Source organism: Erithacus rubecula (assembly GCF_903797595.1).
Source record: "Erithacus rubecula genome assembly, chromosome: 1".
Lineage (NCBI taxonomy): Eukaryota > Metazoa > Chordata > Aves > Passeriformes > Muscicapidae > Erithacus > Erithacus rubecula.
The window spans coordinates 107,529,854-107,634,178 of NC_136658.1; the positions used below are offsets into that span (position 1 = coordinate 107,529,854).

The 104,325-nt window shown below is 46.4% G+C and overlaps 3 protein-coding genes across 16 annotated transcripts; all 3 read left to right on the forward strand.

Moving 5' to 3' along the window:
* Positions 1-10,350: 10,350 nt before the first annotated feature.
* U2AF1 (U2 small nuclear RNA auxiliary factor 1) lies at positions 10,351-27,005 on the forward strand. 11 transcript variants are annotated; one of them, XM_079313580.1, is made up of 10 exons: positions 10,366-10,501; positions 12,893-12,980; positions 13,190-13,246; positions 15,149-15,179; positions 15,768-15,834; positions 19,999-20,048; positions 20,613-20,711; positions 21,850-21,983; positions 22,276-22,368; positions 24,047-27,005. In XM_079313580.1, the coding sequence occupies exons 2-10, from the start codon at positions 12,934-12,936 to the stop codon at positions 24,177-24,179; spliced, it is 711 nt and encodes a 236-aa protein (XP_079169706.1). In that variant the 5' UTR covers positions 10,366-10,501; positions 12,893-12,933; the 3' UTR covers positions 24,180-27,005. The 11 variants fall into 11 exon arrangements, with proteins under 11 accessions (XP_079169711.1, XP_079169710.1, XP_079169706.1 ...); XM_079313587.1 differs by lacking the exon at positions 15,149-15,179 and adding an exon at positions 16,648-16,714 and having other exon boundaries at positions 10,439-10,501; XM_079313583.1 differs by lacking the exon at positions 10,366-10,501 and adding an exon at positions 11,711-11,851.
* A 7,279-nt stretch (positions 27,006-34,284) lies between these two features.
* Positions 34,285-58,784, forward strand: LOC306802184 (cystathionine beta-synthase-like). 3 transcript variants are annotated; one of them, XR_013774300.1, is made up of 18 exons: positions 34,285-34,454; positions 39,761-39,891; positions 40,602-40,813; positions 41,716-41,822; positions 42,526-42,660; positions 45,022-45,101; positions 45,543-45,677; positions 46,180-46,249; positions 47,841-47,932; positions 48,679-48,804; positions 49,522-49,606; positions 49,758-49,863; positions 50,578-50,652; positions 51,316-51,450; positions 52,353-52,461; positions 54,588-54,672; positions 55,909-58,679; positions 58,754-58,784. XR_013774300.1 is itself a non-coding variant. In XM_079306037.1 (17 exons), the coding sequence occupies exons 2-17, from the start codon at positions 39,850-39,852 to the stop codon at positions 56,016-56,018; spliced, it is 1,704 nt and encodes a 567-aa protein (XP_079162163.1). In that variant the 5' UTR covers positions 34,305-34,454; positions 39,761-39,849; the 3' UTR covers positions 56,019-58,749. The 3 variants fall into 3 exon arrangements, 2 of the variants coding, with proteins under 2 accessions (XP_079162163.1, XP_079162164.1); XM_079306037.1 differs by lacking the exon at positions 58,754-58,784 and having other exon boundaries at positions 34,305-34,454; positions 55,909-58,749; XM_079306038.1 differs by lacking the exon at positions 58,754-58,784 and having other exon boundaries at positions 34,377-34,454; positions 40,629-40,813; positions 55,909-58,749.
* Positions 58,785-64,459: 5,675 nt separating this feature from the next.
* LOC306802297 (cystathionine beta-synthase-like) lies at positions 64,460-87,701 on the forward strand. 2 transcript variants are annotated; one of them, XM_079306298.1, is made up of 17 exons: positions 64,460-64,541; positions 67,081-67,218; positions 69,116-69,258; positions 71,459-71,565; positions 73,600-73,734; positions 75,225-75,304; positions 76,377-76,508; positions 77,415-77,484; positions 78,944-79,035; positions 80,072-80,197; positions 81,114-81,198; positions 82,664-82,769; positions 83,294-83,365; positions 84,496-84,630; positions 85,167-85,275; positions 85,595-85,679; positions 87,419-87,701. In XM_079306298.1, exons 2-17 carry the CDS (start codon positions 67,207-67,209, stop codon positions 87,613-87,615), a joined length of 1,686 nt encoding a protein of 561 aa, XP_079162424.1. In that variant the 5' UTR covers positions 64,460-64,541; positions 67,081-67,206; the 3' UTR covers positions 87,616-87,701. The 2 variants fall into 2 exon arrangements, with proteins under 2 accessions (XP_079162424.1, XP_079162423.1); XM_079306297.1 differs by lacking the exon at positions 64,460-64,541 and having other exon boundaries at positions 67,076-67,218.
* Positions 87,702-104,325: the final 16,624 nt, after the last annotated feature.

Below are 104,325 nucleotides of genomic sequence, written 5' to 3' on the forward strand. Positions count from 1 at the left end.
TTGATGAATGGAAAAAGATATTTACCTTTACAAACAAACTGTAGGTTCGCTGATAAATGAAATTGGATATTGGAAGATGAAAGAAGCAACGGGGGGAAACTATGAATTCTATAAGAATTAAAAATTAAAAGGGAGGGTTATACATTAAAGGGGAATCTCAGGTATCAGGTGTTCTGGGAAGTCTGTGCCTCTCAAGTACCTCAGCCAGTGGGGAAAGAGAGAGGGAATGAGGCCGGGAAATTAGGATAAAAGGAGGCTGTATCCTCCAAATATTCAAGAGATCCCAGGGGAATGTCCCATGGCATCTCCCTTTATTCCAATAAAGCAAAAAGGACTCCTCTGTCTCTTTTTTGGACATAAACCTGTGGTGTTTGTGGCTTAATTTTCCTGACAAGAGCAAAGCTTTGTTTTGTGACCCTCATTCTAAACACCCAGCATTGTACAAAATCCAGAGCTGAAAGTCTGCTGCATCCTCAGCCAGGGAGCCTCCTGTCCTCACATGTGGCACGTTCTGAGCTCTGCACCAAGTGCTCCACTAGCCCAAAAGTGGCACACACACCCCCCAGCTGGGTGTGTGCTGCAGATGGCACTCTGTGCTCCACTGGCCACAGAGATACACCAGAGATGGGGAATCACCAGAAAAAATGAGCACTGCAGCAGATTTTTTTCTTTCCCGACCTTTAGCTGGAGGTAGGACTGCTCAGGACCAGAGACACACTATCTACCACATCAAACAGAGTGAGGAATGACAGATTTGAGGATTATGACAGCCTGTAGGATTTGACCTTGTTAATCCAGCTGTTTAGTAGAATATATAATTAGACAGCAGCTGTAGGTGAGCCTGCATTGATTTGCCTGCTCAATACCCAAGCACTGCTAACAGGACATTTTTTGCAGCCCTGATTTCAGGAGCACTTCTGGTCTAGAAGTACAGCAAAATTCCCATGGCATTCCAGTGAAGACAACTGCTTAGGAAAGCAGTTTTTATAGGGGCAAAAAAACAAGCAGGCTCTTTTGTAGGCATTGGCATACTGATTAAATTGCCATGGATCTTGCCTTAGGGTGCTCACTGCTGCTGCCCATTTGTTGAGAGACAAAGGGCACAGAGAGCCTGTGTGGAAAAGGGTTGGGAAGGGCATGTGCTGCTGCTCTGCCACTGCAGAGATGGAAGAGGTTGGGTTTAATGTGTGCCACAGAGGTAGAACAGCAATTTCTCCTTTCCTGGTGGAGGTGATTCCTCATTCACAGAATCACAGAATGGTTTGGGCTGGAAGGGACCTTAAAGATCACCTTGCTCTGACTCCTTGCCATGGGCAGGGACAGCTTCCACTAAATCAGCTTGCTCAAAGCCCCATCCAGACTGAGCTCTTAGCTTTCAAGCATGGGGACTCACCACCCTCACATAAAGAATTTCTTCCCAATATCTAATCTAATCCCTCATCTTCTAGTTTAAAACAAATCCTCCTTGTCCTATCACTGTCTGCTCATATACAAAATCAGACTCCCTCCTTTTTATGAACTCACTTTAAATACTGAAAGGCCACAATAAGCTTTCCTCAGATCCTTCCCTAGGTTGAATAACCCCAGCTCCCAGCTCTACAGCAAAGGTGCTCCTGTCCCTGCAGCATCTTTGTGGCCTCCTCTGGACCTGCTCCAACAGGTCCCTGACTTTGTTTTGCCAAGGACCCCAAATCTGGATCCAGCAGTGCAGGGGGTCTCATGAGGGCAGAGTAGAGTGGGAGAATCTCCTTCTTTGGCCTGCTGGACACCCCCTTTTATTGCAGCCCAGGACATGGGGGTTTCTGGGGTACCAGTGAACATGGCCAGCTCATGTCCAGCAGCATCCCCCAGACTTTCTCCACAGGGCTGCTCTCAGTTAATTCTACTTCCAGTCTGTTCTCATGTCTGGAATTGCCCTGACCCAGGTGCAGCACCTTCCACGTGGCCCTGTAGAACCTCATGAGGTTCTTGTGGTTTCACTTCCCACACTTGCTCAGGTCCTTCTGCATGGCCCCATCCTTCCATAGTGTCACTTGCCCTGCTCATGACATCCCCTATAAATGTGCTGAGGGTGAGCTGGATCCAGTGTCTGTGTCACTGGGGAAGCCGTGGAAGAGCCCTGGGGCCAAGGCAGAGCCCGAGGGACACCCTCATCCCCCACTGCAGCTGGACATGGAAACAGGGCACAAAACTCCTGTGTCCAGTCAAGATCCACTTCAAGGTGGTGAACTGTAACAAAAGTGGGAATTTTGCACCACTTAATTAGTGGTTTGTCTCAATCCCTTCTGCCTTCACTCAGAGCCAGGATTAACAAATACACAAAGGAAACCAATTTTCTTGTGTTTGGACTTGGTTGTTTATTAAATCTTATCAAAAAGTACAGAGCATTGAACAGCACTTCCAGCCACCTGCTAGAAGTGAGGAAAATGGAGGAAGATCCAGCTGCTACAAGGTCTCTTAAAGCTGAACAGTACAATAGAGAATTAACACCTACATTATTTAATTCCTGTGACCCTCAGTGTGACACTGACTGACCAACCAGAAACTACCTGAAATCCATGATGAAGGAAGAAGGAATACAAGCACTGAAGGAGACACCACCCAAAATCCTCCATCTTGTCCCATACCTATTACTATACTATAAAAACCTCAGATTTAAAACCCTTCACTATGTGAAAGCATGGTGCTTATATTTAACTACACACCCGTGATTTTAGCTCCATCACCCAAATTTGGAAGCTTCTCCAAGGCCTCAGGACCAAAGCAGTGTTCTCCTGGGGATCAGTGCCATAAAGCACAGAAAGCTCAAAATCCCAGGTTTTTGGGATCCAGCAGTGAACAACCTGGTTACAGATCACAGATACCACTTCCTTCAAAAGAACTTACTTTACACTGGGTTTTAAAAAACCATAGTTAATGCATGCACTTCCTGGACCAACAACTGAACAATTTTTAAAATAATGTCAAATGTTCTGTGTCAGGGGACGGTACAGGCAGCCAGTTTCAGCCTCTGGTTACCAACACCCTAGAGGTGTGTGAGGCTTGTGGAGAGATCCCAAGCAGAGGCAAGGAGTCAGGAGGGTCTGGGAGCCCCCCTTGCTGCAGGCTCCTCCAGTCTAACTGCATCTCTTTCACCTCTTGTTTTGTTAAGGACAGCGAAGAAATAAAATCCAGACCCTTTTTGGGGTAGATGAGACCTGTAAAAATCACTGTGACCTGTGAGACTAGCTTACTGAGATTGCAGCACCACGGTTCTGAAGTGTCTTGACCTGTGCTGGAATCTCTGGAATCTCCCTGGGGTCAGGCTGGAGGGGGTATGCTGGGGGGGAGAGAGGTGTGGGCAGCTGAGGGAGGGACCCCCAGCTCCCCTGGCAGCTGCCAGCTCAGAACCAGCAGCTCCAGGCTCCTCAGGGAGGATTTTGGCCATTCAGCACAAGGAGAGGCAAAAGAGGGCAGAGAACTGAAATCAGCAGTGCACACCTGAGCCCAGCGAGTGCCAGGGGCTGTTCCAGGTGCAGTGGTAAAAAACCTTTCAGCGGCATCAATGAGTGCTCAGGGAGAGTGTTTAATTTGTAGCTTAATGCCAGCTCTGCCTCGTCCTAGCACAGTTCAGGTTCCTTTTTTGTCACCTTCCAGCTCTCTCATACCAACAGTTAACAGGAACTGCTCTTGCTTGTGGTTGTTTCAAACAGATTTTGATCATGTGGTAAAACTGCTGTCTAGTATTACTCCAGCATTCAGCATTGCTCTGCTCTGAAACCTAACCCCTGGGAAACTCCCTTTGTCTTTTGCTAATCCAGAGTACAGCAGATCCTTCCCAGGGCTCAGGTTGTGCCACACCCCAAGGACATTTCAACAGCCATCCAGTGTTGTGTGGGTTTGCTGTAACAGATTTACACCCCAAGCATTACTTCCTGAGCTGGTGTAACTTCAGCTAGAGCTGTAAATACTATTGATCTTAACCCTGCTCTGCAAAAACACAGTTCTGCTGCATGTTGTGAACATTTACTTCTTGCTAAGCTCCAGGGAGATGCTTTAAGAGCATATAGCTTAGCAACAACACTGACCTTTTTTTTTTTTCTTTTTCCCCCTAAGCCTCATTGCATCCTTAGTCAGGTGGCAGCAAAAGTCTGTTGTTGCAGTGACTGCCCTGAAATTAAGAGCTAAAACAACAATGGGAAGAATTCACAGGAGGCAGGGCAGCTCAGGAGCTGCCTCAGAGCCAGCAGCTTTGATGCCTGTGCTTTCACAGGGCTGACTAAACAGATCGATTAGATCTGCATCAGCCATCCTGAAAGCCATAATTGGAAAATAATATTTTCACAGGGTTAGAGCTCCCTGCTTTGAAAATAAGCAGCTTGACTTTGGGTAAAATTTTCCGAGGCACCTCTGAGGTGCAGAGAGCAGAGCCTGGCTTCAGCTCAGGTCAGCAGCAGATACCTGGCCAGGTGAGCTTACACTGCCAGCCCAGGGTGATGCTGCAAGGGAGAAATGGGAGCCTGGGCTCAGGCTTCACCTCAGGCTGCTCTTCTGAGCCAGTTTGGTGGCAGGTTTCCACTGCCATTGCTCTTGCAGGTGTCACTCCTCCTCTGCCTCTCCCCCTGTGGAAACCAGGGCCACAAACACAGGTTTGCCTGTTATCCATCCCTGTGTTCACATCAGTCTGAGCAGGACAGACACAGTGTACTCTGGATTTAATTAGCACAAGGAGTTTGATAACCAAGATGCCTTGGTAAGAATAAACAGAGCAAGAAGACTGGATCAAGGCTGGCCACAGGGAAGAAGACTGAATCATGTAGAAATGTTGCAAAATGTTTGTTTGTGTGATGTTTAACCCAATCAATGCTGTAAAAAAAAAAAAATACTAGCCTTCCTAGAGTTGTATATAAGCATATGCAGCTCACAGTAAATTTGCATTCTGATCACCAGTCAACAGTTCCCATGTGAGAGGAATGTTGGATTTGTCTTTACAAATGAGCTGTGGGTCTGCTGGTAGATAAAACTAGAAGTGAGAGATAAGAGAAACAATGGGAAGGATTCCACTGATTGATGAATGAAAAAAAGATATATTTGCCTTTACAGAGAAACTGTAGGTTTGTTGATAAATTAAATTGGGTATTGGAAGATGAAAGAAACAATGTGGAAAAAACATGAGTTCCATAAGAATTAAAAATTAAAAGGGAGGGTTATACATTGGAGGGGAATCTCAGGTATCAGGTGTTCCAAGGAGTATGTCTCAAGTATGTCAGCTAATGGAGAAAGAGAGAGGGAAATGCAGCCAGGAAATTGGGATAAAAAGGGAGGCTGCATCCTCCAAAAATTTGAGAGACCCCAGGGGAATGCCCCATGGCCTCTCCCTTTATTCAAATAAAGCAAAAAGGACTCCTCTGTCTCCTTTTTGGACATAAACCTCTGGTGTTTGTGGCTTAATTTTCCTGACACAAGCATCTTCTGTTCCCCCAGATGCCCACAGCTCCAAGAGGACACAGCAGGCATCACCCAGCATCCCTGCACTGAGGTGAATGCAGGCAGCACAACCCTTGGCACCTCGTTGCACATGCCAGCATCAGACATGGAGACACAAAATTCCTTGTGGGATGTACATTCCCTGCTGCTCAGAGGGCTCCTGGTGGGGACAGGGCAGCACAGCTGCACTGGGGAGAGTCCACACTGCAGGAACCATCCCAAACCTGCTGCTTCTGGAGAGCCCTGAGCCCTCCTGCCACCAGCAGGGTCCTGGTGGGAAAAGCTGCCCTGGATGATGTTCCAGCTCAGTTCTGCTGAGATGCTGCAGCTCTGAGCCCTTCCAGCTGAATGCCACGGGAGGGAGCCCCAGCAAAGCCAATGGAAAGCTGAACCTTCCCATCCCCCTGAAACTGGCTGCCACCCGAGCAGCCCCAGCACCTCTGCAGGGATTATTTCCTGGGGGGGTCAGGGAAAGCAGCACCCCTCTGCCAGGAGGGGACCATCATTCACACACCCCAGGCTGCTTCTTCACTAAAGCACAGGGCAGGAAAGCTTCAGAGCCCCCATGGAGTAGCTGGGTAGCTGAGCCACATCCTCCTCACCTGCAATCCCAACCTCACCTGGCCCAGGACACCTCCCAGTGGATTTGGGGAGGTTTGTCTGACCCCAGCAAGCAGCAAGGAGACTGCTGTGGGTGTGCTGTGCCTTGCCTTTCTGCAGGCTGAAACGACTGAGCTCTTCCTCTAAACAAAGAATTTTCTGTAAATATTCTTTTCTGTAAATATATCTTTTCAGGATAAGTCTGGCACGATCCCTTCTTTTGTGAATGTGGAGCTGTGAGCAGAGTTTAACTGCAGACAGCAAAGGGAATGTGCATGATGTCTCCCCCCGTCCTGCAATAACTTTCTCTGATACCCCTGCTCTGGTTCTCTGCTATTTTTAGATGTAATATTTGCTGATAAGAAAGCTCCACTGTGAGGGTACAGTCCCATGACAGGCTTGAACTGAACAATTTGGCTGCCACAGAAAGGGAGAAGCTTTCTGTCTTTCTCCTTCTGCCCAGTCCTTCCTGATTCCCCTCCCTCCTCCTGCTGTGTGCTCCCATCTGTGCAGTGCAGCTTCATTTCCCCATCCTGATTGCAAGATAAAATGATTCAGCTTATTAACTTGGCCATTTGAGCCAGCTCAAGGCACTCACCATGCAAGTGTGGGAGATGGAACAAAATAAGGTCTGGGAGGGGAGGAGGCAAACCTGCCCCTTGCACCTGGGCTGAGCTCATCTGAGCCAAGGTCCTGCTGCACCAGGAAACCACAACCAAATGAAGACAGGCTGAAAACAAACAAAATTATGGGATGGGCACAGGAGATCTGCAAGCTGCTTTCCTATGCAAAGAGCTTGCATGGGCTCAGGGGCACAAGTTACTGGAGAAGAGATGCAATAAGAGATTTCCACCAAAATATCTCCTTTCACTGCCTTAGTGTCCTCTTGGTCCTCAAAGTACCTGAGGGCAGCAAGCAAGCAGAACCTGGGGAGTTTTTCAAAGAGTACTCAGGAAGGTTAAAAGACATCAGCTGCTCCCACAAAATGCTTCATCCAAACTGCCCAGGACAGCTCAGAGAGAAATTTCCCTCCAAAGAGCAGCTGGGTTTGCTTATGAGATGGACTTTGATTATTTTCCAGTGGATCCTTTTGGCCCTTGGAAAGTGGATCAGGGACAGCCCTGGGGCAGCACTTCAGGAGGCTGGGAGAGGAGAGCCAGGATCACACTCACAGGGGGCAGACAATGAAAGAAAAAAAGAGATTTTTTTTATTTTGTAGTGAATAGGGATGCCATCTCCCCATGGCCACAGCACAGTGACACTGCCCAACTGCTCACATTTGGGGAAAGCACAGAGATCAGCACAGAGAGAGGCCAAGAGATGTGGCTCACCTTTAAAAAACACCTACATTATTTTAGAGCTCCCTTGCCAGACTGGTATCACTACAGTCTCTACTGTCATCTTCTCTTTTGGGCCAGGCTAGCATACATCCTGAACAAAACTTGGAATTACTGCCTAGCAAGGGGGGCTGGAGGGCTATGGGGAGGTAGAATAGGGAGAAAATGAGTGATTTGCATCCAAATAAGGAGAGTGTTAACAGTGGGGTTTAAATAAATAAATAAATAAATAAATACATACATACATACATACATACATACATAAATAAAGTGGTTCTGGAGGAGCCAGAAGTGAAGCTGCACCTGTGGACACCAAATGTTACTTGTGCACTGAAGCATGAAGGACAGGAGGCCACAAACACACCAGTGCTCACCCCTGAGTGCAGAATATTCCTCTTTCTGTCCCCTGCCAGCTAAGGGATCCTGCTGCCTCGTGTGTGAGTGAGGAGATGGAGCAAGTGCAGCCTGGTGACCCCTCCATCTGAACCAACCAGGCTGTCCCTAAATTCTCACCCTGATTCTGCTCATCTCCTGTCCACCTTGATGGAAAATCACCTGCTCTCTATGTCTCCTCTGTAAAGGGGGGAGGATGGCATTTTTGTCTGGCTTGTAAGCTCCTCTGGGCATGGGGAGAGGGCTTTTAACAAACAGCAAATGCCATAATGATGGCCTTGACCCTAGATTGCACAGCAGCTTGTCCAGCAAAGCTCTAATCACATCAAATATTGTGTTGAACTTCGAAGCTCTGCATCTTTATTAATTTTCCTGGTTTACAGTTGTAAAGCTCTCCAACAGCAACAGCTAATAAATAAATCAGCAGTGCTTCTAATCAGGGGTTGGATCTCAAAGCCTCTCCAAGGAAAAGCTTCCCTGAGACACAAATCCCTCAGCCAGGCTCTGCAGTGTCTGCACTGCTGCCTCTCCAAGGCTCTGACTCAGCATCTCCTCTCCACCCTGCCTCTCCTCCAACCCCAGGGACTGTCCCTGGTGCCAGAGCAGTGCCCCACAGCCCTGGCAGGGTCAGGGCTCAGCTGAGGGGGACCTGGGGGTCTCTGAGGCTCTGTCCTCATGTGCTTGGTGGCAGAATCCTTCACACCAAGTGAAGGACCACACCAGTGAAGGATCACACCAAGCTGCCCCAAGAGATGAAACAAAACCACAGCCAGTCCTCTCCCAGACCCACAAAACACAGCTCCAAAGATCTCCCTGCTGTGCTGTGCAGCCTTCCCTGGGGTTGCTATAATTAAGGATCTTATCAAAGATCTGCTTATATAACCATGGTGATTACTGAAGTATAGGCATGCAAGTAGATTAGATGAGGTTACCAGCCACAGTTCTGTTCTAATGTACACAGGCTGCCTTCTCAGATCAATTTTTTTGACATTACATCTTAAATTGCTTCCCTTTTCTCACAGTTGTGCCTTGTTCCAAGAAGTGTCAAGCAGAGAGCTGGCAAAATCGTTCAAAGGGCTTGCTGGCTGTGGGTCAGTAATTATCCCTGCATATGCACTGTTAGCAAAATCCTTTTAACCTGAGAAACCCAGTCCTGTGCACTGGCCTGGAACTCCAGGTACCTCTTTAGCACATAGTTCTGGGCACTGGCAACAACAAAGTGCTATTAAAGTGAATGCTGAAAGTACTTCATGTACCAACCCCCGGGATGTGTTTCTGTGTTTGCTTTAATTTTATTTTTTTTTTTTTCTGTATCCAAGCACTGCTTTCTTTTGCTTCACCATTATTTCTTTTCTGCCTTTCCTCCTAGCTCTGCCTCTTAAATTTTCCCTCCTCATTTTTCTTCTCAGCCCTTTTATCTCCAAAGCAGATCTGGGTGTCACCATTTTGTCCTGGGTTGATACCCAGTGATGACAGTGGGTGTTTAGAAGCAGAGCAAAACAGAGGAGGGAGCATTTAACTCAATAGATCTGAGCAATTTGGGGCAGGGAGTAACCTACAGTAAATCCCTAACCTGAGATTTATAGATAGATATAAAAAAATCCAAAAATCATGGATAAAGACTGGCTGCTGTTACCATGCCAGGCAGAGATTCCTCCCCCTGACTCAGAGCACCACGCAACCCAGCGTGTTTCAAATATTGAAAACGTGTTTTGATTCCCCAGGAAAAAAAAAAAAAATTAAAAGGATTTTGACATATTTCAGCTGAAGGCTTTAACAAAAACGTTGAAGCAAAAATAGTGCAAGTCTGTTGTAAGGAGCAAGTGAGCTTTACATCCCTAAAGAGCACAGGTTAAATCAAATCAGGAATTGCAGGTATCAGGTTGGATGGAGCTTGGACCAGAACCTGCTCTAGTGGAAAGTGTCCTTGCCCATGGCAGGGGCTTGGAACAAAATGATCCTTAAGGTCCCTTCCATCCCAAACCATCCCATGATTCTGTGAACAATTCAACTGGAGCTATCAGCTCTATCGAGTGTATTTGCTACAGCTTCAGGGAATTGCAAAATATCTGAGATTAATTCTACTTGTCTCACGCTGAGTGCTCATTTCCTGAATCAGCACAACGAGTAAGTTTATTTCCTGATGTGGTTTCCAGTGATGTAAAATTTTGGAATCTTCTATGTGCATTGCTACTCCACTGCAAAAATTTCAGATCACTGGGCTCAGACTTGCAGCTTTTGGCCCAAACTCCCTGAAACCTCCCAAAACAACGACCAGAAAGAATTTGGTTTTGCTCTTCACTGTGCTTTTAACTCAAAAGCACGGTTCGCTTTTTTAATTTTTGTTTTTTTAACCCCTTCAGAACGTGCACACTCCCCCACACAAATCCCCCCACCTTTGAGCAAATCCCTTTTATTCCAGCACTTGGAAACCACCATCCCCCGAACAGCCCCTGCCAGGGGCGGGACTCGAACCCGCGACCTTCATGTTGCGGCCCCGGCCCCGCCCCGCCGCCCCTGCGCGCACGCCGTGGCGACCCCGCGCGGGGCGCAGGCCCCGCCTCCTCTCCCCCTTCTTCCCTCAGCGCGGCGTTTCCGGCGCGGTCGCTGTGACGCGGCGGCGGCGCCGGGGCGGTCCGGCGGGCGGGCGGGCGGTGGGAGATGGCGGAGTACCTGGCCTCCATCTTCGGCACCGAGAAGGACAAGTGAGTGGCCCCATTCCCCCCTTCCCGCGCCGCTCCCGCGGCTCCGCTACCCCCGGGAGGGAGGGGGGAAGCTCGAGGGGAGGCCGGAGGCCCGTTGCGCGGGGACGCGGCCTGTTCCGATCGCGGCGGTCAGCCCTGCTTCCCTTCTCCCTGCCCTCCTTCCCTGCGGGGGGATCCCCGGCCCGTTTCGCCCATTTCTTCCACTCCCGTCTCGGGGGCGCCGCCCGGGACCACGCTCCCCGCCTTTCCCATCCCGCTGGAACGCGGCGGGAAGAGGGAAGCGAGAGGCGGCCGCGCTCCCCGTTCCCCCCCCCCCCCGCCCCCCCCCACCGCCATCGCCTCCCTCAGGCCCTTCCCCTCCCCCCCCTTCCCAGGAGCGCGCGCGCCCGGCGGCGCGTGGGTCCCGCGCGTTCCCGCGCGCGCGCCCGCCTGCCCCGCCCACGCGCTTCCCCTGCCCCCCCTCTCCCCTCCCGGGCCGGGGCCGTTCTGTTCTCGGGCACTCCCTCCCCCCCTTCTTCCTCCTCCTTCTCTTCCTCCTCTCCCACCCCTTCCCTCCCCTCCCCCGGCCGCCATGAGGGTGTGCCCGCGCCTCGTGGCGCGCTGCCGCCCTCCCCCGTCCTCCCTCCGCCCTCCCCCCTTCCCCCCGCGGCTGCGCCTTCCTGTCGGGGCCGCTGGGTGCCGGAGCTTCCCGCCGCCTCCTGCCAGAAAGCGCCTCCTCCTCCTCCTGTTCCCCTTTTGTTCGTGTCCCTGAGCCCTCGCAGCAGCCTGAGAGCTCACCGCTCTGCTGCAAGGACAGCGACTGGTTATTTCTCCCCCCTCCCCAGGGTGCGGAGGATTTCCCCGACTGCTGCATCCTGATCCTACAGGCTTCTGCCTGCAGCCTTCCCGCGTCCGGGAAACGCCTCTAGTTTCTCTGGTTGTTGGAAGCACACACACAAAACCCTCCTAACGAAAATTTGGTCACCCTCGGCCGACCCAAACCGGCGTGTTTTTCCACTCGTAAAAATGAAAAGGGGGCATCGATGTGCTGCTGGACTAAATTACTCTTGTCAGCCCCTGGCCGTGGGGCTTCTGCTCTGCTCTGTAGCGCTGCCATTCCAGGAAAGCAGTGTCGGCAGCCTCTCTTTTGAGCTCTGTTACTGTAGCATCCTCTCACACAAAGGAGATACATAGGAATTTAATGCATTACAGTTTCAGAGTTTAAATCAGGCATGAAATTCCTGTGCAGCTCTTGTTTTCTGTTAAAAAAAGCAAACGGAACCTTCCAGAAGGTGCTGAAGTTGAAGGCACTATTGGAAATTCTGTAGTTAGGTATTTCTTTTTGTTTCAGGTTAGAGTTCAGAAAAGACAGTAAGTATTTTATAATGCTAAGTGTTTGTTTTCAAAAACATAATGAAGAGTGAGCATGTTGCAATTTTACAGTAGAATGCTTTGCTAGAGATCAGATGTGCTTTAGTACATTAATAATTCTCCCCTCCATGAGTTGATGTTGATTACACAGGATTGTGGAAAAGAATTGGTGTGAATTATGGGAATAATAATTTTTCTTCCAGGAGAATTCTAATATTTCACTTACCCATATATAGCCCATAATAGTTTTTTTGCCCTTCAGAATTTTGCATTTCCCAGTCAAGGTAACTAAACTCCTTGTGGTTTTCTTTCATCATTCTATGTGAATTACACCTTTTTGTGGGAGTTTTAGTAGCATTTCTAAACTCGGATCATTATCAAGGTGTCATGAGATGGATCATTCAAGAAAAGCTTGTGGTTTAAAACAAAAAGCACCTTACTCTTAAAACCATTAATTATATTCATGGAAATGGCTTAAATAAATGAATTAATTTTGCTTATGTGTATTCTTTCTGTGACATGATTTCCTTTTCCCTGAATTATTTTGGATACTGTGTTGGTATCAGCCTGAGTTACCCTTAGAGTATATTTTAAACAGGTGGTATATAAAACATGAGAGAGGTGCAACTGTGTCAGTTTTAAAGCAGATTTTATTGCCTGGACCCAGGGCTGCATCAACTCGGCCACAGAGCTCCCAGTGTAAATTTTCAGACGTTTTTCTTGTTACTTTCCATCCCATCACCCACTGAAACTGATGTAAAGACAAGAATGGAGAAGCGGAGGAGTAAAACAGAGATCCCTTCTGTGTGGTGCATCATGAAACCACTTTGGGGGAAATTGGTCAGACACTGGCTGTAAATTAGGGCTAAAAGGAATGAATATGGACAGGTTTGTTGGAATGCTTTCCTGTACAGTTTTGATGTGGGCTCTTTTGTGTGTTACTTCTCCACATCAAGATAAAGACATTTAGGGCATATGCTTTTTTGCAAATTAATGTTTTCTGTGCCAGTGTGTAACTACCTTATTCATTTTTTCTTGCAGAGTCAACTGCTCATTTTATTTCAAAATTGGAGCTTGTCGCCATGGAGACAGATGTTCTCGGTTGCACAACAAACCAACATTTAGCCAGGTTTGTTTCCCCTGTTTTCTCTTTCTTGTGGAAGTAGATTCTTGCTTCTTTAAAACATAGATTCTCAGATACAAGTGAATAATTACCAAGCTCCAGATTAATTAGTTCAGTTTTAGCCCCAGTTTATCTGGGTCTTTGCTTTTTTTGGGGATTTCCATTTACTTCTCCCAGCATTTCTAATTATCTCCTGTCACCCTTAATGGCTGCAGGAAGCGATGCTGTTGTAAGCTTGCCTGTAGTAGAGACCAACCAGTGCTAACTTTCAGGTGAGTGTGCCTTCTCAGTGGTGTTCAGGCACTTAAACCATCCCAGAGTTTTTAAATCACAGACAATGGCAGCGCTTTCCACCTGTCCCAAGGTGGGAACTTCAATCTTTTATGCATATAATAGATGAAAACTAATGAATTAATGAAAGTGGCTCATCTGTCATTACATTTGCTCTCTGACCCAGGCTCTTAAGTTTCAAGAGTGACTTGCATACTTCCTTTGAATTTGAGTGTGGAAGAAATGGTTCATTGAAAACCACTAGCCTGGTTGCTGAGGGTGAATTATCAGTTGGCATGACAGATACTTAATCTTTGGCTTAATGAATATTGTTGAGAGACATGATGTGTGACTGCGTGTCTGCCAGAAATAAAAATAGATTTGAAAAGGTGCAGGGAGTGGCAGGGTTGTCATTACTGTTATGAGCTGTACAGTATTCACATTCCTGGAGAAATGTGTGTTTTCCCTCTTTCTATCAATGCTGATTGTCAAGGTACACAGATTAATTTCTTTGGGAATTTTGTACATGTGGGATAGTGCTTTTGAAAGTTAGTGCACTTCTAACTACAGCAGTTTCAACTGCAGTGGTTTTAACTACAGAGATAAAGTTCACATGACAGCAGAATCTTGTGCAAGTTCATCTAATCTGCTTAGGAGCAGAGTTGATGAGAAATGTGGGCTGATGTTGGTTTGGGGAGAAATTAGAGAGGGAAGTACAATCCATGTGACAGATTTAGAGCTATGGTCATAAAGTTAAACTGAGTGGGCAGGGGTATTCCTAGGGGAGAATGTCAAGGTTACTGGTGTAGAGAGACTTCTGGTACTTAAGCAATAAAAACTCCTCTTTGCTTCTGGGGTTTTAAATTATTTTAATGCAGATATTATATTTCAAAAGAGTATTGTCCATTTTCAAAACTATCCCGAGTTGCTGACCTACATGGAGCACAAGTTGAAGTGCAGTTGGTTATTTAGAGACCCAAATTTAGGTCATTAGCTACAAAAAAGTATTTCAAAAGCAGGCAGCTTCCACAGTAGTCTTTTAAGTTAAAAAAACCTCAAAAACCCCTCGACCTTTACTTTTTTTTTTTTTTTTTTTTTTTTACCAATAAAAGTTTCTGTGCAGCTGCAGCTTTTTGTCAGAGCTTTGCTTTAGACTCTGGTTAGCAGTTCCAGCTGAAGTGGGTCAGCAGGGCACGTCCCATTCATCCAGGGATGTCTGGGACTGCACAGCCTCATACCTGTCAGCTGTACTGTGACATCTCCCAGGTCCCTGGCAGTGTGTGGGGTCTGCAGAAATCTTTATTTGTGTGCAGGTTGACAATCAGCTGTGATAGAAAACAACAGAGATCTTGCTAACTGGTAGGTTACCAGTACAATGTATTAACCTTGTGCAGCTCTTGCTGGTGCAGCTACTTTACAGAAGAGCTGTGTTTGGAAAGGTCACACAATCCAGGCTGATCAAATTACCCCCAATCAGCAGAAACACCCTAATGAGATGCCTGCTTCTGGCACTCTCCAGTTGAAGGCTAAAGCATAGGTAGTTTAAACCTGGGCTATGGAAGCACAAAGCTTTGGTTGGTATGGCTGGACCAATCATTAAACAAGTTTGTGATTTTTAAATGTGATGTTACAGTTGTATTTTCCTTACATGTTAAATGGGTAGCATCTGTAGGTGTGACATTGCTGGTCCTGTGACTTCTTTAAGCTCAGAATTCTTACTGTGACTAATAATAATAATAATGTCTAAACTAAAGTTACTTGGGGATTACCATTCATACTGACTAACATTGAGCTTGTATTTTAAGTAATCAAATCTCAAATTTTGAGCTACTTACAGTGATATGGACATTTGGAATTTTTTTGCAATATTAGTTTACTAACTTAAACATGGTTTGTTTTTTCAGACAACTTGATTTTAAGAAGAACGGTACAAATGTAAGGTTTCAAGTCTGCCTGGGCTAATTCTTCAAGTAAAAAGCAGAAGGGCTAAAAGGATATTGTCCTTATTTGAAGGATCGGAAACATGTGAACCTATGATGCTATTATATTATTTAAACAGAAATTCCACCAAGAAAATCCTGATGCACAAAACGAGATGTAGCAGTTGCCTAAAGGCCTTGTGGTCTGGTGTAGCATTTTGGACACTGTGGCATTATATATTACCTGCTGTGCACGTAACACTTATTTTTTTTCCCCCCCTTGACTTGCAGTAGTGAATCTGGTCTCGAAAGTTTAGGCATCTCCAGAATACCTCATGTGACATTTTAGGTTACTGGGCCTCACACCTCCCATTTTGAGGATAGCTGTTGAGACAAACGCAGCTCTTTCTTGGTGGTTAATTAAAACTGTTTTCATAATATGATGGTCTGGATACAATTTTGGAAGATACTCTGCAAATACAAAAGGAAGTCTTAAGGATAAAATATGACTTTTAGCTGTTTGCAAACAAGTTGTCTCTTTGCAATTGTCTATTATATGCACAGCAGCCAGTAGAATTCCCCTTTTTATTTTTTTTCCCCGCAGACCATCTTGATTCAAAACATCTATCGTAACCCCCAAAACAGTGCACAGACGGCTGACGGCTCACACTGTAAGTCCCACAGTTGGAGAAATTTTTTTAAAGAATGGTGTTAAAGAGCCCACTCCTAATTATGAGAAAATAATGTTGGCTTCTGAGCTGCTGACATAAAGCTGTTGCAAACAGGACAAGTGACGGAACTCTTCTTGCGCACAGATCAAGAATTTGTGGAATGTGTGCAATTCTGAGTGCAGAAAGGACTGCACAAATTGGACTTGATGCAGATTCCCTTTTGTGTTGCAAAGTGAAACTTGGTTACTTAGTAACACTGGATTCTTTTGAAAGGGTTAAACTGCAGACATTTCTCAAATTCTTGATTTAATAACACACTCCCCCCCAAAAAAATAAATAGGTATAATGTGACGTACGGTAAGTCCAAAAACTGGGTTTTCTTTCATCTTAACTTTTTTAGGAAAACGGAGATTTCATGTTATGCTCTAATTATTGTATTACTTCCTTTCCTGGGATTTTGCTGCTTAGAAGTCATTCAGTAGTACCAAATTCAAATTATTATGCTTGTAATGTGACTGCTGTGTTCAGATGCTCCTTATTTTCAGAGCCGTCTGAAATCATGCAAAACCCCTCTACAGTAATATTGGTGAATGGAGTGAAATTAAGAATACAATAATGGAGTATCATGAGATCTCTATTACTTTACAGTGTTAGGTTGATAGAAAGGTCACCAGCTAAGTGCAAGTTCTCCTGCTTGGGAGAGAATAACCACCTCTCTTTCAGCACAGACTCGGCTAAAGCGACCCTAAAGGAAACCAGTTTCTTGTTAAAATTATTTTCCATAATATAAAGTTGTTGCGTTTTGTATTTCAGACCATTGCCCTCTTGAACATTTACCGTAACCCTCAAAACTCTTCCCAGTCTGCTGACGGTTTGCGCTGTAAGTTCATACAAGTTCCTTCACTGGTTCCCTGGGCTTGATTGTCAGAGCTCAGTGTCGACTTAAGCTGGTCTGCCATTTTAGTTTAACAGATCAAACTGACCACGTTTCGTTACATGTGTTCAAAACAAACACAAAAAAAAAAAAAAAAAACCACAAAATTTTTTTTGTCCCACTACCTTCCTCCCTACTCCCAAAATTATGAGGGGAATTTGAATAACAAATTCAAAAAAGGTTGAAATTGTATTTCCCCTGTGAAGCAGTGTTGGTTGCACTGCTTTCTTCATGTCACCTCTCTCCCTGCCAGTTGCCTGCATCCTAGCAATGGTTTTCTGTATGTTTTGTGCTATCCATTAGGTTCCACTGTTGAAAACAGCAGGACAGTGACACATTGACTTCATCCAGAACAAATGTCCTGCTCTGTAAATGTTAAGAGAACTTGAACTGAAACTTCTCAGACTGCATGCATAAATTTGTCGTAGGTTAATGCATCTTCCATTTAGGGAGTGCACTTTGGAAGAACACACCATGACTGACTAGCCCCTTCTAGCAGCTGTCCTTTTTGGATGGGTGCATGCTTAAAATTGTTTCCATGCTTTGAAAATTCAAATTCCAATGCCATTTGGCATATTTACCCAAGACAAGTATTTTTCTTAAAGTACTTTTGAGGAGGGGGAGGCACTTGGGTATGGTCATGAAGTAATTTATTGTCTCCTCCTGAGATACAAATGGGCATAAGCAAACACACTTCCTGTGAGACTGGCAGCAGTTAATGCCTAGGATTGTTGATCAGCGATTAACTGACTTGTCATTGTAATTGCATCTTCAATATTAGAATAAGATTAAAAAAAAAAAGTTTTAGAACCAAAAAAAGGGTCGGTGTTCTTTTCTAACTAATACTTCTCGTTGAAGTGAATATTGACTGTGTGGTAATAAAGCTTTGTTTGGCTATCCTTTTTTTTTATTTTTTTTTTTTTAACTGTTGGTTTATAGACTAGTTCAGATTAGTTACCAGCATTTGATTAGAAGGGCTTTGTGAATCAGCCGCTGACTTAAAAGTCAACACTGTCTCTTGCATCTAAAAGGAATAATGGCTCAATTCTGTAATTTGTGTTTTTGTCAAGCAATCAAACAGGACATGTAAATAAGCTGTGTTATTTTGTCTAGATGCTTGACCAGCTCTATTGGTTTGTAGGCTCTCTCCTTGCAGAATCTTAGTAGTTAACACTGTTTCAGTAAAGTAAAACATTTCCAGTTGAGTGTTTCCACTCTCCCTGAACTCTCAACGTGCTGGTAACTAATTTGCACAGAGTTACAGCAGTTTGGTCTGTGGAGCTGTTTAGATTTACAGCTGCAAGAGTCCTGCACAGATCCTCCAGTGTTGTAAATGCTGGTATCCAGCTCTAGTTTGTTGTGACAAGCAAATAGCTTTGTGCCAGAGCCTGACTGTACCTCCTGGGGTAGAGCTGGAGCTCTGCAAGCAGTAGGTTTGCTGAAACTCCTGGCTCCTTGGTTTTTGATATTTGTCCCTACTTGAGTATTGCATGTATTTTAAATGGATAACTTGGATAGCTGTTTAATGCCTTGTCGTTGTTGCTTAACTGTCTTCCTTTCTATTGCCGTCGTAGAGGATTAACCTTAGTTTGGAACAGCAGTAGTTTTCCTGAGTATTTTATTTAGTAATTGGGCTTCTCATGGTTCAGATACCAGTAGCCCTGGAATATGGATGTTTGTAAAGCCTGTGCACATGTATGCTTCCCACTTTAGAGGATTATTGAAGTAGTCATTAACTAACTGTTGCCTGTGATCTCCTAATTTGACAAACAAAAAAAAAAAAAAAGGTTTTAGTGCTTGTCTATCTGGTAAAAAGTAGTTAATCTTACTGAGGCTCACAGAGTCCCTGTCTGATACCTTTAAAAACAAAATAAAAAATCCTTAGGTGTTAGTAAGCTCTTATCAGTGGTGTTAGCAGAACCTTGGGAATATAGTTAAGTATTAAACTGCCTAGAATTACTGGTTTAATGTTTGATATTCCTTAATTTGCTATGACTATGGCAGAGAAGAAATTTCTTAAAAGCAAACATGTCTCAAATGCAGAAACATTATTAGCCCACACTATAAATCAAATGCCTCCTAGCCTCTTGTGGAGGTGAGCTGGGTGGAAGAACAGGAACTGCAGTTCCAGAAAGTGTGGCTGGTTAATATTAGAGCCTTTGAAAAAAACATAAAGTTTGTCCACATGGTAATACTAGCCAAAAATTTTTTCATAGCAGCCTGAAAATGAATAAACTCAGCTTTATTGGCTCAGTTTCTTCTCTTTCACATTCTGTGAACTAAACCAGTCTGGTTTGTAATTTTAAACACTAGCATATTTTTCTAGTATAAAATGAAGGGTTTGTTGTAAAACTGCTCTGCTTGGTCCTAATAAACCATTTAACTGCTGAAGAGCTAATCTAATGGCTTTAATGTATATAGCTTGTTTAAAGTGCTGTAGACTGGAAGAAATAAGTGAAACTCATTTTTATACTTTTAATGCATTGAAAAATAAGCCACACTTACATTGGGTTTTGTAGCAGCAGGCAAGCAGCACTCATTTTTGAAGTCCAGCTTGTAGCATGAAAATAATCTTAACTTGAATATAAGGCTGGCTTGTCTTGCACTGAAAGGTGTTCTGCAGGACTACAGAAAAATTAAGTGACACACAAACTAAAAAATGGCTCTCTGTTGTAAAGCATTGAGGGCACTGAGAAAAGTATGTCATTTCAATGATTATTTTCAGAAAATTGAAAAAAAATCTGGGCTGTTATACATTGTGAGCTCTCAAATTCTAGTGGACATGTTGGAGAAGTGGGCATAAATTTCTGCCTTTAGGAAGAGGAATACTAAATTGTAATAATATTTTAAGGTTTGGAATTGTAACAAAGCACTTGCCTTCTGTTTAGGTAAAATTGTTCTTAGTTAGAGAGTGGGACTAAACATTAAATTTTAAGTGATACTTCAAAATAATTATTTTCCCCTTCAAATTTGTGGCATACAAGTTTGGCTCTGATTAAAACTTTTGATTAAAACTTTGATTTGATCATATCAATGTAATGTTTTGACAGATACTTTGGGGACTCAAAGCTCTTCACACATCCTTACTTTGCAATATTCCTGGTAGTTAGCTCCATGCTATATGGTGTCTCTCATGCTCCAGATGGCCTCTAGATTGTTTTGTAGTTTGATCAAAATCTCCTCTTCCTCATTGACAGGCTCTAATCAATCTGACTCTTTGACTTTTGCAGGTGCTGTGAGCGATGTTGAGATGCAGGAACATTATGATGAGTTCTTTGAGGTATGTAAAGGTGCCTTGCAGTGTCACTGCATTTGTCACTACAGATAAGCTAAATGGATGTAGTGCATAGCACAATTAGATGGATTAAAAAAAACAACATTTATTTCCTCAGGTGTTCATATAAGGCATACAACTTTGTATTAAATATTTCCTGGCGTAACCACTGGTTTGTTTGGCCTTAGACTGCTTGAAATAGACTTTGTTTAACAGCAGCAGCTTAAGTGATGTAGCATTCCTTTTTTATAAATTTAAAGTATTCTTAATTATTTGTATAGAAACAAAGTACCTGAAGCTAGCATCAGAGTTTCTATGTTGTGTTTTCAGTGCATCTTTTGTATTCTGTGAATGCCGTGTGTGTTTTCCATAGGTTTTTATTGTATCTTGGTAGTGCCATGCTTACAGAGGGCCAAGCAAGTCCTAATTTTCAACCCAAACATCTAAAAAGATATCAAGTGTTCTTACTTTTTTGCAAGGAAGGTCTTTTTTATACTTAAAGCTAGATGCAATATTTCTGTACTTACAAGTAACGTGCTGCAAACTTCTGCTGGGTTGCTTTGTGCTTAGGAGGTGTTCACAGAAATGGAGGAGAAATACGGCGAAGTTGAGGAGATGAACGTCTGTGATAACCTTGGAGATCACCTAGTTGGAAATGTATACGTAAAGGTAGGATGAAGAGGTGCTCATGTAATCAGGAGGGGTGCTATTTATTGATTTAGAATTTTAAAAAGCTACTGCATAATGGTAATTTTAGTTTGCTAGGAGAGCTCTTCAGTGTATAAGCTCCTCTCCAACTTCACAATTTAGAGTAAAAATGTGCAAGGAATCTAAAAGAAATTTTAATGGATTTTGAGAAGCTTTCTTGATAGTTGAAATCTATGTAATTTTCAGAAAGATTAACCCTTTTTTTTCCCTTTTATATAAACAGTCACCACTGTTGGACTTTTCAGTTTGGCAGGATTGATTTGGGATCTGTCAGGATTGTGCTGCCCTTTAGGCACATAAGTATCAGGGGTTTAAATGCCACAGGTGCATTAATTTTCTAACTTGCCAGTTAAATACAAAATCTGTGACCAAGTTAGATTTGGCAATAGCTAGGTGGTTCAAGGTGCAAACTGGAGCACAGAAGTTTAACTTTTTTAAAAGTCATTGGTATCTCTTGAATAACGAGTACAAAGTTGTCACCAGGGGAAATTTTACTCTGTGTTCACAGTGTGGGGGAGGTGTGAGAGAATTTCTTTGAATATTCTGTCTGTGCATTCCCTCGCCTGAAAAGTATTTTCATACCTGAAATTCTCAACTGCATAGGTCATAATCAGCAAAAAGAGTTGTTTTAAAAAAAATGAGCTGTGAAAATGCATTTCAGATTTAAGTTTTACATTAATCATAAAACAGGATCTGACTTTTGTAAATTCTCATTTAAATGAATACAAGCTCCAGTTTTTATATAAATCTCTTAAATGTTAGAAAAAATGCATTTTATCAGGAGTGTTGGTGTTCCAGAAAGTATTTATAAGCATTCTCTTCGTTTAAAGCTGTACTAAAAAAACACAGTATCTTCTATTGACTAGCTTTCCCACTTGAGAGACCAAACAGAGCATAATGAAGAGGAAAATCAATGTTTTGATTAGCCCTTGAGTCCCAGCTAATGAAAAGCTGGCATTGATTTGACAGACCCTGTCCAAGAAATCTGAAGCAGCTCCTGGTTTCATTAGTAGCCCTGAGCCTCAGATATCACACAACTAATTTGACAGGAATCTTTTATCTTCTTTTGCTTCTCTGAAAACGTTGATTTTGCTTTCAGTTCCGCCGTGAAGAAGATGCAGAGAAGGCTGTGATTGACCTGAACAATCGCTGGTTTAACGGGCAGCCCATCCATGCTGAGCTCTCCCCTGTGACTGACTTCAGAGAGGCCTGCTGCCGTCAATATGAGATGGGGTAAAGCAGGGCCTTCCTCTCGCCTTGACAGCCTGGGAGGGGCTTGCACAGCAGGGAGGCTGCTGGGGTGTGGGGTTTGTGTAGCTGAGTGCAGGAAGAAAAGCACTTCAGGTACCTCTGGTGTGGAGGACCTGCAGTGAACCTCTTGACTTCTGCCATTTCTTGGGGATTTTTTGAGTGAGGCAGTAAATGATGCTTGTAATTTACTGCACTTAATATTAGAGGTGTTAGAGGTCTTAGCAGGTAGTATAGAGCTGAAAATTCTAACTGTGCCTCTTGAATTCTGTTTCAGAGAGTGTACACGAGGAGGTTTCTGCAACTTTATGCATTTGAAGCCCATTTCTCGGGAGTTAAGGCGTGAGTTGTATGGGCGGCGTCGTAAAAAGTAAGTTTGTTTTTAAACACTACTAAACCAAGTGATTTAAGGATCAGTTGCTGAAAAATCTGAAGGCAAATCTTGAAACGTGTGCCAAATCCTCTTGTTTTTTCTGACGCACTTCTGGCACATGCCAAAGGGCATCAAGTCAAGCTGGCAAGTGGCCAGTTCAGAACAAAGGAGTAGGGCTCTAAAAGTACAATGCTTGCTCTGCAGCACTGTGGATTCTGAAGGCTGGTGTGGAAGGCAGGGTTCAGTGAGAAGACTCACTGAGTTATTAAGTGAGCCTTGCATGGGCCCTACCTGCTCAGATCTCCAAACTGTAAAGTGTACAGATGGACATTATATGGGAGAAGTTGCTTTATGCTGCTTCTGTTTTATTCTCTTCTAAATGTGCTTGCTCATGGCCTTTGTTAGATGCAGGCTACTTGGACAGTGGGCTTTTTGGCAGCATCAGTTTGGCAGCCTTCAGCGTTATGTGCAGTCAAGCATGTCTATAAGTTATACAAAGGACCCAACCTTATTTGCTTGTAGCTGTTAATGGTGGAATGTTGTAGCCTGTATTCATTTCTTACTGTTAATACCAGCCAGTCACTGTATGGAACTCACTTTTAACTTCACAGTGTGTCCCTTTTTGATAGGAATTCCCAGTAGGAGAAAGGAGAAGTAATTTTGCTTAATGGTCAAAAAAAAAAAAAAAAGAAACACAGTTTATTATAGATTAATTTATTCATTTAGTGAGGTACCTTGCAGAAAGGCTTTTACCACTGCTGTTACTACGATGGCTCACTTGGAACTGGATTCAATCTGCTTGCATTTAAGACCTTGCTGTTTGGGATGGGCATATAAAATTTTTGATCTTGCTTTTATATAGAGTGTGATTTTTGTCAATCACAAAAGGAGCCTGGGATTGTGAATGTTTTTTTTACTGTAAACATCTCTAATTGGCAGTGTTTCAGGATCTGCAAGGATGAATTTTAACTTTGAAAAACATAGATTGTGTTGCTTAGCCACATGTATTTGTGGCTAAGTAAATTTTTCAGATATTTGAATGATTTCTGGAAAAGACCAGGTGTGGCTTTTATATTAACCTTTTGGTGACTGTTGTTTGGTGATCTGAAACTCTGAGATTCAGTAATGCTGATTTAGTAGTAGCTGTGATAGAGTATGTTCTGGCTGCTTTTAGCTCCCTTCCTGATAAGCCTAAGAGGCAGGGAAGATGATTTGCCAGTGCTGATATCCTGTCATGTAGAGACAACAGAGAACTAGGTTGTAATTTCTAATTAATGCAATTGATTTAATATGAGTGGACTTGGAAGCAGCTGTAGGTTTCTGGTGTGTGTTGCTAAGAGCTATTCCTGTCTGCCAAAGCAGGTGTCCCCTTCTCCTGCTTTAAATACCAGCAGTGTAACTGTGCCTTTCCTTAGGGCTTGCACATCCATTGTAAGAGGTGACTGCAGGGAACAGCCAGTTCTTGTTCCCATTTGTGCTGACTCCCCAGTATGAAATTTGGGCAGTTTGTAAATAAACTGTGTTTTGCAGCCCAAGTGCCAATTAACCAATCCTTCTAATGACCTTTTTTTCTCCCTCATCACTCCTGTTATTAATCACATGCTCTGCTGTTTGATACTGCAAATAAATTGCTGCCAGGGATGAAACAATAAAAAGTGCCACCTTTATTTTGAAGGCATAGATCCAGGTCGAGGTCCCGCGAGCGCCGGTCGAGATCCAGAGATCGCGGTCGCGGCGGTGGAGGCGGCGGCGGCCGCGAGCGCGACAGGAGGCGGTCAAGAGATCGCGAACGATCCGGTCGATTCTGAGCCATGCCATTTTTACTGTATGTCTGCTAGAAAGTGTTGTAGTTTGACCAAACAAGTTCATAATGACATTTTTTTTAAAGATGGGCTTCTGAATAAAAAAATTTGTAGTGATACAGTATTCTTTGTGTAACTTGTTTCTTGTGGGGGGAGTCTTTTTAACTGTCATTCCTCTATCTTGACAAATACCTGGATTAAGTCTGCCTGAGGGAAAGGTGGTAAATGTATTGGAGGAGCGCCAGTTTTGGTTTGGGTTTTTTTTTATTTTATTCGGGTATGATTTGAACTGTTGATGAAAATGTGTGTGTATATAATATAAAATATTATATACATAGTAAAAATAATATACTGCTTAAGAAACAGTTACTCACATAAGTTTCCCTTTTCTGCTATGCTGTCTGCTTATTTAGGTTAGTTTAGGCACATTTAAGAGGAAGGCTGTGCGAAATGCATTTATTTACTGAGTAGAAACGCTTAGTTACAAAAATGTATGTTTGTTTGTTACCAGAAGTCTGTGCTCTGTCTATCAATGTGACTGTGGCATTTACAATAAATCCAATTTCTTGGTGTAAAATCTAAAGCCTATTTTCTAAGCACTCTGGAGTAGTTGAGTTGCTACTCCTGGCTGCCTATTTTCTAAGCACTCTGGCGTAGTTGAGTGGCTCCTCCTGGCTGTGCCAGAGTTCATAGTTCAGGTTTTTATAATTCTTGACTAAATTCCTTTCTTTAGCTGGAAAGAAAAGTGCATTGTGGAAAAAAAATTTTTTATTGCAATGATTCATAATAGGCAGGTGAGGGTTTTGTGAAAAAAACCCACCAAAATTATGCTCCATGCAATGTGATAGAGAAGTGCTATTGAAAGACATGCAAGGATCAAATTTCTTAGGATTTTTTTTTTCTAATCTATGCTCTCTCTCACCTGTCATTTAATGAAAAGCATTTTGTTAATGTTCAAAATCATAAATAATTAATTGGATGCTACTGGAAAAATTTTTCCCACCTTTCTGATGGTCTGGAGTGTGATGAAAGCTGTTGGACAGATGGCAGTTCCTTCACAAATACTTTTTTTCTTTTTCTTTTTGAGCTTGAATTGCACAATCACTGAACATCGTTGGTTGTGTCCCAAAGTGTAAAAGCTTCAGTGGAGATACTCAGTTGGAATATCCTGAGAGACAGTTTGTACAATGGTTGACTTGCAGTTTCACCTCATTCATGTCTGCTTTTCTTCAGAGTGTAACATAGCAAAACATTTGGTCATTGATCATATTTCTGCAAAATAGAGCTTTATGTACATAAAGCTGCACAATAAAACACAGCTCTCCAGTGAGGGAGAGAATTTGCTAGAGCTTCCTTAGTTCTGAGCCAGAACTTGCTAAATGATAAATCTGCTCCTTGGTGATTCTTTTAAAAAAAATTGGAAACAGGATATGGATGCATCACATAGTCAGATGATTAACAAACCAGCTTCTTTTTGCTTCTTAAGTATAAAACCATTTTTCTCACTAGAACTTGGAAAAAAAATACTGAAAAATGAGCTTTTTTAAAATAATGTGCTTTGCTTTTTAAACTAAATTCTTACACCAGTTCAGTTTGAACTTTTGTTGTTCCCACTGGATGGTTTGGCCAACCAGACTTTGGAACTTGGTGTGCCAGGACCCTTTTTGAGGAAATATCACTCAAGCAGTGAAGCCCATCTCCTCATGATGTTTTGTTGTAAGTACATAAATCAAATGATGCTTTATTGGAAGAAATTAGGAAGTGCCTGGCATTAAATGACTGAGCTGAAATGTATTTCTGCTGGGCATTATGAATTTCACATTGGTAATTTAGTTCTTAGAGTTCACAGGATAATAATTCAGTTCCATATTTCTCTTAAGTGAGATTCAGGATTATTGGTGAGCTAATTTAAATATCAAGCTATAAAAGGTGAGGATAATTTTTGTTTTTTAAACAGTATCTAATGCAACGTGGATGCTATTTAAAAGGTTTAGGATTTGCTCTATAAAGCTAGTTTAAGAGTTAGTTGTTCTATAAAGCTAGTTTAAAACAAGTACAAATGTGTCCCTGTAATGGCTTTAATCTGTTTATCTAAACCCTGTTTCACTGCAGGTATATTTTTTGCATGAAGAGATAGTGGAAGTTTGATTTCTCTCTCTCCCCCAGTACAATTTTACTTAAGAAAGCATTCTAGAATTCTACCAAATGTATAATTCTATGATCTGACTGCACAGCTGCCCAAAAATTCCCCGTGTAACTGGAATATTTGGAATGGGCACTGAAAGCAGCAGATTTTGCTGGATAGTCTAATGGGTGCCTAGTGACAGCATTCAGCACATAAACTAAGCTCATGACATATCTTGTTAGGTTCACCTTTTGGGAATGTGCTACCAGTAAAATTCATCAAATTTGAAATTTAAACTGCACCAATTTGGTTAACATTGACCCCTGATAGACCCAAGTGTTGGTTCACCAATACAAACCAAGTGGAAATCCTACCTCCCCCTTCTCTTGTTACTCATAATGTCTTTAAGATTTGATTTTTAACCCCTCCTCTCCAGGGTTCCTCCTTCTCAAATATTTCATTGATGACTCTTCTGCTGAACAGTGGATCTTAATTTCTGGAATTCCTTTACCTCAAATAAGTGACAGCATACAGGATTTTCTGAAGTCTGAGTCAATTAGGTTGAAACTGTTAATCCCAAGTGGCTTTCTCTTTGTATTTGGCTCTTACTCTGTGAAAATGCTGCTTGTCCATGAATATGATGTATGTTGAGACTGTAAAACCAAATGGAGAAAACTTGTTCAAAAATAAAGCCTTTTTTATAAGAATCTGACAAAAATTATCCCTTTCCTTTAGATTGGATGCTGCTCTCTAAATATGAGGACATAGACTGATGTTTCAAATTCTTAGATCTTAAGCTATTTTTTAAGCAATTCTTTGCCTTCTGTTTTTCAGAGCTGGTGAGGCATGTCTTCAATTAAAAATAACCCCAGCCTCTCCATATTTACATGATCCAGTTGAATTTCAAGAATGGAACTTGGGGTTAGGAGTTGGGGGAGTTTGGTTTGGGTTCTTCTAATTGCTAAGGCTTTTGGTTAGGTTGTTAAGGTTAGGAAGAACCTGCCAATTTCTGTTGTGGTGGTCTGCAGAGGACAAGAAAGCTCATTTTTACAGAAGGAATGTGTTTAATTGAAAAAATAGGTAATCAAAGGGGGTCATGACTTTATAGAGATCATTTCTCCTGGTGTTGCACCATCCATGCTGCAAAATTTTGGGTGTTAATGGTTGTACATCATCATCTTAAACTCTACATCTGTTGTCTTTAATGCATCACAAGTGAAGCTGCTTTCATGGCAGCTGGGGAGGGTGTGGGTAAATAATTTCATTCTCCAGACACTGAAGATTCCCTGAAAACAGTCCAGGTCAGGAAAAGTTCCAGCTGAAAAGCAGAACTGGGTTGATGTTTCTTTTGAGCTGGTAAGGAAGTAATGGCTGAGTGGCACGGCTGTCACAGTGGAGAATATTTGTAGCTGCATTTACCACTTTCTGCAGGGTTGAAGCTGAGTTGTGTTACTGTACAGTCTTACCCTGGAGCAAATGGATTTCAATTTTTAAAAAAATAGTAAAATTACATCCAGGTATCTGTAGAATAAATTAATGTATCTTCATGTTGAATTGATACAAGGTGCTTTCTAAAGCCATCCACAAGTATTTCTAAATTCATCCAATTAGCTATTTTTTAATGAATCACAGAATAATTTGAGTTGGAAAGGACCTTAATGCCCATCATGTTCCAGCCCCCCTGCCATGGGCAGAGACCCCTTCCACTAGCCCAGGTTGTTCAGAGAGCCCCTTCCAGCCTGGTCTGAACACCTCCAGGGGCGGGGAGTGAACAACTTTTCTGAGCTGCACTGTCAGTGCTGAGAGTTCTCCAAATATGTTTTATTTTTTTGTGATTTTCATTGTGTTAAATGCACTTGTATGAAAAATCCAGCGTATCTCCTCGGCTATGTAAACAGCAATGTGCTCATCAGTCAAAAACCCCTAGTCCCCTGTTAACCTTTTATGTTTGGTTTTTTTGGTTTTTTTTTACAAAATTACAACCTTAGCACGAGGAGCCGTGAGCCAGAGGACAGCGCAGTCCCACTGTGCAGTCCCGTGTTTCTTCAGCAGCAGAAGTGCTTTAGAAGGTCCCCGTTTCCCTGCCGGTGGTTTCTGCCAGGAGTGGCGTTAATTCAGCTGCTCTCGTGTTCCAGCTGTGAATGGGATGCGGATCGGGTGGAGCGGTGGCAGCCGAGCCCGGGACAGCTGCCAGCAGCCTGGCTCCGGGAGCCAGCGGCTCCTCTGAGCCATCAGAGGCGGGAGGGGGCAGGGTGTGCTTATCTCTGGCTGTTCAGATGCAAATGCCGACTTCTCGGTGCTCTGATAAGCATCAGGGTCCGGTACTTCTGCATCATTTGTGTTGCTTGGTGTTGGCTTTCCAACAGGATTGTTTGTAAGGGACAACTGATGAAGCGGTGGGATGTGAGTGAGGGGTGGCAGCAGCTTGTGTGTGTGCCTGCCCCTTTGATCCAAGTGCCTTGACAGCATTCTTGGAGCTGTTCCCACCAGGAGGAGACAATTGCAGTGATCCGGGCGTTCCTTTGGGACAAACCCGTGTGTTTATGACAAAGGTCTGCAGCACACTTTCCCCAAGCACTGCCTGTTCCAGCTCTGCACTCCCATGACTGCACGTGTAGTTAAGTCTGGAGAAAAAAAAAATAGTTTCTGCTCTGGTTGAGCAGCGAGACAAAGTGGGAGAAAGACAGCAGGGAGCAATGGAGTCTCCCTGCCTCCTAGTTTTTCAGGGAAAAGCCTTTAGTCTGCCAGGCTGGGGCCTGCTGTGCTTTTGCCAGCACCTGGCTTCATTTCAAGTCTCACTACCTATTCAGCTGAACACTGTTTCAGATCCTTCTCACTGTCTTCCTGGAGCTGTCTGGGATTCTGGCCAGGCAGAGGGAGGGAAGGAGGGAGCTGCTCCCACTGCAGGCTCTGCACCAGCCTGCTCCTGGGCCTGGGAGCTGTAGAAGAGCCCAAGGGGGGTGACTGCTCCTCCCTTCTCCACCACCTATTTTCCTTGAGAGCTGATACTACTCCTGTCCCAGAGAGAAATGAGAGAGAACCTCACAGATCAAAACAGTCCTGCATCTTCCATCATCCTTTTTTCCTTCCTCTTCAGTGAACATGCAAAATGTTTGCTCTTATGTTGTAGGATAAAAGGAGAGAGGAGTTGATAAAGGCATTCTAGGCAGGACATGAAGAACTGATTTCTGGACAAAGCACCTGTGGAGAGTGAGCAGCCAGCCCTTACTGCCTTGGGGATTGCATGCACCATTAATTACTGCAGTGCTGGACAGGAGATGGCCGAGGGAAATTCCAAAGTCTGAAAGACAAAATCTGACCAAGTAACAGTCTCGTTAATGTCTGGGCCACTTTTCATTCTGCAAGTGTTTGACATTATAATTTACCTTTTCATGTGGCCACAACAAAGAGACATTTAATTGCCCTCCTTGCTCAGTTTCCAAGCAAAAAAACTCACTGCGAAAACATCTTCAGCAAAGGGAACAGACCTGCAGTGCAGAGCAAGCAGCAAATTCTATTCTTTCTCCTTGTAGTACTTGTCTCTGATTTTTCTCTTTTCTCTGACAACTTCATTCTTTCAGTCTTTACTCCTGGTTCACATTTCTCTCGACACCTTGTGTTCCCCAGGCCACGTCGCAGATGGGCCACGTCATTCCAGGTGGGACAGGGCACCTCCCCAGGGCCCAGGGGTGCTGGGAGTGCCATGTGTCCTGCAGGCTGCATCCCTGTTTGCTTAACCCTGTATGGTGTTTGCTTTTTACACAACAGCAGGGCCTTGTTGACTCACACTGAGCCTGCCTGGCACTGTAGTCAGCCCTTCCACTCCACACAACTACTGTCCAGCTAATGGCCACTCAAGCAGGTTATTCCTCCTGCCTGGCTGCAAAACTTAGTACTTGCCCTTTTCAACCACCTTCCTATTTTACCTTCTCTTCTGATTTCTCCAGTCTGCCAAAGATCGCTTTGGAATATGATTCTGTCCCAGTTTGTGGCTTATCCTATGCAGTTAAAATAAGGAGTGATTCTTTTTGGGCTGCATTTTTCTCCCTTTGCATAAAAACATTTCTTTGAACTTGTGTAATAGGCTTATGCTCTCCCTTCCCAAAAGGACTCTGGGTACCACCAAAGCTCCATTGGTTCTTTTGGTGACTTCAGCTGCTGCTCACAAAAAGCCTCCTCCACTTGATCTCCTCCTTCAGTGATCTTACCACAACAGCATTTACCTTCTTCTCTCTCTCTGATCACTGGCTGTGGTTTTCCAAGGGGTTCCTCTTCTTTCAGTCTTCAACATATCTTCCCATCAGTGATACAAGAAACATCATTCTCTGCTTGCCCTTCCTAAACAAGCTGTTTATTTCCATGTTAATATTCCAGCTGGTGTCACTTCACTGCTAGGCTGGTCAGATTATAATTTTGTTTTTATAATAACCCTCACTGCAACTCCTCTTGTCCCTTGTGAGAGAAAGAAAACTAATTATTGCCAGATCTCAGGAAATTGATTAAGTGCCTCCCCTTATAAAATTGGTGCTGATTTATGAGAATTATTCTCAAGGCTGGGATGAGGAGTAATGTGTGTCCCACTGATTGGGCTGAGCCTTAATGGAGCTAATTAGTTGTGTCTATTCATTCCCAGCCACCATGATTGATTTTAATAGCTTTAATGCCAATGGCATAACATGTATGGTGTTGCTGTGGAGATCTTTAAAATCAGTTTGTTATGTACACCAGAACTCTCTTGTAGTGGTGAGGCACTTTCCAGAAGAGCATGTAGTGACAGGACAATGGGGAATGGCCTTAAACTGGAAGAGGGCAGGGTTAGTTTGGATATTGGGAAGAAATTCTCCCTTGTGAGGATGGTGAGGCTCTGGCACAGGCTGCCCAGAGAAGCTGTGAATGCCCCATCCCTGGAAGTGTCCAAGGCCAGGCTGTTTGGGACTTGCAGGAGCCTGTGACAGTGGAAGGTGTCCTTGCATATGGAAGGGAGGAACTAACACATTCTTTAAGGTCCCTTCCAGCCCAAACCATTCTTCACCTGGCTGCTGCCTTGGTGAAGGAAATTGAATCCTGAGTGCAGAGTTGTGCTGCAATTACAAACCCCTCTAATTTGCCTCACACATTATGCTCAGATAGTTTCCAATACACTTGGAGCTGTCACTTGGTCTTACAAGTTTCCTCTGAGGTGTCTGCCTTGCATCTCTCAGGATCTGGCACATCCATCTGTGCTGACTATTCCACACCTCAACACCCATCTGCCTGAAGCTGCAGTGGCTGCTGCAAGGCTGGCACTTCTTCAGGCAGAGCAGCTGACTCAGGGCCTCTTCCCCAGCCCCTCCTGAAAGGCATGAAAGGTATGGATATCCCTCCTTGGCTGTGACTGCAGTGTGCAGTGCTTGCACTGTTCCAGAGTATTCATGGATTCCTGCATAGCTTCACCTCGTGTGTGCCCTGGCACCTCATGATTCTCTGAGACCCAAACCAAGGGCCAGGCCTTCTTCACATCACCATTTTCACACTCTGCATCGTGCTTGTGCCATCCCATAATTTAGATGCACCAGATGCAAGCCACAATCTTATTCCACGTGTTTTTCCAACTGATGTTTTACCAGTGGGGCTAATGGTTACTTGTGCAAATGTCACTTTATAGCATATTTTAGATGTAATTAACTAAGCAAACTGTGATTTAGAGTAAATAATTGTTCTGTTTAAGAACACTACTTTCTAATGAACTCTTCTGTTCATTCTGTAATGAACTCTTCTGTTCTGAACTCTTCTAGTAAAACTAGAATATGGAGGGTAGGGAAAGAAGTGTCATTTCAATCAGAAATTGTATTTTGATGATCCATGTGAGTCCCTTCCAACTCACAATTTTGTGACTCTGTGATTCTGTAATTTGTCATTGATGTAGATGTTTCTCTGCAAGTTGTGAGTTTTTAACAATGTAATGAGACAGCTGTTTTAGTCTCTCTATTTATGGCAAATATAAAATATCTGACTCTTCTCTTGATTTGTTTTTAGTTGCTCAGTGATTTTCCTTCATTTTTTCCCATAGATCCATTTTCTTATCAGAGAGACAGACCCTTGACTTTTTAATGCTGAAACTCGTCCCTCAGCTTTAGACCAGTCATATCCAGTTCAAAAGTCTTTTCTTCCACTTTTATCACTTGATTAAAGCATCCTACTTCTTATTTTTTCCTATTTCTACAGCATGCAGTGCTCTCCAAGTCACTCTATATACCACATAGTATATGTGTAGATGAAGACATACAGCTGTCTCAACTCCTTCAAGGGCCTGAAACACATGGAACACTCCAGAGTGAATCTCATGTCCTAAAATAAACTACCTTGAACTCCTTTTCTCTGTATTGTTACTTTTTATAGATACAGAAGAAATTGCTGCTTGGACTTTCCAGAGCCACAGGCTATGCTCTTGAGGAACTTCTCTCTGTAAGGCCTTTCAGTATTTTCTGCTTTCATGCAAGGATTTCTGTGGGGTTTTTGTTTGTTTGTGTTTTTTTAACTTTCTGCATAATCTAGAGCAACTTTTTAAGAATCACTGTGAGATCATTTGCATGGAGTGTATTAAATTCGCCTGCACCCTGTGTTCTACATCATCAAACCATGTTCACAGCAGTGAGGATGCAGCTGTTGTGACACTGAGCTGTTACCCAGGTGAATAATTTATTGTCACATTCTCAGACACCATCAGAATGGCCTCAGAATAGATATTAGGAAGAAATTCTTTACTGTGAGCATGGTGAGGATCTGACACAGGTTTCCTGTGTGGCTGCCCCATCCCTGGAAGTGCCTAAGACCAGGCTGGATGTGGCTCTGATGAACCTGGTCTAGTGGAAGGTGCCCATGACAGGGGGCTGGAACACGATGGTCATTAGGGTCCCTTCCCACTCAAACCATTCCATGGTTGCCAGGCTCCCTGCTCTGAGATGGGCATTTTAGGGCTACCTGCACCTCTCCCCTGTTGCTGGCCTGGGCATGCTGAGATGCCTGGGCACTCCCTGCACAACACCAAGGCCTTTTTAGGGGCAGCACCTGTCTGCTGCCCCAGCATGAAGCCCCTCACAGACCTCTCAGAGGCAGTGGGTGCTTTCTCCCAAACCAGAGAAGCAGCCACTACCACAGGCTGTGCTCAGGAGCTACTGGTAGCCACAGGTGTGTCCCCACTATGGCCACTGCCCTTGGGGACATGAGTAAAACACCTTCAAAGATGCCCCAGCAGAGCCCTTTCTACAGGGTCACAGGATCAATTAGGTTAGAAAACACCTCTGAGATCATCAAGTCCAACCTTTGACTGATCACCACATCAACTAGACCATGGCACTGAGTGCCACATCCAGTCTCTTCAGGGATTCCACCACGCCCCTTGGCAGCCCATCCCAATGTCTAATCACCTGTTCTGTGAAAAACCTCTTCCTAATCTCCAGCCTAAACCTCCACTGAGGCTGTTCTCTCTTGTCCTGTTGCTATTAGCCTGGGAGAAGAGGCTGACTCCCACCTGGCTACATATGAGGGAGCTGTAGAGAGTGACAGTGTCTCTCCTTTTCTCCAGGACACGCACTCCCGTCTCCCTCAGCCACCACTGACGGGCGTCGTGTTCCAGACTGTTCACCAGCTCCGTTGCCCTTCTCTGGACACACTCCATCACCTGAATGTCCTTCCTGAACTGAGGCGACCAGAACTGGACACAGCCTCTGGAGGCCCTGTGGGTAAAAGCTGCGGGTTTCCCCCCGGGTTTCCCTCAGCGATCCGGCCGGACATCGCTAGGCATCCCCAGACATCTCCGGACATCCCCGGACATCGCCGGACATCCCTGGACATCGCCGGACATCCCTGGACATTGCTGGACATCCCCGGACATCGCCGAGCGCTCCGGCCCCGCGCACCGCGCTCCCATTGGCTGGGACGGAGTTGCCGACGCCCCCGCACTGACCAATCAGCGCTGGCCGCGCCGCTCCCTCCCTTCGGGGGGCGGGGCCGGGGCGGGGCGCGAACGGGCTCCTCTTAAACCCCGCGCATCCTCCGCGCCTTCATCATCATCCTCCTCCTCATCATCATCCTCATATCATCATCCTCCTCATCATCATCCTCCTCACGGTCTCCATCCCCACGGCCGTGTCCTGGGCAGCGGCCGGGCCGCGCAGGTGAGGTGGCGGCCGTAGCGCGGGGTTGGGCGGGCATCCCGCCGGGCGCAGGTTGCATCATCCCTGGGAGCGGGATGTGCGGGGCAGGGAGCTGCGGGCAGCCGAGCCCCGCACCCCGCGGGCATGGAGGATGGAGGGTGGAGGGGTGCGGGATGCCCAAAGGCGCTGCGGAGTCTCCCTGGGTGAAGATATTCCAGAACCGTCTGGATGCGATCCCGTGCCATGTGCTCCGCTCGCGCAGGGACTTTGGACCAGGTGCCGCACGGTGGTCCCTCCCAGCCTGACCCGTTCTGTGGTTCTGTGGCGCACAGCTGGGATTCCGCTCGGTTCGGTGGTGCCGGGCAGAGCCCCCGCGGGTCGGGGGAGCCCCGGGCGGTGCGTGTCCCATGCTGGGAGCGGCTCCTCTGAGCTCAGAGCACAGATGGGCGCTCTGCTTTTCCTACGGGTTCGCAAGATGATGTTTGTGCCTTTTGGGTTTTGCTCGGGATTTGGCACTGCCTCTCCAGCTGGTCTTGGCTCGTTGCCCATTGTTCTCCTGGGCGCCATGAGGTTCTCCTGCAAGGTTTTTTTGGCAAGTCTGGCTGATGCACTGGACCGCGAAACTTCTTTTTTACATTTGCTTTCGTATATTACCCCTTCCCAACTGGGATCTGAACTTGACTAGGACTTGAGGGAGCTGTTCAGTAACAGTGTTAATAATGCACTCAGTGTCTTGAGCCGGCCACAAGACGAGTGGTTCTTCTGCTCCTTGTTGAGCATCTAGTCTGCTGTGTATCTCTGTAATCCTAAATCCTTTGACCACGGAGGTTTTGGAGTGCTGGGACCCGTTCCAGCAGAGTTGCTGACTCTGTTTACCCTTGCCAGGAGTCTGTTTGCTGATTTGAGGCGTGAGAGCTCCGTGTTCTGCAACGCTTGCGCTGTGGAAATGTGGAAAAACACGGGGTATGGAGGCAGGTGAAACGTGGGGATCTTATGTGAGAGAGAAAAGGCATTTCCTGGGAAACTGGGACCTGCCCAGAGCCCACTGATTCTCTCCTGTAGTTAGATCTCCACTGGTGAAGTGTGGTTTGGGTGTCAGTGCAGGCTCAGTACTGGGGCATTTGCACTCTGCATCCTTTCCCATGCTGGCTGGTGGCTCTTGGTACCCTGCCACCCCCTCTGGGTGTGAGTTACCCAGCTTTCCTGGAGCCAGGGTGTGCTTCTAACCAGCAGGGCCATAAGTGACCCGTGTCCTGTGCAGGCTCAGGGACATCACTGAGCTGGTGCTGGCAGCCTGCCAGGGTGGCTGGCATGGGCTGGCCTCTGGCTACTGATCCATGGCCTGCATGTGCACAAGGAACCAGGCACACAGCAGTGCCCTGCTCGTGGCTGCTCTGGGGATCCTGCTGAAAGCTCCACAGGGGCAGCCAAAGTGGTGGCAGCTGGTCTTTCCCACAAAACACACGTCAGCCAAAAGCTGCCTTCCTGCCCAGCTCTCTGCCAGCCTTTATCAGAGGTCCCTGGGCTAGCAAAAGTTCTGAAGTCTTGCAGGGATAATGCTGGAAAAGGGGTACTGTGCCTCTGCCTGTCTTACAGACCTGGTCAAAAAATGAGAGCAGCTCCCTTGTTTTGTCATGCTGGGCAATTTGTTTAATCTGTGAGCCTCTGTCACCCTACCTGGACTCCTCTCCCTGGGAAAATCTGCTGCAGTGTTGGTTCATCTCTGTGTGCTAAGGAAGGGGAGCTAGAACAGGGAAAGAGAAACTGAAAGCTTCTGACTGCAAGAGGTAAAAATGCAGATAGAGCATTCTCCACTCTACTCACTGCTGTGCTCCTGAAGACACCAATCTTCACTCAGAAGGTTTATCACATGATTGTGATGGGCAGGCTTGCAGTGAGCTCAGGAAATGGAGCTGACAGACACCTGTGTGAGGCTGCAGGCACAGCAAACTGAGCACTCCCCTGTTCTCCCTGGCTGGTTTCTAGAATAACAATTGCCACAGCAGTGGAAGTTGCTTTGCTGCCAGAGTTTAATCATTGCAGTGTTACAGAGGTGAGGGCATTAAAGAGCTGCCCTTTTCCTTTCAGAAAGTTGTGTTTGGGCCAGTCTGGGTTTTAATCGACAGGACATGCATGTGCTCACCTGCTCTGTAGGAGAAAATAGAAATAAGACTTTGGATTCTTTTAGGATCTCTTCCTGGAGCCAGATGTTAATTCATTCCCCTCTTACTTCAGGTCACTTGATATCTCCTGACACAAGAGGGGTGACTGCTCCTGAGGAAGTAGCAATGACACACCCACACACTCACAGAAAAACCACAGCAGCAAACCAACCCAGATGTTTGACTTTCTCCTTGATCTGCTACAGCTGTGGTGTTTCCAAAGGCTGGATGGGTACTGCTGCATCTGGTGATCTCCAAAGCTCCTACAGCTCTGTAAGACCCTGTGGTGCTCAGGCTGAGCAGAGCAACTGCTCTGCAGTGGTTTTTCTGTACCTGCTTAACATCAAGTTTCCCTTTCTCAGGCTGCAGCAGGATGGAATTCTGTATCTCATCCCTGAGCAGTCACCCTCTGATTCAGCTCTCACACCTGCCTTTTAGACAGCTTCATCTCTGCCCCAGGCCTGACTCCAGTTAATTTGGCAGTTGCACATGGATGTTTGAATAGTGCAGTACAATAGTGCTGATATCACACCCTGTACATGAGGACTGCAGCTCCTGACTCATCTGAGCACTGGGTTCAGCTCAGGCTGCTCAGGGATTAATTTCACTCACTGGCCTGTTCTCTAGGAGCTGAGGAATAGTTTAGGTCTTGGGTTCCCTGTGGGGATGGATCCAGAGCCTTGCCCATGAGACTTTTTGGGTCTCATACCTCTGAGTCCCACTCCCCTTCATCACTTAGGTATAAGTGGCTTTGTAAATTATCTTTCTGATTAATTTTTATTTTTGCTGTGTGTAATCTGCAGATATAATAGCAGGAGGTAGTCAGGCTTTTCTAGTTAGACCCTACCCACAACCCCAACTAGTTTTTTGAGTGTTCCTCTTTACAGGAAAATTAAATTCAGGCTGGCAGAATTTTTTTCCCTAAAGATGGGCAGCTCTTCCTGCAGCTTATCTCCCTTGGCCTCTGCTGATCAGTGTTCAGCTGCAGAGTTGCCATCCTCCTGTCCTTCCCAGACAAAAAGTTTATTTTGGGTCTGTAGGGAGGATCAGGGTGAGGATTTGGATATCCTAGACCACCTCTGTCCATTCTTGCTGAGGTTGTGACACCTAGGGCTGTAAGCAATGAAATATGTTGCTTAAGGTTAGTATTTGGTGGCAGGATTTTTGTTTAGCTTTTTGTCTCTCTCCTTGTTTTTGTTCAGAGTTGAAGCCCCATTATTGAAGCTTTGATCAAACATCAAATATTGCCATTATAAAAACATGAGAGAATCTCACAGCTCATTTGAGGGCAATAATACAGCTTTTTCTCAGTTTCTGCTGTTCAAGAAGTAATGGCAGTTGTTGTTAGTAAATTATTAATTTTTTTGCCTTACAATAGAGGAAGTGAGATGCTATTGCCTTGCCCAGTCCAGAAGGGATCCTCCAAAAAGCAGCTTTTTGAGAGTCACATTAATTTCTTTCCTGCCATCAGTACAAAGAACAAATGCTGTAAACATCTTAATTTTTTTTTTTTTTAATACTGCAATTAATTTCACCCTCTTTCATCTCAGTTTTTGGATGCTCTTGAAAGACACTGAGAGCTGGTGTTTTAAAGCTTTTAAAGGTTTTGTGCTCCTGTGATAACTTGGAAGTGGAGCTGTAAAATTTGCAGTTTCCTGCCTCTAACTCCTTTCTGCTTTTCTCCTGCATTTTGAAATTATTTGATCCTTTGGCAGCAAGACCCCCTTTTTAGCTGGACTTTGTCAATATTGTCAGCCACTGTCTGTGTCCAGTGTTTCATGCCAGCTGAGGGAGCATGTGCCTCATAGGAAACCTTGAAACTCCTCCAGTACTTTTCCTTTACCAAAAAAACTCCACTGATTCTCTGGACTGTGAACCAGAGTATCCTAAAAAGAAAAGTGAGGGCTGGGGTTTGTTCTGGAGCTGGAAGTGAGCTGATTTCTGGTAGCAAAGAGAAGCTAGTGTTAGAATTTTTTTTTTTCAGACTGGTGTCTCTCATTCTAACCCTGGTCAGTAGCCTGTGACAGGTTATATCCATCTTGGCTCTTGTATTAACCTGATTAAATAGAATTGTGTCATTTTGGTGGCATGGAAATCTTTTTATCTTGAAGGAAAATTATTTCAGAATTAGTCTGGAAAGTTGATCTTTTCAGAGGGGTGTTTTTTTGGTTTTTTTTCCCCAGAGGAGAGCAGTTGAGGTGCTTTAGGCATTTTTTTCCAGCCAGCATGCAGGAAGGGCATTGGTGTGCCTGAGGCAGCAGTGCTCAGTGGCCCATGGCAACTTGCAGGATCAAATACTAAAGGTCAATGATGCTGTAATCCAGATTTTTTTTTCCTGTTTTCATCAACTCTGTGAGATCTTAAATATGTGTTTTTGTGCATTTGTCAGCAGGAGGATGAGGCCAGGGACCCTTTCCAGCACAATTCAGTAATGGAAAGAGCTGAACCTTGCTGCAAAACAATGATGAAGAAAAATATTAGGGGGAAAAAAAAGCCCTCATGGTTTCCAAGATTTCAGCCAGGTTTTGTCTTTAATTGATAAGAAGCAATCAGGCTCTGTGAACTACTGTTGGAGAAATGAACTTTAGACTATTTTGTATTTCCTAATTTCTGGAGCAGCAAGCTGCCAGAAGCATGGACTGTTTGCTGTGTGTGTTATATGCAGCAGCACTAATGAATTTTGGGTAGGAACTTGTGAGATTTTGTTCTCCTTGAGGCTGGAGAGGCCTCTGTTTCTGGATAAAGCTTTTCCCAAAGTTGTGTTCAGGGTCTTTTGGGGACAGCACCATGAAGCCCTTTCACCCTTTGTGTCTCTAGAGCTGTGTTTGCTGTGAATTGAAGTATTTCCTATTGCTTTTTGTGGCTTTCAGGCTCCTGGAGTTGCAGAAGGGTTTGTGGTTCCTTTCTGGCTCTGGGCTGTGGAGGATGGGGCAGAGGGAAGATTGGGTAATGCAGGAGGAACAGGGTCAGGGGTCCCTCCATCAATCTTGCACAATACCTCTGCTGCATGATTTCTTTTTAATCCTGTTTATAGAAGTCATCTTCATTTCATTTTACAGCTTTTTTTTTTTTCCCTATGAAAAAGATGTGTGTTTTGCCCCTATGAGAGAGTTTCCTGATTGATTTTTTTTTTTTTTTTTTTCTTCTAACTTGTGTGATCTGCAGCTTTGAAGAGGATTCCAATCTTGTGACCCACAGCAGTCATTCTCCTGGAGAAAATCCAGTTTCCTGTGCCAGCAGCTCCACCAGGAACCATGGAGAAGTTTGTGTCAGAAAGGCCTGTTCCTGTGTCTAAGGTACTCACAGGTCCTTGGGGAGCTCAGTTTGCCCATCTTTCCATCACCAGGATTTGGGAGAGCCCTGCCTGTTTCCAGGGAGATTCCTGGCTTGTTTTGCTGAAATTCTGTGGAGGCAATAAAAATAAATAAAATAAACCAAAGGGATTAATGCTGGGAGTGCTGGAAAGAAAGTGCAGGCTGGACAAGGGGGGAAACTTCCAGTTTTATCAGAACTCTTTGGCTGGAGAAGAAGGGCCAAGACCAAGAGGTTTCAAGGTCAGGTTGGATGGGGCTCTGAGCTGCTGTGGAGGAAGGTGCTGATAAAACATTTCTGGAAGAGTTCCTTATGGCCACCAGCAGCAGTGCAGAGTCTTCTGGCACTGTTTCCTAATTAGTCACCAAGCAGCCTTACTGTATTCCAGCCTGCTTGGAGTGGGAAGATTTTATTTCAGAGAGCTTTTGGTGTGGGAGGGGTGTCTCCCATGAGATTAGTCCTGTGTTTTTTTTGTATCTGTGGAGGCTTGTTACAGTGAGCACTGTGTGTTTAAATTATCTTTGTGTAGGGCACTGTGGTGAGCTTTTGCTCCTGAACTTGCAGTGCAAGATTCTTGTAGTTGTGATAAGGATTTTGGCAAATCAAGATGATGCTGAAGCACTTCCCCATCCTCACAGTACTATGGAAACATCAGCTCTTTTCTTTCTTTTCTCTTCCTTCCCCCTCCCCTAAGAATGAAATCCCTACTCTTCCTTCCCAGAAGAAGCCAGATACAAACTCATGCCCTCATGCACCTGCTAAATTTGTTATCTCTGGTGGGGTGGACACTGAGAACTGCAAGGCTAATGAGAAGGAGAGGCAGTGGATCCGCCCTGATACACCCAGCAAGTGCACCTGGAAGCTTGGCAAACCCCTCTCTGCCTCCCCCCATCACCACACCACCCTGTGAGTATTGCCTGCTGATTTTCAGCACAAGTCCAGTGTTGGACTCAGTGAGTCAGGGCTCTCTGAGTTCTTCAGAGGGAAATCAAAGTGCAGGGATTGAATTAAAACCTTTGGATGGATTTAAGTATATTAAGCCACTCACAAATAAAGTAGACATTTAAGTAGAAGTAGGTTAGTAAATTTTAGGGTGAGTTCTAGTGCTTTTAGTAAGTGAAAGGTTTCAAATGGCTCAGTAGTAGTTTGAGTTCTAGTAAAGATTGAAACATCCTGATATCTTCAGCAAGAGGCTCCAGGCCCACAGTGGTAGACAGGACTAAGACATAATAGAGCTACAGTAAGAATATTGCTTACATTTTTCAAATAGAACAAGATAGGTTGTATGTGTAGCTGTATATGTAACCTGGTGTGCTAAGAAACTAAAATTCTAATAGGTTAAGCAGTGGTGATCTGAGTTTGCATCTTAGCTTGTTGGGAAAATCCTATATATGAGTTTGTATTGGGGAGAGTTGGTGCTTTTAGCCATTCTGGCTTCTAACCACTTGCTTATTGCCACTGCATTTGCCATTGCTTTGCCTTTGCTTTTTGCTATTGCCTGTTGAGACTGATGTGCTTTGTAATAAATAACCTTTTTAACTATTAGCTGCTTTGCTTACTTAGAAGATTTCCTGGCAAAGTTGGTGCCAAGAGCACTGGAGTTCTGAGAACCTCACAGTCCAGGTCTGATTAATCCATGTTTTGGATCAAGGACCTGATGCTGTGAGTTTGTATCCCGTGGATATTCCTTTGAATTAAACCAGCTAAAATGACCAGCCTGATAAAGGAGAAAGCTGGCTGAAATAAAAAGTAATAAATGCTGTGTGGTTGTTGTGTGGATGCACTGACTTTGTTTGTGTTTGTACCAGGCCAGAGCCCCCGAAGATCCTGCCAAACATCCTGAATAAAGTTGGCAATACACCCATGGTGCGGATCAACAAGATTGGGAAGCACTTTGGGCTCAAGTGTGAACTCTGTGAGTTGCTGCAGGCAGAGAACAAGCTAACAAAAACTGTGTCAGAAACTTGGGTAGCTCAGGTGGGTAGTGTCATATAACCTGGCCACAGGAGTGCAGGTAACTGGCAGAGGAAAAATTCCTGGTTTTCCTTGGAATTTTTGGGTTTTAGGATTTTGTCATCTAAAACATCTTTGAGTTTGTGCTTCATGAGAACAATTCCTGCAGCTTTTCAATTCCTGTAGAAAACACAAAATGTTTTCCATAGAATTTTTTTTTTTTTTAAAAGAAGCTGTGTGACATTCTGGACTACTTCTTCTATTCAGAGTATTCATCTGTGTGTGCAAAATGCAGCTCTGCAGTTATCACTAAAGATCACTGAAGATGATTAAAGGGGTAAAACTGTCAGTGAATGTTTTTTTGTTTGGCTGGGTTTTCAAACCCAGCCATACTGTAGATATTAGGAAGCTCTGATCAGAGTTCTGAAAGATGATGGAGGGATTAATGCTGGAGTGAAAGTGCAGGCTGAGCATGGGGAGAAACTTCAGTTTGATCAGAACTTTTTTTTTGACTGGAGAATTTACCATTAAAGAGGCAAGACCAGATTTTAAGGCCAGATTTTGGAGGTTTAGAACAACCCATTCTGGTGGAGGGTCCCAGGGCAGGGCTTGGAGCTGGGTGAGCTGTGGATCCCTTGCAGCCCTGCTCTGCTGTGTGTTTGCAGTGGCCAAGTGTGAGTTCTTCAACGCCGGGGGCAGCGTGAAGGACAGGATCAGCCTCAGGATGGTGGAGGATGCTGAGAGGGCTGGCACCCTGAAACCTGGGGACACCATCATAGAGCCAACCTCTGGCAACACAGGTAGGGCTGCAGAGGCTGGAAAGTGGGGGGGGAAATGCTCTGGTGGCTTTCCTGGGAAAGGCAGGGTGGAGATCACAAGGAAAAAAAGGGAATTTCTTCCTACCTGTGTTGGTGCAATTCTGCAGTGTCCTGTGCTGACCAGAGCAGGTGGGAAGGAGTTCTGCTGAATTGATGAGCCTATTTGCTTTAAAAGAAATGCTAGGCCAGAATCACAAGAGTCCTTAGTAGTTCAAGTCTGAAATTATTGTGGGAAAAAAAGCACCCATAAGACTGGTGTGATTCTGGATCTTCCTTCTCTTTCTGCTGGGCAAGTCCCATGGCTCTGTCAGGTTTGAGGAGCAGCCCTTTCCATGCTGATGCAGTTGAGATGCAGCACTGCCTGACAGAGCCCCTGCACTCCTGGATTGCCAGCAGATTCCATCTGGGCCCACATTTCCTCCTCAGATGGCTGGAGGAAGGAACAATCCCCTTGAGTCAGGAGCCAGGGCAGAGATCTGATGGTCTGAGCAGGTTGGAGTAAACTCTGGGCCCCTGTGTCAGAGCTGCTGTAATTGTGTTAAGCTGCTCTACACACCTGGAATAATCCCCCTTGAGTCAAATATAAAATACAGAAATAGATAAATAGAAACAGTTAAATATCCAATGCACTGCCTCCTCTGAGGAGGTTGATGGGGTGTAGCTGTGGCTGCCCTCCTGCCTGGTGTGCTCAGGAGAGGTGTCTGGTCCTGTTCCTAAACTCTTCTCTGGGTTTTTATCCACTGCTGCTTCTGACAGACACAGACCAGGCAGATCTTTGTTTGATGTTCCTGGAGGCTCTGGGGGGGATGAGCTGATGTGGGGCCAGTTCCCAGCCTGCAGCAGAGAACTGGGAATTCACATCTGTTGCTGTTTGCTCAGCAGCTGCTCTGGGGGAGGTCAGGGGGTTCTGGGGGCATTCAAGGCAGCTGAAGCCTTTGTGAGTGTGGCTGTTCCTCCTGCCTGAACAATGCCATGGGGTGGGAAATGTCCTTGTGTGTTCATTCCTCCATATCCAGGGTCTTACCATGACACCTCTCTCTCTGGGTCAGTACCTGATAAATTATTCTCCTTGCCACAGGCTCCAAAAAGGCAGGACTGAAGGAGATACAGGACAATAACTTCAGAAAGCTGATTTTTTGTCATATAAGAGCAAAGACCAGGGCACACAGTAACTTGAGAGAACTGCTTTTTGCTCTCTACTGCCCAGTGCTACTGAGTATGTTGAATGTGAGAGCTAATGTGTTATATTCTTATCCTCTCTGCATCCCAGTTCTCCCTCAGCCAAAGTCCTGTTTTGATGTTTTCTTCATTTCTAGATCAGTAGCAGAAAGTACAAAGTATTAAGAGTTCAGGTCTCAAAATCCTTCCTTCATCACAGACCATAAGGAAGATCTGTGTGACTTCTCTTCAGCCTTTGGCTTTAATGAGGCTGCTGCTTATTTACTCAGTATTTGGGCATCCATATTTATCTATAATATACTGAGAAAACTTTCCCTTCCCAATATATTAAACATTACAGTTGTTGGAGGTGTGAGTTATATTTCTCTTACAGGAACAGTTAAAGATTATTAGGCTGGGGAGTTTTTTCTCTCCTTTGCAATCCACACAAAACCAGAGCCAGCTTTGAGCAAGCAGGTCTCTGTGTAGGGTGAGCATGTGTTGGTCCTGTGCTGGTGCCCAGAAAGGCAGGGGAGCTGCAGCCTGACCTCTCACACCCTCAGGAACCTCATCAGTGCAGCAGAGAGGTGATCTGACAGCAGGTGTAGCTTCTCTTCCACAGGGACAGCACTTCTGAGCTCAGCTCAGAATCAGGAATCAGGCTGGAACTCAAAATATTCAGAGCAGAAATGAGATTTCTGTCTCCAACACTGTGGAGCAAGCTGACACAGTGTATTAGAACCTCAATCACCAGAAGCATCTAAATAATTTATTTTTAGACAGGACTTAGTTTCAGCACATTGCAAGCAGGGATTTATGCAGAAGTGAGTCAATAAAGACTCTATGGACCTTTTGGCAGAATCGAAGTGATTCCTTTAGTCTCCTCCAGTTTAAAGCACATTCCTTTCCCAAATTACTTCTGGAAAAATGAAGTGAGACAGGAGGAAGGTGATATGCAGTTTGCACACATCAAGCTTCCCCACCCTTGGCTAAACATTCTGTGGGCTGTGAACCTCAGGCAAACATCAGCACCTGCAAACCCAACAGGCAGAATCAGTCCCTTTGCCAGCCCTCTGGAGACACCCCACTGGAGCCTGTGGTGCAAATCTGCTGGGAGGCAGGGCATGCCCCAGCTGGCACTGTGGGTTGTGCTTTTCCTGAGAGCTGTGTGTGCTTTGCTTGCAGGGATTGGGCTGGCCCTGGCAGCTGCAGTGAAGGGTTACCGCTGCATCATCGTCATGCCAGAGAAGATGAGCATGGAGAAGGTCAGAGCTGCCTCTCTTGGCAAGAATTGAAAGATAAACGTGTTTGTATTCACCAAGTTCTTGGTGCAGATGAGTGCTGGGGCTTCAGCAGCAAAGGTAGAGGCTTTGGCCAGGGAAAACTCTGCTGAGGGGCTGTTGCCAGTGCCCAGAGAAATCCAGGCTGGCTGGCCGTGGGTAGAAAATGTCTGTAAGAGCCATCCCCACAGCACTGCCACTTTGAAAACTCCCATAATTGTTTTAAAAATGTCAAGACAAGCTGAGGTTTGCCTGGCACATTGAGGTGGGTGCCTGTGCCCAGGTCAGCTGTCCCTCACTCAGCAGAGGGTGAAGGAAGACAGTGCTGATGCTTTGAATATTCTGCAAATATTCTGGCCTCAGGGCTGAGTGTGAAGGGAGCCTGAGGGTGTTTTAGGGTTTTGTGACCACCTTTATTTGCTGCAGGTGGATGTCCTGAGAGCTCTGGGTGCTGAGATTGTGAGGACCCCAACTACAGCCAGGTTTGATTCTCCTGAATCTCACGTGGGAGTGGCCTGGAGGTTGAAGAATGAAATCCCCAATGCACACATCCTGGACCAGGTGAGAGCCAAGGTGTCAGAGCTGCAGGTGTAGCTTGGAGGAGGCTCTGTGGTGTTCTGGGCTGTCTGTTCAACACTCTATGTGTCCCTGGAGGAGAAGATGCCCAAAATCTGGAGCTGGAACTGAGCAGTCACCACATTGTAGGGAAGGAAGGTTTTAGAGTCACTAGAGAGCAGCAGTGAGCTGGTGTTCACCAGAACTCCAGCACTATTTCCAGTGAGTTGGCAATCCTGTGAGGAAGAATGGACACAGGGGTCATGTTGCTAGGAGTGCTGTCCCACAGACAGAACTGATTTTGGCATGGAAGGGTGCTGGCACCTTAGGACTGTGCTTAAACTAGATCACTTAGGAGGCCTAGTCCCAGATAATACACAGTGAAACACTCTGCAGGGAGTGTGCTTAGGTGTTGTGGGGCTTGGGGACTGTTTGAAATGTTTTTGAGCTCCCTCAAATTGTGATTTTTGCGTTTCTGATCTATTTTCTGATCTGTCTTTCAATTTAGTACCGCAATGCCAGCAACCCCCTGACCCACTATGACACCACAGCTGAGGAGATCCTGCAGCAGTGTGATGGTAGGTCTGCTCTGCTGCTGAACCCCTCCCCAGAGCCCCTGGTAGTGCCCTGTTGTTATGTCCTTGGAGAATGAAACCTCAGATGACAAAAGCAGGGATTTGGATAAACAAACCCCATACATGTGCTGTGTGTCATTAGAGAGTTCCCTTATTCCACAAGTCATAGTAATGATTTTTTTTTCATTAAAGAAGAAACCTTATTTCAGATGTCATAATAATGTTTTTTTTTTTTCCTATTAATGAATTCTTTGTTTTTTAGACTTCTCTGCCTGTGAGCAGGTGGATAAAGCTGTGATGTTTAAGTTACCTTAAGAAAACCCCTGTAGGTAGGCTGGTATGGAATAGAGTCATTCTTTGATCACAAATGCAGAAATAGGTGTTTTAACATTCCCAGAGCAAATATTCCAGTACACTGGAAGCATCTTCACTTGGAGCAGAATGTGCTCTGTGTCACAGCTGCCACCAGCAGGAGCCTCTGGCTCTGCAGGGCTCTGCTCAGGGTTGGCTCTGGGCAGCTGAGCACAGCAGGGGCTGAGCTGTGGCACAGAGCCTCAGCTGGGCTCATTCCTCAGCCCAGGAGTGGGTTTGGGTTGTTTGAGCTGTTGGAGACATTCCCTGTCATGCTGCAGCATTTCCATGGGGGACAGGAGGGAGTCACACAGCAGCTCCAGACCTGCCTTATTGAACAGTGCAGTTTCTGATTGGCCCCTCTAACAAGAAAATCAGCAATTAAATTAATTTGCATTAAGGTGAAGACCAAATCAAAGGTTCTCCTCCCTCCTAAAGCTCTAGCTGTTCAGAGGATTTGGCTTGTCTTTCTGTGGCAAACTTTGAGTTAAAGTGAGTACACCCTTACAAGCTGCCATGCCACAAACTGAGAGTTCCAAATTTAGGTTTCTTGTTTCTATTTACTTCCCCTTACAACCCAGGCACTGTTCAGTTACCCCTGCTTGGTGGGGTGTTGTACTTTTGGCCTGTAAGCAATTTATTTTGTGTGTGAATTGGTGACCTTTTAAAAATCTAATTTTTTTTTTTAATTACCAAAGCTGTGGGGATGCATCAGAAGAGCTGTAGGTGGTGACACAGGGATGAACTATCCTATCCACACTCACTCTGAGTGCTAGTGACCAAAACTGTCTTTTTCACATGAGAATGAAGGAGTAGTTGTGTTAACATTTCTCTCCAGGGATGCCTGTCCCATGCTCTTGGCACTCACTCAGTTAATTAGCAAACATAATGGGCTGCTCAGTTTAACTTAGAGAATGAATTATCTGTCTCAGCAAATACAGTCACAGGAAAACTGCAGCTGTCAGCTCTGTGGCCACCTCCAGCTGTGTCCAAAGTGCCACAGATTGGTGCCTTGCCAGGCCTCTGGCTGGACATTTCAAAACCCTTGTTAGGGAAAATTATGATTGAGCAATGGTTTCAAGGCAGGTCTCACAACAGCTCCTGGCAAGCAAAGAGCCCTACCCTGCCCTTTTCAGCCACTTTGTGCATTGTTGTTGAAGAAAGTCCATCTTTAGGTGTAAGTGGGCTTTCAGTCCATCATCCTGTTGGAGATTTCACACTTCTCTGCCCCACCCTTGAACAGGAAAGGTGGACATGGTGGTGGCCACAGCTGGCACAGGGGGAACCATCACTGGCATCTCCAGGAAGCTGAAGGAGAAGTGCCCAGGGTGCAAAGTAAGTGAGAAGCCCACTCTTGTATCTTTAGTGTCTCCTCAAGCTGCTCCCCACTCCCTGTCAGCCTGGCCTGGCTCTCATGGGAAGCTCTGGGGTGCTCTCAGTTTAAAGGCAGTTCTGGCTGCAGAGAGGGTTTCAGACTGTCTGAAATCATTTACTCTGGTCCCACTGGTGACCAGAGTTGAGGTTTGGCTCAGATCTGACCCTCAGATCCCTCCATGGGGAAAGTTCCTTCTCTGCTGTGTGCTCTGCAGCCTGAGTTTCCTCCCTGGCTGAGGTTTTACCCAGTGGAATTGTTTCTGCACACACCAACCTGTGTGTTTCCCTGTGGGATGTGTTACATTTCCTCACAGAATGTGGGAACCTGCTTCAATCATGAGAATTTTCCTACACAGGCAGGGAGCTGTAGGAAAATAAAACTGATCTGCATGCACTTGGCACAAAATGAGTTGTCTGTAATGATGCCTGGCATGTGAATGGGGACAGCCTTGTCTCAGCAAAATCCTGTTTTCTGTTTCAACCAAGCAAAACCCAAGTGGTGCCATCAGTGTCCCCAGCCTGAGGAGGTGGGATGGGTTTCCAAGGGGTCAGAAGCAGCAAAACATTTTGCTTCCAGGGGAGGTGAATGTGGCCAGGGGGAAATGACCAGGAGAGTAGGTTGCTGTCACTTGCTGTGTGCCACCAGCAGCTGTGACAAGGCCAGTGCTCACAGGGGCTCTGTGGCTGAGTGGAAACTGCTTCTCCAGGTCATAGGTGTGGATCCTGAAGGCTCCATCCTTGCTGAACCAGAAGAGCTGAACAAGACTGACAAGACAATGTATGAAGTGGAAGGAATTGGATATGATTTTGTCCCCACAGTGCTGGATAGATCTGTAAGTCACACTGCTTCATTTACTGCCCTTTGCCCTCTGCTGGGATGCAGGAGTGAGGTTAAAGGCAGAGGAAAACTTGGAGAAGTATTTCTTTGAGCTGAAATGGAAGGGGTAGCAGACAGAACTATTCCTGTTCTTTCCATCAACATAAACAACCCTTGAAAGGTTTCTGAACTGGCCACATTAGTTTTACAATGCCAAGTCAAAACACTGTGAGCAGACAAGTAGATTTTCCTACAAAATACATTTATTTTTGTGTTTAAAAAAACGCAGAACACACCTGAAAAAAACAGTAATGAAACACACACAATAAAAAACCAGACACACAGCAAAGCACACCAACTTAGCAATCACAAAAAGCAACAAAACAAAACCTTCCAGCAGAGCATCCCAGCCCTCCTGGACAAAGTGGCTCAGTGTCCTGAGCTGAGCCTGTGTCCCTGGGAAGCCTTCCAAGGGGGGAGCAAGCTGGTGCTGTCTGAGGCTGCTCACAGCAGCCTGCCCTCAGAAAGGTTCCAGTGAGGAGCCTGCAGTGCTGGTGTGATCATCTTACCTTGGCAAAAGCCCCACTTGGCACCTGGAGGAGGATGGAGACCCCGGGCTCCATGGGGCAGCTGTTCCCTCAGAGAGCCAGGGCTGAATTCACACTGGTGGTGCAGTTCCCCTGTGCCTCCTCATTTAAACAGAGCCTTGTTTGTGTCTCCTGCCCCTCCCCAGACAGTGGACCAGTGGTACAAGAGCAATGATGAGGAGTCCTTTGCCCTGGCTCGGATGATGATCCGCGAGGAGGGGCTGCTGTGTGGTAAGAGCAGGAGCCCTCTGCCTCTCCCTCTGTGGGGCCTCTCAGGCACCTCCTTCCACTTCAGACCTTCCCTTCCTCACTCTGCAGTCCTCTGTCCTTTTTGCTGCTGCCCCATGCCGTGGTGTGATGGCCCTGCTGTGTGTCCTGGCAGGTGGCAGCTCGGGCAGTGCCATGTCTGTGGCTGTGAAGGCAGCCAGGGAGCTCAAGGAGGGCCAGCGCTGTGTTGTCATCTGCCCTGACTCCATCAGGAACTACATGTAAGGAGCTGCTGGTTTTCTCTCTGGGAGAGGGGTCAGGGAGTGCCTCAGACCTTGGAACACCCAGTTATCCCAGCAAGGAATGTCTCAGGCTATCTAAAAGGGGTCTGACATGGAGCAGGGAGGATCTTTTCCCTTTTAAAGCTGAGCTGGTTTCAGTAGATAATAATCACTGATGATTATTTTAGTGGAAGATAATTTTTCACAACAGATGCCTTGCATTCACTGTATGATTTGTGGGTCATCCCATTCCTGAAAGGGTTCCTGTGCCCTTCCAGGATCCAGCAGCCACACTCAGGGCGAGTTTGCAGGTGGAAGTGTCAGGGCTTTGAGCTGTGCTGAGAAGCTTTTCTCCAATCACACTGAAACATACCCCAAAACAGGTTATTTTTAGCTGAGTTTCCTGACCCCTGTTGCATCCAGCTCAATATTAGACAAACAGAAGCTGCAGATAGACACATCTCCATTCCAGGCTATGCCTCTGTGATATTGCAGGGGGCTGATGCAGTTGGAGCTTTGTTTCCTATGGGATTCCTTTTTCCTCCATGAGTATTTCTTCTCTACGTCCCTGGCTGCTCAGCTTGGATGGCAAATGATGGTTATTTGCAATTACACTTTAGCTGTTGGTGACAGTGAGCTGCGAGCAGTTTTATTCAAAACCTCTGTTTGCTGTCAGATGTTCAACCCCTGCTAATGAGCTTTTCACTTCTGCAGGTCCAAGTTCCTGAGTGACAAATGGATGATTCAGAAAGGGTTCATGAAAGAAGAAGACCTTGGCAACAAACCTTGGTAAGCCTGTCAGATCCATTTGGATTTCCATCAGTCTATTCAATCAAGTTTGTGGCAGTTGCTAATGTAAAGCACATTTCAATTTGCACTTCTCCTTTGATCTTCCATGCTATTGTCTTGATGTATAATTGCAGATATTAATCAAATCTGCTTTCATTAGTTGACATCCTTCCTTGAGAAGAAAATTTGGTACTTAATGTTTGGTTTTTTTAATGAAAAGTGTTATATCTGGAATTTAAAAAAAGAAAATATGGAGAGAATCCTTCCAAAATCAGAGTTCTTAAGTGCAAAGCACTCCAAGTCTATATAGGTGGAAGGGAATCTTCCCTAAAGTGTTGCCTATAACTGTGACTGCAAATACAGATGGGTCTTTTGAGTAGGAGCACAAAATTTTCTGTGTGAGAGATGAATAATGAAACTGGGCAGATTAGTGCTCTCCACCGACTATCTGTAATCACAGAAAGCAGATGAAATAGGGAAAAGGGTTTTGATTTTCAAGCCTTCTGACATTTCAGTGGCTTCTGAGGCTTTATTGACTCTCAGGCTGAATCCTGACTCTTCCTTGCAGCCTTTGGTCATTCCTGAGGTGCTGGAGGGCATTTGAAGGATGTTTCTGTGCTCTCCACAAGACTTGCATGGGTTTGTTCTTCATTCCATGCCCAGGTGGTGGAACATCAGCATTCAGGAGCTGAGCCTCTCTGCCCCCCTGACTGTGCTTCCAACTGTTACCTGTGCCAAGACTGTGGAGATTCTCCGGGAGAAGGGATTCGACCAGGTACCAGTTGTTGATGAATCTGGGTATGTCCACATATATCACTCTTTATCCATATGTATCACTTCCCTCAGCAGCTCCTCAGGGATGCCTTTTAAGTGCTTGTTTGAAATTCAGTGTCTTCTCACTCACCCTTTTTCATTTATTAATGCAGTTCAGAAATGTTGCCTTGAACACACCAATGCTGGGGTTTGTGTTTTCATGCCTGGATTGTCCTGCCCTTCTTGTGATTCTAATGATTATTATGATAGGCTTACTCATTTTGTCTCTGCAGGATAATTTAATTTCTTTTAATGATACCAGTTTTACTTGAAAAAAAAGCAAAAATTCATATTTAAATCAACCAACCCCAAATGTGCCCACCTCTATCAGAGCTTTTTGAGTTTCTCCAGCACACTGTGCACACTGCAGTGCTCCAGTGACCCCTGTAAACCAGGGTGTCCCCAGCAAGCTGGAATGTGCCTGATCTCCCTGCAGGTCTCCTGCAGACAGGCTGAGTGTTGGAGAGTTGCTCAGTTGTGCATGAATTGTTGTAAACTCTCACAGGGAGAGGGGAAATGAGCCAAACTGGGGTGAGCTTGTCTCTGGCTGTCACACCTTTCAAAAGGACAGATGGGAGTGTGAAAAAATGAAATAGTTTGTGCTTTCCAAAAGCTCTCTGGGATTGCAGGAAGCTGTCTGCAGTTGCAAGGAGCAGAGATGAAAAGGTTCTGGTGCTCAGAGGGACCTGCAGCACCTGCTGCCTTCTGTGTGAGTCTCCAGAACCTCTGAGAACACACAGAACCCAAATATACCATCAATGATGCTGCATTATTACCATGGAGCAGCTGAGCTGACTCCTCCAGGCTGGCTGAGAGTGGATGCTTTTTTCTACAGGAGCACCTGAGGCTTTTGTGTTGTTCATCCCTTCTTGTCTCTCCTTCCCCAGGGTGATTCTGGGCATGGTTACCCTGGGTAACATGCTTTCCTCACTGCTTGTTGGGAAAGTTAAACCTTCTGATGAAGTCAGAAAAGTAATCTACAAGCAATTTCAACAGGTAGGCAGTTATATTCTCCTGGTGCTCTGGTTGCAAGTACTAGAGAAGGTGTGCTACCACTGGGTGAGGTTTACCTGGGACCAGAAATTTCTTTTAAAAACATGGAATGCTTGACTTAGTTTTCATCAGGATTTAAGTTCCAACACTGTCCCAAAGTGGATTGAGTGCTGTGTTCTGGAAGTGTGTTTAATGCTTCTGTTCACCTTGTGAGCCATCCAAGGTTCTTCATGGACAAATGTAAATTTATTTTTTCCTCCCCAGACAGATAATCCAGCATAATGGGGAAGTGTGGTGCGTAACACAGCTGCTGGTTCATGTTCTCCCTCCCTTGGACACCTTGGGAGTTTCTGGGGCTGGTGGTGTGTGATGGGCTCTGTGGCTGCTCTGGTGTTGGCTGCATCAGCCAAGTCTCTGCACTTCTGAGGTTGTGGCTCTTGAAGGCTTCTTTAGTACAGAGCAGCTTAACCATTTCTTTTCTCTTTATTTCTGGTATTTTCGTGGTGGAGGCTGGAAGGGGAGTGGCACAAGCTGTGGTACTGCTGACATGTTAACTAGATATGGTGATTTTCCATTTGAACTGATGGGTTAATGGAGAAATGTGGTGGAATGCACCACAGAAGTATTCTTCTGGAATAACCTCAGAAGTATTGTGGGTTTTGCTTCTGTTACCACTCTAGTCAAGCTGATTTGGCTTGTTTATGAGTGAAATTGGAAAAATGAATCATCTGTGTCATCAAAATAATTTCTGATATCTACATGGGATACCACAGCCTGCATCAACAGGCTTAGACTGTAAATCAGGGTAAAGGTACATTTTAGATGGGTCTTTTGGCCTTTTTAGGTTGCTCAGAGAAGTTGTGGATTTCCCATCCATGGAAGTGTCCAAGGCCAGGCTGGATGGGGCTCTGAGCAACCTGAGATAGTGAAAGGTGTCCCTGCCCATGGCAGGGGGTTGGAACTGGGTGATCCTTGAGATCCCTTCCACCCCAAACATTCTGTGATTTTATAACATGGGTACCTGCTTTGGTAGGATCACCATAATTATTTTATGATAATCTCTTAAAATGGAAGCAGAATGGTTAGAGCTTTTTTGGAAGTCCCTGGTACAGCTGTGCTGTGGGGATTTGAAACACCAGTCACAGAATAATTTGCCAACCCAAAAAAGTGTTAGTGGATTTCCCACCTCCTTCTCTTCCTGGCCCCCAGATTTGAGGATTGGTTCCTCAGTCTGGCTCCTCAAACACAGGATGCAGGGAATCCTCTGTCTCCCAGTGTGGAGAGCTCCATGTTCCAGTGCAGCCCAGCTGTTCATGTGTGGCATTTATTTCTCACAGAGAGGCTTTTTGAAGCTGCAGTGCAAGACTCTGCTTGGCTGTGATTCCTTTAATGAAAGTGTCAGATGGTGGGTGCTGGGGAGAGTCACCTGGTTAATGGAGCTGTGGCTGCTGCTTCATCTCAACTCATGTTTGAGCAGTTTTTTAATAGTTTAATTTTTTTAAATGATTGCAGCAGGTGATTGCTGAAGTGTTTTGGAAATATCTGCATTTTTTCAGAGTTGACACAGGGTGCTTTCTTGTTCAGTCTTAGCAAAGTTGAACTTCCCAAAAAAAAAAAAAAAAAAAAAGAGAATTATTAAATCTCAGTTCCTGTATTTGCACCAGAAGTAAGTGTTAGCTGAGCAATCTTTCACCCTTGGTTTTGTTTTTGGTTTGTTTGGGCTTTTCTGCCTTTTCACAATGATTTGCAGCCAGATTCATTCACTCTTTCAGTCTTTTTAGAATAAAATCATGAAATGCAAAGACTTTTATGGTAACTTCTTTTGCTGAGACACATGGAACACTTGATCTTCTTTGATTATTAGCATTTTTCAGATCTTCATTATATTAATTACGTTTACAGAACCAGAAGGAATAACTTCATGCAGTGCTTCATTTCTTTGGAAATTACAAACAAAGAAAACTGATCTTTTAAATTGGCTTTGATTTGTTGTTTTCTACTGCTTCAGGTGGGAGCAGTGCACAAATGCTGATGTATTGATTTTAGTTCTGTATGAAGTGGATGTGGGCTATTTACTACTAAACATAGAAAGGACTGTTTTATTCAAATTTTTTAAATTCTGTCCTCAGATTAACCTGAAAGACAACCTGGGGAAGCTCTCTCACATCCTGGAAATTGACCACTTTGCTCTGGTGGTTCATGAACAAATTCAGTGTGAGTACAAAGCACTGCACTTTGTGAGAGCAAACCTTTGAGTGGGAACAAGGAGCAAATGCAAGTGTGAATGTGTGGAGTGAGCTCTGAAGAAGCAAAATTCTCATTCTGTGTCTAAATTTGTGCTACTAAGTCTAATTTCCATCCTTGGAAGTGTTAAAGGCCAGGCTGGACAGGGCTTGGAGCAACCTGGTCTAGTGGAAGGTGTCCCTGCATGTGGCAGGGGTGGAACAAGATGATTTTAGGATCCCTTACAACCCAAACCATTCCAGGATTAGTAACACTAAATAAATCTTCAGATCTGGGGTATATCACTATTACATGTCAATAATATTTTTTCCTGTTTAATATTCCTAACAGCAGACAACTTTGCAAAGTTACAAACACTGAGAAATGAGAGTCAAAACAATATTAAATTGTGCCAGATAAATTTATCTTTAGTTTCTCAATTGTAAGTGGAAGAAGAAGAGCCATCAAATTTGGGGCTGTTCCTGATGTTCTCCATAAGGATGTGCTCTTGGCTCTGACTATTTATAAACCTGGAATCTCACTGGAAGCTTGCAGTGGAACAGAGATTGAGTAAGCAAAAAGCCCAGGACAGTCCAGCTGACTGAAAAAACTGAGTATAGAAGTAGATCTAACATCTCAGTACAGGCAGACTTTAAGAATTTAGACAATTGATAAAGGGCCAGAGGTCATGTGGCCACTTGGTTCCCAGGTCAAGGGTTAGGCTCACAATGAGAATCTCTTGAACCTCTGCTCTCTATGCAGCAAAGATTAAATGGTTTGTATGTTTTTTGGATATAAATGGGGTATTGTGTTTTTTATTCTGATTCTGTATTTGACAGGGATGCAGGAAGAAGGTTGTGCCACATTTCCTCCTCAAAATGTGGTTCTATTGGCCCCTGGTTCCAATGGGGCAATGCCACTTGAGCTGTTTCAAGTAACTAATGCTTGAGGAAAATATACTTTATAACAAGAGGGCCTGGTTTGAATTCTTGTGTCAAGAAAAATAAATCCAGTGCATCCTTATCCTTCCTTCCATAAAGTTTCAGCGTCCCTTTTGATGAGGAGCTTTTGTGAGCTGAAAATCCCTGTCCCTTGTGTGCCAGGACCAGCCAACAGCCCCTGGCTGGTGGAGCTGGCTCAGCCCCCATTTCACAAACACTAAAACCAAGCAGGGGAGGGTGTGTTTGTGCCTCCTGGAGTCAGAACTGCCTGTTTTTTCCTGTGCAGATCACACGGATGGCTCCTCCAGCAAGAGGCAGATGGTGTTTGGCATCGTCACAGCCATCGACCTCCTGAACTTCGTCACCGCCCGGGAGCGGGAGAGGAAATCCAACTAAAGCCAGGCAGCAGCCTGGGGCCCCTTCAGCATTTGCCAGTCTCAAACAAAGAATCAGGTCTAGGTCTTAAGTAGAATTTTCTTTTTTTTCATTCTTTTTTTTTTTTTTTTTTTTGGTTGAGCTCTTTTTTGTTTGTTTGTTTTTGGTTTTTTTTTTCATTCCGAAAATAAGCAATGAGCTATCCTGGTTTCAGCTTTCCAGCCAATGTGTCTTGCTGTATTGCCCAGCTTCTGGGGCTTGTTTCTTAATCAGGTTAAGCAGTATTTCTTATCAAGACAATTTATTTTTTTACCTATATATAGATATATATATGTATATGTAGAAAATATTTCCTAAATTAACGGTTTGTTCCTTACTTGTTATGTCTGGCTTTCCAAAATATTTCAGAATCATCATATTGAAATAAAGAGTTACTGAAGTAGAGGCCCAAGAGAGCTCTGGAAAGTTCTGGATTTTTTTTTCCCTCCATTCAAGGGTGATAAGTTAGATATTACCTGTATAGAGACAAAATTTGGACTGGGGCATGGGTAGAAGAAAGGAGGATTTCCCTTTTGGTGGCATAATTGTAAAACAAGAGAAAATCCTGAAGCTGAGACTTGCTCCAACCACCTGCTCTGGGGAAAAGCTGGTTTGAGCAGAAGCAAGGCAGTGAAGTGACAAACAAACCAGTGACATGTTTTACACACCAGCTTTCCCTGCCATGACAGACCTATTTTTTCCCCAGTGTTATCCTGATAAGGAAGCACAAGTGGAAAGATTTAAAAGGTAAGATGAAGCACCTTGCCTGAAAGTTTTTTAAAATCATTCTGTTTCATCCATTACCTTCCTCTTCCCTCCCCACCCTCTTATTTTTCTCAGAGTGTCTTTTTTGTGCCTGTTTCAGAAGAGCCAAGGATTATCTGTCAAGAGCTGTGAACTCTTCCAAGTGTTGTTCAGGCACTCCTACCCTATAGTGCCTTATTGCAGGAGATTGCACTGAGATTTTTCATAATTTGAAAAAGCCCCTTCAGATTATTGCTGAAGGAAAGTGATCCATCCTTACCTTAAACTGTGGTTAGCCATTAAATTCATACACTTCTTTAAGATTTAATATTTTTAAAGTCTTTCTTTAAGATTTTAACTTTTCCCAAGGCTTTGGGAAAAGAACTACTATAAATCTAAAAATGCACAACTTCAATAGTAATTGAATTGTTCTGAAGGGTGATTAATTTCTTTCTGCCATTGTAGATGTCACTGCTGCTAGATTTTGGCATTACTTTGGATATTTACTTTACTGGCTTTTATCTGATCTTTTTTTTTCCTCCCATTTTCCATCTGACCTTCACTGACACCAGCAGGGAGGGAGGTGCTTGAGTATCTGATGTTTGTTCTTTTCTCTTGTAAAAGCTCCTAACCTAACTGAAAAGCTCCTGACCTAACTGAATTCAGCAAAAAAAATTATGAAAATGGTAGAAGGAGGTTCCCAAAGCTGCTTTTCAGAGCAGCACAAGAGAGGAGTTAAAGGTGGGGCAGCAAATTAGTCATTTATAAAGAAGTGTAAAGATTTGAATCTGTTTTTTAGTTCACTGTTCATACACTAATCCCTGTAGTGCCAGGAAAACTGGCAGTATTGTGGGCTGAGACATAGAGGATAGTTAGAAATAGTGAGGAGCACAGGATGGGAATCTAAAGCTTTCCAAGTAAGCTAAAGAATCCAAAGAAATTCACCTGCTCCCATGGGATTTGCTGTCTCCTGTTCTGCACTGGCACAGGGAGGAAAAGACCTTTCTTCTTCACAGCAGCAACATGGTGAGACCAGAGGAATTGGGCAAATAAATGGATTTTCTGCACAGCTGAAGAACTTTCCAGAGCTCATTCCCATGGCAGGGATGAGGGCAGCAAAGAGAAGGGGACAGGGAATCCAACAGGGCTGAAGTTCCTCTGCAAAAGGTTTTAAGTGTGATGCTGTTTGCATGTCTGAGAGCCTCATTGCTGGCTGGTCCTGGTTAGCTTTGGTAGGGCTGATTAAAACTGGGCTTAGCTTTGTTCCAAATGCTCTGAAGACCAAGAAAGACACTGCAGTTTGTTCAGCCTTTTACCTGAAGGCCTGAGCCTGAACAGAACTCTATTTTTTTTTTTTTCTGGAGTGAGTGCCTGCATCTTCTGTTTACCTTTGCTGCTTATGCAAGCGCTGACTAAACCTGAAAACTTTTGCACATGGATATTTTTATCAACAATTTATGCTGCATTTGTGTGTCATTGTAAGAGATTATCAATGTTGGCTCTGCAAAAATGCTTTTTAATTAACAGACAGCTGCTCAGTAAAATCTGTACAGTATTTTGTACAAGCAGTTACCAGGCAGTGACTTTCATTTTCACATTGTCATGTCCAGTGTTATTCCCATTTCTTGTGCAAGCTGTGGCTGACTCCAGAACTCTGGCTGGTTCCTCTGAGCAGCCAGACCAGACTCATCTGCCCACCAAGCTCATTTCTGAACTTCTGCTTGCTGTTATAAATCTCACACCAGGCTCACTGTCAGAAGTTTCCTGACATTGCCCCTCATCCAACAGCTTTTCTTCCTCTGCAGTGTCAACTAAGGGAAAGGGAAGACTTCTTTTGCTTCAAGGAGCTGGGAAAAATCATCACTATGAGCTGTATTTATTGCACAGATGTTCACAAATGTACCATACAGAGAGCTCAGTAAAAGTTGTTCACCAATGTACAATACAAAGAGTTCAAAAAAAGATGTTCTCAGATGTACCATACAAAGGGTTCAATAAAAGCTGGTAGCAGAATGGCTCTGGGTTATTTTTTTAATGCTAGTTCAAGCCTGTAGGTGTGTTGGACTTTAAGAAATTGGTGCAGAAGACCCCTGGCTGTCAGTGTGGGGGCTGTGGGACTCTGCAGTTCTTGCCATGTCTCCTGGGCACAGCCAGTCCTGCCAGCACAGGTTCCTTGCTCTCCTGCTGGGTGTTCAGGTACCTCCCCACACCCAGAGCTCTGTCCAGCTTCATCTTGCACATCCTTCCCATGTGATATCCAAAATGCTGCCATTCCCTTTGGGCAGCCCCAGAAAGGGACCCTGAGGGCAGCAGGCATCACTTTGTGCATGCAGAGACCATTCCAGCAAAAGGCCAAAGGCTGCCCCAGCACACAGAGCTGCAGGAAGCAGCAGGGAGCAAGTTCCACCTGCAGCAGAATGAGCAGGGAGCTGGACAGGTTCAGAAATCCCTGGTGAGGAACATCAGGCTCTGACCTTTCTTCATCCAGAGCAGCTGTGAGAGCTCAGGGCTGCCCAGCACCTGGTCAGCAGCAGCCCCCAGGCTGGAGATGAGAGCAGGGCACTGCCCAAACCCCATTTTTTGCAAGACCTGACAGCTGAGTCACAGCTAATGACAGCCCTGGGACCGAGCTGTCCCCAGCTGAGGAGCTGCCCCTCCTCATGGGTCACCAGCAGGAAAATTACTGGGTACAATCAGCTGTGCTGGCTCTGCAGATAAAGGGAGGACTTCAGTCCAGAGAGCTGCCTTATGAAAGCAATAAATTCCCTTTGGGGAAGGGAAAAAAAAAAAAAAAACAAACAGGCACAACCACCAACCCAGACTCGTGTTGCTGATGGAAGTGCTGCTACCCTCTGTCACGTGCTGGAGCATGGTGGGTGAGGGCAGAGCCCACAGGCCATGACTCGTGGAGGGACTAAGAGCAGCCAGCTCACCTGCCACCTGTCCTGTGGAAAAATCCACTCTAGCCACAGGAAAAGCCAAGTGATGTTTGCCCTGCTCTTCCACGAGTTCAAAACCTGCCATAGCTTCTCCTGCCAAATCCCAGGTTTGGGGAGGTCAGTGCCTCCTCCAGTGGCAGCCAGCTGGGTCTGTGTCCCCAAACAGGCAAATATAGCACCAGCTGGGCCTGTATTCCCTGCCACAGACACTGCTTGTCCCTGGTGTGATGAACATCCATTTATTTCACCTGGCTGTTGGAATCCTAAAGGAGTTTTGAGCTTTTTGTGCTTTCCGGCACTGACCCCCTGGAGAACACTGCTTTTGATTTGGGGTTTTGGAGAAGCTTCCAAATTTGAGTGATGGAGTTGGAATCACTGATGTGTAGTTAAATAGAAGTATGTGATTTCACATGGTGAAGGGTTTGGAATTTGGGGTTTTTAGAATATAGTAATAGGTATGGGACAAGAGGGAGGATTTTGGGAGTTGTCCCTTTCTGTCTTCTTCTTCCTTCTTCTTCATGCTTCAAAGCTGTGTTCATCCCTTCACCTGGGGAAGCTGGAGAGCAGGCAATGCCCTGATCACAGCAAGACCCTTCTGGGTGCAGCAGGACACAGGAACAGGCTGATCTGCCCCATGGGATGAGCAGGACTCCCAGGTCATCCTTCTGACCTGGGCAGGGTGGCAAACATGGTGTGTTTGGAGCTGCCATGCCTTGTGCTCCTTCCAGGAGAAGCCAGCAGCTCTGCTCCTCCCTGGAGGTCTCTGCAGCATCACTTTCCAGCAGCAGACACAGCACCAAAGGAATGTCCTCAGATCTACTGAATACTCTGGGTTGTGCTGATGCCTTTTGGGGCTGCCTAAAAACAAAAGCCAGACAAAATAAAGGGGATAAAAAGCAGTTCTATTTATTAAAGGGCCTTATTAAAGGGTACATTTCAGGCAGACAAAGTCCCCCCAGGGGCTACACCCAGAATGGACATCAGGTCATGGATTTTCACACTTTAATAAGTTTGGTCCATTTGCACATTGGGGGTTCATCTTCCAATTGCAGTTTCAGGTAATGAAATCGTTTACCCCAAGTTTGCTCAGCCCCAACTCACTTTTGTTTAGATTTCTTGGGGCTCAAGACAGTGAGGTGTCCTTGATTCCCTGCCTGGAGAGGAATTGTGTTGTCTGACCAAAATGGGAAAGCAGCAGCCAACACTCTGTGGAGTTTAGAGCTATCCACTGAGGAATTGCAGGATTACAAATACATGAGAAACACCAAGCTAAAATCCCAAGGCATCAGTACAAGCAAATGGTGACCTCTCCTGAAACAGGTGGGTGTGAGCAGCTGCTCCAACACAAAAATGTAACTTTTCTAACCTGCCCCTGCCTTGGCCTGTGGCAGCTGGAGCCCTGTAATTTTGCACTGCAGCAAGGCTTCTACACCAAGTGCACTGAACAGGTGAAACAAATGTTTTTCACAGCAAGTGAGAGCCTCCCTTGCTCCCAGTTTACCCACACTATTCAGACAGCAGGTACCATCACCAGCACTCCAGCTCTCAGGCCAATTCAGCTCAACCAGAAGCAGTTTTTACCTCGTGCCCTCACAGCAAGATGTTTTTTCTCTGCTGGCCAAAAATAAGCCAAGAACCAAGGAAAACCTGTTCTGCCCTGAATTATTTGCTAGGCAGTCCCAAAACATTGCCAACCCTTCTCCTGTCATCTTCTCAAGCCCTGATGTGGAGCTGCTTTGACAAAGCCATTTTGAATATTAAATTACAAGGGAGGGGAAAATGTGGATTTCTTCCCACTTGGTACAGCAGAATCAGGGACATCTTAAAATGATTGTGTTTTCTAGGAAAAATAATATCTGGTGGGGGGTGACTGTGATCATGAGAGGGTTTTCCTCCCAAGTGTCCAGAAGTAAAACCTGAGTGTTGCATCCCCACAGGGGTCAAGAATCACAGGATGGTTTGGGCTGGAAGGGACATTAAAACTCATCTCATTCCACCCCTACCATGGGCAAGGACACCTTCCACTGTCCCAGGCTGCTCCAAGCCTCATCCAGCCTGACCTTGGACTCTTCCAGGAATCCAGGGACATCCACAGCTCCTCTGGGCTGTGCCAGGGTATCCCCACCCTCATAGGGAAGGTGAGGTGAGAACTATAAAACTCCCTCTGCAAGGAGGAAGTTTGGTGGTGTTTTAAAAGCAGAGTCCCTCTCCCTGGGCATGGATTCTTGTGTCACACCTCATGAGAGCTCAGAGCCATCCCAGTGCTCTCAGCTGCTTCCCCCCATTATTATTTTTTTTTTTTTGGCTGTCTGATTGTTGCTCCCCAGCCTGGGGATGCTGATGTTTAGCCAGGGGAATGCTGCAGGTGAAATGCTGCAAGGAAAATGCTCAGGTAGAGGATGGGGAATGAGCAGCTGTGCCCTGTGCTCTCTTGTGGTTTTTAAACTTAGTAACATCAGCACTGCAGGGCAGCAAGGTAAAATTAGATTTTATGGTGTGTACAGGCTGTGAAATACCTGGGATTCCTGTGTGGGTGGGAGCATGGCAAAGATTCCAGGGCAGACCCCAGCCCAGCTCCTCCTCTGCTCTTAACCCACCACAGGCAAAGCAGGAAAATCCATATCAAAACACCTTAAAAAAAAACAGTTTTGTGTGTGACAGACAGTAGAGCTGGGGATGCCAAAGAGCCTGAGGGCAGAGCAGCTCTGGGGATGGTGGTGGTGGGAAAATATTGTGGTTAAACCCAGCCAGCAACTAAGCCTGAGCATTGCAGATGCAATGAACACCTTTAACCTTGCCCCCTAAAAAAGGGGACTTTTTTTTCTTTCAAAGTCCCCAAACTCGCCATTTAGACCCCCCCCCTCTTATTTTTTTTTTTTTAATAGAAAGTATTAGTTTAAATATTTATTTCTCTAAAGGAAGCATTTTATTTCAAACTTGTCCCCTGTCCCTCCAGTAGTTATGTCAATCTTGTTTCCTTTCAGGTTGAAAAGATCCTCATTTCTTGCAGTTTGGTCACTGAAGGGAAGAATCTTATTTTTGACCACAGACAGCTGCAGGCGACAACCAGGAAAGGGTGGCTGGGTTATTCTGTAACTGCAATGCCCAGAAAACACAATTCTTGCTGGGGTTGGGGTTATTTGCAGCCTCTTGAGAGGAGAGCTGCTTGTTCCCTGTCACATCAGATAGCCCACAAGAGTTTTCTGTGATGGATTACCTCTGGCAATGTTTTCCAGAGACTCCATTTATTGCAAAAAGACCAAAGGTAAAGTCATCCCTGTGCTAACACCTACACCAGTCTTGTCTTCAGAAGTTTAATTCCAAAATAAGCATTCTGACAAGCCTCACTCTTGCCTGATGAGTGGTGAAGTTTCCTTCACCACAGTGTTTTGGAGGAGCACAGACCAGGCAGCTCTGTGTGCTATCCTGGCTCTGGAGAAAAGAGGGACTGAAATTCTCATGGGCTCTTCCTCCTCAAGCAAAATCTGCATCCATGTAATTTCCTGGTGCCCAGCTGGTGTTTGGGAATGACCATGGAGCAGAAGCTGTTCAGGGCTCCCACTGATTCAATAGCAAAGCAGGAGACAGAGGTTTAGGGCTGGAGCTGGTGCAGAGACTAACCCCAGGATCCTGGAGGACACAATATGGCATTTCTGTCACCACTTATGCCTGATTCAGCAAGGCTGACACATGAGCTGGGTTTAAGCTCCAAGACACGAAACCAAAACAGCAGCAAAATTTCTACAACCAGCACCAAATTGCTGGGGGAAAGGGTTCAGAGCACTCCTGGAGATAAGTGTGTATTAAAACAAACCATAAATTGCTTATCTTTCCTTCCTCCCCTCGCAGGGCAATCAGGTGCTGGGCACAGTGAGGTGTGGGGCAGGACCCAGGTGAGTCCCTCCCGTTTGTCACAGGTGTCCCCTGCCAGCAGCACATATTAACTGGGGCTGGGGCTGGGCTCAGACACTTGGCTGCTGGGCTGCAGGGGTGAGTATTGCCTCATCTGCTCCCTCCCTGGGAAATGGGGACCCTCAGTGCTGTGGGGAGATTTGGAATTGGGCAGCCCCTGCTCCCCATCCTGTGATTCTCACCTGGGGAGGAGCTGTGCTTTCAGTAAGTCCTGAATAAACCAGGCCAGCAGGGAGGATCTGGCTCCACACTGCACTGGGGAGCTGGGGAGGAGAGCTGGTACCCCTCCATCCTTGGGAGTTTCCGATCTAAGCCCTGAGCAGGCTGGGCTGAATTTGGTGGTTCCTTTGAGCAGGAGGCTGGGCTGGGATCTCCCCAGCTCCCTTCCAGCCTGGCTCACTCCATCACTCTGCTAAACTGATGTTACATCTGTCTTGCTCAATGGCAGCAATGCAATTTCTTTAGAATGAGGCAAGAAAAAGGCATTTTGCATCTAATGGAGCGAGCCTGCATGTGCCTCTTTCTGCCTTGCTGAGTTCATCTAATTTTTCCCTCACTTTACTTAATGAGCATCTTGATTTTCTTCCCCTTGAAGTTATCAGAGCAGTCTGATAACCTCATAACTGCAATCTCCTACCTGCAAAGTGCTCTGTAAACATTAGCCTGTGCTCCTTGTCATATATTTTCATTAAGTGGCAGCAGCTGGGTGTTATCATTCCCAGTCTCTTGGCCAGCTTCCCAGCTCCAGTGGAGATTTCCATTTATCCTTTGCCCAGCCTTGTGCCCTCTCCAGATTCTCCATTCATAACGGGGCTGTGGCACACCTGCAGTGGCTCAGGTGTATTTGGGATCACACCTGAGCCTTCAGCCAGGGACTGGGAGGAGTGCTGGGACACAGGTAAGAGTTTGGGTGATCCAGAGGGGATGTATCTTCACTTTGTGATCTGAAACTGCCCTGGAGGCAGCTTGGGGAGAGGTTTGCAGTGGGCATTGCTCCTCTCAGCCATCCTTGGCTGTCCTTTCTCCTCCTGCTGATGGGTGGGACTGAGGCTGGCAGCAGGGGACAAACTCAAACAGTGTTGTTTTAAGGCTTCCAAAAGTCCCAAATTCTCCCCATCCTTTGCTGCCATTTCAGGCTGTCTCATTTTGGAGATTCTACACTCCAGGCAATTTTTAAAGTTACCTTCAGAGCCCCGTGGGGGTTTTGAGGTATATTAATGTAAATATGAATCCAGACTCTGAGCACAGAAATGCAGTGATTGGAGAGTGTTTTTCAGAGGAAGGACATCCTTGCCATTCCTGCAGCACCAGGAATTCCCCAGCCCTTGAGGAGACACGGGGAATTCTCCAGCACAGAGCAATGTAGATGTTGACTGGTCAAAATCCTGCCCTTGTTTCTTTGTTCCCTGGGTGTCTAGGAAATATGTCTGTATTCAGTTTGGGTGAGAGAACAAACAAAAACCCATTCTTGACTTATTTCTGTATCAGATGTCAGGGAACTGGGCACAGTGAGGAGAATGCAACCTTATTTTAGAAGGTGGGAGCCAGCAATGCTCTTCTTTCCATGAAACCCTCCTGCCCCAGGGCTGGAGGGGACAGGGGTTTTGTGTGGTAAAACTCTGCAACCCAAATAATTTCACCCTCCTGCTTGTCCCTTCTCACCCCACCACGAGTATAATAGTGATGGGCATCACCAGGAATAGGGAGAAAAACCAACATACTCATAAAATCTCTTTTGCCAGCATTTTGGGTGGTAACTGGTGAGCTCAGTTGTGCTGACCACTCTGATCCACTGCACATTATCTCTTCTTTACCCACAGGTGACTTTTGCTCCTTCCCAGCTAATTTGTTAGGTAAGCACAGATTTGCTTTGGGACATGCACTCAAGGCCAGCATAAATCCTGGCTTGCAAGGAAATGAACCAAATTTTTCCCTTTAATCCCTCCCAATGTATTGTGCTTTACCTCATTTTTGTTAGGGTTGGGATTGAATGTATGAGACAGTATTTTTTTCTTTGGACTTAGATGTTTATTAATTTTTATTTATATTATAGTTTTACAAACGGTGAGTTTTAGAGTACTTAAGTTAACAAAAAAATTGAGTTGTATTTTTATAAGGCTTTTTAAGGATAAACTGTTTAAGAAATAATACTTAAATTATTTTTACTTTTAATCTAATAACTACTTGTGACTTGTAATTTGGACTTTTTGATTTAATTATAAAATACTACTTAGATTCATGAAGAAGAAGGTGAAAAAGAAGGGCAAACTTTTGTCTTGAAATTTTCATTTTGTTGTATATATTTATATTTTCAAACTTGAAGTTTTTCACCATGTAACATTGCACACTTTTATTTAAACTACACACTTATAATTTTAGTTCTGCCATTTAATTTTGGAAGCTTTTTTCACAGCCCCAGGTTAAAAGCAGTGGTTTTTTGGAGGAGTCAGTGCTTGTCAGTACAGAAAGTTTAAAGTTTAAAATTCTCAACACCAATGAGCAGCAGGTTTGTCAGTGGTGGGGAAGAGCACTGGGGAAGCAAAGTTTGCTGGGAAAGTTTTTGTTGGCTGCAGCATCCAAGGCATTTTGGGGTGATTTCCCTGCACCCTCATGGTTTATTGCTGCTTTCTGAGGCTGAGGTGATGTCTCTAAATAAGAAAATGTGCCTGGTGTTGGGGTGGAGCAAAGTTCTCTGTCTGCTTTAGCTGCAATTTGAGGTTGTTGAGCTCCATCTTCAGAGATGCTCTGGGTAAGGAGAAGGTTCAGCCACACTCCATGGGCTGTTCCATCCCTCTGGTGCTCCTGGAGTCCAACAGTGGTGGGAGTTTGCACCACTTAATTAGTGCTTTGTCTCAGTCTCTTCTACTCACAGCCAGGATTAACAGAAACACAATGGAAATGGATTTTCTCGTGGTTGGGCTTGGTTGTTTATTAAATCTTATCAAAAAGTACAGAAAGCTCAGCAGCATTTCCAGCCACCTGCTAGAAGTGAGGAAAATGAAGGAATGGAGGAAGATCAAGGTCTCTTAAGGCTGAACAGTCCAATAGAGAATTAATACTTATATTATTTTTTTAAACTCAGTGACTGAATTCCTATAACCCTCAGTGTGACACTGACAGAAAACAGTGTGACACCAACTAGAAACCACTGCCTGAAACCATGAAGAAGAAGGAAGATGAGCACCAAAAGAGACAATGCTTAAAATACTCCATCTTCTCCCATACCTATTACTATACTATAAAAACCTCAAATTTAAAACCTATCACCATGTGAAAGCACAGACTTTTATTTCACTATACACCTGTGATCTTAACCCTATTACTCAAATTTGGAAACCTGACAGCACAGAAATCTCAAAAACCCCAGGTCTCTGGGATCCAGCACTGCAGTAATGGTGTGTTTGTGTTCCAGCACTGCAGTAATGGTGTGTTTCTGTTCCAGCCCTCAGGGACCAAACTCCAGCCCCATCCTCCCAGACAGTGTGAAAACCACCAGGGAATCACAGCACAGACCTCGGGCTGCAGCAAAGAAACTGCCACCAGGAGGGTGGAAGGAGCAGGCAAACAGGAGGAGGATGGCAGAAATGGTAATTAAGGCAGCCCACAAACAATTCAGACAATCAGGATTTAGCCACAACAGCCTGCTGGCCACTGTGAGTCACAGCTGCTGCAGGAGCCCAGGGACTGAGCAGGGGCAGGGCTGTGGATTTGTGGCCTGGGGGGAAGATGATGCTCCCCAACCCAACTGGATCTGCCACAGCCCCTCCACTGGCAGCAGGTCCAGCCCTTGTGAGTCACTGGTTTGGTTCTGTCAGATGGCAAAATGATGTCTCTGTCCTCAGTCTGAAGATAAGTGCAGAAGGAATGTCCAGCACCATGTCTTTGACCATTTCTGCTGCAGAAATGTAATTAAATGTAATGAAAGGGTTGGATTTGCTCTTATTGCAAAAAGCAGCACCACAGAGGTGCAGGGGGACAGGGCAGGCTCAGCCTAACATCAGCTTTCCATATCAGCTGAAGTGAGACACAGGCTCCATCCATGACCTGTGGAGTTCCAAGGTCTCTTTATTCACTAATGCTTGAATCCAGGTAAATTCATTCTGTGAACAAGCCAGAAAAGGAATTTGCAGGTACCAAAAAACACGTGCTTTTTCTCCATGGGGTTTGTTTCCTTAGCACAGATGGGTGGTGGGTGGATTGCAGAGAGGATCAGAGCAGAGAGGTGACACCAAATCTGAATGTAACCCTTGTTTCTGCTATTGTTCAGTAGTAGATGCTGAAAATAAACTTTAAGCCCGGACTCCTCCTTTTGTCAGTATCTGCACCAGCAAGACAGAGAGAACAGCACAGAAACAGAAAATTGCCTTCCTACAGAGCACTGATGCCATCAGGGCTGGTGTGCTTAAAATCTGCTACTGAGCTCAACCTTCTCAAGCTTGTCTAACCCTTTTCTCATTCCATTTTTTAATCTGCTCTGCCCCTGAATTCCATTCTGCCTTCTTATTTATTGCTCTTTATTTGATGCACCTTCTCCATCTCCCCCAGGATTTACAGCCTGCTCTCAGCACCAGCCTCTTGTCTCATTTCCAGCCTGATGGATCCTCCTCTCTTTAAGCTGCTTTGCTGTGGGAGCTGCTCAGGACCCCTGAGCACCTTTGCTGCCCTTTGCTGTTTTATTTCTGTTGGTTCTTTTTTCTCAATTTTAATACACTTGGATGCCAGAGCAGAGGTCCCCTCTAAGTCCCACCACCACCATAAAAGTATTCTCTAATTATTGCTGGGTGGATTTACCTGCAGGTTCTTCACTGCTAGGGTGAAAAAAACTGTTCTTGACCAAATAATTAAATTAGGAACATAAAATTTTCTAGTGGAGGTGATAGTTTTGAGATGGAGAAGATGATGTACTGGAGAGGAAGCCCAGGTGATGTATGGGGTTTAGCAGACCACTCCAAAAGAGAAATTTAATAATGGAAGAATGTAATTGCTAAGGTTAGAAAAGGCTTTTATGATCATCAGGTCCAACCATGAGCACACCAGCATATTCACCATTAGTCTGTGTCCTCAAGTGCCATTTCCACACGAGTTTTGGACACTTCCAGGGATGGTGACTACACCACTTCACTGGGAATTCTGTTCAAATTCTTACAACCCTTTCCACGATTTTTTCCCCCTAATGTATAATTTTTTTTTTTTTTTTTCCTAATGTATAATCCCTCCTGGGACAACTTGAGTCCATTTCCTCTTGTCACACCATTTGCTTTCTGGGAGAAGAGACTGACACTGACCTCTCTACAACATCCCTTCATCTGTTCCTCTCCTTCCCACCTCCTTCCATCACTACAACCTCCTGATCCACCTGGATCCATGTGGTTCAAACGCCAGCAGGATGCTCCAAGCACCCCTTCACACCCAAATGCCATTTTTCTCCCTTCTCCAGCTATTTTCCTGCCAGGTGTCTGTGTGACCTCTGTTTCCACCATGCAGGAGCTGAGTAAGACGTGTCCCCTGGTGAATGGCAGTGGTGCAGGAAGCCAGGACAGCACCTGGACCCGTCCCAACCTGCCCAGCAAATGCACCTGGACAGCCACAACCCCTGCCAGCAGCTCTCCACACTCCTGCATCCCCCTGTAAGTGATTCCTCCCTGCTGATTATTTCAGGGTGCAGTTCAGCTCCTTTTCCTGGAGGTGAAAAAGGTGTTGTTGCACCAGGATGGTGTAACATCCAGCCAGTTGTTGTGTTAATGATGGTTGATTTTCCAGATGGCAAAACCAGCTCCTCTCCAATAAGATCTATTTCAGTCCCTTTTGTTTTGCAGAAAGATGTGGCTGGCTCCAGTCTTGTTTGGGCCACCTGAGAGACCTTAACAAAAATGGATTTCCAGGCTTTTAGATCAGTAGCAAATGGCCCCAGTGCAGAGAAAAGTGCTTGTTCTGAGCTGCTCTTGCCCTCACAGCAGCAGGTTCCCTCCCAGGGTGACGTGAGGGCCCAGGCTAGACTCCACAAGAGGTGCTTTAATGACCCTGCAAGCCAGACTCAGACAAGCTACTAAAGATAAGGCTGTCCCATAAATGTCAGGGGAATGTAAAACAGGGATCCAGCTCCAGCCAGGGAGGAGCTGGAGCCCCTGGGAGCTGCAGCACTGCCCTGCATGGTCATGCCTGACCCCATGGCAGACAGGACATGGCCAGGGCACTGCCACCAGCATGGGGGGAGCCCAGAGCAGCCTCTGGCTCTGGCCCATCAACAGGGAAGAGTGGGCTGCAGAGCCTGGGCACTGCTCAGTGCAACCCCTGCAGCTGCTGCCCAGGGAGAGAACCAGCTCCTTTCAGACAAAATTAATTTTTTAAAATCTCAATTATCATTCTGAGCAAGATAGCATTCTTGTTTTTTAACAATTTGGCATCAGGGTGCCATGCTGGTGCCAGTGGCTGAGCCCATCCCACCCCCAGACAGGAGATGGAGATGATTCCCCAGCCCTGGGCATCAAACTCTGCTCTGGGAATGGAGTCTGGCTGAGGGGGAGCTCAAACACAACCCACTGTGCAGGGACATGTCACACCTTTGCAGCAGTGTCTGGAGGGAGAGGTGGTTTGGTTTCCCTGCTCTGGTTAAACCACAGATGGTTTTCCCAATGTAGCCAAAATCTCTAGACTTCCTGAGACTCCCAGGTGAAATCTGATTGAGTTTTGGGGGCAGAAGCAGAGGGAGAAGACAAGATGCTATTTTAATTAAGAATATTAAATACTTTATTCTTTTTGAGAGATACAGAGATAGAGTAGTTCTGATACCCCTCGAGCTGGTTCTGACCCACAATAACCTCAGCAGGAATCCTTTGCTTTGCCAGGACTGGTTTTCCCCTGAACACATTAAGAAATAGCAAGCCATAACTAAAAGCTGGGATCTTAGGGGAAAACCATCCTTGTCCACTGTCCTGAACTGATTCCAACATCTGCAGGATCCAATCCAGATGTGCAGTAACACAGGTCACTCTCAAGAGAGCCAGGCTCCAGTTAAACATGACCTGAAGGAGCTGGAGCCTTCTTGTACCCCACTGAAACCCCTGAGCATTTCAGTGGCTTTTGGAGCAGCTGGGCAATGGCTGCAGCTCTGGGGGAAGCTCATTTATTGTTATTGTTATTATTGTTATTGGCTCACATTTGGTATCACCCAGTGGCTGTGGTGTCTCTTCCCACAGAGGGAGAGGTTTGTCACATCCCATAATTTCTGGCCTTGAGATTCAAGGGGGTTGGGTCCTCCTGGTAGTAAAGACTTTCCCTGTTTAGGGGAAACCCAGCTGGGTTTCACTGATCACAGAGCTGGGTTTAACTGTTTGCAAAACACCCTCCAGAAACCTCTGTGGCTTGGGCTTCTCTGATGGCTGGGAGGCATCCTTGCAAGTCTGGGAGTGCTGGGCAGGAACACTCAGCCCAGAGGCAGCTGGAAAAGTGGGGAGCAGAGGTGGGGCTGGGTGGGATGGGGAAAAGAGGAGCCTTGTGCTGTGTCTCCTGGTTTTCTCACCCACAGCATGAAATGCTAAGGCTTGCCAGCATCTTCTCACTCATTATAGACCTGGCCTGGGGTTTTGCAGAACAAGGCAATTCAGAACAGCCCTGAAGATTAATTAGCTTACTTTTTAAGTAAAAGACCTAATAACTTATGATGGAGAGCAGTAACTAACTCCTGGTGCCACTAATTGTTGATGGGAGCTTTTTCTCTTGGAGCTGGGGTGTCTTTTGCTGAAGCCTCACTCAGATTTTCTCTTGGTTCATGTCACACAACAGCTTGGATTTGACTTATTGTTTTTTCCCCCTCCTGCATTATTTCAGGACAGAAGAAAAGAAAATCTTGCCCAATATCCTCAAGAAAATTGGCTGCACCCCAATGGTCCGGATCAACAAGATTGGGAAGTCCTATGGGCTCAAGTGTGAGCTCTGTGAGTGTCCCCTTCCCACCAGGTTTTTGCCACGAGGGGAGGGTGAGGGGTGGTGCTGGAGGGGCTCCAGAAGAGGTTCTGAGAGGGAGCACAGATGGGGATGGCTCATGTTGGGCTCTCCTGATTGTCAGGCAGTAATTTCTCAGGTCAAACAGGAAATTTCAAGCAGCAATAAGCAGGGGGTGGTGGCAGTGAGGCATCTTCCCTCCCAGATAACAGCAGCAGAAGCTCAGAGCAGAGCCTGAGTTTGGGGATGGATCTAAGGATGGATCCCCTCTCCCTAAGGAGATGGTAGCATAGCACTGGTGTTGTTTCATATCCCCTGCAATCACAAGGATGATAAAATCAGATCTGTGCATGTGGACTTCCCAGTCTCCTTTCCTATAACTCCTAACCCTAATCAATTATTTCATCCAAATTGTGCAGAAAGAGGCAGATAGTGCCACGAGCATCACACAGCTGAGTAAGGGGAGACTTGCTGAGCACTCATCCTTAAAGGAATGGCACAGCAGATCCTTGCAGGGCTGTGTGGAGCCCACAGGGCAGCCAGACCCCACTGAGCACTCTGGGCTTTCCACCAGACCCCTCTCAGGAGCTGGGACCTTTGGGAACCTGCACACTGCACTGCTCACCCTGCCCACAGTCAAAGCTCAGGGGATTTTAGGAAACCATGGGAGGAAGGGCAGATGTGCAGTGGCTGTGCACATCTGGAGCAGCCTGTCCCTTGGAGGATGTCTGGCTGTGCTTTAGGGGCTGGGAAAGCCAGGCAGATCCCATTTTCCAGGCTGGTGTCTCCCTCCCCTGGCACAGGAGGGGAAGGAGAGCAGCACAGGCAGGGCAGCCCCAGGTCCTGCCAGGGGATGTGCCAGCACAGAGCCCCTTCCCAAGCAACCCAGGAATGCCCCAGGGAAGCAGCACAGCTGGATGGGGTTGCCTGGTGTTTTCTGGGCCCCCATGGATCCTTGTGCAGCTGCAGTTGTGCCATTTTACATCATGAAATGTAACAAGGAGCACAAGATTTCCTTTCCCTTTCGGGATGCTCAGGTGTTGGGCTGAGTTCTTAGCCCCAGGTAGCTGTCTCTGAATGAGCCCTGGAAATCCCCATTTCTCCCTGTTGTCTGTAAAACAGAGCTCAGTAGCACCAGTTTAGATGCAGATTTTCATCAAAGCCTTGGTGAGAAGAATCCTGTGGTGTGGAGACCCCAGTGAGGAACGAGATGTGCCTTGCAATTTGAAGGTGCATTGGAAATTTAATTGGTTTGTTGCTAGCTCAGTGAAAATTTGTAATTTGTAATTTTGTCTGACACTTGAAAATGTTCTTTCTGTTGTTTGGGATTTTTTTATGGCACTTCAGTCAGGACTACAGATCACTCCTGCAATAGAAGAAGTTTTTAGCTATCTATTAAAAACTTCAGTGGCTCAGGACAGACAGACCTCTCTGCTGATCCTTGTCCACAGAATAATCCTCAAGGGAGGGCAACAAGAAGTGTAGTGCCCTAGTGAGACCTCCCACCTTGCAGTGACTGTGTCCAGCTGGTTTTAAACCCATCCTGGGCTGTCCAGGTTGGCTTCAAAGCCACCCAGGGTGGAGGAGACACAGGATACAGAAACCCTTGTTTCTGCTATTGTTCAGTAGTAGATGCTGAAAATAAACTTTAAGGCCAGACTCCTCCTTTTGTCAGTATCTCCACCAGCAAGACAGAGAGAACAGCACAGAAACAGAAAATTGCCTTCCTACAGAGCACTGATACCATCAGGGCTGGTGTGCTTAAAATCTGCTACTGAGCTCAACCTTCTCAAGCTTGTTTAAAAAATCTGCTACTGAGCTCAACCTTCTCAAGCTTGTTTAACCCTTTTCTCATTCAATTTTTTAATCTGCTGATGGATAATCCCAGAAAAGCAGATGGATGCATTCCTCCAAGCAAGGAACCATCCTGCAGAGGAGAAATAGGTGTCCTAAACTGCAGAGAGGTCTGGGGGAGCAAGGAGCTGGTGCCTGATGGAGTGTCCTGTCCCCTTTCTGTCCCTTTCCAGTGGCCAAGTGTGAGTTCTTCAACGCTGGGGGCAGCATAAAGGACAGGATCAGCCTCAGGATGGTGGAGGATGCAGAGAGGGCTGGGATTATCAAACCAGGAGACACCCTGATTGAACCCACTTCAGGAAACACAGGTGAGAAGGGCAGGGGTGCTCCCTCTGCTTGGGTGCTGGGCAGGGTGGGATTCCTCCTTGCTGAAATTCCTGAGGGTCCCACACCTGCACAGATGTGCCTTGGTCTCCTTGTAGCATCAGCAGCTTGGGCAGCCCTGGGTGTTTTCAGGCTGGGAAGCTTTTGAGTTCTCAGAGCTTCCCAGAGACCATTCCCCTGATGGGCTGGAAGAGAATTCCTGTGAATTTTTGCCCTTGTTGCTGTCACTTTCACCCCAACATATCGTCCCATCCCAGCCACCACCAGACAGGGAGCCCAGGAGACCCCAGGGCTGTGTCCCACAGGGACCCCAGGGCTGTGTCCCCCCTGGATCCTACTGGCTCCTGCCTCCTGGAGCAGCTGGAGTGGCACCAGCCTCCCTGCAGCCCCTGGCAGGGACACGCTGCTCCTTCCTGCTGCCTCATGTCAGGAAAATTAATCCACAAACACCAGAGGTTTATGTCCAAAAAGGAGACAGAGGAGTCCTTTTTGCTTTATTTGAATAAAGGGAGAGGCCATGGGACATTCCCCTGGAATCTCTCAGATTTTTAGAGGACACAACCTCCTTTTATCCTAATTTCCCAGCCTCATTTCCCTCTTTCTTTCCCCACTGGCTGAGGTACTTGAGAGGCACAGACTTCCCAAACACCTGATACCTGAGATTCCCCTCCAATGTATAACCCTCCCTTTTAATTTTTAATTCTTATGGAATTCATGGTTTTCCCCCATTGCTTCTTTCATCTTCCAATATCCAATTTCATTTATCAGCAAACCTACAGTTTGTTTGTGAAGTCAAATATCTTTTCCCATTCAACATCAGTGGAACCCATCCCATTGTTTCTTTTATATCTCTTAGTGGTAACCTTATGTACCAGCAGACCTGCAAATCCAACATTTCTCTCCCTCACCTTCCTGCTGTAGCTGGGAGCAGCTGCTCCATCCATTAGCTGGTGAAACCAGAGCAGGGCTGCCCTTTGCCTGCTGGGGTGACCTGCAGCATCCCGTGTGTCTGTCCCCCCACAGCTGGAGGGGGAGGCACTCCTGGAGCAAAATCAACTCTCTCCTGTGCTTCCAAAACCACAGGAAGGTGCCTGAGCCTTGGTGAGGGGCAAAAAGTTCTTCCCAACACTGCCATTCTCAGTGCCACACTGGTAGATCCCTGGGAGCAGGAGTGATGCTGCAGCTCCACATGGCTCCCAGCACACCCTCCCACCCTTGTGGGGCTCCCAGCACATCCTCCCACCCTTGTGGGGCTCCCAGCACATCCTCCCACCCTTTTGGTGCTCCCAGCACACCCTCCCACCCTTTTGGTGCTCCCAGCACATCCCAGGAGGTTTCTGGAGGATGTCCTCACCTGGGGCTTGTCAGTGACCATTTCATGGCTCCATGCAGGACAGAGGACCGTGGGCAGTGCTGTGTGTTGGCCACTTTGCCAAATGCTGTTGTCAGCCCCATTCCCTTGCTCCCCCCACAGGGATTGGGCTGGCTCTGGTGGCTGCACTGAAGGGTTACCGCTGCATCATCGTCCTGCCAGAGAGGATGAGCATGGAGAAGGTCAGAGCTCTGCGTGGTTTTACCCCCCAGCCAGGGAGCATCTCCTTCCCTCTCTCTCGCTGCCTCTCCCTCCCTGGAACCCTCTCCTTTAAAGGCCAACAAGCCTTGCACACCCACTGCCACAGCTGCTACTCAGAAAGTTGCCTCTTGAGGGGAAAAAAAGCAGCCTGTGATGGTTTGGTGGCTGGCTGGTGTCAGAAGTGCAGCTGGGTGGTGGGAGAGCCAAGCAGGGTCTCTGTGAAAGCACAGCAGGAGAGGCAGGCAGTGCCAGGGCTGTCCTGCCAGTCCTGTTCACTTCCCCTGACTTCTGCCAGGCACCTGGCCTCACTGGGTATTTGTTTGCTTTAACCTGGAGACACCTGGAGTTGCCTGAGCTGCTTTCTCAAGTTGTTGTCTCCATCACTTGCACAGGAGCTGATGATCAGGTGAACACACATCCTGGGGATGGCAGAAACCCCTCACGGGTGAGCCAGGAGCCTCACAGGCTGTTCAGCTGAACTCCTGCCAGTGAAGCCAAACCTGGACCCTGACCTGGCTCAAGAATGAGCCCTTCTCCAAAGTGTCACCCTGATTTCACCCTAAATCTCACTTAAGCTCAGTCAGGATCAGAGGCCACCTCCAGCTGCCATGGGATTCATACCCAGGTGTCCCAACCTCCCCCTGACAGCAGAAGAGAAGAGAAGAGAGAAGAGAGAAGAGAAGAGGACTTAGAGCCAAACCAGCTTTTTGATCCCTCTTTTCCTGCTGGGGCTGCAGTCCCAGCACACAGGAGACACTGCTCCCTGTCCAGCTCCCTCTGACCTTTTCCCCTGGCACTAAGGGGCAGCACACTGTCCCCAGCCTGCCCTCCAAGTAGGACAGGGCAGGAGGCCAGGTGGAATCCCTGTGCCAGCTCCAGGCAGGAGGCTCTGGGGTGCTGGGAGCGTGTCAGAGATAGCACAGTCCAGAACTGGACATTCTATCTCCAAATGATAAATGTGTCCTGCATGCCGAGCTGCCCTGAGCCTGCAGGTTCAGGTTACCATCCCCTGGTGGGATCAGTGCTGCTGCATCTCCTCTTTTCCCCCCTCAGGTGGATATTCTGAAGGCACTGGGTGTTGAAATCATCAGGACCCCCTGCACCCGCTTTGATGCCCCCGAGTCCAATATCCGTGTTGCCTGGAAGCTGAAAAGTGAAATCCCAAACTCTCACATCCTGGACCAGGTAAAGGCTGTCCTTCCACTGATTCTCTTTCCCAAGAGAGTTTATGGGGTGTTCTCCAAGTGTGCCTGTGTTTGGGGGCTTCACTCAAGCTGGCACAGAGGCAGATTTCCTCAGTGTTTCATGGCCTTTGAAATTTAATCTCTCCCCTGCAAAGCACAGGGGGACAGAAACAGAATAAGGGACACTTCCAAACCTGGGGACTCCTGCCAAAGCCTGGATGTGGGTGAGGCTGGGTTTTCTTGCACAATTCAAAGACTCCTCAAATTGCTTCAGATTTAGCTTTGACCTGATAAGAAACCCATTTTTTAAGCCTAGCTAGCAGCCTCTGTTCTGCCTCAGAAATAAACCTCATGCTGTGAAGGGCAAACCCTGGTGCCTCCTGCCAGAGGCTCCTGCAGTGCTGGGTCTGGGACAGGAGGGCACCTGGTCTGACCCCTGGAGTGCAGGAGAGTCAGGAAAGCTCCTTCCTTCTAAGAAAAAAGTAGCTCAAAGACCAAATGAGCTTTTCAGAAGCAGCCTGACCCATGGGTGTGAACGTGGGGAGCACAAATATCAGTGCTGCAAAGTCCCTCTGTGTGTGAGAGCTGATGATCAGGACAGCTTCTGCAGCCCACAGCTCCCAGAATCTGAACATCCCCACACCCCACGGGCACCAGGGGCTGGGGAGTGAGTGTTTGTGGGCACCAGTGTGGAAAAACCCCACATGTGCTTGGAAACCTGTCCCAAAAGGCACAAAGAGGAGGAGTAGCTGTGACCTGTTCCATGGGGTGGCAGGGAGAGGAGGGGGCAGCTGCATGCTTTGGGTCTGCATGCTTTGGGTGCAGCTCTGTCAGCAGCTATTGCTGGTTTGGAATCTGACCTGCTCTTCCCACGGTAACTGCTGCTGTTCTCTGTTGGAATAAACAGTACAGAAACCCGAGCAACCCCCTGGCTCATTACGACACCACGGCTGAGGAGATCCTGGAGCAGTGTGAAGGTCTGTGCTGCTGCCTCCACGTGCAGAGGGCTGCAGCCCTCTCTGAGAGGCTTAATTTACATCATTTATTGACCTGGATGTCTAGAAACAGCCCAAAGGGCCTCTGCAGGGGCAGGCAGTATTATCTTAATAACACCAACACACAGGGTGTAGCAACCTCTGCTAATCCACTCCAGATACACCTCAGCCTGCAGGGCTTCCCAGCTGTCCCCTCCCATTGCCAAAGCCTGGGAGAGGAGACCAGAGGCTCAAGTTGTACCTAAAGGAGAAAGAACATGTCTCTTGGTGGCCACAACACCTCTGTGACTTGCCAGCTGGGAGCACAAGATGCCCCATGAGGCTTTACAGGGGAATATAAATCCAGTAGAGAGTGGCAAGGGTGCATCTGATCCAGCACAGCCATCTGCAAACCAAAACAGGCTGAAACCTCACAAACCAGTGACACTGGAAGTGAGGGCTGGGGGAGGATGAAGGGCCATGCCAGATAGAAGTGAAATGTATTGCCAGTCTAGGAGTACTGTAAAATGTGAACAGGAGCTGAGGATTTTAACTGGAGAGAGGTTATCAGAGCAGGAAAGCAGTCAGGTAGCAATGGGAACAAGAGCCTTCCCCCAGTAGAGTGTTAGGGTTTGCTCCAGCTGGATTGCTGGTCCCCCTTTCCCAGGGCAGCTGCAGCACCAGGTTTGGAAGGCCAGACTCCAATTCTGCTCCTAAATCTGTAATTTCAGTGATGCCATGGGGCTGCATCTGGCAGAGGCAGGTGCCAGGACAGAACTCAGCCCTCCCCCACTGTGGATGGCAACAGGCTGAAAAGTTGAGCCTGTGGGTGATATTTACATGTGTGATTTGCTGTGATATGCTGGGTTTGAAAGGGTTAGATGTGCTGAGATATTCCCTCCCCCTTCAGCCACAGAATTACAGAATATCCTGAGTTGGAGAGGACCCACAAGGATCATCAAATTCCAACTTCTGGTCCTGCACAGGACACCTTAAAAATCACACCATGTGTCTGAGAGTGTTGTCCAAACACTCCTGGAGCTCTGTCAGGCTGGTGCTGTGACCCCTGCCCTGAGGAGCCTGTTCAGTGCCCAGCCACCCTCTGGGTGAATAGAAACTTTTCCTAATACCCAGCCTAACCCTCCCCTGACACAGCTTCATGCTGTCCCCTCTGCTCAGTAGATGCCAAAGATGCAGAGATCATTGAGATGCAGTGGGAGACCTGGAGGTGACCTTCAGCTCCCTGCAGTGAGGCAGGATCAGCTGTGCTCAGGTCCTGCAAGCTCATCTGAGCTTCTGCTCATGGCCAGGCTTTGGCCACCAGCACAGCCCCTCTCACAGCCTGACCTCTCCTCAGGGGGGTTCTGGTGGGCTCTGGTTCAGGCTCTGCACTGCACAGGGTCTGAATCGAGGGGGGATGGTGCTGGGGGCTGTGCTGAGCCTCTCTCCCCCCGCCCTGCAGGCAAGGTGCACATGGTGGTGATCGGGTCTGGCACAGGAGGCACCATCACTGGTGTGGCCAGGAAGCTGAAGGAGAAGTGTCCAGAGTGCAAGGTAAGGATTGCCAGGGCTTCCATGGAACACTGAATGGCTTGGGTGGGAAAGGACACTAAGGGCCATCCCATTTCACCCTCCTGCCATCAGCAGGGTCACATTCCACCAGAGCAGGGTGCTCAGAGCTGCCCTGGAGCACTTCCAGGGATGGGGCACCACAACTTCTCTGGGCAGCCTCTGTGCCAGAGCCTCACCACCCTTATAATAAGGAATTTCTTCCTAATATCCATATTAAACCTGCCCTCCTTCACTCAAAGCCTTTCCCCCTTGTCCTCCCACTGCATCATTTCCTGCCTCACCCCACAGCTCACCTGCGGGAATAATTCTTGTCTGCACCTATTTGTTTGTTCACAGCAGTCGTGGCTTTTGTTGGAAGCAATTTGGTGATGTTTGGGTTCACCTAGACCCACCCAGGTGCCTTAGGGACCAAAGTTTCCACTAAAATCTCTCCCTGCCTGGTGCCTTGCTCTGTGCAGGATGCTCTGGGAGGCACAGACTGCAAATGCTTCTCCTCTGCCACTGCAGACCCCTCTGTGCTTTAGGGCTAACATCAGCCACCATGCTCATCCTGCTGGGGGAGGCAGTTCAGCCCAGACACAGAGCTGTAAATAACCAGGGAGGTGCCACCATCAGCCAGCACAGCTAGATCCAGCAAGGGTGTCTGTACCCACAGGTTTCCACGGGTTGGAGCTCGCTGGCTGGCTTCACCTAGAGCACATTCAGGAGCTCTGGCACTGTCCTAAGGGCTGGGCTTTGGAAGTGGCAGGCTCTGCCAAAGGGGTGATGACAAACACCTTGAGAGTGATAACATTTTAAGCCACCAGTCACTTCTGCAACAGCTGAAGACTACCTAGGATCTATTTTAAAAGACAGTGAAAAACAGCACCCTTTTATCCTGGAAGCTCTCCAGTGATTACGAATATTAATGAACATCAGGGGATTGCTGATAAGGGTGTGGGTGACTTTTCCTTTGAGTTTTGTGTTTGGCTGTTTCTGAACTCCCATTTTGGTTTGACAAAATGCCTTTCCCTCCAAGATCATTGGCGTGGACCCTGATGGCTCCATCGTGGCTGTGCCCAGTGAGCTGAACAGGACCAACACCACAACCATCGAGGTGGAGGGCATTGGGCACGACTTCATCCCCACTGTCCTGGACAGAGCAGTGAGTAACTGTGTGAGGAGGGGCCTCTGCCTCATCCTGCCTTTGCATCCAGCCTGCTCCCCAGGCCCTGACATATCTTCCCAGTGCAGATTGTTGTGGGGGGATTGGGACACCCAGTTACTTTCTGATTATAGCTGACCCACAAGGAGAAGGTAAAGAGAGGTGAAAAGCAGGCATATAACACAGTGTGAGCCTCCTCTGCTCAGCCTCACCGTTGTTCAGTGTGCCCCTTTCTCTGTGATCACACAGATGTCCTTGCTGAGGCTGCCTCTCATCACCCTACTGTTTGCTGAGGCTCCTCTGCCTCACACACACACACAGAGCAGAAATCCTGCACCATGCACAGGCTGGACAGCAACATCCAAGCCCTGTAAGACAGCAGATCATGAACCTCATAGCTCTTGTTGTCAAGATCCCTCTCAGTGCATCAGAGCTTTAAATTCCTAACACAGGCTGCCTGTGTGCCCCTTGCCTCTTTCTAGATAGGTCCCTCACAGCCTCAGACTCCAGGTGTTAACTACATCCCTGCTGTCAGCACTTGCCTGTAGAGCTGTCACCTTAATAATCCAGACTGATTCTTGTAGCTGGATCTCATTTTGGCAAAATCTCAACCATTAATCTACTCTGACCTGAGACATCATAAATATTCTTCCACATCCTATCTCTGGACCTGCCAGGCATCCCTAACTCTCCAAGGAAAGCGTGCTGGCTGGAAAGGTGTGGATGTCTGCAAGCAAGAACACACCCTCCAGATGTTCAGAACATCCCTGGATGTTCTGACAAATGCTTTCAACAAGTGTGGAAGGCAGCTCAGAGCTGCCAGATGTTGTGAGCATCAGCACCATGGTGTGCCTCAGAGGGTCAGGGCAGCCTGAAATGACATTTGCAAGACTCATCCTCCTTGCTTTCCTCCCAGGTGGTGGATCAGTGGTACAAAAGCAATGACAGAGACTCGTTCCTCATGTCCCGCAGGCTGATCAGAGAGGAGGGGCTCTTGTGTGGTAAGCACGGTGCAGCCACAGAGGTTTGCTCTCTTAACAAACCTTCTGAACCTCATCTTTTCAGCACCAGAGCACTCCAGGGTAGGTGCCCTCTGCATTTTGTTCCTGCTGGGTCAGCAGGGCTGAAACTCTCCAGGTCACTGCACTCTCCAGGCCCTTGCTGCTCTGGGGTCTGACTCACACACCACAATAATTACAGAGGTAATATGTGGAGCACTTTCATAGTGGAACTGGATCTTCAGGCAGGGTAGAGTTACAGAGGCTGAAGGGAGGATTAGTGGGGCTCAGGGCAGGACAGGTGGACTGTGCCAGCAGCTCTGTGAGCCCACTGTCATTGCTCGGTGTCATTGCCACACCAGCAGTGCCACGTTTGGACCAGGAAGGTCTGAAAGTGAAGAAGGTGTGAGATGTTCTTACTGAGTATTTCTCGCTGTGCCAACAAGCTGTAAGTGATCCCACTGGCTTCCCAAAATGAACAGGTGCCCTCAGACAGAGCCTGCCTGTACCCTGAGAGCCTCCACAGAGCATCAGCCTTGTTTTCAGCCTTCCCTGACACCAAGCAAACAAGACACAGGACCAGACACTTCGTAGGCTTGTAGTTACAGCTGATAAAAGCCCTGAGCACTCATATCCAGGGAGTTTTGGGAAAGATCAGGCTATATATATGTAATGAAACACTTACATGTTGATTTAACCTGGAGTCACTGTGTTTCAACAGAAACCACTTGTTTGAACTCAGCCATAATTTGTGAGCAGCTCCGTGTTCCCCGAGCTGCATTTTTCAGGGCTTGTTTGAAAAATGTGACCCAGGGATAATTAACCTGCTGTAAAATACGTGCTGCCTTGAATGCAGTGTGCAATTGGCACACAGATAGTGGAATGTGTTTGACTTCCAGTACTCAGACTGGAGGTGGAAGAATTGCCTCTGAGAGGCAGGGACCTGCTCTCCCTACGTGCAGCAAGCCACATGCGTGCACGCAGACACGGGCAGCGTCCCTCTCTTCCCATCACGTTGGCCTGGTATTCCAGGCATGAATGTAATGTTTATGGGGTTTTTTTTCAGCCTTTGCAGGGAATTTAAAGCCAATCTTTGGCTGCCAAGTATGTCAGCCAGAAGCTCTAGAGCTGGCGTGGCCTTCTGCTCATGCAAAGGGAGGGTGTGGTGTGGGAAGCGTGTCCTGAATGTCCCTGTGTGGGACCTTCCAGCCCTTGGTCTGCCCAGAGTCACCACAAGAAGTGGTTCATGGAGTTCATGAGGTGGCTTTTATGCTGCTTCAGAAACCCAAGAGACACATCCTGCCTCTGCCTGCCCCTAAATCCTTCGAGGTTTTGGGATTGATTGTCCTCCCCTCCCAGTGTCCCGGTGCCACCTCTGCACCCTTGGCTGGGGCAGCCTGTGTTTCCCACACCAGGAGAGTGCCCTGGGCAGCCCTGACAGCTGTCTCCCTGTCCTTGGTGCCTCCAGGTGGCAGCTCTGGCAGTGCCATGTCCGTGGCTGTGAGAGCTGCCCGGGATCTGAAGGAAGGGCAGCGCTGCGTTGTCATCCTGCCCGACTCTGTCCGGAACTACATGTGAGTGTCCTGCCCCTCCCCTGCTTCCCAGCATCATCCCACCTCCCATGGCCTTCTCTGACAGCAGCTGAGCCCAGGTGCTTGGGGTTCTGGAGAACCACCCCAATAAATCTGATAGCAAGGCACAGTGAGTGAGCCCAGAGCTGGGAGCATCCCTTGGGCAGATCACAGGAAAAAAAGCAAAATAAATAGGGAGAAACAGCACATCACCGTGGCAATCCCCAGGAGATGGGTGTTGGGACACTTGGGTTTATTTCCTCTGGTCACTGACTCACTGCACGGAGCAGGGCTCAGCTAAGCCACACTTTCTGAGCCTGCATGCCTGAAGTTAGGGAGGCAAATAGCTGGCATGCTTCGAAGAGTTACCGAGCACCCAGTGCTCCTGCTGGCCTTAAAAGGGGCTGACAGCAGCCAGCTGCAAAAATCATGAGAGCCCCGGGGGCAGTGCTGTGGTCTGGTGCATGAAACAAAGCACAGCTTCTTCTGGAAGCCTCACAGAGTCTGTCTTTGTTGGTGATTTCTAGGTCCAAATTTGTGAATGATAAGTGGATGATAAAGAATGGATTCCTAAATGACGTCCAGGAGCACAAGCCTTGGTAAGACAACTTCTGCTGGGAGAAACTGTGCTAAGGGAATCAGCTTTCTGAGTCTGGAAATCATTATCTTCAAAGGAAAATGTTCCCTTTTAGTGTTTAGAAAAAACACAGTAAAGTCCAGACCCCCCTGGGGAGGCTGTAATGTCAGCTCCTCTCTTTTGAGTGGTTATCTCTCAGCTCTCCAATCAAAGTCTATAAAGGAGCCATTTCTGTCCCAAAGTAGCTGACCCACTCCCACGTGGCAGCCCAGCCACCCAAACCTCTGAGAACCTCTCTCTACTCCACATCTGATGTTCAAAGGACCATCAGGCTGCTGGGGAGGTGGGTCCCTGTCATAGCAAGCTCCCTTTCAAACAGCTCTGCAGCTCTTTTCAGGCAGGGGATGGGAAATTTTCACCTTCCAGAGCTGCTGGACAGAAAAAATGGCCAAGTATTCTGTTCCTTGGACACCCCAGGGAAAGAGTCCCTCAAGACAGGCAAACTGCTGATGCCAGCTGATGTGTGGCTGGGCAGATGCCAGTTGTTCAGAAAAGCTCTTGGTCTCACCCTAAATACAGCTAGTATTACAGATATCACCTTTTCCTTTACCAAGGTTATTGTAAAATATTTCCTAAGACCTGAACACATTTCCAAGGCCTCTGGTGTCTAGTTAGAGTTTCTCCTGACCCTTCCAGGCTCTAGCATTGCCCTGCCCTTTCTGCAAGGACTCAGGGCTGAGATGTTTGGCAGCTGCCTGTGTCCCCCACAAACAAGCCCAACTTGTCCCTTGTAAGTCACACGAGCATCTCTGCCAGGCTCTGTCCTGCAGGAGCTGCAAATGCTGCCTTGTGAGCACCAAGGATGCAGAGCAAAGGAGTAAAACTGGTGGGTCACCCATTTATCAGCTTGAAGTGAAGCCCTCAACAGCTTCCTTGGATTCAGGACAGCTCAGCACCTTTCCAGCTGCTGGTCTCATCCCTGGAGTTGTGTGGTGTAAGGAAAGCTTGGCTCCAACAAGACCTGGCATTTTTGCTTTGGGTGTAGGAGTGGGGCTGGCTTTCCAGGCTCACAGGCTGTCCCTCACCCCCTCTGCCCCCTCTCAAGGCCACAGCTGTGCAGCACTCACAGCCCTGCCATTTGTCCTTTGACAGGTGGTGGAACATCAAGGTGCAGAAACTGAATCTCTCGGCTCCTCTCATTCTCCTCCCAGAAGTCAGCTGTCAAAAGGCAATTGAGATCCTCCAGGAGAAGGGATATGACCAAGCTCCTGTTGTTGCTGAGTCAGGGTAACTATTTCTGTTCACTACAGAGATGGGTGTTCATACAGAAAAATCAGTCATGGTGAACGTAGAGTCCCATTTACTCATTCGGAGCTGGGGTGCTTGTGTTGGGCTCTTATGCATAATTTTAAAAAGATCAGCTGCCTCCTTGTGAAGATTCATCCATAAAACTCCTGCAAACAAGCCAGTTAAAGCCCAATCCAGTGCCCACCAAACTCAGAAAATGCTGGATCAGTGCAAGGGGAGCCCAGGGGAGTGCTGAGAGCTGGGGGGAAACCCACACAAATAAGCAGCTGGAGAGCCCACAGGTTTTCCTGTCCCAGCTGCTAAGTCTTGGACTGCTCCAGCAGATGTTAACTACTGTGAAACCAGCAGCTTGGTGAGGACAAAGCCCTCCCTGTTCTGCCCAAGTGAGGAGAAACCTGGTGCCTCCCACTGACTGCAGCCACAATTTAGTCACTGACTTCAACCAGAGTAAACTGCCTAAAATGTGTGTTCTACCTCAAGTCTGGCCTTGTGGAAAACTCCCTGTTCCTTTACAGGCTGATTTTGGGAATGGTGACCCTCAGCAACACACTGAGCTCCGTGCTGGCTGGAAAGGCAGAGTTCTCAGACCCTGTCACCAAGGTCACCTACAACCAGTTCTCAAAGGTACAGCAGAGGCTGGGCTGGGGTCACTCTGCTGGGCTGGACAGAGGAGAGGGGCAGCAGCACCACCCTGGCTGTGAGAGGAGCTGGGAGCAGAGGAGAGAGCAGTGGGGAGGGCACTGGGGACACCTTGGAGATGGGGGCAAGAACAAGCCCCTGTGAAAGCTCTGCTGAGCCAGCAGGGTTCATACAGATTTTTACACCAGGAGCCAAGCACTGACAGGGGATTTCATCCAGCTGGGGAACCAGCACCCTCCAAAATCAGAGCTCAGCCACTGGCAGGTGAAGTAAAGCGTTAAATGTTCAATTTTGTGCTGTTTAGATTGGCCTGGAGGACAGCCTGGGGAAGCTTTCCTGCATCCTGGAGAACGACCACTTTGCCATCGTTGTACATGAGCAGATGCAGTGTGGGTATCTGCAGCACCTCCCCAGGGGCTTGGCACCAGTGTGGGACAGGGGAAAGGGAAGCTCCCCATCCCAGTGTGCAGTGCCAGCCCCTGAGCTCTGCCCCAGGGGATTCTGCTCTGCAAAGCCTGGAACTGCCCATCCTCACCCACATGGCCCTACCTGACACCACAGAGATGAGGGGAGGGGGCACAGCAAACAAGGGGGAAATCAGGGCTCTCTGTAGGCTTCTGCAGCCCAGGGGCAAGGTCAGAAGGAGCATTTGGCCACATTAGGTAAAGCCTGGGTGGAATTCAGGCACCTGAGTTGAGGAAGCTGAAAAAAATTGGGTTGGGCCATGAGCAAGCCCTGATGTGTGGCAGCTGGACCATGGCTGGGTGCAGGGATGCTGTGCCAGTCTGGAGCACCTGAAAGCAGGTTGGGCTCATTCCCAACCCCCTGCACAGCCACCTTCTCCTTGGTGACTCCAGCAGAGTCACCTGCAGCAGCACCACAGCAGCAGTGGGGCTGCTGACACATCAGGGATCACCCCTTGTGCCTCCTCTGACCCAAAAAAAGGTGTGGTGGCAGGTGCTGCTCAGCACATCTGACCTGACACACCCTTCCTGTACAATTGCACCAAAAGACTTCATGAGTACAGCTTTGACCTTGGCTGGGAAAAGTGAGCAACAGGAAAAAGCAGCCAGAAGAGCCAGGTTTAGGCCTTGAGAATTAGAGCTGAAGGGTGTAATTATGGTGATTTGATGGGATTGCAGACTGAGCATGCAAAGCATCCCTCAGGTGACACTGCCAGCAAGGGGCCTCCAAAAGCCAAACCATGGCCAACCACCCCAAACCTTCCATCTCCAGGCCCTGCTCCCCCAGAGCCCCACCAGCTCTGAACCTTGCAGACCCATCCTTGTTCCCCCAACAGGCTGCAAACAAAAATCTGTCACTCCAAACTGCCCCTGATGCACATTTCCAATCCTGTCACCAAAATTAATGCCAGGTGGAATTTCCTTTCTCAGCTATGTCACCACAAAATAAGGAATATCTCTTTTGTATCATGTTTTGATATAAATTAAATGGTGTCAGCAAATTAAATGGCACCCACCAAAAAATATCAGCCAGCTGTCTGCAGCACAGCTTGCTCTGATTTTCAAACAACACCCACTTGCTTTTTCAGAGCTGCTGCTTTAATGCTGTCACAGTTACCTCCTTATTTATTACCTTCTTCCCACACCTTTGAATCTTGCATTTTATCTTGTGCTTGGACTCTGGTGGCTAGTTTTATTTTTATTTAAGAAAACATTTATCAGACAGTTAAAACAATTCTTGAAGTGCTGTTTCATTAATGGTGGTGTAGGATGTTATAAGAACAGAGGTGAAAAGTGCCTGACTGCTGCTTTTTAGAGAGTCTCATTAGTTTGCTTTGAAAAGTTTTGTGGTGATAGAAGCAGGACTGGAACAGAGTTGGCTCAAAACAACTGGGAAATTAAGTTTTCTGCTCTGGGAAAGGTGGGTTATTTACAGCAGAAACCTCTCTGGTGTGATCACAGAACCTGACTGAGGCTCCATCACTCATTTCTGTGGAGGTAGAGCTCAGACAGATTCTGTCCCTGTTAGGGTTTCCTTTTAATAAATGAACAGCAGCCTCTGCACAGCTGGAGGGTGCTGAGGGGGGCTGGTGGAGGTGGTGCTGTTTCTTTTTTTTATTATAATATTTTTTTTGCCACTAAGCTGGAATTTTCTGTGCTTCCAGTCAATGGGAATGGCAGCTCCTTCATGAAGCAGATGGTGTTTGGTGTGGTCACAGCCATGGACCTGCTGACCTTTGTCAGCAGGAACAACAAGAAGCAGCAGCTCCCTGCTCCAGCAGCTCCAGCTGTGCCCCTGTGCCCAAACCTGGGCAAGGCAGCCTCTGGCCCAGCCCAGCCAGCAGCTCCTCAAAATGCCTAGGGGAAAGTCCTGGTGTATTGTATTTGTCTGCCAAATGCCACCCACAGTGTCACTGACCAGGAGATAATTAAAGAAATTGTGTTTAACAGCCACGTGTGGTCACCTGGAGCTGCCCAGGGCTGGGCAGGGAATGTGGGAAGGAGAGGATGGGAAGGGGATGGTGTTGCTGCCCAGATTTTGGCAGGAGGAGGTTGGGTGTGCTTGCCAGCTGTGCTCTGCCTGTGTTTCAGCTGCTGGGAGTTCTCCTGATCCCTCTGGGCCATTTCTGCCACAAGAGCAGCAGGGCTGGGGGCAAATCCTGTCACTCTGCACCTCCTGCCCTCTCCCCCACCCCAGGAGCCATTCCTCCCCATCCCTGGGCATGTTTGGCTCCAAGAAGCAGCAGGAGAGGTCTGACAAGGAGGGAGGAATGAGTGGGACACAGAGCCCAGGATGTGACAGGTGCCAGCAGGAAGGGAGGGAAGGAAGAGCCAAGGGTTGTGATGAGCAGAGAGAATTCAAGAAAATCAAGATGCTCATTAAGTAAAGTGAGGGAAAAATTAGATGAACTCAGCAAGGCAGAAAGAGGCACATGCAGGCTCGCTCCATTAGATGCAAAATGCCTTTTTCTTGCCTCATTCTAAAGAAATTGCATTGCTGCCATTGAGCAAGACAGATGTAACATCAGTTTAGCAGAGTGATGGAGTGAGCCAGGCTGGAAGGGAGCTGGGGAGATCCCAGCCCAGCCTCCTGCTCAAAGGAACCACCAAATTCAGCCCAGCCTGCTCAGGGCTTAGATCTGAAACTCCCAAGGATGGAGGGGTACCAGCTCTCCTCCCCAGCTCCCCAGTGCAGTGTGGAGCCAGATCCTCCCTGCTGGCCTGGTTTATTCAGGACTTACTGAAAGCACAGCTCCTCCCCAGGTGAGAATCACAGGATGGGGAGCAGGGGCTGCCCAATTCCAAATCTCCCCACAGCACTGAGGGTCCCCATTTCCCAGGGGGTGGATTGTAGTAATATTGAACAAGTTTGGGCCACAGTGACACATCTGAACAAGTCTAGGCTGTAATCTGTATCATATGTACCAGCCAAACTATATTTAGCTGTTTTTCTCCATATTTTGCTGCTTAGTTGTTTTTCTGCATATTTTGCTGTTTCTTCACACACTTAGTTGCTTTTCTATATATTTCTTAGTTTGGACCAATGATTATAACAAGTGCACGAGATAAGCCATTTCAAAGTGTTTTTCTGCAACTTTTTGAGACCCTTCAGTTGTGGGCTGTGGGACCAAACTGAAGTGCCATTGAAACCCAGTTTGGAGGAGCTGCTCTCAAAAGACCCAGAGAGGTTTGCAATCTTTCTGTTAAGTTTCAGGAGCTGCTCCAAGATGGCAACAAGCAATTCCAATTTCAGCTTGCTGCTAAGTGGCCACTCCATATTCTCAATCTAATCTAGTTTGTACGAGACTTGTATTAAGTTATAGAATGCTGAAGTATTTACATTTAGGAAAAGTGTCTCTGCTGCCTGTTGTTTCCTGAGTGACACGAGCTATTATCAGATTTTCTGAGAGTTTCTGCTTGAGCAATAACCATATTTGACCAGAAAAAACAAAACTGGTTAGCTCAACCCTCATCATGTCCCATTTATTTTTGCAATTCTGTTGCAAAGTGAAGCATGTTAGTCCATGCACGTATTCCAGACTCACATGAGTAAGTCTGAAAATGCCCCATAACTCCATGAAGCCCAGAAATGAGTCTGAATCTGGACCAGCCTGGCTGTTGTGTTGAACCCAGTGCTTCCAGCAGGGCTGCCAGCTGCAGGACAGGCAGATGCACTCCAGCAAAGGTGAAGGAACTGCTGAGTATTAACCAGAATATTTACAACTTCTTCTGCATGTTAACTATGAGTGTGGGAGCTAATAAAGCTGGGTGTGAGCTCCAGATATTTGAGGATTGCTCCACCTGGGCTGGAGCTGGGATCTCCAAGGTGCTCCTGGTGCCCCCTTGCCCTGTCCCTGGGGCTGCTCTTTGCAGGCACACACAGCAGTTATTGGGAAGGATGAATCAGGAAAACCTTATAAATATAATTACCTAGCAAAAGATTTTGAGAATATGGAAACCATCAGTGAGATTGAAATGAAAGCCATCTTTGAGATACCAAACCTTAGTTACTAAATAACTAGAAGACAATAGGATGCCTGGCTGAAAGTAATCCCCTCTTGATAGAACAATGCCTTCTGCTGGAGAGCAGCTCCAAAGGTCAGACAAGACCCTGCTAGCTTGGCAGAAGGAGTCCAAAGAGTAGTTTTTAGGGTTTAAAGTATAACACATTATGGTAATGTAATGATTCTAATAGGCTGTATGTAAATGCTATAGGATTTGTATCTCATATTAGATTGGCTAGAGGAAATTAGAATATTCAGCACAGAAGAAGATTTATTGTATTGTAAATGGGAAAATCACTCTCTTACCTCTTTTACTTCCCTCTCTTACCTCACAGAACTCTTACTACCCTCACTCTCTCTCTGCCCTGCTCTGAGTGTGGCTGGCAGCTCCCAGTTAAGCCCTTTTTACCCAGCCCTATGCAATAAACCACGAGTATCAGGACCTGGCTTATGGAGATCTCTCTGTCTGTCACCCCTGTCCTGAGCACTGTTGCATCCTCCAGTCTCCACAAGCAGTGTCCCTGCCCTGCCCTGCCCTGCCCTGCCCTGCCCTGCCCTGCCCAGGGATGCTGGTGCTGAGTCTCCTGGTGTTTGCCAGGCTGTGACCCTGAGGATGGGCACAGCCCCACCACCACCCCATAGCTGAGTGTCCCTCCCACCCTCTGTCCCTTCTCTGCACATCCCTGGGCCTCTCCTCTCACTCCCTCTGGATAAACGATCCTTTGAGCTCCTTTTCCTTCCCTTGCCAGAGGCCCTGTCAATATTTTATGTCTCCAGTGAGAGGCAGCTGCCCAGCTTGGGTCTGGGGCTTCTGGACCACAGGGATGGAGTTTCCAGGCTTCAGGAGGCACGAGAGGGAAGCAGGAGGTGGATGAAGGCCAGGCAGCATCCCAGCCCAGTGTCCTGAGTGCAGTATCCAGTCCTGTGCTCCTTGAGCTGCAGCTCCAGCCTGTGCTCTTCTCCAAAGGGTGAGCAGGTGTGTGCTCCCAAAACCCTCCGTGCTGTCCAGTCCCATCTGCCCCAAGATGCCTCTGCTCTTCACCCCCTGTTCTGCAAGGCTGGGGCACATTTCCAATGGGTGCACAGGCCAAGACATTCCCACACCAGGGACCAGGGGGAAGGAGCTCGGGCTGCCCACACTGTCAGGGCACATGAAACTCCTGCACCCCTTTTCTGCTGAGATCCATGGCCTGGGCTCCCTGCAGCTTAATCCAGAGGAAAACAAGCCCAAGTGCTTGAAAGGGTGCATGCAAAGCCTGTGGCACAGGAATGATGAGTGCACACAGGATGGGTGCTCTGGAGAGGTCTGTGCTCCTGCATTTTGGGGTACATCACCCCAGAGCTGGCTGTGTGTCAGCTGTGCTGCCTTGCTGGAGTTTTAGCTCATTCTGCTCTCCCTGTGGACCCTGGTGTCCCTGTCTCCAGCAGTCTGTGGAGCATAGGGGCTGCTGATTTTACAGAAACCCTGGTGGAGTTTGCACAGAGGGGCGTGGGGAGCCAGGACAGACCTTCAGCCTGAGCTCGGACTCAACCCCACAGCGAGATAAGCATCTTGCTGGCCCTGCCCAGACCTCGGAGCCTTCCCCGCCAGGGTTGCACATAAATAGAGGAGCCGGGCAGGGTGTGGGGCAGGGGCTCCTCCCGAGGGACTGCAGAGCATCCCAGCCCTGCCCAGCCATTCTGCAGGTAACTGGGGACGGGGCAGGGCAGCCTGGAGCCCAGGAGGGAGGGGGAGCACGGACATTTCCCCAGGGAATAGGGGGTGATGCTCAGTGACAGACCCATGGCTCTGCTGGGTGTGCCCAGTTTCACTGCCAGAGGATGGCACTGGTGAGGCTGGGGTGTGAGCTTTGGTTTGGTGTTTGGTGGGGGTGTCCTGCTCTGGCTGTGTGGGGCAGCTCTTGGCTTGGGGAAGGGAAATCCTTCCCAGCAGCTTTTCCAGGGAGCATGTCTGGGTTCTGTGCCAGTCCCCTGGGAATGACAAACAGCCACTAGATTAAAAAGTGTGAATGAAAGGAAGGGCAGAACAGGAAACTCCAGCAAAGATAAAGCAGGTCTAAGAAACTTCAATTAACAAAAGCTTGCTTTAAAACCAGAAAAGCTTCCAAGTCTTTTTTCCGTTTTTTTTTCCCCAAATTGATAATGGACAGGGTCCATGCTTTCAAGTTTTTTCTTTATGTCTATGCAATTTGCAAATGTTTTTGTTTAAAGAGATGTTAAGAAATAACTGTGAGTAGTTGCATGCCTGCAAGAATAGGAAATTGGGCTATCAAAGGATGATGATATAAATATAATCAAAGGTGGCACTGGGGCAATGGGAGAAGAGACCAGAGCTGGAAGGAGCCAGTGCAGGAAGGAAGAAGGTGCATTTAATACATCAGGACATAAAGGCACTCAGACAGAGGGAAGGCATCCAAAAATGCACTTAAAGAAACAATGGGTCTTGAAAAGCTGAAAAAAAAAAAAAAAGAAAAAAAAAAAAAAAAAAAAAAGAGGCTTTTGCTCAGCCTTTAAACAGGAAAAGGATTCAGCATGGGCTGCCAGGTGCTCTGCATCCAAGGTGTGAATGGAGAAGGAGGAAGGAGCAGGCACAGGGAGGGAATTTCATGCCAGGACTGACTCTCTGAAAACAGGCTGGCCAAAGAAATGGAGAAGGCAAAGAGCAGAGTCCCACAGGGTGCTCAACATGGAAACATCTTCCTTAAGGAAAAAAGGTTTTTCCAGTTGAAATAAAGATGGAGTGAGCTCCTTAGCTTCCCTTGAAGGAGTGAGGTGGCTGGAAAAGGCAGGCAGTGAGGGGCACAGCAGGACAGGCTGGGAGCTGACCCCAGACCTGGTGACACAGGACAAGCCACCAAAGCAGACAGCACTTCTTTGAGCCCTTCTTCTGCCCAGGCCTGAATGCTTTCTAGGAACAATTAAATAGTCACTTAAATATAAATTATTATCAACATAAGGGTGAACAACTCCTATTTGTCAGTCAGGGCAACCACACCAAAGCTCAGTGAGTGCTGCAGGGTGAGCTTGGCTCACCAGAGCCCATGGTGAGAACTGTGGTCCAGCAGGACAAAGGGATTTTGGGAATGAGAGATAGAATCTGTTTTAGAGAATGTGGGTGATCCAAACTCCAGCCATGGGGCTTTATATTTATTTTTATATGCTCCTATTCATATGCTCCAATTCCCCCTTTTCCCTCTCAGAATCGTGGCTCTTCCAAGCCCATGGTGAGCACTGTGGACAAAGGGATTTTGGGGATGAGAGTTAGAATCTGTTTTAGAGAGTGTGGGTGATCCAAACCATGGGGCTTTGTATTTATTTTTATGTGGTCCTATTTACATGCTTCCATTTGCCCTTTTTCCCCCAGAATCGTGGCTCTCCCAAGACCATGATGAGCACTGTGGGCCAGCCAGGACAAAAGGATTTTGGGGATGAGGGATAGAATCTGTTTTAGAGAATGTGGGAGAACCAAACTCCAGCCACGGGGCTTTATTTTTATATGCTCCAATTTCCCCCTTTTCCCCCAGCACCATGGCTCTCCCAAGACCATGATGAGCACTGTGGACAAAGGGATTTGGAGATGAGAGTTAGAATCTGTTTTGGAGAATGTGGGTGATCCAAGCCATGGGGCTTTAAATTTATTTTTATGTGTTCCTATTTATATACTCCAATTTCCCCCTTTTCCCCCAGCACCATGGCTCTCCCGAGCCCATGGTGAGCACCGTGGACAAAAGGATTTGGGGATGAGAGAGAGAATCTGTCTTAGAGAATGTGGGTGATCCAAGCCATGGGGCTTTGTATTTATTTTTATATTCTCCTATTGACATGCTCCCATTCCCCTTTTCCCCCAGAAATATGGCTCTCCCAAGCTCATAGTGAGCACCATGGACAAAGGGATTTGGGGATGAGAGTTAGACTCTGTCTTAGAGAATGTGGGTGATCCAAGCCATGGGGCTTTATATTTATTTTTATATTCTCCTATTGACATGCTCCCCTTTCCCCCCCAGCACCATGGCTCTCCCCGGCCCCCTTCTGCTGTGTCTCACCTTGCTCCCGCTCTGCAGCGCGGCGCCAGCGCCCGGCTGTGAGCGCAGCCCCTGCCCGCCGTGTCCCCCGGAGGGGACAGCCACCCCCGCCGCCGGTGGCTGCTGCCCGCCGTGTCCCCCGGAGGGGACAGCCACCCCCGCCGCCGGTGGCTGCTGCCCGCCGTGTCCCCCGGAGGGGACAGCCACCCCCGCCGCCGGTGGCTGCTGCCCGCCGTGTGCCCCGGAGGGGACAGCCACCCCCGCCGCCGGTGGCTGCTGCCCGCCGTGTCCCCCGGAGGGGACAGCCACCCCCGCCGCCGGTGGCTGCTGCCCGCCGTGCCCCCGGCCCTGCCCGTGCCCGCCCCACCTGCGCAGCGAGTGCGACATGCAGGGCTTCTCCAGCATCCCCGCCGGCCGCTCCTTCTACATCGACTTCGCCCGCTCGCTGTGCACCTGCGAGCCCTCGGGGCGCGTCGCCTGCGCCCCTCGCTGTCCCCGCCCGGAGCCCGCCTGCCGTGCCCTGGGCAGCCCGCTGGCCGATGGCTGTCCCCAATGTGTCTGCTACGACCAGGACGAGCTGCCCGTGCCCGCCGGCTCCGTCACCGCCCGCGGCTCCCAAACCTGCACCTGCCCTGCCCTGGGCGGGCAGCTGCACTGCAGCGCTGCCGGAGGGGAGCCCTGAGGCTCTGCTGCCCCAAGGGTCCCCAGCACTCGGGGGTGCTGATGGAGAGGGTGGTGGGAGGTTATTAAACCTCCGGTGCTCTGGGCACCAACTTTGTTGGGTTATCTTAAATGAGAGAAGCAGCTGATAGTGGCTAAAAGGTTATTTATTACGAGGTACATCAGTCTCAAAAGGCAAGCAGAAATGCCATGGCAAAAAAGCAAATGGCAAAAGCAAATGGCAAAAGGCACCAGCTCTTCCCAATACAATATAGATATCTTCCCAACAAGCTGGCACAAACTCCTTAACCTATTAGAATTCTAGTTTCTTAGCACACTAGGTTATGTATAGACTACTCATACAACCTGTCTTGTTCCATCTGAAGAATGTCAGCAATATTCTTACTGTAGCTCTACTATGTCTAAGCACTGTCTACAACCACGGTCCTGAAGCCTCAACTAGAAACATTAGCATGTTTTTCAACCTTCACTAGACTTGCACTTCTACTTTGCATCTAAACCTTTTACTTACTAAAAGCACTAGAGCTCATACTAAAACTTACTTATCCTAAAACTTAAACTTACACCTCTGCCTTATATGTGAGTGACTTAATACACTTCAGTCCATGCACAGGCTTTAATTCAATCCCTGCACTCTGATTTCTCTCTGAAGAATTCAGAGACCCTCAACTCACTGACTCCAACCTTGGAGATGTGATGCCACCTTCTCTGTCATTTGTAGGTCAGGGTAAAGTGTCTGTAAGGGGTGAGCTTGCTTGGTTGGGAGGTTTGCACCACAGGGCTTCAGCTGGCTGCTGCTGGTGTGCAACTGGAGCAAACACAGCTATTTATTTATTTGGAAGATGATTCTGCTTTTGTATGTGTTTGTATTTATATGGGCTGTTTATATTAAACTTGCTGGATAAACTTCCTCCCAGGAGCCAGGATTTTTCTTCCTGTAATTCCATTGGGTTCAAAGTGTTGGGACCAGGATCAGAAGGCTGACTGACACCTCTCCAATCTTTTCACCAGGTGGGTTAGCACAGGTCTGTGTTCTTGGGAGCAAACCTCTCTCCTGTCTCCATTCTCCTCTCATGAGGATGGTGGCAGTCAAGGCTCAATCCTTCACAGCCACCCTGATCTTCCCCAGGGCTGACCCCACTGCCAGTCCCATCCAGCAGGAATGCCCCAAAATGTGTCTCAGTGACTGTGTCCCCTGGATACAGGAGAGCTGCACCTTCTGAATGCTTTGACATATATAAATACACACATTTATAAATATATCTAGATATAAAACCCACAGCTCCATCAGGCTGTGTTATTAACACATGGTAATTGTTTAAGGATGGAATAAAATCAGTGTTACAGTGAACTTTTGAAGACTTTACTGGTAAGGACACATGCACTTTCCTCTTGTGTTAGTTAGTGGTACTTGGGCCACACAAGGCTCTCTCCAGCCACCTGGGCTCCAGGACAAATTAAATGTGTTCCCTGGATTGTTTTAATTTTTTTCTTTTGTTTCTGCTCTGTCTGATGCTGTTTGACTGAAAAAAAAAACCAAAAAAAAAAAAAAACCAAAACCCAAACCAAAAACAAACAAAAAACCCCCCAAACCCCAAAAATCCTGACAAAAAACCACAAACCCCAGTGAGTAGGGTTTGAATCCCAGGTGGGATTCACATGGACCAGAGGGAGGTTCAGGGAAAGGTTGGAGGAAGCAGGTGAATTTGTCTTTTGGGATGCAGCAGGGGTCTCCATCATGTGGGAAAGGGACCTTAAGGATCATCCCATTCCCATGGGCAGGGACACCTTCCCCTGTCCCAGGCTCCTCAGAACCCCATCCAACCTTGGACACTGCCAGGATCCAGGGAAAGCCACAGCTGCTCTGGGCACCCTGTGCCAGGGCCTCCCCACCCTCACAAGGAAAACTTCTTCCATATATCTAACCTAAATTTCCCATTTTCCAGTTTGAAGCCATTCTTCCTTGTTCTGTCACTCCAGTCCCTTGGAAGTTCTCTCTCTATGGTTTTTGTGGGTTCCTTCAGGTACTGCGAGACCACAATGAGGTCACCCCAAAGCTTTTTCCTCTCTGGGCTGAACAATCCCAGTTCTCTCAGCCTTTCCTCACAGGACAGCTGCTCCGTGTTTGTGTGTCAGGGAAGGGGGTTTGACCTGACAACCCTTCACCTTCTGCTCTTCCCCATTCAGTATAAAAATCTTAGTTCTTAGTAAGGTGAAAACTCACTGCTCACCTTCCAGACAGGCACCAGATGTGCCCACCAGCAACACAAGAAATTATTCCTTTTACAGGTTTCTAATTACTTGCTTTGTATTTACAAATTGCTGAAGGAACCCACATCCTGCAGCCCTTGCCAGGTGTTTGAGTCCATGGGGTTGGCTCTCTTTTGTGTCTGCCAAGAATTTGAGGAGATCAGGACGAGTCTGCAGGGCAGTGATGGGTTTTGCAAGCACAGGGATTATTCAGAGGGAGTCATGAGGGATTTGGGAACACTCCTCACTCCTGGGGAGGCTGGTGGGTTGCTGGGGTTGTTTATCCTCTGTCAGGCACCTTATCTGTCTCTCTGCTCCCTGCTTTGTGTGACTGATAACCTTGAGCAGGGGGGGATCACCGACAGATGGGCAGCCCCTGCATAATATTGGGTTTGTCTTCTCTACCCAGTGTCAGCAGGGGAACAATGAGAGAGTTATTGTTCAAATATCTCTGCAAAAAGGTCCCTGTTGGCTCTTTTGCAAGCTGCTCCTGGGAGGTGGTGCAGAGTTTCTTTGCTCTGCCCCCAGCTCTGATGTGAAGATACCTTCTGTCTCCAGGATCCCAGTCTGCATTTCATCACACTGAAAGCAGTAGCTGCATTGTTTTACTTTTATCATGAACAGCACCCACACAAGAAAATTAAAAACTCACAGTGATCAGTGGTCAGAATTTGTTCATTTAAATGTAATGTCCTGGGGTTTGGTGTGCTTTGTTTGAATGGGTGTTGTCCTGGATTCTCCAGCATTAGTCACCCATGTGCTTGTCTGCAATTTGAACACAGCATTGCTGGTATTATTTGTATTTTTTCCAGATCATATTTTCCCCAGTCTGGGCAGGGGTGTAGTTTTGTGGCTACTCCTTCACATGGTCACTGTAACTTTGCATCACAGCCAGGCACATGTTTGCAGGGAAGGACTGTGAGTGTTTCTCCAGAGCAAAGCAGCACACAAACTCCTGTGCATCCTAAACAAGCCCTGAGAACTGAAACCAAAGCTGAAATTTGCAGCTCCTAAAATGAACTCATTTTGCATGTAGACCAATCAGGTTTTGGGGATTGCTTGTAAAAGATCATTACTGATGTTTGGTTAGTTGTGGAAAGGACAGGGCCTTTCTTCATCGTGTTAATCATCAAATGATTGATGTAAATAGAACCATGCTTCAGTCCTCAGTCCTTTCACGAGCATGAGGCTCTGAATATTCATTAAAATATTAATGAATGAAAGCCCATCAGGCAGCTTCCTTTGGGCACAATGGTGCCAAGCAGTTGAAGTGTTTGCCCAAGTCCTTGTACCTTTTCCAGCAGCCTGCCAGAAGTGCATTCCTCAGGTGTGGTTCACCAAAAACAGCTTTAGCCCCCCAGACTGCATCTGCAGAGCCCAGGGGTGGGGGGCTGGCTGCCTGACATTTGTTTTTATCCCAGTTATTATGCTCTGAAATTATCAGAAATCTTGATCCATGGCTGGTTCTGCTCTGGTGATTTCTGATCAGGATGAGAAAAGAGGTTTCCTAAACGACCCCCTAATTTAATTAGAATGTACTCAGTGTTGCTAATGGACTGACTATGTCCCCCTAGGAATAATTTTCTTTAAAACTTGGGGAAGGGAGAGAGGTAACATTTGACACTTTTGAATGTGTTCATTCTAGGAAATTTTAAGCTGCCCTGATATGCCAAAGGTGCAATGGCACAAGGATGGGAGCTACACACACAAGTATTTGGGATTTTATGATTTAATAGAGAGTGCTCTGGGCTGGGGACAAAGTGGTGATCAGTAAAAAGTTGGGCTCCATGATCTTCAAGGTCTTTTTAACTTTGTAGATTTTGTGATTCTGTTCCATGATTTAGCATCAACATTGTGCATCTACACTAAAATCAGCTTTTTAAAAGTCATTCTGATACTGCATCCATAGCAGCACCCACAACTCACTTCTCCAAGGCTGTTGGGCTTTTCCCAGCAGCTGGCTTTGAATCCTGGAGTGATTTGCAGAGTCATTATTCATGGCTCTTCACAGTTCAGCAGTTCAGGAGACACAAAAAAGTCCAGGGTATGTAATCAAGAATTAATTGTTGCCAGTTTCTAAAGAAAAAGAAAAAAGGATAAGAATACAAAACCAGTTGTTTGAAAGCAGAATAGAGGATTTTAGAGGAAAATTATTGTTTCTGTAGCTGCTGGAAGTGTCCCTGTGTGTACAAGTGAGTCAGGAACACTGTTTCCAGCCAGCATCTGAAAAGCTGGAAGAGCAGCATAGGTATTACCTTACAAATGCCAACCTAGCTCCTCAAAGTCTTTGGAATTTTGCCATTCTGAGTTTCATTTGATGATGATGATGCTTAAAATTTTCAAGAGCTTTCAGGTCAGCTACAGTACTGAGTTAAGGAATTTAATCAGAATCAGCTGTGCAAAATAGTTATTTTGTGTATTAAAATACAAAAAAAAAGTAACAGAAATATTCTCTCTCCCTCCTGGCTTTAATTAGGATCCTGCCCATGGAACCAAACATACTGCTAAGCATCTTAGAAAGATCAGTACCTGCACAGTAATTGAACTTATTGTGATTGCACATATCAGTAAATCCCCTTGTCTTCTGTGTGTGCCAGCCCCTGCTGAGAGCAAGGAGTCTAAATCTTAAATACCAAACAGGACCATGAGCTGAGCTGTGCAGAAACACCAGGAAACAGAATTTGGTGAATGTTTAGAAATTAAGGAAGTGTCCATAGTTTGTAGGTCACAGTGAGAGGTTGCAGGAGGAGGGACACCCACACCCCTTGAGATAAAAGTGGCATAGAGGTCGATCACTGGTTCCTAAATCACAGAACCATTAAGGATGGAAAAATCCTCTGAGATTGGGTCCTGCAGGAGCCAGAACCGGGCACAGCCCTGGAGGTGTGGCCTCAGAGAGATGATCACTACCCAGTATGATCTGTGTATTTCTTCATGACTACCAAAAATCTAACTTGAAAAAGTCTTGGATCTTAGCAAAAAATTATCTAAATTTTTATTGCCACAGTCACGTTTAGTATATGCATCAGTTTCTATTTTGGATTCAGGATCAACTTAACAAAAAACGTGCAAGGAATAATTTTCAGCTCCTGCTTTGGGCCAGTGGTGACACCAAAGTCCAACAGAGAAGGAAAATACCCACAGATTTTCCCTGATTACTTCCCAAGCCCTAGATCACACCTCAGTTGCATAAGGAAGAGAAACAAAACCTCACCTGCAAAGGTCACGTTGCTTTCAGATTTTAGGAGGGAATCTAAATGGTGATTTTTTTATTTTGTGTTTTAAATACACAACAGATGTAATCCCACAGACCTCACACACTCTGAACTTGCATGAATTTATATATGGATAAATAAATACCTAATGTGTGTCCCAGTCATATTGTTGGGTTGTTTTTGCAGAATGCTCATTTCACACTGTGTGTAGTTTATTTTCCCTTATTTTAGATTTGAGGATATTGCTCTGGTTTTTATGAAGTTATTTAGGAACAGCCCTAAGTTGCAGACTAAAGGACTTTGTAAACTGATGCTCCACAAAAGCAAACCAGCTCATCAGTTATTTACAACTAAGCTTCTAATTCCTGTAATGGTTTATTGAAGAGGGGATTTATGTCCCAGGGGAATTTGAAACATCCAACTAAAAATACTCAATATGGACATAATTTAGATGATATAATTACAATCACAAAATGGTTTGGGTTGAAATGAACCTTAAAGATCATCCAATTCCAACATCCCCTGGCATTGCAGGGACACCTTCCACTGCCCCAGGCTGCCCCAAGCCCCAGTGTCCAACCTGGAATTGGGCACTGCCAGGGATCCAGGGACACCCTGGATCCACCAGGGGCCCACCACCCTCACAGGAAGAATTTTTTCTAGTATCTAATCGAACCCTACTCTCTCTCAGTCTGAAGCCATTCCCCTTTGTACTTTATAGGTAGAGGGATTTTTTTGTTTGTTTGTTTTGTTTCTTAGGTTGTTTATTCATTTCAGATTAAGGGAAAAATTGCTCCCTGGCAGTAGTGGAGTTAAAATTATTTCCAGTTATATCACCAGGAGTTACTGGCACTATTTTCAGACACTCTTCTAATGCCAGACAAGGAAATGATAAATACTCCTTTGTCTACAACACAAACTACTCAGCTCTCCACAGATTAACCCTCTAACCACAAAACATGATCCAAAATCTGCCCTCCTCCCTTCTGGTGGCACACGTGGGTGTCACCATGCCAGATGCTGGGGAAGGCACAGCAGGAATAAATAATGCTCCAGCAGGAATAAATAATACTCCAGTACTTAGCAGAAGAAAATCCAACAGCACCCACGTCTGATTTAATCTCTGCTGAGCAGAACTTGCACATTGGATATGAAATGAGATTCTTGCTTGAGAAGAATTTTGTAATAAAGGAGCTGCACATTTCCTGAAGATTTCTGATTTGGTAGAACACGGTAAGTTTAGGAATTTATTACAATCTGGTTAAACAAGTTAACACATGGGATTGGCAGAGAGGAAGTGTTTTGAAATAAATCACTACCATATAAGCTTGGAACCATTACTTGAAGTTTGATGTCCATGCCATTTTAATTAATAATTTTGAAACAACAACAAAAAAAAGCCCCACCCAAAGTCACAAACATTATGGATTATTTACCTCCTAGTTCTTTCTTTCATCAAAGCTGCTCCTGCATTACAAAAGTGTAATAAAAATCCCCACACTGGTAAGAACTAGTAAACATTTTTGTTCATTTGCATAAACAAGAAACTGCAAACAAATACAAAGGCCAAGGACTTTCCCTGACCAAGAAATGGTTAAATAATTTGAAACTATGCTCAAGATTTCCTGAAAATGTATTTGTCTTTCAGCCAAACAATACTGTTGAAGCAATGTAAATGCTTTGCTTCCAAAATGTGCTTTTTCTGTTCACAGAGAGCAGCAGTGTAAAAACAAATCATCCATGAAGCACATTCTCATTTTTAATTTCATCCCTTGATAGATCAGTTGCTTCAAAATCCCTTAATAACCAAGGAAATAAAAGTTGCAGGGTTCACATTTTAAAGATTGTCGATTGTACAGAGCCAGTGCTGCTAATCCATGGGCAGGTTATGGGCAGCTTGTCACAACCTGAAACACTGGATTTTATTTACACCAATCTTGATGGGTGTCTACAAGGTTGGAAAGGCATTTCCCTGCCTTCTCACACCTTGCTTTGCTCTCAAAACCAACTGTGATCACTCAGCAGGTCCTAAAGAATGAAATCACAGAAAATGAATGGATTTTGTATTTCCAGTGACAGGAATGAACAAATTACCTGATTTGGGCAATCCCTGAAAACCACATCAGTGCCAATTTCACTGCACTTAGCACTGGAGCATCAGGTTACTGCAGGACTTGAAAATTAAACACAGAAGGTCTGAAGGAGTTCAGCATGCCAAGGGCAGGGGAGGGGGGAAGGAATCCATGCTGAGTGTGAGTTTGGCAGAATGAACCTGCTTCTGTCCTCAGCTCCTCTGAAGAGCAAAGTGCATCCAGCTGATGTGGGATGCTTTGCACACCACAGTTCAACGTGCATCTTCAGGGATATGCTCTTTTCAGGAGGTGGTGAGAGTTTGAATTTATTATTAGGAAACCAAAACATTTCACTTAATTGTTTAACATGCGAGATTTTCATGAGGGAACGAAGGTTAGTTACATTTCCAACAGGATTTCAAAACTACATTTTGCCTATTCAACTCTAAGCCAAATGCAAGGCTGAAAGGTTGAAGAGACTAATCAAAGGAACAGAAGTCAGAAAGACAATAACAATACAGTACCTAAAAATGGGTAATTCACACATTTTTGACATTTGTGTCTTGCATAGACAAATACTTATTCATTCTTTTTTCTCCCAAGACGACTCAGCTTCAGAAAATAAAATGTTAAATCAACTTTCATTACAATTAAATGCATGTGTTCCAATTTTTCAAAACACCAGGGTGTTCTGGAGGGTTTTTTTAAGTGCAACTATCATCCCTTGGAAAGGCTTTATTTTATCCCAAGTTCTTAAAGTCAGGAAGGTGGACTTGTGATTGTTCCAGAAGCAAACCCATGCTGTATTTGAGGTGGAAGGGACCACAAGGAGTGGATGGCCCAGGTGGGGCTCAAAGCTGTGCCTGGGTGTCACTGGCACCATCCCAGGCAGGAGCTGGGCTTTGAGCTCTTATTCCACTCCAACTTCCACAAAACCAAAGCTGCTTGGGAAGCACAGGAGCTGGGATCTGCAATTCCTCACTGTGGGTCTGGCTCCTGGCTGCATCTTGAACATAAAAAAAATATATTATTTGTTGCACCCCCAGGTCACCATGAAATCCTGCCCTGCCAAGCCCTTCACTCATTCCCAGGTTTCCACTGGAAGCAGACCCAGGAATGCAGGCAAGGTAGAGCTGGAGGGCTCTCCAAAAGATTCCTGAAAAGCTCAGGTACCAGAAAAAGGTAAATGCAGCCTGACATGGGTCTGTGTGGAGCCTCCCTGAGCTCAGCAGGACTCCACTGTGACACCATCTCCAGATGTGGAAAACCTTCTGCAGAGCCACAGTTGATTCTGAGTATTTTCCAACGTGATTATTTCTTTGTAACAGTCATTCAGAAACTTATCCTGATCGTTTTGGAATTGATTTACTGAACTGCAATTCTTCCAAAGTTAAAAAAACAAAACAAAACCAGAAAATTGCCTTGCCTGTTCCAGGAATATTGAAGAAATTCGACTGAGAACCTGTTTTGGGTTAGATTGAAAAAAATTAAAAGCTTCAATAATCGTATTTGCAGAAGAATCACATTGATTCAGAAACTAAATTAGTTCTATTGCATATGAATATGACTTTAACTGGGGGCAGGGAGGGAGGGAACTATACACAGACTTAAAGTTAGGTCCCCTATAAATATTTTTTAACTAATGTAAACATGTACCTTTCCTGAATGGTGATGCATTGCTGAAACCAGCAACCTTTGCTACACAGGAAAACAAAAAAGGATTCTACTTGTTTTTTCTTCTTTTAAATCATAAAAGAACAAGCACTTCCCTGCAGTTCACACCCACTACAGAATTCTCACTGAATTGAAAGAAAAGGTTTGAGTTTCATATGTTAAGCAATACTTTCACATTAGTAAAGCCTTTTCAGTTTTAGGAATTCATGTTCCTATTATTTTTTTTTGTTTCTAATTTGACAGTGAAAGTATTCCATAGTCCCCTTTCACAGTAAACTCTGTCAACTTCAGCCTCTAGGAACTGATAAAGTAGCTGAGGACAGGGTCATGTTTTGGAAGAATAGAACTTCTGCTGCATGTAAGGTAGGGGGAAAAAAAAGACAAAAAAAAAAAGCTAACAATAAAATGGCTTCTTTCTGAAAAATAAACTTTCAGAAGTTTGCAAACCCTGAGGTTTTGAGGCCTGGTTGTTTCCAATAAAAACCCCAAGCAAACCAACAAATATAACCTGCTATTAAATGGAGATGGTGGGGGTGATGAAGCACTCTTGGAGTTAAAAACAAGTAAAACAAAACTACAGAATCTGAGTTCTAGTAATCTAAGCTATCTTTTGTAGGGGCAGTGGGCTGAATGCTTCCAAAGGAGCAGGATTT

What these genes read in the sequence shown, in the direction of transcription:
- U2AF1 (XM_079313580.1), top strand. Translation starts at nt 12,934, where the DNA reads ATGGAGACAGATGTTCTCGGTTGCACAACAAACCAACATTTAGCCAG. An exon ending in CAACCAGTGCTAACTTTCAG is followed by an intron (nt 13,247 to 15,148) that starts GTGAGTGTGCCT and finishes TTGTTTTTTCAG; the next exon opens with ACAACTTGATTTTAAGAAGA. An exon ending in ATTATGATGAGTTCTTTGAG is followed by an intron (nt 20,049 to 20,612) that starts GTATGTAAAGGT and finishes CTTTGTGCTTAG; the next exon opens with GAGGTGTTCACAGAAATGGA.
- LOC306802297 (XM_079306298.1), top strand. An exon ending in CCACACTCCTGCATCCCCCT is followed by an intron (nt 69,259 to 71,458) that starts GTAAGTGATTCC and finishes GCATTATTTCAG; the next exon opens with GACAGAAGAAAAGAAAATCT. An exon ending in ACCCACTTCAGGAAACACAG is followed by an intron (nt 73,735 to 75,224) that starts GTGAGAAGGGCA and finishes CTCCCCCCACAG; the next exon opens with GGATTGGGCTGGCTCTGGTG.
- LOC306802184 (XM_079306037.1), top strand. Translation starts at nt 39,850, where the DNA reads ATGGAGAAGTTTGTGTCAGAAAGGCCTGTTCCTGTGTCTAAG. An exon ending in CGAGGAGGGGCTGCTGTGTG is followed by an intron (nt 49,607 to 49,757) that starts GTAAGAGCAGGA and finishes GTGTCCTGGCAG; the next exon opens with GTGGCAGCTCGGGCAGTGCC. An exon ending in GACCTTGGCAACAAACCTTG is followed by an intron (nt 50,653 to 51,315) that starts GTAAGCCTGTCA and finishes TTCCATGCCCAG; the next exon opens with GTGGTGGAACATCAGCATTC.